The sequence below is a fragment of the Vespa crabro genome, chromosome 5 (genome assembly GCF_910589235.1).
Source record: "Vespa crabro chromosome 5, iyVesCrab1.2, whole genome shotgun sequence".
Taxonomy (NCBI): Eukaryota; Metazoa; Arthropoda; class Insecta; order Hymenoptera; family Vespidae; genus Vespa; species Vespa crabro.
The window spans coordinates 5,838,869-5,983,047 of record NC_060959.1 but is presented as its reverse complement, the minus strand read 5'-3'; the positions used below and the strand labels follow the sequence as shown (position 1 = coordinate 5,983,047).

Here is a 144,179-nt window from a genome sequence, read left to right as displayed (position 1 = left end):
GAGAGAGAGAAGGAAAGAGAGAAGAAAAAGAAAGAGAAAGAAAAGTAAAGATAGTACATCCCATCTGACGCCAGCGTCGCCACGGCGCCAGTACTTTCAACAACATTAACGCATGTCTCTTTTCGGATGACCTTTCATTATTTTTCGGCGCCACCCATCGTGTTTATGGAAACAGGAGTGCCATCCTTGATAACGTTGAAGGATTTTGGTCAACTGGAATATAGGTCAAATTTATAAAGTATTTTTGGTTCTCGCTGACAATTCATAGCACCTCTTAACGCGCTATGAACTCATAAATCAATAAATTTATTTGTGAAAAAATAAAGAGGAACTTTGTAGAAATATCGATACGTGTGAGTGCACACGTTTGTTTCATTTTGTACTTCCTCTTTTTTTTCTTTTCCTTCTTTTTTTTTGGGTTGGTTTTTTTCCATACGTTCAACGAGACAATATATAGCGAAAAAAATTTTTCACCGAAAAGAAGAATAAAGTTATAGAGCGAAATAACGATAAACGTTTATATCGGTGTAGAGATTAAAAATCACCAATAGAGTACGAAAGAGAGTGAGAGTAAGAGTGAGAGAGAAAGAGAGAGAGAGAGAGAGAGGAAGAAAGAGAGATAAAGAGGGGAAGAAGAGATGATATTTTATCCCCCTATATCGACTACGAAAAATTCAGCGTAACTTAACGACAAATAAAAAAAGCAAGAAAAAGATAGAGTAAAGAGACAGAGAGAGAAAGAGAGAGAGAGAGAGAGAGAAAGAGATAGAATCCAGATTTATCGCGCAAACTATTTCGTAACTAATAAATGAGCGAAAAAAAGATAGAGAGAAAAAGAGAGAAAGAGAATGAGAGAGAGAAAGAGAACTACCGACGATTTTACCCCTGTCGTCACGATAGAAAATTAATATCTACTCTCTCGGGTTCTTACTTTTTATTTTATACCACCATCCACCCATTATTCCCCTAAGGTAAAGAGAGGAAAAGATAGAAAATAAGAACGTAGATGAATTTTCGTCCAAGAAAAATTCCACTCCGTCGTCGAAACGAGTTGAGACGGTTTGCTTCCTCTAGTTGTTGTTTTGCTTATTTTCTCGCAATTTCCCGAAGCGAAGATGTCTGTATGGGGGTGGACGGGCCGGTGACGTAGGAAAGTCTCGAAAATGAAAATAAGCTTGCCGGCATTTCCATGGACGCTCGCTCGAAATCGCTCCGAGTCATGACTTTTAATTATACGCTCAGAATATTTCCGAGTGCTTTCGATTAAATGTCCTCGATAACGGAATATCTTTCTTCCCCTCCTCCTCCCCTCTCTCTATCTCTATCTATCTATATCTCTCATTTATGTTCACGTTGTAATAAAAAATGAGAAAGAGAAAATTGTGGATTATTATAATCCAAAGAGTCATTTGACTCAAATCACTTTATTTCGTTATATTACGAATTGGCCTTTTATTTAAATTCTATTTTTGCTTTTCGTTAACTTTTTTATAAATTCTTATTAAGTTTGCACGATATATAGTTACGTATATATGCGAGCGCATATCTGTATTTATATATATATCTACGCACATATATAATGTGGCTCTTAAAAAGCACGATCAAACGTGACGTTAGTTCTCGTTCAAACGGGAAAAGTCAAGAAAAATTGTCACACATACATACATACATACGTATGTATATATGTATATCCCTACTTACGATAAACTGCTTTCTCCATAAAGCAAGAAATTCTTCGGGGAAAAATTCCGAGCCCCTAGGACCGACAAGTATTCGGAAACTTCGAGTAAGAAACGTCTTTCATAAAAGTTCGAATGATTTTGCTTTCTCAAACTTTCATAAATGTAAAGCATTTCCACCATAATTTGATCTACGCTCTTAATTCCTATAAATTATAACCGAATTAAATCGAATTGAATTCGATAAATTATGTATATCACGTAAGATATACCATCATTATGGTGTACATATTTCGTAGCAAGTAATATAGTATGCAAGTAACATCACGAGAGTACCATAATACTTTGAAAGGTTTCATCGATTTATTATTCTAATAAAATAGAACAATCGATAAGAGGATTTCACGTGAGAGCTTCAACGAACTGATTAAACTAGTGGAGTTCGAAAGAATAAAAAATAAAATTGGCCTGCCTGACGCATAAAAATCCGTAATTCGACGAATTCGTGTGTAATGCCGTTGTCCTGATTGTTCTTCGTTTTAGAGAGAAAAAAAAAAGTAAAAATTGAATAAAATAAAAAAAAAAAAAAAGAAAAGATTTTCACGTTATCACGAGGAATTAACGGCGAAACATGAAATTTTTAATAATACATCGCTACGATGATTTTTCTCACATTCGCGAAACAATGAGACGTGTGTTCGATAAAAATTCATGCTTCATCATCTTTTTCTCCACAATTTTATGAGCGTCATTTGGTATTGAAAACATAAAAAGAAATATTTTTAAATTGCTACACCGACGTTCACACACATACGCATATGTGTGTGTATGTAAGTATATATATATACATAACTCTAAGTAATTAAAAAATATCTTATTGATGACTCAACGAACTAACCATATCGTTACTCAAGAACAGAAATAATAAAAGCTTTCATGAAAACGTTGCAAATACACGCGAACTCACACATACACACACACACACATATACACACTCACGATCGTCACGATCGTACTTTCCGTCTTAACAAATTCGTTCTTAGAGTTCCCACGATCTTAATTCGATTCAACAGCTCGCAAAATATATTTCACGATTTCCGAGCTACGTCGAGAAGCTTTCCCTTAGGATCTTTCGAACTCTTCGGCGAGTTACTGGCTAATATCTAAACTTCTTGTTCGATCGTGTCTGGAATACATCTATTCCGACGATTTTCAAATAATATATAAATATTAGTCATACATAATATTAATCATACGCATTAATGTAAAAATATCGAATAATAAGATAAAAAAACTATTGTATTATTTATCGTTAAAAACAAAAAGAAAAAAGAGATAAGAAAAAAAAAATATATATATATATATAAAAATAAATAAATAAATAAAATACGATTGTACAAATATCATAACGGATTTTGATTAATGAATAAAAACAAGATGTAATTATTGATGATATAAACATTAAAATGATTTCGATTTAATATGGAATTCTTAATTCATGTAATTAGTGAAACTCGATAAATTTTGACAAATGTGTCCATCATATCCCATTTATGGATCTTCGATTACATGGTCGACCGTTGTAGGGCTTCCACGTCGACATAGTAGATCTTTTATTTTGTCGGTTGACGTAAAGAGGATTTCCTCGAGGCCTTTAAGTGCGACCATTCCACGACTATGATCGATGTTAACCAAGTTCTATTCTCTCTTTCTCTCTCTCTCTCTCTCTCTCTTTCTCTCTCTCTTCGTTTGTCTATGTCTCTCTTTTTCTCTCTCTCTTTCTCTCATGGACACACATACACCTACATGTTTCTCTTTCCTTCTCTTTCTTCCTCTTTCTTCCTCTTTCTCTCGTGCAAACTTTAATTGAAGGAGTGATTCCACGCCATTAAGTCATTATCGCGTAACACGGTAGATCGGGACTGTTCCTTTCCAAACCATCATAAACTATCGTGAATGTATCCGAGTATCCTTCTATTTTTCTCTCTTATCCTTTACTCATGCGACGTTGTAATAACTAACTTATTCTCTCCTTCTTCGACTATTACTACAACGACGACGAATAGAAACAAAGGAGAAAGTAATTAACTATAATTTACGTAAAAACGATCAGCTGTATCGATAACTTGGAAAATGAACGATTAAAGAAATATACTATGTGTGTGTGTATGTGTGCGTATATATATATATATATATACATATATATATATATATATATATATATATATATATATATATGGGATTAAAAGTAACTATCCAGAAAATCTCTAAAATCCTCTACTGAAATTACTACTTCCGGTAAACGAAGCGTCCTACATACTTAAGTACATATATATATCTACATATACGTAGTTAAATAAGTATATGTATATATATATATATATATATATATATATATATATATATATATACATATATGTTTTGCTGTAGAATTTCAATCATAACTTTTCCCTATACGTACTCTCTACACCGAGAAATGGCGTACTTGGAGCTTAAAGTAGCAACACGAGTGGTTGGTTCAAACGAAACGAGCTTATCCGTGTCTCGCTTTTCCAACCAAATTCTCGATAAACTTTCTCTCTCTCTCTCTCTCTCTCTCTCTCTCTATCTGTCTATCTATCTATCTTACTTTTTCTTTTACTTGTACTACGAATAAATGGGAGTAATTTACGATTGTTTTTCAGACAAAAGACAGAAACTTGGTAGCCGGGAATCTTAAAAGTACGAATGTAAAGCCGTGTGTGAAAGAAAGAACGAAAGAAAGAACGAAAGAAAGAAAGAAAAGAAAAAAAGAGAAGAAAGAAAAGAAAGAAAGGAAAGAAAGAGAGAGAAAGAAAGAAATTAAAAAAGCGGATAGCGTATGGCCGTCGTGCAACGAGTTGAGAAGAGGATGCAAGCCACGTGAAATGCATTATGCATTCGGCCAGTTCCTTTTGCCTAGCTTAGCTTCGACGATGGTGAACGTTAGCCTGGAAAAGAGAGAGAGAGAGAGAGAGAGAGAGAGAGAGAGAGAGAGAGAGAAGGAGAAGGTGGAGGCTTTAATTAGAAGGCAGACGAGAGAGAAGCAATTAACTGCGCACGTTCCACGTCCGTGAAAGGAAAAATGGATAGGCTCGCGTCAACGCGCGAAGGACTCGATCGAACTCCTTTTTCATATTTCCTTTTTCCTTCACGAACAAACATTCCACAAGAGAATATACAAAAGAGTAAGAAACATTTTTAATCGTAAGAAAGTAAAAAGAAAAAACGAGAGAGAGAGAGAGAGAGTGAGGAAAAAAGAAGACGTCGTCATAATAAATATATAAACGCTAATCATTGAAACAATATCGTTTTTTATTACTCTCATAATATTGCTATACGGTCGGTAGTTCTGTAATAAGAAAGTAAATCGTCGAATAAAGCAACATTTTCGCACGGACGATTCGTCTTTATGATATTTAAAGGAGGACTAGACGGGAAGAGAAAGGGAGGGGAGAGGAAGAAGCGTCTATTTAATGGTTAATAAACGTCATGTACGTCTTACCTCGTAAGAAGAATTAGATATATGTATGGAGCCCATTGGAGAATAAACGTCGGCAATTACGTACTCTTCTCTAACAGGTCGCGAACTTCTTTCGTAAGGAGTTATTACGGACATTCGTTCAAGAGTTTAAACGTTTTCGAATAATATTTTCTTGTTTGATATCTTTTACCACCAATACAATTATCGGGAAATGGGAAGAGATATAAGAGAGCTAACAGTACCGATTGATTCTTCTTTTTTTTTTTTTTTTCTTTTCAATTTGAAAAAATAAACTTCCGTCGAGATAGTTATTTTTCGTTTATTTTACTTCTTTCACGATTCCTATGAAATATTTTTCTTTGGTTAAACGCAATCCTTTCCTCTCTCGCTCACTCATTCACTCCTTCTCCTATAATAAAACTCATTGATGTATTCGTTACACGAAACGGGGAGACCTATTAAGGACGAATGAGATCGACGAACTATTGTGTGCTCCATAGCTGCTCGTTAATTACGAACTCGGTCACGGGATTCTAGTGATCGTACCGAACGATCGCTACCGTTTGTAAATCATGCTCGTAGGAAGTGTCAAAGGTGTCGAGTCGAGGTACGATTGAACTAAATCGATAAACTACGACCCTAGCTGGTTTCAAACGATATCGATCGTATCTTTCTCACTCTCTCTCTCTCTCTCTCCCTCGCTCTATCACGTACGAGTTCTATGGGAAAAAGAGAGAGAGGAGGAATGAGAAAAAGAGAAGTTCTACCTTTTAAAGAAAAAGAATAAGAGGAAGAGAAGAAGAAAAAGAAGTACGAAGGAAATACTTTTAAAAAAATTGTCTCGCTAGGAGCAAGCGAATCGCGAGGGAACTGAATTTTTCAATAGGATAAAACACGAAATCGTTGTACCGTTAATTGACGAAGATAGTCTTTTCTAGTACGTCTTTATTCGATTATCGACAACGAGCACGTACGACACAAGAGAAGAATCTCTTTACTTTACACCATTTCGATGGCAACTACCTATCCTCGATTTTTCATACCGCGATTGAATATAATACCATCGATAGGACCGTCAACGCCCACTTCTGTTATCATCGATGAAATAACGACGCGACATTAGCCATATGTCAGGGCCTCCGATAGCTGTGAACATTGACGCTTCGGACATTAATGTCTTTTCCGAACGTTGATCACCGTAATTTCAATAATTACCATCGATTATCCTCGTTGATCATTAATTACACGCGAATGTCTATAATTTTCGTACATAGAAATTGGTTCACAGGTGTGAAATTCACTGCCAAAGAAAATAATATCGTACACTCGTATATTGGTATCGCTAAAAGAAAAAAAAAAAAGAAACAAACAAACAAACAAATGTATTTTTTTAATGAAACGTGAATGAATAAATAATATTAGAAGAAACGACAATTAATGATAGCAGGATAATCTACTAGGATCTTCTTTGTCTGATGATCGCATATAAGACAGAGTTACTGTTTTATTGTTCTCTTTTCCAAGAACTCTCCCGTTCCTTATATTCTTCGCCATTTCGCGCATGGCATAGAGAAACTAAGAACCGCCTTAACATTCTACTTATTTGGTCGAAACGCTGCACCACTGGCAGAGTTTATTGGCCGACTTGCACGAGCACCCGGGGAATTCGTATACATATGCGCCATAAACGACAGGAGAGCTACGACGGACAAACAATGGTGGACGCAAACCGTATTTCCACATATTTCGAGATATCGAAACTCTCTCTCTCTCTCTCTCTCTCCTCTCTCATTCTCTCTCTTCCTATACATCGAGGAATATTCCAGATTATCTAAGTATAACTCTCGAAACAATTCCAATTTTGATTGGTGGAATTGTTGAAGAAGAAGAAAAGAGAAAAAAAAGGAAAAGTAAAAAAAAAAAGAAAAAGAAAAAAGATAGCGTTCGGTTTATTTTTTCGACGGTTTACACGCGGCAAGAAAGAAGACAACGACGAAATAGAAGAGAGAAACCTATGAGGTAATTCGTTTAAAAATATATCTCCGTCGTCTTTGGCCAGCGACATCCGTCGGTCGATGCCGTACCACCACCGATCTTCTTACGTTAACTTCCTTCGAACTAATCGACGAAACACAACTGGGTAAATCCATCCTCCTATATCTTTCGATTCATAAAAATCCGATTGACCTTCGGAAGGTGCGCTTAGAGAGAGAGAGAGAGAGAGAGAGAGAGAGAGAGAGAGAGAGAGAGAGAGAGAAATTGTACGAACATAAAAATAACCTGGCTCGTCTCAAATTTCTTTTCGATATATCTAGAAAGAGATAAGGAATGTGTATTTTTAATTCTTTTTTCCCTCTTTGTTTTTCTTCTTTCACTTTTTTTAATTTTTCTTTTTCTCGTACGTTTGTTTTTAAAGTATTCATAATAAAGCACGAGAACGTTTCAACGATAATACCATGAAAAAAAAGTTACTTAATTAGTAGTCTAAATAGATAAAAATATTCCAACTTGTCCAATTGAGAATGTGAACAACGTATATAATAAACTACCCAGCCAAATTGGATGAAGCGCCCGGTACGTTGCACGTTCGTATCCAAACTCGGCCAAGGACGACAAACTATAACGCGCGCTACGAGTATTAGCAAAAATCTCTTCGCTAACAGGAAATTAAACACATCGACGACACATAAACATCGGCAACTATTTTCGTTAGCAACTATTAATAACATTCAATGTCTTTTATATGTCTACGATCGTACGTATATACATACGTATTCGTCAGTTTCTATAATTCGCTATTATAAACTCTTTACTCTCAAGAAAATAAGATAAAATGTTTTCTTCTAACATATGATTTAATTAATTTGTTATGATCTTCTTTATGACAATTCTGGCATCTCTCGAGTTCATCTCGAGAACACTTAAAATCTTAACGGTCAAAGGAAAAAAAAGGAGAGAAGAAAAAAAAATGAAAAAGGATATAAGAGATAACGGAGCAAACACCTACTACTGGAACACGTACACTAACGCTGACCCTTAACCACTTGAGTCCATTAGACCCACTTTATTCACGCCTGTTATCTGTCCACACTCGAAAGCGGCCACGCACGGATATCGTAAAATTAGATTTTTCGTTCATTGGTACTGATCATCGACAGGAATAATATAGTCGGTTTAACGTTTCAAAAATTATTCCATTTCTAACCGTTTACTAGAATTTTCGAAAATTTCGAAAAATAAAATAAAACATATGTCCAATAATCAAAATTCATATAATTAAAATTTTCAATTGATCTTTTACTCTTTTGTATTTTTTATAAAATTATAACGGGATATTATTAACTAGAGTAAATAACGATAAACAATTGAATTCACAATAGTAATGAATACCGAAAAAATTATAAAAGGATTAAACGCGCATTGAAGGACGTTATAGAAAAAGAAAAAAAAAAAGAAAAATGGTAGCGTGGGATATGCTAAAATATTCGAGATGAATCGTTAGAAAGTACCGCGAGAATCACTCGCGTCATTATTCATTGCTTGAAATCACTACGTATGCACTGTGAGCGTGCAGCTGAGCAGAGAAAGACTAACACAAAGTAAGATTATATATATATATATATATATATATATATATATATATATGTAGGTAGATAGATAGAAAGAGTAGTACAACGAGGGAGGGTGGGAGAGAGAGAAAGAGAGAAAGAATGAAAGAAAGAAAGAAAGAAAGAGTAGCAGTAGCAGTAGCAGCAGCAGCAGTAGCAGCAGCAGCAGCAGCAGAAACAGCAGCAGGAGCAGAACATCCGTTCTTATCTTCTCGAGATCGTTCGTTTTTCGCTTCGACGCTCCTTTCTGGAGGGATCTCTTCTCTGGAGGCTCGAAGGAAAATGCGACACTCACCCCAACTTTTTCGTGATTTCTCCGCTTTCACGCTCCGCTCATTCGCTCAACGACGATGACGACGACTACGACGACGGCGAACTTCCGTAAACGTTTGGCTCGAGCCAAGTCGAGTAACTTATTTACAGCCTGCTATCTCCGCGAATATACTTTCTACGTTCGACGTCACGACGTTCGTCGTGTCGACGTCGGGAGAGCTAGCTCGTCGTCTTCCGTTTCTCCTCCACCTCCTCAACCTCCTCCACCTTCGTCTCCTCTTCCTTCTTCTTCTTCTTCTTTACCTCCGGCTCCACCTCCTTCTTCTATCTCTTCCTCCTTCTTTTCGTCGTTGCACGTTTCTCCACGCTTCTCGGATGCTTCACCTCCGATGTTTCTCACGCTTCTCGCCTAAGCGAAGAATACTAATGCGAAAAGTTCCGACGAGTTGCAAGGGAAGCTGCGGAGGAATTTTCACGGCGTGTCGATACCACCGAAGCGGTTAGTTCACTGAGAGGCCGGCTTGTCGCGAGCCACCAACGACCAGTGGCCTAGGACAATATTAGAATCGCGATTTCTGTCTACGACTCTCTCTCTCTCTCTCTCTCTCTCTCTCTCTCTCTCTCTCTCTCTCTCTCTCTTTCTCTTTCTCTCTTTTTCTTTCTATACCCTGCGAGAAGAACGCAAGGCGCGCTGACGTGTGCACCCTTGACAGGAAGAATTTTGTCAAAAGTTTCGTCTTTGAAAGATATTATACGACATTAAAAAAAAAAAAAAGAAAGAAAAAAGATAGAAAAAATTATTCGAAAAATCACAAATAATTATTTACGAATTTGAAATAAATAAACAAAAATGTATCATGTCGTATTATATTATACCAATTTATTATGTAAGCATATCTACATATATATATATATATATATATATATATATATATATATATATACTAAAAATGTATTATACCAATTATTACATAAAACGTATAAATGGCTGTTATGTATAGTTAGACGTATTTTATTAGCGTGTGCCCATTTTTTCTAATCACGGTCAGTAAATAATAGGTCGCGAAACCGTTAGCGTAAAGCTCGTAACAAACGCGAATTCTTATTCGTATGACAAGCACGCGGCGATGTAACAGGTGTAAAGGAGTACGAATCGAATCTACGGCATATCCGGAGCGCCATATTTGTTCGACATGAATTACGCGATAGGAATAATTGCGATGTGTCCCAGAGATAACGGTATATTTTATTCGAGGCGCGACTACATTTCGTAAGGACGCTACGCGTCGTTCATACTCGACGACTATTTTACGATTACGTTTATACCGTATTATATTTCAATCAGCTGTATTTCTGTCTATATGTCTAAATATTTTTCCTTTAGACGTTTATTCATATCATAGTAACTAGCTACCATCGATTCGAATCTTTCGCTAAATATCCACGGTGATCTCTTACTATTGCGCTCGTTTGATATCACTTATGATCATATTATCGAGTAGATACACGAAGATTGGATTACGATTGCTAAGGTCAGTGCGATGATCCAAGAGGGTAATCGGATCGGCTTGAGAAGAAAGCCACGGAACCACGAGTACTATTTCCGTCTATTATCCATCAAAAGTTTCAAAAAAAGAAAAAAAAAATAAATAAATAAAACAACATTAAAAAATAAAAAAAATAAAAAAAGAACGTAAAGATAAAAAATTCCTTATTATATAATCAAGAAATATCCCTACATGATAGATAACTGTGAAAGAAAGAAGAGAAAATGAGTCGATGCTCTAAACAAAAAATTCGACAATTATACCGAACGTAGAAAAGTAAAAAGGATCGAAAAAACAAATAAGAAAGTCGGAGAATCCATGGAATATAAAAGGCATGCATCCGCCGGAAGTCTACATAACTATCGCAAGAGAAAAATGAAAAGGGAAAAGAAAAAAAGAAAAAAAAAAGGAAAAAAATTAGAAAAGAAAAAGATTTAATTTCACGTTTATAAGATAGAATCTAACGATCGGAAGTCAATCGGGAGAGAAAGGTAATTGCATCCTTCTTCTCGGTGAGTCGTCGTACGTGTCAACACTCACGCGAGCACATGGAAAACGTAAATGCAAAACGCGAACGTAAACGCGAACGTAAACGCGAACGTAAACGCGAATGCGAACGTAAATGCACTAGAACTACGTGAATTCCTAAAGGGAGTTTTCTTAGAAATAGACACGGGTGAGCTACGAAGGAATACGTAATTAGGGAATAGCAGTAAGTTTGCATGATATTCAACTGTGGGTGCGGCTCTAAGCCAAATGGGCGCGGTTGAAGCGAGTCAGACATTGACAGATACACACCGAGTCAACTTTTTAAGAGGCACCCGGTCACAAATGCACGTCTCGCGAGAGAAGTATCAAAAGTGCATCTGGGACATCGACTTATCTATGTATTTCCGCGAATCGAATTCGTGGGAACGTTTCGATACTCGAAGAAAAGTTTTACCATACGAGATCTGATACATCAAGCGTTCTTATCTACTTATGTATGTGTACGTATGCGTTTTGTATGTATGTGTATGTGTATATTAGAGAGTTACGAAGCTCGCTCGGCGAGTATAATCAAGAAAAGAATGTGCCTTTTTACGTGTCCCGAAGAGAAAGGAGATAAATAAGATAAAACGAAGAAAATACATCGGTGACATGTAATATCAAGGAGACAGACAATTTTCTTAACAAAATACGATGAGCTACGACGTTATCTTTTTAAATAGGAACAATGGAACAAGAAGGAACAATGAAAAAAAAAAGAAAAAGAAAAAAGAAAAAAAAAGGAAAAAATTTCAAGGTCGCAAGACGTACTTTTCATCTTTCACTTATCGACATCGTTATCTCAACGCTTATATCTATCCACCTATATTATTCTCTTCCCACCACCTTCCTCCTCCTTCCCCTCACTTTCTCTCAATAGATCGTCTACGATAGTAAGCGCGAGCACGTTTAATGATTCGACGCGTTTACCGCAATCACCCTGAAAATCGTGATCCTCGATACGTCTCTCTCTCTCTCTCTCTCCCCTCCCTCTCTTTCTCTCTCCCCCTTTTTCTCTCTTTCAAGTATACAACGTTAACACGAAAATACTATAACGTATTTCCTTCTCAAGCTACCATAGTACGTAGTTTATAGCTAGCTGCTTCATGATACCCTTCCGGCAATAAACGTGAGCGATCGTTTACGCGAGCGGATAACGGCTGTTGTCGGAAAATTACGAAGGGTAAAAATCGAAAATAGAAGCGCCTGTTCATTCTTATTACCTTTTCATTCTCGAAGCATGTTTACGTCGGATCTGATTCCTTTTGATGTTGAAACGATCGAAGGAACTTTACGTAAGATTAATTAAAATTTCTTAATCTCGAAAGGTCAATATCCAACTCGCAAGTCTCGAAATATATCTGTATATCTTCTTGATGTATTATTTATTTAACTAGGAAAATAAAAATATTATTTCTATCTATTTAATTTCTTTCATAAACTGTCCACTCTCGTCGAATTATTTCTGTTATATTTCATTACGAATTATTATTCATTTTATACTTTCCTTCGATAGCCATATATATATATATATCATTTTCTACGATACAAAAAATAGATACATATTCATAAAAAAAAAAAATTATACAAAATCTACGAGTATTTTTTCTCGCCATAAATCATTAAACATTTTTCACATTACAAACCTTATTTCTGTACGTGCTCGGCAGACAAGCCCAATGGGCATAACTCGTATGAACCATGATGATAGATCCTATCAAACAAACTTTTTTCTTCGTCTATCGTATTCCCAACACTTTTCTTTAATGACGTATTTCACAACTGCATGAAAATTAAAGAAAGAAACAAAAAGTATCACTACATTCGTAATTATCTTTCGAAAAAGTTTTCTCCGATTCTACACGGTTTTGTTTCCTGTTGGAAATGACGCGAGTAACCGAAGAACAAGAATAACAACAACAACAACAACAACAACAACATCGGTGTTGTCTTCTCTCTACTCGAACGAACGAACGGACGGACGGATGAGCGAACGAAGAAAACAAAGCACGCTTTTACGAACACGAACGTACGAGTTGTACGCTTCGAATCGATCCTATTCGAGAGTTCCTCAACGTAAATTGGATCTCCATCGATCCCTAGCACGCGTTTGAACGTTTCAATTGAAGAAACTTTAGGAAACACACGAGTCTACCTTTCTATTGATGTGTGTAATTGAACAAACTCTCGATCGTTATCAATCTTATCGTTCGATCGATAATTTCTCCGTTTTTTAAACACAACACTAAGTGATTTTTCAATGAAAATTTATCGCCAAATGATCGGCTATCACTTTGATCGTTCTTTCGTTTCTTTTAATTTATCAGAATGATAAAAGAAATTGTTTAATAAAAAAATAAACACTATCCGTTGAGTTTCATACTGAATCAAACTTGTTCAAGATGGGTCCGGAACGATCGTACTCGAGTAAGCTATCGCTACGACTGGCCCAAGGAACAGCAGCAACTGCTTGCTCTACACAGGGAAGGCATATGGGACCCTCAGTGCCGTACATATAATCTTCTCTCTTACGATATCATTTTCACACCTATTATTTATATATCTTTTCTCCTTTTTCTTAGATATTCTCTCTCGTCCGTTCTATTTTCCTATTAATACGTATAGATTTCAAACATTCCAATGTACATCAAGGAATAATTTACTTGCGATAACAATTATAAACTCATCGAATAAACTTTCGAAATAATCACGACTTTCTACCCGAGTTTCTCCGACTATTAAAAACAGCCAATGATTATTTCAACTTACTCTACGATTAATCCCGAGAAATCTATACATATTATAAAAATAATGGGCAAGGATTATTATAAAAATCGTATATAACGGAATGAGATTTCACTGTGATTTAACGCTTCAATAAAGACTTGAGGATGCATTAATAGAGAATTAATAGAAGATTGGATTGATCTATTCGCCATGAGTAAAGGGGCTCCTTAAAGAAAAGGATACGATCTTGAGGAATGGCTCGTTCTATGACGCTAACATAAGTACAGAGACAAGAAGATATGTATAGCTATGGGCTCTATGTTATGCGGGCGTAAGTGAGCGTGAGTTTGAAAGGGGCTAACTCAGTCGAGGGGAATGCGTAGGGTCGACTGTGAGTCACTGACTTATCGAATGACCAATGAACTAAAGAGTGCCTCTCCCTGAATACCCACAGAATGCAACTAACTGCCGTCGAGACATAATCGTCGCACGAGCGAATCATGATCAAAACGTTATTAAACGTCCTCTTGATCACTTCAATCAATTCGGTTTGATTAAATCTTATATCATAGAGTTGAGTGATGTAAGTAAATATTGAGTTGTACTACGGAAACTTTGGATTAAACTTACAAATATTTTTCATCTTCGACGAGACGAACAAAATTCAAAATGAATTATTAAACTAAAAAATAAAAAATAAATAAATAAATTTATAAAAAGACTTCTGCATAGACAAATCGTTTTAATATATGCATAAGGTTAATACATTTTTTAGTATTTTCGTATAAATTGAATACAAACTTTCTGTACAGCTTAATATTCACATATTATGTATGTATGTATGTATAAATATACATATGCAAATACATAAATATGTATGCATCTTAATGCGAGATTACAAAACAATGAACTAAAAGTTAAGTTCTATATAAATCATTCGATTAAACGATACACTTGGTGATTTCGTTCAAGTCAATTTCATAGATCGTGATTTTTAATCTCAATGATGCACGTTACGTCACGTTAACTCGTGCAATCGGTATAGCTTAATGGCTTTTAGCGATCAATTAAGGTTAATGCGAACACTATGCAAAGAAAGGCTAATGGAGCGAGCAAGTGAACGGATTTTCTAAATCTTTCCCCTCCTACTTCTCTTTTTCCTTTCTTCCTTTAAAAACAGCGAAGCTTTGATTCGACTTAATCGATCATGTGGTGGTTTTACGTTCGCTATACGATACTTCGTACGATAACTCTACACCTTGGCCTTGTTCGTTTTCTAAACGTTAAAAACAAAACGTCTTATCGGATACTTGAAACGATAACTCAAATATGTACGTGTCGCGTTGAGTCACTCGTAATTTATTGCTTAAAAAGATAAAAAAAGGGAGGGAGAGAGAGAGAGAGAGAGAGAGAGAGAGAGAGAGAGAGAAAGAGAGAGAAATAAAACACAAGGATCATTAAAGCGTTCAATGTTAAAAAAAACGGTCGAAAAAAAAACATTTGACCATTTTATTTATAGAAATGTAATATTATAACTTGTCTAATTTTCTTCTCTTCTTCGTAAACCCTATATAACCCAATTTTTTGTTATATCTACAAAAAGAAATATATATATATATATATATATATATACATCTGCATAATGTAAAAATTATAATATCACTTAGTACAGTATAATTATAGTTACAGTATAACAATGAAAAAAAAAAGAACATTACGTAAGACGCAACCTTTTGCAATCTAATTTTTCATCGTTTCTACAAAAGAAAAAAAAAATTATACAATATAAAAATCATAACATTACTTACGATTAGTATAATATAATATAATTAAACAAGAAAAAAGAAAATATGAAAAGCTTTAGATATGAACTAAGAATTAACTTTATATAGATGAAATAAAATAAAACTTGAACTATGTATGTAAGCTCAAAAAGTCATATGGGGTTACAGAAGATTAATGAGATCACAAAAATAGATATTATCGATTTCTCGTGTGGATACGAATCGAATAAAGAACGATGCACAGAATAAACTCTGACAAAAGGCGAATAGCTTTTCTTTCGGCTTTAATAGCCACAATTCGTACTCCGTTGGTGAATCGTAGATGCATTGACGGTTCGTAGTTGGAGCAATTCCAGAGCTTAAAGTCACGCCTACAGTTATGCAGACCGATATTCGACTCACAGCTATGTTGCGCGTGTCTTTCTGCTGCAGGCGCCGACGATCGATTTCTTTCACTTCTTAGAAAAAGAGAAAGAAATACAAGAGAAAGAGAAAAGAAAAGAAGAAAAAGAGAGAGAGAAAGAGAGAGAGAGAGAGACCATTCCTCCAACTCTACCTCCACCTCCATCACCACTTTCAGCTCCACCTCCTCCTCTTTCTCTTTCTCTTTTTTCCCAAGGTCTCGCAAAAGCGGATCCACGGAACACCCGCTTTTTTATCTTTCCCGCGATTTACGTTCGCGATATATCAAACTGTCGTGACCTGCATTAAACGTTCTTTACGTCGTCCAGCAAAACAGCTATCTTTTTCTTCTCAAACTCGCTCTCTTTTCATAAAACTTTATCACCGGTACTGTTGACTTTACAGTTACATTAAAAAAGAGTCATCGATAAAGAGGAATAAAAAAGAAAAAAAGTAGATATTAACGTGCACTTATTACATGTAGAACATAAATATACGAGGTTTTAAAATATTTAAAAAATATTACATTATTATATCTATATGTATACGGAAGTTAACGTAATATCGCGTATGTAATTATCGATGTTTCGATATCGATTCAAACGTTCATCCACGTAATACTATAGTAATATAAGCTAGTAGTCTAGCTATACGCATAGAGGATAATTAGAAATTACGATAAATGTTTATTACCAATACGAATTTACGAGAAACGATAGTTCAATGTACTTCGATATACCATACCATGAATAATAATTACTCTCATTACTACATCGTATATATCGTTCGAAATCGAATTCCGCTTTCGTCGAGTGCGATTAACTTACGTGCCGATTCGCACGTTAATTAACTGTATTCGATGAGATCATGAAGGTGGTATCCGGCGATATGCCAGATTCTTTAGACTGTTCAACGCGGAATCTCTTTAAAATTGTATTTAGAACGATACGGAATATTTTATGCCGCGTACTTCAAATTCTTTATACGACGTGTATGAACTCACTTTTTAAAAAACCAGTTAACTCGAATCCGTTAACTGACAACACAACAAGAGTTCTTACATTCTTCTTCTAAGAATTTATTTGTAAATCGCTAAATAAAGTTTTTCGTTCGTGCGTTTAACATTAAAAAAAGATATTATAAGTACGATACTTTTGTACTGTAAAGTCAAAGGTCACATTAATAATCGTCGAAGCGAATGTAAAGTCGATCGTTCGATTACGAATAGATATTTATATTTCTTCCTTTATCAATTGCCATAATCCGTTTCGTTGTTTAACGCTTGACACGAGCGCATTACGAGATGAGTTTCTAAAAAAAGAAGAAGAAGAAAAAAAAATAGAAAACAAAACTAAACAATAAAAAAAGAGGATCAACAAAATACGTAGATATACAATTCTTATGAATAATTCATTTTATCGATGACGATATTACAAAAGATAGTCGGTTTTGCGCACAATACGAAAATTATTCTCATTTGCAAGGGAGATCAGGATGACCACAATCACTAAAAGCACACGGATTATACTGATTTATAAATTTTCATCAAAAAATACGTATTACTGGTGTCACTGATTCCCATATGGTTTACCTTTTCTAGCTGTCACGTAACTGTGCACTAATTACGAAGGCACTAGAGACGGTCTTAGATTACAGGCTTGTACCGAGTTACGTCACGAGATGCGTATGCATGTTTCTCTGTTACGGCCTACGTGTGACCTTGAAACGTGATGTCAATGTCGAGGCGCCCCGACTTCCTCCGTGTGCAACGAGCCATTTCCCACTCCCAGCGGACTGCGAATTCTTTTACCTTTATATCGCAATGATAATTAAATGACTATACAACAATTATTTGAAATATTAAAAAAAAAAAGTTGCGTTAGTGTTAAAATAGTATATTTATACGTCGATTTAATGTACATATAATTTTTATTATTTATGCTAATGCACATGAAAAGATTCTACGAGGAAATACTTGACACAAATGAGCGAATTAATCTTCTTACGTAAAGTTATCCGGTGACGTGTATACGATACATGTGTAAGTGAATATGCGTGTCTAATATATGTATGTATATAACTATATATACACACATAGTATGAATCAATAGCCGCATATTAGTCCGAATTAACGAGCGTTTTCTGGGCCATTCGATACTTGGATACATCGCTTTCCCAATTATGCCAAGTTCATAGTTTACGACGAGATTAGTAATGAATAGCTTTCCCGACAATTATGAAAACGAAATGAAACAGTGCCAAACTAGTCAGCACACCTTTAATGTGCATACTGATATCGTCTATCCTAAAAAAAGACTTTACAAAAGCCGAGAAAAATACCTATGCGATCATCGCTATATAAATGATGACTGTCTCCAACGAGTCAACAAGTTAACGATAAAGTTATAAAAATCGACGGTGAGTCTCGTTCGTGAATGATGTGATTTTATTAATTTGAATTATAATACAATAAATAGCTAGTAAAAAAAAAAAAAAAGGAACGATATCGAGCCATCGTATACGTAGGCCGAAATTTCTCAAGAGAGAAAAAAAAAGAATTATAATCTTCTACAACGATAAAAAAAAAAGAATTTTCCGAAACGATTTAGCACGATCCTTCGCGAGTAAATAAAAGAAAACTCTCTCTTTCTATATATATATATATATATATATATATATATATATATATATATATATATTCACGTGGCGAATTTTGAACCCGAACGAATCACGGAGGAGAAATATCCGTTTATGTATACCGTCTGCGAAACTACATGCGGAACCGCAGAAACGCGTTCCAATTTCAACGGTCCATAGCGAACCGGCTGATATTGCACTACCGGGCAAGTGAGGAAGCAAGAGGGGAAAAGGAGGGTTGGTTTAGGTTTGCGTATTTGCTTTTCAAGCCCCACACTTGAACGATCTACCCTACCTTCGCGTTCTCTTGAACATAATCCCTCTTTAACGAAAGATACATTGACGCGACATATTTGTTTAGACGAACGCTCACCAATGCAACCGCAAATGAAATTGTGAAATTTCGAAAGCAACTCGGAAAAATAGACTTTTATATTTCACTTTCTATCATATTAAATCTATTTATAATATACTCCTTTTATTAATAAAACAAACGATACTCTTTAGTGCGATAACGCAAAAAACAATAATCGAGAACGAAGATTCTACGAATATAAAAAAGAAAAGTTCTAATCGCTCAGAAAAAAAGAGAGAAAGGGGGGAAGATAGAAAGAGCAAAGTTATTCCTCTCTCTCTCTCTCTCTCTCTCTCTCTCTCTCTCTCTCTTTCTCTCTCTATGCAGTCTACGAAAAGATACAAGGCCTGTATTCATTGTGATAAATCAAGTACGTGAAAGACCTTCATTGTGACAGTCTCCCTTCTCCTTGATCCACGAAGATTGACGAACCGAACATAGAATGAGATTTCAAGCGAGTAAAACGTACGAGATTTGGATCTTTTAATTCGAAAAAAAAAAAAAAAAAAAAAAAAAAAAAACACAAAGAGAGAGGAGAGAGGAAAAAAATAAAAAGTAACGCGCCTCGCGAAGATACAATAATAGTTGTGTCTCTCTCTCTCTCTCTCTCTCTGTTTATCTCTCTCTCTCTCTATCTCTCTCTCTCTCTCTCTCTCTCTCTCTTTCTTTCTTTCTCTCATTCTCTTATTACTGAAGTCTACTATCTGAACTTTATCCTAAAAGTACACCTTCCTCTTGTCATTTACCACGCTGTGACTTCCTTTCGAGGGCATGAATTTCCTTTGGAGTTATCCCGGAACACGTTTCACGCCACCATAACGCTTCCTTCTTCCTCCTATTTTTTTTTTCCCCTTCCTAGTTCTTATTTTCTTCTCATCTTTTCTTCTCTCTTCTCTCCCGTTTATTCGTCAGTTCACTTCTCTCGAGCAATCTTTTATCCTCACAAAGACGTTCCCGCCGGCGAGATTAAAAACTTTAATTCGGCGATGATCGTTCCTCTCTTTCTTCACTATTTATATTCCAAACCCGCTAGATTTCTACCAAGGCTACGTCCTTGATAAAAAAAAAAAAAAGAAAAGAAAAAAAAGAGAGAGAAGCAGGTGCCACACAGAACACGTGAAATTAAGATTAATTGGCCATGAGTCATCACTTAGGAAACTTTTTATTTATTTTTTTATTATTATCTCTTTTTCTTTTCTTTTTCAATCGACTTCCAAAATCTCTTTCTATTTTATTAACGAAATGAAATGATCATCGATCAGACGTGGATATGTTCGTACTTAAATACATACCTACGTACTGATGTTGAAATAATGTTTACCGATATTGAAATAAAAACGAATAAATCAAAGTATACGCGTAATACCTTCCTAAGTCCGCTTTGTTAAAGTCGATCGCAAGCTCAAGGATGAGAACCAGGTCTCTAAACCACGGTACACTATGCGGTTTAGTCGACGAGACAGGTGGATGCAATTAAACCGGATCGTCCGAGCTCTCTTGCAATTGCGTATTCACTCACGATAGTGAACTAGCCTTCTTGTTTAAAATGAAGAACGATCAACAAGAGATGAACGTGGTTCAATTAATAAACAGAACGACGAATGTTGCGGCCTTGATTATAAGATCGTATATAAGTATCTCGTGGAATGATCGAATGTAACGGAAATATTTCATAATATATAATATATGCGATTTCGACATTAAAAAAAAAAAAAAGAGAGAGAGAGAGAGAGAGAGAAAGTGAGATAATATAATTGGTTATTTTTTTTTTTCTAAAACATGAATATAAATAATACTCATTAAAATATTTAAATAAGGTCAGTGTTGTAATTCGTCGTAGCTACGTACGTATTAGTAATTTTATTACTATTATTTACGTATAAGTAAATCCTTTCGATTAAAATAATGATTCCAGTTGTCGCAAGTATCGTACTTATTACGTTACAATGTTTCGAATAAAAGAAAACGAAAAATGAAAGCCGATCTGCGATACGATATAATCTTGCGGTGTCGCGCCAGATTAAATCGTGTCTAAGTTATTTATGTCCCACTAAGAAATGATCCTATTTTAAACTAAGGTTCAATATATAAACGTATTTATTTACTCTATATTGTTATGGCACTGCTAATAAGTATTGATTAATCTTCGTTAAATACTATTAAATCAATTTCATATATTAATATCATATTTTTCAATAATTACGTTTTTGAATATATTGAAGAAATGAACACGGATAAAAACTTGTTCGATAGGTTTCTCTCTTTGGATATTACGATTGTTGTACACCGGTTATACAAAATAACAAGCCAAAGTCTATTTAGAGAGCTTGCATGCTGACCTAGCACTAAAACCACTCGATCTATATTCGCTTTCTACTGGATGAGAGCTCGTCCAACATAAACCTTTATCTTACCGATAGAACCAATTCGTCGATCCATTGAAATGCATTGAAATTCATTACGATCGTATATACAAATATCTTAAATATTTCAAATATCATGAAAAAAATCAAGAAGAAAAGAAAGTAATTAGAAATGTTCAAAAAAGAAAAAAAAAAGAAAAAAGAAGAAAAATAAAACAAAGATGAAAGTAAATTTATATTGTAATAAAATAAATAAATAAATATTATCATTAAAAATTGTACATTCATTTTATAATTACATATTATTGAAATGAACATCAATGTTAATACGATCAACGATGATTGCATTAATGATCAAAAAAATATATTCATAAATCGATATTCAATGAACGTAGATTATCGTATCTATGCGACCAAGCTCCTATCTATCAGATTTTATTAACCCGAACAAATCGGCTCGGTATCAACTTGTTCGAAGGTGGTCGTCAATGAACACGATAATCTCTACGTGCAGTTATATCTACAGGTATATATATATACATACATATAACCGATACAAGCAACTGGTCGGCTTTAATAGCTTTCTTAGGTAACACGTATTTTTGCATATCTTTTAACTTGAGCGGCGATGTACAAAGGTTAAATTAAAATGCGTTACGTTCGAGTTGTTACAAAAACTACCTTTCCTATAACAACTGAACTATATATCTATCAACTATTCGATAAAAGAAAATTTTTGTATCTGCATGGTCCAGTTCATATATATTAAAGGAAAGGAAAAGAAGAAAAAGAGAGAGAAATAGATAGATAGATAGATAGATAGATAGAGAGAGAGAGAGAGAGAGAGAGAGAGAGAGAGGGAGAGAGAGAAAAAGAAAAGAAAACCAATCTCTGATTTAACTGAAGATAACTCGTAAGATAAAGACGATTACGTAATCTTAAATAAATTGCCACTGGATATATCTTTTCAGGCGCAACTTTTCTGGAGTAACCTAAACACACGAAGTTCATAATGTAAATCCCAACGGAGCTGAATTTGTATGCTACCACCTATAATGCAATCTATGTTGTAGCGGCACGAAATATTTTCTACTCGAAAGATATTTTTTTCGACGATGGAAAAGAGCAACGACAAGAATCGCGATGAATAATTCAAATTCCCGTTGGGTGAAAATCGGGAAAAGGGGAAAGAGGGAGAGGGGGTTGGCGGATGCGATAACGGGGCGACGCCGAGCGATGATCGGCCGTACTAAAGTAAACACAATAGGATTACAAATGTGAAAGAATAAAGAAATAAAAAGGTTCGTTTGAAAATGTACGATCGAAAATCATATTGGGGGAATAAAAAGAATGTTCGGTTTGTACTTACTCTAGATATTCGTAAGGGTTGGTGCAGGTCACGTCCTCCGTGCATTCGGAAGCCCCAAGGGGAGCCGCCAAGAAGGGTGACTTCTCTGGCGCTCATCCTCCTCCTTCTCCTCCTCCTCCTTCTCCACCACCTCCTCCTCCCCTACCGCCACTTCCACCTCCTCCCCTCGTTTCTCTTCTTCTAGCGCCAGTACGACACGCGCTGCTTGCCCGCGGCGTACTTCGCGCCGTTAGACGCACCTCTCCTTTCACGTGTATCGCGACGATAACAGCGATGATGCCGATGATACGTCTATCGATGAGAACGGCAGTAACGTAGAGAAGAAAATATTCAGTATAGATGATTCTCGGTAACACCTCGTCGTCGTTCCAACTTGTACTCTTCTATCGTGACGCCTTCGCTCCTCCAAGAGTTCGTAGTTCATGATATTCGCCACGCAATTCGCTAGTATCGCCCTGGACAATTCTCTCTATCTCTCTCTCTCTCTCTCTCTCTCTCTCTCTCTCTCTCTCTCTCTCTATCACTCTTTCTCTCTCTTTCGCGGATATACCGAGCTCGTTAAGCTTTACGCGCTTTTTATGTCTCATATGTTACGAGTCATATTGATGCCTAACGAATACTCTTTTCACCGACCTTTCATAGATGATAACCCACAGACAACGGTTTAATCCTTAACAAATGCTCGAAAGGGAGAAAGAGAAATAGAGAAAGAGAGGGAGAAATTCAAAGATGTCAATAACGCGAACGAATGTTTATAGATGGGATGATTTTTCGTAACACCTTACACATATTCTTATCGTCCGAATCTCGGCGTGGCTCGCGCTAGACTGACGTCGAATTTCGTATGCCTCCCCCGCCAAACCTCCCAACCCCCTCTTCCCCACTACCTAACCCGGCTCGGTAAGTCTCGCCAGCCGTCAATCGCGAGCCGCGCTCGCGCCATCCGCCGGAGACGCGTGCCTCTCCTCCCCTCTCCTTCACTTTACCAACCACTCCATTGAGTTCGCTCGACCCTCGCAGAACTCAACGGAACTCGTTCATGCATCCCCCTTTTTCTTTTTCTTCTTCTTCTTCATTCCATTATAATGCCACGACCAAAGCTTTCCGACAATCTACCGCCTCCTCTTATCCAGATTTTGAGTAGTCCATCTTGTTAAGAGAATTGAAGAGAAGATTTCATTTCCTTAAGGCATTCAGATTTATTCGTTAAATTGTATGTTACATCGATAACAATTAATATTAGAAATAATAAGAGAAATCTTCTCAAAATGCCGTATTATAATATATATGTATTTTTATATAGAGAATGTGCAACATACAAAGAACATAGATTTACATTTATCCTTAATACGTTAAATAGAGTAATTGAACTAAAAAAATACCATGAGGTAAATCGAAACGATTGGATCTGTCTGATTATATTTACAAAATTTCGTTACTTTTTTTATCTTCCTTATCCTTTCTTATTTAGATTTAAATATTTTGTGTCTTCTTTACTCTTTCACATCAACGTATTAGTGAGATAATGTATTCTTCGTGGACAGAACACAGTATTACTGACATAACTCGACGCTGACGTATTAAGCGCTTACGATGCTCGACTGATTTTCTATAAGCTTTCGAAGTACTATAATTTTTAATATACATGCGTGATATTTTTAATTACATAATGGCATAATTATAAAAACATTTGATGATATTTAAATCGATAGGAAGGACGAAAACTCTTCACGAAAATCTAACTTCTTTCATGATATAATAATAAATAAATCGTTTGTTTTTTATTCCTATCTAAGAAATATATACTTCCCAATTCTTTCCTTTATTATTTAATTTTACAATTTAAATTTATCGGAAGTTTCCTACCTCCATTCATACTATTTTATAATCGAAATAAATTTCATATATCCACATTCATCGATCGATAATATCCTCGTTTAACTGATTAATATTAAAGTTTCATGTAATAAACTAACTGTAAAACATGATATAATTTAATAATAATCAATTTTCTGAAGTATTCTGTGTTGAATATGAAATAAATAGATGAGAGACAAAATGTAATATATTATATATATATATAATATATTATACCATGAATATATATATATATATATATATATATATATATATATACTTTCTTTATATCCAAGCGTCAATTTTTCAATAACGTATATATGCGCTCTTCGTAGCTGAGCGTGCATTCTTCGAGGGTATATATTAGGGTATATATCGTTTCTGCGCATATACCCTAATCGATATTTATTTGTTAAAAATTGTTAAAAATTTATTCGTTTGAATTTAATTTAAGAAAGCGACATTACTTTTCAGTCCACCTAATAAATACATTGTTTGAAGCGAAAACTTTAACATATTGTTTCTTTTTTTATCAATAGTTTACGTTAAATTAATAATTACTATAAATTACTTCAAGTTTCATCTTACATTTTGTTCCATTTTTTACATTATTGTATTTTAAAACTTAACAAGAAAACGTAACTAACTTTAGATTAAATTTTAAATATTAAGAAAAAATTTATTGATACATGTTTACATTATATTATATAAAAATAATTTAACATTGTTTTCATCCTCTCGTAATTCCTTTTTACAATAAAAATTTTTTGATTTTATGACTATACCGAAAATACTTGGCGCCTGAATAGAATGCAACCAATTTTGTCTTCCTAAATTACCGATCGATCATAAAAGCAACGAAATTACCGATCGAACATAAAAGCAATGGAATTACCGATCGAACATAGGAGCAACGAAAGTTTTCGAAGCGAACGAATTATCGTTTAAGTAACCACACACAAATTATCGACGGTGACAAATTTATATTAATTAAAACTGTTCATCTAATATTGCTTGAGATATGAAAATTGCTTATTTTTAGACATGATTTTTTAAAAGAAAATAATATTTTTCAAAAATCTGAAAAAGTATATATATATATATATGTTTCAATAAAAAATATTATATATATACATATATATAATATTTATAATTTCAACATGAGAGACAAAATGTAATATATTATATATATATAATATATTATACCATGAATATATATATATATATATATATATATATATATATATATAATTTCAAAACATATATCGAATAATGAATACATTAAATAATAAAATAATCTATTTATACTTATTGAGACATGAGAAATGAGCAATATGGATATATAGAAAAAATCATCATAAAATGTAGCAACTTTTGATTGAATTTAAATGCAGCCATTAGCTCGACAGTACTTACGTTATTTACATTTATCATACATCGAAAGTAATATCGATTTCCAGGTCTCACCACATGGAGGTTGCTGCATACAGAGACCCACGGGCTAAGACTCTAATATTAATATAAATTACTCTAGAACCAATTATATAGAATCATTATTATTACATATCCAATAAAAATTATTATAATTTAGAAAAGGATAACAAAATCAATCGCGAAACGAATCAAAATTTTTTTTCTAATCAATCGAGATTAGACGAAAATTTATGAATCCGTTTGATATCGACCTACCTACCCGAAAAAAATGACTTCAATCATTCTTTATGAAACTCTATTCCCAAACAGGACTAATGTGGATGCTGAAACAAAACTATTATGTTAAAATCAAAAGTGGAACATAATAATTAATATACACGTGATCTATAATATAAGTCATGTAAAGATTATATATATATATATATATATATATATATATATATATATATATATTATTAAATATTATTTTATAATAAAAATAAAGAATATTATAAAGATATCACTCAGTTATCGAAAATGCAATAAAAATAATTTAATTTTTTAGCTATTAAATTAAGTAACATTAAAGATTGACCATTTCGTCTTTTTTTTTGCATTACATATATTATCTTATTATCTAATACTTCATTATATATATATATATATATATACATATATGCATAATTTTTCCAGAAGTTATAAACGGCACATCTGTGTATATCTATGAACATAAAACATTTTAACCATTTTATATAATTAAACATGAAGCAGTCAAAATAACCCTCTATGGGCCCGTGTAACTTTCAGGTCACATTTTAATTTATCGAGATTTTACCAAATAATTATAGCTTTTTTCATGAGAAAAAAAAAATTCTGCCCATAGAAGGATAATATGCAAAATTCCGTGCAATAAATCGGCCATCACCTGTGAACATAGAACATCTAAACCATTTTATAATTAAACATGAAGCAGTCAAAATAATATACAAAAATTTTGTGTAATAAATCGCCAGTCACCTGTGAACATAAAACATTTAAACCATTTTATAATCAAACATAATATATAATATGTCAATTTCACATATAACAAAAATCAACCATCATCTGAAAAACATAAAACATCTGAAACACTTTTTAATTGAATGAAACAAAATTAAAATTAATATCAACATTTTATATAACAAATTCGTAACTCTGTGAACATAAGAAATTCATATCGTTATTATTTGCTGAAAATAAAATATATATATATATATAAAATAATAAATTTAACGTACACATTTAAACATACGAATACAAAGACAGCCAACGAAGAATGAAATCTAATCTTGCCATGTTAGATGATATTTTCTGAAACAAAAATCAATTCTTTATCGATTAATTACAAATTTCTTCTAAATATGAATACAAGAAACAATTACAAACAATTCATTCTGCATCGTTCTTCATTTTTTTATAATTTCAATTCTTCATTCAAGTCAACAATAATTAAATGTATTATTATTTTATCCGCATTATTATTTTGCTTTGACTTTTATTTGAGTAGAACGTCTGGAAAAGCTGAAACACAAATCAATTTTATATAATTCAGATTTATAATCTTTATTAATTTATTTTTATGCCATATATGATATTATTACAAACCTAGAAATATTTGTTTTTCTTTTTTTTTTTTTATACAGTTGCTAATACCCATCGATAAAAGGATATTATATTACATTTAGTAATACAAACAACATTCTCTGTAACAAAAACAAACTATACAAAAGGGCATGTGTGGAAAAATGAAATTGTATATACAATTAATGGCCAAATATGCTTTTTGAAAATTTAATAAATACGAAAATCAAACGTTAGAATGGCCCAAAGAAGAAAAAAATTAGTATTAAACATTTCGAATTCTCAATGCATTAGAAAACGTGTTTTATCTTTAAACGATATTACGAAATTATGCGTAACTTTTATGCACAAGTATATAAATTCAAAAAAGATTGCATATATAATTGGCAAGTATTTGATACACATATAAACATAAAAAAATTAATTTAGAATTTAATGTTTAGTTCAATAAACTTTGCAAATTATTCAAGACACGTTGTGTATGAAAAAGAAAGATTTGTGAGTATTTCACAATAATTGAGAATTAATTTCAGTCGCGTAAAAAAAAAAAAAAAAAGAAAAAAGAAAGGAAACAAAAAGAACAAAAAAAATATACTACCCCTTGTGTCATATTACAAAATGCATACACAATTTTGTATACCCCCATAATCATATCCATAACGAGATCAAATCTATATTTAATCAATAGATTACAAATACATCACACTATATTACGTTTATACTAACGCGAAGTATGCAGTTACATCAAGTGTCTAATATATATATTACATCGTTTATACATAAGACACTATTTTATCTATTAAATTAAAAAAAAAATATAGTAATACATTTTTACAATTTAAAAATTATATATTTAATATATGTATATGAAATAGTAATGCAATATTAAATCTTAAAGATAGCAATAAGATAAAATATATAAAAATATTATATATATATTAAAGATAAAATAGTTCAAATGTATTCTTTCATATTATTCTTACGAATTTAATTTATCGCTACTGCTTGCTTTAACAAAACCTAATTTCCTAAACTACATCAAGTCTTATAGATTTTTAATCAGAATAATTAGAATCTATATAAGACAATGATGATGATGATGATGATGATGATCACCACATATGAATTATTTTACAACTAATTATGGCATTATTTACAATACATATATATGTATATAATCGGGAAACTTTAATTCATATAAAAGAAGATAAAGAAAGAATTAATGATTTATCAATAATTATGTAAAAGAAAGTTTAAAATTATTCTGAAATAAAAATCTACATGCTTGAGTATCCAAGTGCATTCCTGAATGCAATCCTGTCCCTATTCTGAACTATTTTCATCCACACTCCTGAGTATGGGACAGCCTTTTCGTTCGTTTTATTTATATACCAAGACATGCATTTTTATTCCAAAAAAAAAATAGCAATTATATTTATTTATTTAATACATGCATAAACATTTCTTTAAAATTCATTGTTATATCATTTCACTATTGCTTCCTCGTATTTCTTATGAATTTTTTATATGTACGTATATATATATATATATACACACACACAATAAAAGAATATTTTTTTATATATATACAAATAATTATTTTTATATATCTACAAATATTGAAATAATTTAGAATAAAAATGTACACCCTTGACATATTTTATGCACTCCTGAGTGCAAGGCTGTTATTTTTATATCATATCGCTCGCTTAGCAAGATTTATACATTTCTAATTAGAACGATAGAAAATTTCTTTTTATTCATTTGCACACTATTTAAATATAAATAAATTATTATGTTAACAAAAGTATAAAATATTCTTGATTTATTATTAGATAATTTTTGTTTCTTTAAGTCAATATTATAAGATTGGAATATTTAAATATTTATTTATTATATACTTTCATATATCCATTTTCATTCATGTGTATTTTTGATCATTATGAATGAGAAATGTATATCCTTACTATATGTTCATCTGAATGCAGGTATGTACTTACTGTAAAACTATTATATGCACTCCTGAGTGCAGGCAAACCATTTCAATCGCTTCGTTTATATGCCAAGACTTATCCATTTTTATTTCAAAAGAATAATCATATTTCTCTCAAATACGTATAAACATTTGTTAATAAATTTCGTATCATCCATTATATCTTTTTAATATTTCTTATAAAACTTTCATATATTCATATATATAATAAAAATACTATCTCTCTCCCTCTCTCTCTCTCTCTCTCTCTCTCTCTCTCTCTCTCTCTCTCTCTCTTTTTCTCCTTCTCTTTCATGTATACTTACTTATTAATTCTTTTATTTCATATTCATTAATTGATATTTTTAATAAAAATGTATACCCTTGACATATTTTAATATGCACTCTTGAGTGCTGGCTGCCATTTATATCATTTCATTTCATTCATCTAGCAAAATTTATATATATCTTATCAGAATGATTCAAAAATTTTTTTCGTTCATTTGCACCATTTAAATATAAATTATTTATTATATATGGAATAAAAGAAAATATTCTTTATTTATTGTTAGAAAATTTTAATTTCTTGAGAAGAATATTCTGAGAGATTTAAATGTTGAGATATTGGTTCATTAAGTAATCTATATTAGTGCATTCATTTATTTATTTATTTATTTATTTTTGATCATTCTGAATGAGAAATATGATATAGTATATTCACCTTGATATAGTATATTCATCTGCATTCCTGAATGCAGGCATGTCCTTTCTCAATGTTTACATCAAGTCTTATAGATTTTTAATCTGAATAATCATAATAATCATAATAATAAGATTAATGAGAATTTTACCACAAAAAAGGAAAATGAGGATGAGGATGATGATGATGATAATGATAGTTACCACATATGAGTCATTTTATAACTCGTGGTAAAACAAGGAAATTATAAAAATGGTTTTACAATCCTGTGTTCATATTATTTACCGCATAAGGGCCTTTGAGCGACCCGCGGTAGTACTGTGTTGACATGTAGGTATGAAATATGTATATATCTCGTATATATACATACACATTATGCAGTTATGAAAATGATAGGGAAAAAATATATATATGATTATTCTGAATTAAAAATCAACATGCTTGGGTATCCAGGTGCACTCCTGAGTGTAATGTTGCAGCAGGCCACAGATATCCACACAATATTTAACGAACGTGATTCTATCTTTGTAACTAGAAATCTACTTCAAGAAAATACTTTACTTTAAAACATTTAAATGCAAGAACTTGATTTTAATTTAAAAAGAAAAATGCAATGACTCGACTTTAACTTAAAATGTAAAGAAAAGAATATTCGACTTTAATTTAAAATGTAAAGGGAGGGCTCGACTTTAAATAAAAGAAAAAAAAAATGCAAGGGTCTCAATTATAATTTAAAATGAAAAATTGACTCTACTTTTTAAAAAAACTCGATGACTCGACTTTAGTTTAAAGGAAAAAATTGCAAAGAATCTATCAATTAGTAATGACACTAAAAAAGTTTGACTCTAATCTCAAAAACCGTACGCGAGTGCGGAACGCCGTAGCAAGGAGATGGAATGGTCCATCATCTCCGTCCAGGAACAAACTACTACGAGCATAAGTGTCAACGTGGTAAAAGGGTAATTGAGATTTTGATAAGACCATAAGCCATTAACGAAGGGTTCGACATGCCGACTACCTTTGAAAAATGACTTCTGGTCGATAGTTGCCCACTTGAGCCACAGTTTGTGGGGGCCTCTTCGGCATATAGCCTCTTCTTACTTCATGCCCTAACCACTACATTGGAGCATTCCTTACGTGCGACGCAAGATAAGATTATGCATCAAAAAACGCCCTACACGTTTGAAACAACGCACCCACAAAAATTGACATGCCACAGTGGATTATACTATAAGAATGAAATCGTCCCTAATCTAAACCGACCTAATCCCGACCTGATCTCACTTTACGCAACAAGACTCAAACCACTCGTGTTAACGCGCGTAATTGAACGAGACGCAATAGTCGCAAGCTAAGGAGTTGGGAAGTAAAAAACACGTTTTCGCTGGGTTTTTTTTTTCTTTTTCTTTTTATTACTTAACCTAACGAGCGGTAAGTGCTTGCGACGTAAAGTATCGATTTCTTCTAAATAATAACCACTGAGGTATGACAAAATTCGCGAATGAATCACCCCAAACGGCACTGACGAATCCCAACACGTATTCTCAACTGCGTTTTCTATTCTACCTGGGTGCGTCTCGATTTTCTAATAATTTTTATTTATTTATTTATTTACTTATTTATTTATTAAAAAAAAAGAAAAAAGAAAAAAAAAAGAAAAAAAAAAGAAAAATGAAAGATTCATTAATATTTGACCTATACCGTTAAGCTATCCTAGCCTGTGGACAATCAATGGACTCAAAGAATCCACCAACCGTGCGCAATTACACAGACACATTTAATCGAATGCTCCAGCAGACATAATATTCATTCTAATCGATGAACCTATTACAAACTAAGATTAACTGCTTGCACTTAAAAGATGGAAAAAGTTTCGGTAAAAAGTCAAGATCCACGAGAATTGTAATATTTAGATTTTATGCACGCAAGTATATACTCTGAGCAAGGGCTCACACAAAAGAAGGAGGAAGAGAAGGAGGTTAATGATGATGATGAAGATTATAATAGTTACCACGTCGTGGTAAAAGTAGAGTTGCAAAAATATTTATACAACTCTAATACATTGTACACCGCATAAGGGCCTTTGAGCGACCCGCGGTAAAGCTGTGTTGACATGTAGGTATGAAATATGTATATATCTCGTATATATACATACAAATTATGCAGTTATGAAATTGGATTAGGAGAAAAAAAAAATATGTAGATTCGTAAATATTTCAAGAATCGCGAAGTGCAAGCGTTAATTTATAACTAAGTATCGAACGAGTTCAAAATCCTTTGCTAAGTTCAAAAGATATGGGATGCATCTAATATGTTCTCATTCGGTGCAAAGTTTTTCGAACTGTTTTGATACTGATACATCGCGCAATGCAAAGTGTCAGCAAAAAATGTCAAAAAAAAAGAAAAAAAAAAAAAAAGAATAAAAGATAATTCAAACATGTTGAATGATCGTAAAATTTGCTGTAACTTCACAAATCTCCGGAGACGGGACTTCTCACTCCTTAATGAGAATCGGATCCAGGGTCTTCCGGTCCCTACCTACTTACTTAAAATCAATTTAGACATTCACTCAGAAAAGGTATGCTACCTGCCTGCCTATTACCTATATTTAAAAAGTGCAAAGCATTCACACCAACACATACACTCCACGGTTCTCTCACATTCCACCAGGGTGCAAAAGCCTACACTAGAGAGCATGCCCCGGGGCACCTCCGACACCCCAGTTCAAACGCGTATTGTTCTAATGTATTAGGAGTACGTACCAATTGCTGTAATCGACTGCCACGGCTAATGATTATTGCATATATGACTAAAGCAAAAATACTAGTACATACTAGTATATACATGGATACTAGTAATAAATACGAGTATTTAAAATTTTCCACAGAAAAAAATGTGGTAACTATGTAAAACGATATTAATACAATAAGATATTTATTTATTATTAATTAAAAAGTTATCGCGAAACGATGTACAATGCACCACCTAAAACGCACATACAAGTGCAAGGTACATCGTGCAATCACCAGCACAATGACAGCCGCCAAAAGGAAAAAAATTAAAACTAAACCCACGCAGACTGTTTCTCACCCATACGAGTAACACCTGGGCAAACGCATAGATGAGAACGCAGAAAGCATGGGGGGGAGAAACGGGTATTAGTATAATTAGAGCTGAAAATCCTGAACTAAAAAATGATTAACTTATAAACTAGGCCTAAACGGGCTGTGACTCTACGAGTCTCATTGCTTACCTTATTAGCAAGGACTCAAACAAAAGGAGGAAGAGGGGGAGGGAATTGATGATGATAATAATTATAATAGTTACCACGTTGTGGTAAAATTAGAGTTGCAAAATATCTTATACAACTCTATCACATTGCACACCGCATAAGGGCCTTTGAGCGACCCGCGGTAAAGCTGTGTTGACATGTAGGTATGAAATATGCATATATCTCGTATATATACATACACATTATGCGGTTATGAAATTGGATAATGAGTGAATATTTATTGAAAAATTTAATTTATTGAAAAATTTAATTTATTGAAAAATATAATTTATTGAAAAATTTAATATATTGAAAAATTTAATTTATATAAAAAACAACCTCGGACGATTCCTTTCATTAAATGGCTGTTCTAATGAAAGAACAGGATTATGATCCACCACTTAATTGACAGAATCTATCCGTCGCGAAAGGGGTTTGTCTTCTTGCTCATTTGTTGATATATCGATATATCGAAATATCGAAGTAAATCACAATTAAATAGACTGAGTACGAAGCAATGCATGTAACGTAAACCACGTTATATGCTTTATTTGGACGAAATCGGGTAAGTGAATGCCCGATTTCATTACTAATATCGCGAACAAAAACGAAGAGAGAAAAAAGTGCTAATTAACAGCACTGTTAATTAAATGATTTTGAAACAAGAAGACCCTAGCCTGATATATATATATACACAATAATAATAATAATAATAATAATAAGAAAAAAACTAACTACACATGTGGGGAACCACTCGTGAATAAAATCAAAGATCTTAATCACGGTCACTTATGCTCGTTTTGGACAATGGGACATCAACGAATACAACCAGTAACCCGTGCCGATATGGACCTTTCATCCTCGGCATGATGGGCACTAGAGGAACTTTAAATTTTTCACTTACTATTTAAGAAGTTCTGCGATGGCTCCAAAACACTCGTCCCCCTCGACGTAGGTCGAATGATGTCGTGAAGTTGATTAAAATTATTGTTGAATCGTTGATTGATCTGTAATTAATAAGGCACAAAAAATAATTAATAATACGTTCCATGTCAAAAAGAAATATCTTCGATGAATCAAAAAAGATACAAAAAAAAAAATATATATATATATATATTTATGAAAGTGTGTTAATGATTCTAACAACACCGGCGAGCAAATATGCAGTTTTAACAAGATTATGACATTTAAACAATGAATGAGAAGTAATGATTAGAATAAAAATAGATACTAACGTGTAATTGTATCCAGACGAAGCATTACATTCGTCGATAAAGATGAAGAAGATGAATTTTTAAATTCACACTTTCGACCATAACAATATTTATCGCAAACGCAATCCTTTTCCACCGAACTGGCCGAAAGTGTGTTAATGATTCTAACAACACCGGCGAGCAAATATGCAGTTTTAACAAGATTATGACATAAATTCTTGTTTTCTGATTTACTAACGCGACCGAGAAATTCTAATCGGCGAACAACACTGACTCTAATACGCGATTTTATTTTATTTTATTTTATTTTATTTTTAAAGCAATCTATTCGATTGCAAAACAATCAAACTATTTCGCACAAACACTGACTCTATGATCGCATTGCGCGCGATCAACAACTGAAGACCTGTAGAAAAATTGTTAAAGCAAGCTGTGGTGTTTACTTTTACAATTTATAACATATTAAATATTATGTGTAAAATATTAAATATCATATATCATATTATTCAAATTACATAATTTTTAAATTATAAACTTATATTAAATTTTTCATATACTATAGTAATGAAAAGGGAAAAAGAAATAGCGTTAAAAAGATGTAATTGCAAAACGTGCAAGCTATGTTAAAATAAATGAATATGTAAAAAAAAAAAAGCAAACGATCAAAATCGCGTTGTATCTATCATTTAAAAATGGATATGATCGCGATAGGGATATGTTCACAAAAATATACAAATCGCGTGGATACCTATAAATCTGAATAGATATAGCATTAAAGTAAAACTAGACAAGTAACATTAAAATTATAATATTTATAATATTAATTAAACGATTAAACGTATCTTGAAATTTTATTTTAATTTAATTCAACTCTTATTATACTTTAATTAAAATTTTTATTATTCTCGGTGCTTCTTAATATTCTTTAAATTCAATGTTAATTCAATGTAAAATATGTTGAAAAAATTTTTAATGAATTAAAATTTTATCAAAAATATTTTCTAGTGCACCGAACGTCAGCCATTGGCCCGGTAGTACGTACGTTGTATAATGTAAAATACATAAACGTTCGTAATACCGATTTCCGGATCTCACCACATGGAGGTTGCTGCGTATAGAGATCCATTTATAAATTTTTTAAGAGAAATTGAAAATATTATATAATAAAAGTTTTGGATATAATCCAGTAAATAAACTTACAATAAGACTATAACAGAACGTATTGAATTGTACAACATATAAATAAAGTTTGTTAAAAATTAGATAAAGATTTTTAAAATTAATGTCTAACTTTTTAATTAAATTTAATAAAAATTTCTTGAAGATAAAGTTACTTGCATACACTATGTACAAGGAACAGTAAAAGTAAATGCATGACAGTTGAATATGTAAAAGTTGACAAATTAATTGAATACAACGAATAAGAAATAGACAAAATTCAAGTATTAATACAGAATGAAATTAAATATATTTAGGTATATAAATGTATTTGTATATATGATAAATGTATGTATACATATAATACATTAATGTATATGAACTGTGTACATGTACATATGTATATATGTATATGTATACACATATGTGTATATGATACATATGTATATATAATTTGTAAATTCAATATACAGTTTATTAGAATTAATACCCAAATTTTTATATATTATTTGAAATGTAGTTAAAATAACTTAAAGAGGAACTTACATACTTATATATATATGAAGACTAGCAGAAGTACATAATAGTTGATAGTTGATAGTTAATAGTTGATATTGATAGTTTGCAAATGTGTTGAAGTAGATAGATTAGTTGAATACAATAAATAAGAACAGGATAAAAATCTAAGAGTATTATTAATATAGAATAAAATTAACTAAATTTACGAACAAATATGTATATGTATATAACGTGTATATAACGTGTAAATATGATCTGCATACTCAATATATAAATACTACAAGTATTGAAGTCTAATATGATATAAAATAAGATTAATAATCCATAAATGATTAAATCATGTTTATGAAACATTCTATATAATATAAATGAGAAGCTAGACGGACTAGAATTAACGAAGTGAGAACAAGTCTGAACACGTCCGGAGAGCTGCTCGTGCGAATGAGAACTGAGTAGTAACACATTAGTAACGACGAAGAGCAAGGTCGTATCAAGAGACCCGATCGTCCTTTGATTGTTTACATCTGTTTTTGCCGGTAAGTAATTATTTCCTAAATTCTCGAAATGATATACATATATACTAACACATAAATATTGATTGGTATAAATATTTATACTTGCCAAGGACTGCAAATTCGTAGACATTATTATTTGGGGAATTTTCAAGCCATTATCTATATCTTAAAACTATTTTTATTTCTTTCTCTCTCTCTCTCTCTCTCTCTCTCTCTCTCTCTCTCTCTCTCTCTCTCTCTCTTTCTCTCTCTCTCCTCTCTCTCTTTCTCTCTCTCTCTCTCTCTCTCTCTCTCTCTCTCTCTCTTAATTAAGAACATTGCCTTATTTATTTAAAATTAAATTTAAATTTATTTAAAAATTTATTTAAAAACAGATATACTTACGTATGCGTGCAGGACACTTGCGTTTCAGATATTATTTCTAACGTACTATGTAGTTCTTTTTAGTTTGTATACTTTTTGATATTAGATCGATATTAGATCGACATTAATAGACGACGTCATAGCTCGAAAGAAGAAACCAAAACGTCGATTTTATTTTCACGGATATCTTTTAAACAAAACAATGCCACAACTTGCTAGCATACATACGTGGAAATCACATTTTAGGAGACCGATTGATATATAAAATAAAGATGTACGTTAAAAAAGAATATACTAATAACTTGTAATTAACGAGACGACGAAGATCTGCTGTAACTGACACGACGAAATAATTCCAAATGGCGGAATAACCAATAGTAAGAAGCATAGATGGAAACAGGCGCATGCGCTGTACACCACATGTGTAATGGCTTCCCTACAACTACATAGCATGTAATTTTTCGATCTATTATACGAAAATACGGAAAGATTAAAAATATAATATAGGAACTTCAAAACTATATAAACGAATATTATGTTAGTCCAAACTAATAAAATTAATCATTAAAATGGATAGCTATAGAAATATACTCAATTTCGATAGCTATACAAATGTATTCAAAAACACAAGAAAAAGTTTAAATAACTTATACTTTCGATAATTTTATAATTATTTAAACAATAGTAGATTCATTTAAACATTTTAAAGAAAGAAACGCGTGAGAAACTAAAAATAACTTAAAAAAAATTCTAATACTTAAAAATTTTAAACTCGCGGTTATTGGCCTTGTAAAATATAAACATAAGCGTACCTTCGATTAACTTTGACGATTCGCGAGTTAGTTCTCTTTTGCACTCCAACCAGTGCATATCGATACTCTCTGTTTCTAATCGCGTAAATTTATAAATTAATAATTACGATAATTTTTCGATTATTTAGACAATATTTAATGTACACGTAGTACAATAAACTAATATTTAAACAATAATAGAATCATTTAAACATTATAACGAAACAAACGCGTAAGAAATTAAAAATTTTATTGCACGCGGGATAGAATAGAGTAATATTTAAACAATAGTACATTTATTTAAACATTAAAATTTCTAAATCACGCGCGGGACTTAAACTAATTTTAATATAAACTTCTATTACTTTATAATTTTTATTTCGTAGTATTTGCCTCGTGTAATATAAACATAAACTCACTTTTGCACGACTTTGACAGTTCGCAAGTTAGTTTTCTCTTGCACTCCGACATGTGCACATCGCGATTCACTTTTCTAAACGCGAAAGCTTATAAATTAACATTATCGATAATATTATAATTCTTTAAACGGTTTTTATTGCATGCGGTATAGAATAGAGTAATATTTAAACAATAGTACATTTATTTAATCATTAAAAAGTCTGAAACGCGCGCGGGATTTAAAATAATTTTAATATAAACTTCTATTACTTTATAATTTTTATTTCGTAGTATTTGCCTCGTGTAATATAAACATAAACGCACTTTTGCACGACTTTGACAGTTCGCAAGTTAGTTTTCTCTTGCACTCCGACATGTACACATCGAGGTTCACTTTTCTAAACGCGAAAGCTTATAAATTAACATTGTCGATAATATTATAATTCTTTAAACGATTTTTATTGCATGCGGGATAGAACAGAGTAATTTTTAAACAATAATACATTTATTTAAACATTAAAAATTCTAAATTGCGTTTTCCAAATCATTTCTGCTTTGTCTTTTGACGAGTAAATATGTAAAGTGTCTCAGGATGTCTTCGCTGCAAGTATTAACCAATATTAAGGTAAATATATTTTTATATCTTACGTTTCTTCAATAATTTATACAGTTTCTTATTATAACGCTGATATTAATAATTTTGTTTTTATTTTTTTGTTTGCAATCGCTTATTTTATTTGTCATTGCAATCGCTCGGGAAACAATGATGTAATCGAATATTTGTATCGCTTAAATATGAATTTCGCGAAGTAGAAACAGTGTTGGTTCGTTCGCGTTTCGCGATTTAAAAAGCAAAAGTTTTTGCAACGTCTGCGTGCAATGCAGTCGTTAGAGTCAGTGTTTGTTCGCAAACTTTATTAATTTTTTAACAGTCGCATAGGCTGTATTTATAAAAGACAGTATAGTTTCGCGAAGTTAATTCAGTGACCGTTCGTTAAAAAATAACTATCGCAATATAGAGTCAGTGCATCATTGAAGAGTTTCTTGATCAAATTCGATGTCGACCTACGTAATTTTCAACCACATACGAATGGTCCACTATCAACTTCAATCTGAACGAGTGTTTTGGAGCCATCGCAGAACTTCTTAAGTAGTAAGTGAATTTTTAAGTCCCTCCAATCACTCAATCATGTCGAGGACGGAAGGTCCGAATCGGCACGGGTGATTGGTTGTAATTAATTACTAGAAGAGCATTGAGTGACCACAAGTAAATTTCTTCGGAGATTTACTCGTGAATGGTTTCTTATTTTTTCATTTATTTATTAGGTCAGGATAGGATCTTCTTGCTCAAACGCGTTTATAATTATTTGAGATTTTGAATATTTTAGTACATTTTTAAATTTTTTACTCGTGCGGAAATAAGTAAATAATCGATATTCATAAGTTCTAATAAAGAACGAGCAAGAAGACACTCGCGATGGATAGTCTCTGGATTACAAACGAAACTGTGGATGATTTTATTACAATAATTAAAATATTCGTTTGTAAAAATGAACGTTCAAGGGTTTACTTTATATTTTTAAATAATTATTAATTAAATATTTAATCAATTTAAATTGATACAAGAAAAGTCTCGATAGAGTTATTGGTTTTGAAAGAGAAAAATCGAGTAGAATAATTGCTAAAAAACAAAGAGACGTAGTCCGTAAGCCTAGATGATAAATTAATTAATTTTTAGCTCAGGATTTTCAGCAATTAATATACTATTATCTAATTTCTAATTTTTTTATAATTAATATCTAATTTCTCCCACGCTGCAAAAATGTATCTTTCGAAAGGATAATAAGTTTTCAGATGCGTTAGGGTTGTATTAGTGTTTTCTTTCATATCTTAGAATTTTGAATCAAATTTTGTCGTTACAGTTTTAGAATGATTAGGTCGAGGCACGAAGCAAAGAAGAGGCTATATGTCGAAGACAACATGTGGCTCAAGAGGACAACTATTAGGCTATTGAGTTATTTTCGAAGGTTCACTAGGAACTTTTTAGAATGGCTCTTAGTTTTACCATATTAGTATTTTAATTTTACCATATTGTCACTCAAAATGCTCTTATGGTGATGGGTGTAGGGGTGTAAATTTAAAAAACTGAGACGAAGTAACTTTCCGTAAATAATATTCCCACATTGCCACGCGTATGCGAATAGAATTATTTCATATTTTATGCCTTTTTAATAAACTTTTTTTTAAAACTTAATTGAATTTATGATTCTAGTTTAATAAAATCAAATTTTACATTAAAGTCGATTGATAAATTTTGCACATTTTTTTCTTTTCTAAAGTTCATTTCAATTCATAATTTTATTTTAATAAAATCGAGTTCTATATTAAAATCATATATCTATGAAATGTACAATACAATATTTCTTTCAGAAAATATTTCTTTAGATCAGTATTCAGCATATTTCATTTTTTTTGTTAATTAATCTTTTATTTTTATTAAGTTTAATTAAATTAAATCCAGAATTTTATCCTTCGTATAATTAATTTATATACATACATATTCTTTCCTTTTTCCTTATTTCTTTTCAGCTAATTCCAGGTCGTGGGATCGCGAACACGGGAAAGAATACTTAATAAAAAAGATTCTCTTAACATTTAAACAATATACAATACACGTAAATAATAATTAATTAATATTTAAACAATAGGATTTTCTTAGCAACGTTATAAATATCAGATACATGTATTATCATACATTATCGAGTAATAAATATAATAATATTTCTTTCAGAGAGAATAATATTTCTTTAGGTCAGTGTTCTGCATATTCTATTTTTTTTTGTTAATTAATCTTTTATTTTTATGTTTAATTAAATTAAATTCATAATTTTATCATTCCTATAATTAATATACATACGTACATATACTTTTTTCTTTCCTTATTTCTTTTCAGCTATTTCCAGGTTGTGGGATCGACAACACGGGAAGGAATAATTAATAAAGAAGATTATCTTAATATTTAAATAATGTACAATGTATGTAAATTATAATTAATTAATATTTAAACAACAGGATATTCTTAACAACGATATAAAGATCATATACATGTACTATTATATACTATTGATTAATAGATGTACTATCGATTTAAAATTGAAACGCAAAGAAAATTCTCTTCACTGTCATTACTGTTTATTCTAATTTACTCTCATTAATTATCCTTTATATATCTCGGGTGGGACCCATGGGATGGGCCATGGGGGTGTGCCTCTGTGCGGGTTGCTGTCTCAGCATCGTGTAGAACTGCATCTCTTTTTTTCTCTTTTCTATTTCATATTTTTCTTTTTTAATTATGTTTTCAGTTATGTTATTAATAAGTTATTTCTTATCAATTATGTTTTCTTAATATTTATTTATGTTGTTTCTTTTTAATTATGTTTTTAAGTATATGTTTAATTATGTATTTAATTATGTGTTTAATTATATGTTTAATTATGTGTTTATTTGTGTTTATTTGTGTTTATTTGTGTTTATTTATGTGTTTAATTATGTGTTTAATTATGTGTTTAATTATGTGTTTAATTATGTGTTTAATCATGTTTTTAATTATGTTATTAATATATTCTTATTAATTATGATTTATAAATTTTAGGTAGGACACATGAGAAGGTGCAGGCTGCTGTCTCAGCATCGTATAGAACTGCATCTCTTTTTTTCTCTTTTCTATCTCATATTTTTCTTTTTTAATTATGTTTTCAATTATGTTATTAATAAGTTATTTCTTTTCAGTTATGTTTTCTTAATATTTATTTAGGTTCTTTCTTGTCAATTATGTTTTCTTAATATTTATTTATGTTGTTTCATTTTAATTATGATTTTAATTATGTTTTCAGTTATGTTATTAATATATTCTTATTAATTATGATTTATAAATTTTAGGTAGGACATATGAGAAGGTGCGGACTGCTGTTTCAGCATTGTGCAGAGCTCTTTCATTCTCCAGCACTCTTATCTATTTATACATATTTATTTTCTATTTTATATATTTTTTCTCTTTCTGTTATTCATCTTCTTTTTTTCTTTTTCAGGGATGATCGAGTAATCATGCAGCAATATTCAATATGTCTTTTCTTTTCTTTTTCTTATTTTTTCCTTATCTTTTCCTTTTACAGTATAGATCATCGAGGGATAGGTTCATCTGCGGACGGATGCGTCGTCGCCTGGCTGGATTCATCATCGATTTTTATGCGCGGATACGGGAAGGATAGTAAGAACACTGGCGCGCGTGTCGGCGTGCACAGGCGTGGGTGTTCTCGGGCGCGATTAAACTTCGTTTGATTGTTCGTATCGAAAACGCGAATTTAGAGTAGAGTAACCATTTTATTAACACTTGCGTGGGTGTTCGGGCGCGATTAAAGGTCCTACCGTGGATTTCGTTTGATTTCTTCGAAATTTCGATGGGGGTACTTCGCGAATTTCGGCTTAACAGTAGAATCTACGTAATTATAACACACATGTGAGTGTCGCGACGCGATTAGTATTTCTAAGGAGTGCGCTTTGTTTGTTCGAAATTCGGAAAGCACGAATTCGAATGTGCTTAATAATCCGTTATGTCTGAAGCGGACGGTGCAAATGGTGGAGCTATCTGTAAGAGGTGTGTGTAGTTAAGCTACGCATACCCTCTTAGTTAAGAAGCCAATGCATTGAAGCGAAAAGGTATCGCGGATCGATATCGCGGTACGCGGATTTTAGAGTAGAGTCACCGTTAGCCCGTGAGTCTCCACATGCAGCAACTTCCACGTAGTGAGACCTGGGTCGATAATACTTGCAAAATTTAATTGTAAATCTTATAACACAAGTATTACCGAGCGAATGGCTGCATGTCTTTACGCATTTTCAAAATATTTTCTTTTCATATCTTACTAGACATTAAAGTACTCACTAAAGTAGTCTCATTTTGCTAATTATGCCAGAATAGATAAATATAAGATTAGACGTAAAATAGTTCAGAGTCTTACTATTAGTCGGTAGAATAGATTTCCTAGTTATCAATTGATGGTAAAATAAATCCCTATTTTATTATTGATTTTTACAGTACTCTCTTTACCAACAATCTATGAAAATCTGATTCTTTTTGTCGGCGATCGGTGAAATATGTGTCTCTTTTACCTTCGGCTGAGTGGTACCCTATATTATTGGTAATAGTAGATTCTCGTTTTACTAATGGTGAATGACCACGATTTTCGTATACCACCACCCATGGAATATTCCGCCCTCGACAATATTCTCTTGCCGCAGTAAAATATTTTGTGTATGACTTATAAGCAGTATAGAAGGATTTCGAAGCTTAGAAATTTCGGAACTTATTTTTAATCTAAATACAAATTTTAAAAACAATTTAATTTTGGATATTTTAGACTGCAAACAGAACGAATGTATTAGATCAGTCCAAAAGTTCGTGCGCATTAGTAGCATGTATGGGATTCGATAATGCTCACGAATTTTTGGACTGACCTGATAATATGATATTGATGAATAAATTATATTGTTGCTAAAGTTCAAAATAAAATGTTGTTATTTATTTTTGAACAAAATAGATTTATAATCAATTAATACAATATGTATCAAATTCTTCATGACTCCACAAAAATTCGAAATAAAAGCCAAGCACAAATTTTCATTAATTTAATTAATTTAGTTAATCTAAATAGAGTGAAGAATCAGTCAATACTGATAAGAAGTTATAAATTAAATAATCGAATATCTTCGAATTATTATTCTAATACAATAACAAATTACTATATTTAACGAACAATTCTAAATACGAATTGTAATTGTTAAAGAATATTATTCGAATATTCACATATGCAATTCTCACAAAACACCACCCTTTTTTTATAACTAATTATAACATTATCGAAGTAAAAAAAGAATAAAAAAATATCATCGTTATCAAAATTATACGATGATGTTAATAGAAATATTATTTTATTCGTTAATGCTATTAGAACCTTTCTTTAATCCCTATAAGTAGTTAGATCAGCTTAGCTAATCAAAAAACGTCGCATATATTTCGAAATATTTCAGTAATTGTTATATCTTTTAATAAGAGTACATCAATATACGTATATATATTTGTTCGACATTAGAATTTGGTAGTCATTGATAGAAAATATATTAAAATATATGATCCTGATATTGCACTAGATTTTAACCGAGAGCATCTCAACTGGTCAACGAAGAGAAACATAACAATTTAATTAATGGAATAAGAGAAAAGACAAGTTCGTTTCGATCGTCGACCAATGTGATGTGGCCTAAATAACGTTAGCTTTTATTTTGAGGATTATAAATAAAGGGACGGCATCACAGACATAACAAAAATGAAACGATCTTTTCGAGACGTTTCTCGCGACCTATACTTTTAAACCTTTATTGAACGAAGAAAGTAATGAACGCGTTGCGTGTTATCACATTTATAGCACACTTAACCGTTCGTTTTATTAGTTCCCCGACGAATCTTTACGAAACTTTGGTGTGACATATCGAACGTATGGTAGTTTCGTCTTATGGAATAATGTCTTAACATCTAATATTAATGTCATTGGTATTATTTATTATTTTCTTCTTTCATATCATTCCGTTTCATTCCTTATTGTTTCGTTTCGTTTCGTTCTTTATCTAAAAGTTTCGATCATACAACTACGTCAGTAGATATCTCTTCGATATCGTCACTTAATAAAACATAATTGGAGTCTTTATTAACGAGTAATCGATGCTGTTGATTTACTAAGAAGGACGATCCTCTTCTAATAGTCCTCTTTCCTAACTCTATTGCTTCGTGTGTAAACACCACGTTGTTGTAAGCCTTAACGAAGACCACGATTATAGTTATCAAACCGACTAGAATCAACCCGTAACTGACACATGGTACTGCAATGTCCGCAAATGTTGTAGCCAAATAAACCCATCTTCTGATCGATGGCGTCAATTCTTCGATACCTTCTTCGAGCCACATTATCGGAAACACTATATCAGGAAAATTCGCGACCACGCCGATATTCGGCTGTTGTTCTACCTTTAGATTTATCTGTACTCGAACTTTTCCTTCTATAGGTACACCGAGTTTCTGAAACGAAAATTTAACATAATAATAAGGATGTCACAAACGTCTTCTCAAATTTTCTTCATCGTATTCTCTTCCCGTAAAAATAAATCCTTAAGAAAAAGAAAACGTTCTTTTTTCTTTTTAGCATATATTTACCGGTTGTATTTTAAAATAAGTTTCGTGTAATTCTGGAACTGGTTTTAATCCTAGAACAGCGTCTAAAAGTTCCGTATCAGCTTGATAGAAATGTGGAAAAGATATATAGACTGGTGCAGCTGCAAAAAAAAACGACATTGTTAATCCATCCAATTAAAAAGAGGATAGCGCATAACAATCGATTGTTCCATGAAAATAAACTTACTGTATTGGCAAGGACTGATATTTTGTAATCCTTTTTTTGGACAAGTAGAAAGATCATCCGAGCAGAAGCATTTATTTTCTGGATTATTATCATCAGGCAGTCCGAAAACCATTTCCGGTGGCGTATATAAATCTGCTTTTATGGAACTATTTTTTACTGGTCCACGATATTGCAATGGTAAAATACGGCAGAGGTCTTTGTCCCAAATATGAACAATATCCGATCCGGTTTTATCTCGTGGAGGAAAGAATGAACCTTTTTTTTTCAAATGTAAAAATCCTTTCAGTAAGAAATTTGTTATTTTCTTATTTTCTTTTTTTTTTTTTTTTTTTTTTTGAACATGTCAGTTTAAAACTTGTTTCCGTATTTTTTGGCAAAAAATTAATGAACAGAAGAAAGAAATATATCTGTATTCTTCATAACTAATTTACCTTCGGAAGCTATGATAGAATTGCATGGTGCTTCTGGCCAGTAAGGTAGATGATCCAATCCATTTAATCGATTTATAAGACCAAATACTTTCATATCTGTGTGTCCGGTATATATTGTCGATACCTCAGTTAACGTACCGTTTCTCTGCAATAGAAATATTAATTTACAAAAAAGAAATATTAATTTAAAATAGTCTCATATACATATATATAAATATAACAATAAAAATAGTATAATAACTTACGCCATTTAGAATTCCCATTTTACTCATAGGACGCCGACTTATCGGAAAAAATCGATGCGCTATACTAACGAGTGGATCATCGTAACCAAATACAAGTTCTTGAACAGTAAGAGGAATAAATGGTTTCATTTGCATTCCACTTAGAAACATCGATAAACCGATCGTGATAAATCGAGGTAGACTCTTGCTTTGCGTCGAAAGTGTCTGAAATTTAACGTAACCTCACGTAAAAACGTTCTTAATGTTTCTGTTGAAATCGATTTTAGAGAAACCGCAAGTATAACCACAAATGATAATCTTTGTAAAAATGTACGAAATTCATAAATGATAAATGGATGAAAGAAAAACTTGTAAAAAAAAAAAAAGAAAAAAAAAGAAAAAGAATAAAAATCATATAATTCATTTCGATTAAATTTCGTAACGACCAAATTGTAATGATTTCTTGTGATGAAGTACCGCATTGTGATAATTGCTTTCCCGTAATATAATGACATGATCTACGATCATGAATCATGTTTTATAAGAAATTTATGAAAAATGATCAAATCTGATCATGCTTCTAACTTACAAGTAGTGGAATATTAGGAACCATTACTTTGAGCTTTCCATCTCTGGACATTTCAGGAACGAAATGTAGAATTTTCTTATGTTGATAAGTCACAGTACCGTTATTGTGAAAAACTATGTTGACTTTTTCCATATCTTCCCTGTAAATCATAAACGAATTTAAAATCGATTTTCTTCACTTTGTAGATATTTTTTCGGCTTTCAAATAATTACCTATAAACAAAAGGACCGATTTCTTGAAGTTTCGGCTTCTCATTGAATTGTAAAAAGCCTTCGGTATTGGTCATATTAAATATGTAGACTTTGGTCAATCGAACAACTCCAGGTTTCTGCCAATATTGAAAAGAGAGCGAGCCATTCCATAAACGTAATTGCTGAAAAGAAAAACTATATTAAAATGACAAGTCATATATCTCTATAATTAAGCGAGAAATTTCAAAACATTTATCGAAGTATAATAATATTTCACAGACGGCGATAGCAAAAATATTACTACAGTGAGGACAATTACACTCGCATGTACTTTTACGCTATATATTTGTTATATACGAGAACTGCTCGTTATGTATCCATTAATGAGCTATAGAAAGGTCGAACGGAACTAGATTATTATTGAAACATTGAAACAGCACTTGCATTCGTTTGTCGGTATTAACGAGTATATTTATAGAAAGAAAAAATAATAATCCGTTTAAAATAAAACTTCTATATCAAGGCTAATAAAATAATAATTACAAAACGCCTAATGATGGAAAATTATGTTATTTTGTTAAATTAATAAAAATGGCTGGTTATCATATTTTTAATAGGCAGCTACAATTGCGTAAAATAATAACATAAATAACTTGCCTTCAAAATAATGTAATCTACCCATGGTATACTGCTAAGAACGATGCCGATGATAAGAGCAAGAAGGCCAAAACAAATTGCTGCTATTCTACCTAAAAAGACAACAACAAAACAAAAATATAAAATAGTAGAAAAAAGTATTAAAATGCTAAAAAAGGCTTAAAATAGATGCGTTTATTATACTTTTATATGATATTTAAAAAAAATTTTATTCGATATTTAAAAGTCCTTTGATTAATATATTATATAAAAGAAAAAATTACGCAAAAAATTATTGAAGAAATAATTTATGTATACTACTCATATCATCCACTTTAATTTAATGTTTAAGAACATGATGTATCTTTTTGAAAGTAGCATAACATTTATTAACTAACTTTATATAATTTTACAATCATTTATACTAATGAAAGATAATTAATTCTTAGTAAAAATTTATATAATTTTGCAATATTTAATAATCCTTTTTAACACTTTTAATCACCATTTATCTATACTATATTCCTATATATATCAAAAGATATATTTCTGCAATCTTCTTATAGGTATTTAAGTTAAAGTTTTGTTTTTTTTTCAAATAACAATTCCCGTTTCCTTTCAGAAATAAGCCGAAAGAATAAAACATGTAGTCGCGAGCACGAAAGAAAGAAAATTTTATCGAACCGAAATTGCGCATACTGATTTAATTTCATTTTTAATATTGTAAATAATATGTTATGTTATAAATGCAAGAAGGAAATGATTTACGTACATCAATACAAGTAAAAATTAATCGTTTTGCTGCCATAAACATAAAAGAAAAAAATTAAATTATACGAAATAAAAATAATTCGTGAAAATATAGATGCATCATTTTAATTAACAGTGAAATCTGCCGCGTCTTTTAAAGGAATGAACAATTACCATGTAAGGTGCTAGTCGTATTCTGAAATTCCGCATTTCGTAATAGGCGATATTACCCGATAAGTCAATTAAACCTGCATTTCCTGAAAGCCATATGTGTAGATTTCTATAAATGAATATGTGACTTAACTAACATTAAAATATGTAAGAAAGTGCGTATCTTTCTCAGTGATCTATGATAACAATATGTGAACAAAATCAAACACAGACGCAGACACATAAACGACTATAGAATACGTCGACGATGAAAAGAAAGTTGAAAGACCTCGGACATCTGTCAACGAAGTAAAGAGCGACCCTGGCATTATGTCATCGTATAAGCCCTCTAATGTAATTTAGTATGAAACTTGCACAATCACGAAAACATCCATTAGCTGTATTTGATAACCAACCCTTGTTCATTGCATTTCAAACACGTAAGATCGAATAATTGATCTTGAGTCATGTTCAATGGTCAAATCATTTATCTAATACTTTTTCATTATTAAATTGGAATTGATTTGATTATTCGTAAATTTTATGACAAACTTGAAATGTTATTGAAGAATAAATTGTATCTTAAAAATATACATATTCGTGTACAAAAACGTACGAATTACTGTAGCATCTCTCACTTTAGCATCAATACAAAATGATCTTTATATTTTTCAATAAGATAAACAGATAGAATAATGAAATTTTTTACAAATATCACTATTAGCTGTATTTTCTTACAAATAAAATAAAATGAATTGATCTTTCAACAAAAAAACTACCTATCGTTCTTTTTTATAAATGAATTAAAAGTTTCGTTTCGAAATCAAGGATACAGCCTATAAGAAACGAATTCATTCAATGAACTTTACATATACTTTATATGTATCAATTTTTCGATATATATATATATATATACACACGCATACACATATACATCTATCTACAAATCTATCAATTAAAATTGAGTAACCAGTCTGAAATAGGTCATTAACAATCTTTACTGCTTTTCGATATTGATCTCATTTCTTAATTTATGATCAAAACGAACAAAAAAAGGAGAGTAAGAACGATAAGAATTTCGAAAAACTAGGTTGATTATTAAATAAGAAAATGTATGATACATTCATCATCGCAAATGTAATTTTTATATAACAGCATAAAACGAATTATGAACATCGCAGAGAAAGTTTTCCAATTTTTTACTCTAGTTGATTTGAATATTTGTTAATCATCAAATGGTATAAATTACATAATGAATACAATTATATAATGAAGCGATATTTTTTTCAAGAAATAGTAAACAACTATATTAAAGTTTGATTTCTAAATCATCTCCCCCCATTCCCAGAAGATAAACGAATTTCAATGATTTAAAAAATTTTTCTAACAATATTTAACATTTCGAGTTACATTCGCAATTATTTATTATTAGACAATTTATTTGATCTTTCGATGACATTGAATAGCAGAAACAAACGCGATTTGATAAAAACTCTTCTCTTTGTATCTTTATTCATTTATCGATATGAATTTTTTTCTAATTGTTTTCCTTGAGATAAAAAACTTATGCTAATGAAAAATACAAGATATCCTTGTATCTTCCTTTTAATCCTTTCTATATCTTTTTTATATAACTGTAGACAATTCCAATGAAAATTCTATTCTGCTTCATCTTTAATCGAAGCGAGAACGAGAATTTGAATTAAACTCGCCATTAGATAATGTGCTGTCAATATTATTGATAAAGGTTAAATATTATTATTATTATTACTCATGTCTTTATAGTGATCATAAAAATCGTGATGTCAGCTTAAAATATACAAAACTTGATTGATTTAGATTAAATAGTGCCGTAAGGTATTGTTAATTTTGTCTTTTACGACAGGATATAATCTATCATATTACTCATTTCATTATTAAGATCATTCATATTTTTTTTCGATTGAAATAACCAATTTTTTTTTTTTTTCTTTTTTATTAACGATGTTATTTATTTACGAAAGAAATCTACATAATAAAAACGAGTCATTGAAGAAATAAAAATAATTAAAAATTTCAATAATCGATTTAATCCGAATGGATCAACAATCGTTTATATTATAGTGTTTCTTCGACTTTCATTAAGTGCAAGGACAACATGAATACTTCTGGGAAAAAATATGAGAAAATAAGATAAACACAACAAAAAATAAAGACCCAATTTATTACAATTCGAAGAATATAAAACAGTATCTGGCCTTCGATCGTAACTCCATTATCTTGTTAAGAGCAATATCATCAAAAATCATCCCTGAAGCATTTATAAGTATTGAAAATAAAAAATAAATACCTATAACCAGTTTCTTTCGATTCTTTTCTTTCTTCAAAACCAGACACAAGGATAAGAAAGACGTCTTTATAACTTTTTTATTATCAGAAAAGATAAGCAAAAAATATTTAACTACCAGGGTCATTCAGTAAGATACAAGGTTGTCATTTGAATATCTGCATTATATCGTTACTGGTACGACATTAAATTGCAAGACAGAAAATGCTTGATGGAAAAGCCATGAATAGCTAATAAATGTAAATACTATAAAATATAAATTTTTTATCAAATATCAATTTATAGAAGGAATATTACTCTTTAAAATTTTTCTATCGAAGAAACTTTCATTTATTAATGAAGGTCGAGAGTAAATTGCCAAGATCCAGGGCGTCACCAGAACAATCGATTAAACGATACTTATAAAATATGTGAAAGTTTTACGACGCTTTAAGTTAATCGACGAAGCACACTTGGCCCTGTTCTTTTACTTTTGTCTTCTCTTTTTTTATTACAAGATCGAAAATGGATCACGATTTAATATCATCTGGAACAATATTGCACAATTTTCTTGCTAATAAATAATAATATTCTGTAGGTACGTTTTAAGGTCCATCGAACCATAATACGAAGTATTTACTCATGCATGAATTTACTTGAAAAAGCGAAAAGCTTATTTACATAACTGAAATTTAATCTAGTAAATGAAAACCAGTTTAACAAGACTAAAAGTTGAAAGTATCGAACTTTATAACTTATTTTTGAATTACATTAAATCTTGCGGTTTCTCAACAAGTTTCAATTCCTACTTAAGCTAGTTGTTACGACGTATCAACTATTTATTACATTAGATATATTTGAACTGTTTAAATTTTTTGGAATATTTAGATATTTTGAACAGTTTAATAAATATTTGGAAATATTTAAATATTTTGAACTGTCTAATAAATATTTTGAAATGTGTAATAAATTTGATCGAATAGATCAAAGCTCTATTTGAGTTATTAAATGATGCGATGATACATAAGAATAATTTTACCTTTATTATAATCGATATGTCACATTATAAGGATATATTACGACATATCGTATAATAACTTCTGTAATCTTCCATATATTCCTCCCAGATATAATTATTTAATTTTATTACTAGGCTAATCCACGATACATCTTTTTCATACCTTAGAAATCTAAAAGATAATGTGTTAATACGATAAAAAGAACCATGTTGTCACACTAACATTCATTTCCAAGAAGAAGTAAATATATAAATAAATACATACATATTTATAAAGGAAGAAGATATATTATTTTAAAATTTATAAAACAAAAAGATAAAAGAAAAACAACACCCTTGCATAGTATATCGATCATAATCACCGTGAGTTAACCGTTTACGAGATTTATAGTCGGTATTATGTTTATTTGTAATGACACGAACGATCGTAAAGTTGCGCATGATTGTAAACTTTCACTAAAACGATTTTAGAACTTAGCACGTTCCACACGAAAATATACGAAAAGTTGACAATTGTTTAAACTGACTTATCATTAACTCGGCTAAGCCTAATTTCGAAAATTGAGAGTAAAAAAGAATCAAACGAAATCTCTTATTATATCGAAATATCTTATTGAAATATAAACCTGAAATTGAAAGAAGATAAAAAGGAAAGAAACTGCATTACGAAATGCATTTTATATATATGTCCATATAAAACGCTCATATATGTACGTTCATACTTACATACATGTGTGAAAAATTACCACATAGGGCATAGGTACTATCCGTACTATTACCTACTATTCGCTTTACGAAATGCTAAAGTAAGACAATCTTTTTTTATTTGGCGAAATTAATCGACTTAATTCTTCATAAATTTTTTGTCAAAATTCGAACTCGAAGTCTTTTTTATTTCATCTAAGCTTCAAACATTTCGATTGGTTATTAACTCAGCAACGAAGATTACTTAACTAAGATTAACGACACATAACAAGAGACGAGGACGTTTCGGTTCGAGGCAGGGTCGAGTTCGTCAGAATATACGTTATATTCGCATGTAAATGTGTCTTACGGCTACTCTAAACGGATGTTGAAAATGCTGAGACAGTGAAAGTAATCTCAAAAAATGTCTGACGAATGACCAATCGGATTGCGTATATCTGACTAAAGAAAAGGAGGAGAAGTCTCTTCTATATTATTCATGGAAATATCTTGTAGGTTATATGTTTATGAATAATAATCATTTGTCAGAAAGTTTTGTAATTCTCGGGAAAAATCTTTTGAATGGTTTGAAAGAATTTTGTAACAGCAGAAATAAAAGAAAGAAAAAAAGAGAAAGAAATTGCTGCATTTCAACGAAAACTTTTGAAATTCTTTTTCGTTTTCATTTATCTTATACGTCTTTCAAATTTAATATTAAGTACAACATACAAAAAAATTAAGTACAATATACAAATTTAATATTAAGTATAATATATGAAATCGTTCAAGTGTCGAGAAACGTGACAAATATTTCTTCTAAAGAATCTTCTTCTACGTCCTCTTTTTTTTTGCTTCTACTACCGTCATTACGTACTCATTTGACATTCGACATCAAGAATAAAGAAAAAACGTAATTCTAAGAAATATTCTTTCGATCAGATATGTTACAAGAAAAGTAATAGTTTTTCTTCATACTGTTTTAATTAAAAAAGAAAAAAGAATCGATTTGAATCATTATCAAAAGGTTGATAAAAACTGTTAACATAGATCGATTGTATACAATTAAGATTCCAAAGTTAAATTACATAGTTATCATCAAGATCCTTCTAATCTATTTGTATACAAAATCTTGTATTTACAAAATTAATTGTTGAATAAAAAAGAAATAATTTATATTACAGAAATATCAAAATTGAATAAGAACGAAGTATTAAAAAGAACGTTTGATAAAAATTATAGAAAAAATAACTTTATTACTTAAAATTATTCAGTATTATTTACATAAAGAATAGAAATTATACTATAATAGAACTAGAATATTAAATAAAAAAACAACTTGGATGGTGAAGGCTGAATAGTAAAATACAAATAAGAAACAAAAACTGGGAAGTGTAAGATAAGAAAGTTCGACGAGAAGTGATTGTAGAAGAAAAAAGTTGTCAATAGAAAAATAATTCTTCATCGGTTTGTGTAAATGTATGATAATTATTAATTCATGTTTTCTTTTTCTTTTTCTTTTTCTTTTTCTTTTTCTTTTTCTTTTTCTTTTTCTTTTTAAAGATAATTTTACCTCACGCAGTGAAATTGGTAATATTTTTGCAGAAGAATTTAAATATTTAAATATTCAATCAAAAATAAGCGGAATTATGTGATAATTTAATAAATTTGAATAAATACATACAATACACGAATATCAGTTTCTTGTATAATCTATTAAAATAAAAAATAAAAAAAGGAGAAGCGAAAAGAAGAAATTGAAGAAAAAAGTTTTTACGGATATGAAATACGGAAGAATTTGCATTATTGATTTATAACGAGAGATATCAGAAAAAAAAGTAATTAAATGTTTTGTAAGTCATCGAAGAACAATACGTGCCTATTTCCGATTTCTCTGAACAATTGACGTCACAAAAATAAACAAGAAAGTTGAATGATAATGAGATAATTCATATCATACCATCTAATACTTTATAACACGAAAATTTTTAATAATTTGAGAATATACGTGAATCCTAATGATGTAAACTGTCCCATGGTAAAAATCGAGAATTCATTGTCGATAAAATTCTTAGAAATCAATGAACGATATCGAGATTATAATTTCTCTTTCTTTCTCTTAAGAAGTTCGTACAGGAATAATATTTCGAAACGAAGAAAGCGAACCGTATATTTCCACTTACAAACTATAAGTTCACGCCTACCCTGTAATTGAAATAGCTAACTGCTTCTCTCAAATGTATGACCTATATCTACAATACATGTGCTTCTTATAAGAATACATTCTAACGAAAGAAACGCATGTATGCTGCCGGTGCAAGTAACTATCATATTAGAAAGTCGACGATTGCGGCAAATCTGATACAACGGACCAACTTTGCCATCGTCAATATGTCTTTGAACGTGGAGTCATCGAATGGCGTAGTTACAACTTTTACAACATTTTCTTACGTTAAAGCTTCCCTAAAGCTTTCCCGGACTACCGGTATTGTGTCAACTATGAACATGCATTGGATGCTCGACGATCGTTACGCTTCGTTTAGACACGTCATAACGGTCCAACAATTGCTCGCGTTTATGATACACCACATATAGTTGATAGCTTAATGGATCAAAGGATAATATTACATTACATAAGCCCAATAAATGTTAGTTGATTTTATGAATGATAATAGTTATTGTTGATTTCAGTTAGTATATATTTGGTAAATGCATACTCTAACGAATGATAATTATCGGGAACTTTTTAATATTCTTTCGTGTCATCTTATATGTTAGCATGAACCATAAGTAGGACCGTATATATATACATGCACATGCATATATATAGCATTTTTCTTGAGATGCACGCAACGTTCAAATGCATGTCATATGCATAGATATTTTCTTTAGAAAAAATAAACTTTCAACGTAGAAACCGCGATCGTTCTATTCATTTTGAGGGAAGCGAAATTCTAACGAAACGATTATCCTTTTATTCACTCTCATCTTTCTGTTTAATAACATAAATGCAAACATGTGTTCGGCCTAGTTTCGAGATTCACCCTGTACTTGGATGATTAGAATCCGGTTCTTGATATCTCCTGAAAGAATTCTATATAATCGGGTCATGTTAGACGATATAAATGATACGGTATTAAGTGGAAATAACGATCCAAGAGAGAAAGAGAGAAAGAGGGAATAAGAGAAAGAAAGAGAGAATGAGAGAAAGAAAGAGAGAGAGAGGGAGAGAGTAGGCCGGGGTGCAGTAGGCCAGTGGAACAGGTGATAGAGGACAAGTTGCCCCACTGTGTTCTCTATAACGCAACTCTAGGATTACGCTTTGCTATCGACAACACACTTAACGGCTATCGTTTCGAACTCTCCCGTTAGGAGTAAAAGGAGTCTTGCCCTAGAGAATCTTACCATGACTCGTGATAGCTAGGAACCGTACATTTCGCGAAAACAATTAAGGAGAAAGAGAGAGAGAGAGAGAGAGAGAGAGAGAGAGAGAGAAATCGAAGAGTTATTCGTACGATAAAACAAGGTTCAATTTCTTAAAATTTTCTTATACAAATATGATAATTAATTGATACTTACGCATAAAAAAAGATTTAAAAAATTCTACAATCATTTCTATTAAACTTCTCTATTCTCATTAGAATTAATGAAAATTTTCTCTCGACCGGTTATAATAGTAGATTGGCAAATATAATTCGCAACGGTGATTACGACTAATTCTATTACTGAATAGAATTGGGTCGTTTAACACGCAGACTACCGTTAAAATGTATCTGCGTAAACTCGATCTTAATCTCCGATAATCCGGTATTTCGGAATAGTGTTTATATGTTGTACTATGACTAAAGATAATAATACAGTTTTTATTATTAAAAGCAACTCGACGAGGAATGTACAAACGAAAGAAAAAGTGAAGCTAATATTAATACTACTCACTGTGTTTTAACTTGCCCCCTCTTGAAATGAGCATAGACAATGGTGTTGGTACTTTTTCCGAACAAATACCATCCTTTTGATTCGGTTTTATACCCAGAAGTGCATTTCTTCCAACTTTCATATATTGCCTTCCCATAGTCTTGGGCGAACCATTTCCGAATAACGACGTTATAAATCTCATCCTTAATTCGAATCTTGCTTAACCGGTCCTTCCAGAAAAGAATAAATAAAAGAACTTGTCGAAGGATCGATGAATGAAGAAAAAAATAAGTCTTGGCAAACGTAATTCAAGACGATTTGTCGATATTTCACACGTAAATGCAAGTATTAGATGTACGATAGAATGCTTTGTGCTCTGTTTATTGGACAATACCTAGAAATCGCGTTACAGCTAATCCACGATGTGTTACGTTTAGAAAGCACGTCGTCATGTTACTTCTCCCAACATCGTGTCAGGGAATACTTCTGGATATTATTTGTCTGACAGATGTAAAAGCTCATAATATCACGTTATTTGGATAGATGATGAATCAAAAATTGTCTTAGAATTAGACTCCAGATACTACTCCTTTGTGTTTTCTTTCTTTCTGATTGACCGAAGTATGCAGTTCTAGTAACTTGGAATCTCGCAAATGATTAAAAAGAGACAACGATGACCTCTGCGCGCTTTCACGCGCTTCTTTGAGAAAAAAAAAGATAAATCTAAAGGACGTTTGCAGACGACATTAGGTCATGGATCTGACCGTGAATCGAAATTTTTAACGAGTAATAAAATAACTTTCACTCTCGGCCGTTTTTCTTTTCTTCTCCTCTTCCTCCTCCTTCTTCTTCTTCTTTTTCTTTTTCTTTTTCTTTTTCTTTTTCTTTTTCTTTTTCTTTTTCTTCTTCTTTTTCTTTTTCTTTTTCTTCTTCTTTTTCTTTTTCTTTTTCTTTTTCTTTTTCTTTTTCTTTTTCTTTTTCTTCTTGTACTTTTTATTTTTTTCTTGGTAAAACGACAGTTGCTTGTCCTTGACTCCCACAGAAATTTATCTGAAATACAAAAGATAAAGTTAAGAGAGAAAGAAGGAAGGAATAAAAAAAGAAGATCACACGCATATGGAGAAACTGGTTATTCAGAATAGGCTTATAGAGAAAGAGAGACCGCAATATGTACAATATGCAATGTAAACGTTCGCTACGGCGAAAGTTGGCATATCGCAACGGTTCTTTACGTATGGATTATTACATATCTAAGAGCGAGTCGAGCAAAGCGATGTGAAGCAATTGATAGAAAGAACAAAAAACTTGAACGATCATATGCCTACTACTATTTTCGATGCACCAATTTCGAGGAAAAATGAAGCCATACGGATTTACTTTATTTTCGATTACTCATCATTCTTCTATTCAAAACAATTTTTTGCAAATCTATCGCAGTTAAGAAATTAAAAAAAAGAAGTAATGAAATATCTAAATAATATATTAGCTTGTAAATTTAAATGTTTATGAGATAAAAAGTCATAAATTTGATGTATAAACATCTTTTATCTTAGATAATAAACATATTTCAAATGAATGGAAGAAACTGTCTTATGTATTTTTACCTATGTTGAGATAATTAAGTGTTTTTAAAGTCTTCCGTCATTCTACAGTCTACAAAGATCTATGAATATTCAAATCCTACTAGGGTCATCCTGTGATCTCTGTTTTATTTAAAAAAAATGTTATGTCTCTGATCATATGTAACATTGACTCACAAATGTAAGTTCATTGAAGAAGTGACAATATTCATCTTAAGTTTATCATGCAAAAACCGATAAGAAATAGATATTTACATAATCACCATATTCTTCTCATAAATCATAATGTGCGTTGAAATGAGAAATATTGTATTTTTTTACATTGCATTCTATTCTTCGACATCTAAATCATTTTACAAGAGAGATGAAATGAGAATGTAAAAAGGAATAGCTACTGAACTGATAGCATGATCTTGCGTTTATTTTACGGAACGCGTAATCGCTCGAGCATACTTACATACTACGAATAGTTTTTATTACGCTCTGGTTAATGGCAGGATATATTAATTGAAGGAACACCGCGAAAATCATCAGCATTTCGCCAATGCAACTCTCATTGCAAAGAGTCGCGCATTGGAAAAAAATATTTTACATGAGATTTCATACTACCATTTAGACCCTCGTAAAAACGAAGGTAAGAGTTTCAAATGAAACGAACGAAGAAACGTTAATGTTCTCTCGCTACGTCGAATTCATTTAAAAAATTCTACCAGGAATTATTGTGTAAAATTATTTAAACAATGTAAGTAAATTTTCTTAAATAATCGCTTTTTTGTTATTAAAATTTCAATATACTAAATTTAAGACAGTTTTATCATTTAGCAGAAGAAACATGATCTTAACATACAGAGATTGATATTCTAAATTTGCATGATGTCTTGTTAATTTTGGATGATTTATTATAAATTAATTAACTTTAAGTTCTATCAGTAAAAAGTTCTATGAATCTTATTAAAGAAAATCATTGAATAAAATCGATCTAACGCCAATGTCAATAATAAGTTTTTTTTTTATTCGATACTGATTGATTTAATATAAACAATAATTTACATATTCGATAATATAAAAAGTTAGACGGAAGATTATCGAGACCAATATGGAGGATTTTTCTCTGCATACTTTTTTATACATACTTATGCATTTTTATTATCTCGCATTAACGCGTTGCATAGATTGAATTATTCAAATTTCATTTCCCTTTCGTATGTCATATTTATTTATGTTAACAAAAACTGTTTCTTCTACCTCTTTCATGACATCTAACAATTAGCAGATATAAGCAATGATACAAACGTGTAGTTCACTGCATATATAATAACGCTATTAGATTAACAAGGACATAACCTTATCATCGGTAAAGAAGAAAAAAAGAAAAACAACTTGATATTTTCCGCTTCCTCCATCCATTTTTCGCAATCTCGAAGGTTTATAAGAGAAGATAATGCAAAGAAAAGTGAAAGGGGTCAGATAAGACGTCAATGTCATCGATCGAAGAATGTTCGATCTATCAATTCTTGGATGTTATTTTTCATCAAGGAAAGAACATATGAATGTTCGAAAAAAGATCTTTTACTTGGCAATATTTGACGTATCTATTATTTTATACAATGAACTGACTATTTAGATAAAATATATGTATTGTTATTTAAGTAAAATAACCAAGAAAATGAAATATAATAAGCACACGAAGATTTTTTTATCTTCAGGTTACCTGTCCTTACCACGAATCGCAATGTACAATTACCCTATCGTTGGAGACAAGAAATCATCTAGAGGACGGTCGCCGAATTGACGTACCACGACAACAAGTATTATTATCTAACATCCTATATCATTATAGTTCTATACGTTCTTGTATGATTGTTAAAGAATTATAAAAACTATCGATCCTGAATTCATTTTATAGGGATTGTGTTTTACCTACCAACGTCTATTAAAATTCATATATTCCAGCAAAAATCTTGATGTTGAAATTGCCCGTTGAATCATTTCTTCGGTCTGAATTCGATCTGGCCGATTTAGCAATGAGTATTAACATATTATTGACAAAAGAAAATTTATTATTTGCAAAATTATTTGTAATCATGACTATGAATTCGAGGTGACCATTTAATCTTCGATAATGATTGAAACATTATTGCACAATAAAAATATTATTTCCCAACGATGTTTATCATTGTAAATGATACATCGTTTGTAGTTCCCCTATTAACGAAATGCGTCTTTCGACAAATAACAATTATCGCATATCTTATCATTAAACGAACAATGACATGCATGCAATATGTAAACGATAATATCGTAATGATAATTTTATATATATATATATATATATTTATTAAAATAAATATATATATTTATTTGTTAAAATATATATATATATTTATTAAAATAAATATATATATTTATTTGTTAAAATATATATATATATTTATTAAAATAAATATGTGTATGTATATATATTTAAATTATAATAGAAAGTATAATAAAAAAAAAAAGGATGTAAAATCTCAAGTAACAATAAATATTAAAGAGATGATTTATTCAAACTCGTCAAAATTTTATACATGTTCCGACTTAAATACAAAGACAGAAAAAAGATTATTAAATATTGCTCAAGAGTGAATATTTTGAAATATTTCCTTACGACTGATAATGTTTACACTAAAGATTTCCAAACCATGATTTTTATAATATATTTAATTCCGGTTTCGAAATATAATGTGCTCTTTTTTGTACTCATCTGCAAAATATCCAGAAATCATATTTCCTGTTATTTTTTGATTAATTACTTTAAACTTACGTAATATTCAGATATTTATAATTATATATCATATAATTTATATGAAATGATGTTTCATGAATATAATACACATAACACTAAATTATAATCATTAATTTCAATCATAATTTTTCACTATTCGAGAATTATTTTGTGATCTTCAAAGATCTTTAAAGATCCGTTATGAGATATCCTAATTTAAAAATTCATTCTCTCAATCTTCTTTTATATATAAATTAAATTTAGTTATTCTTATGACTACGCATATGAATAATCATCATGAATTCGAAGAGTCTAAATTATTTTAACAGTATTCGCTTGTCAAATCTGTATTTTTATTTTAAAAATCCTCTATGTCAGACTCACTAATTATCGATAATAAAATATGTACATATTTTATTTGAAATAAAATATTGCACATTAAGGATACGTTTTTCTAATTATAAGATAAAAAAATGAAAGGAATTCTTTCTTTTTCCGTGATATAAATCTCTATAAAAATTTCAAATAAAGTAACGAACTTGAAAAATAATTAAATGTAAACAAGTTATACGCAGAATAGAAAAATAACGGAGAAGAATCAATAATCGTTGACTTTCCATTTAGGTATGGTAGTAGGAATAGAAACATGTATGAAATGTACATACTTCCGTCTGCTGTTACATTGAGTGCCTAAACTAGATCAAGCTTTCACGATCTTTCAACATTTCAAAAGGAAGTGAAATCAGTTAAAATAAGGAATATCATAAAGATATTCGTTACCTCTATTTATTTACTGTAGAAATCATTGTTTAGAAATAACATGTTATTTTTTCTTTTGAAATTAAATATTTATTTTTCTTTTTAAGAAGTCTTTTTTTTTTTTTTTTTTTTTTTTTTTTTTTTTTTTTTTTTTTTTTTTTTTTTTTTTTTGACGAGATACAGATCTATCTGCTTCTGTTCATTGATAATACGTTTAAAAAGTTACAAATGTGCGATTAATGTACAGTAGTGAACACTTACAATTAGATAATTGTAGGGTATAATCGGCCGCCAGAGATAATAATCACAATTATAAGATTAATAAACACCAAGGATAATAAACGCAATCTTCTTTTCGTAAAAAAGTAACAATCTTGAAATAAGTTATAACGATATTTTTTCATGATGTAACATATAAATAGCCGTATAATCGTAAAAAAAACTCTCTCGTTTAATGAAGCGATCGTAATCGTTATATTACGTTGTGTCAAAGAAAGTATGAATTCCGCACATTATGTAAATAAACAATTGAAAATGAAAACACAGAGCAATATAATAAATAAAATACATGAATTTCGTAATGTCAAACTTGAAATAAGTCGAATTCTTGTTATAATTATGGAATTTGAAAGAAAAACAAAGAAAAACAGAGTGAGACGAAAAGAGAGAGAGAAAGATCTTAACAAGATCTACGTTGATCGAGATCTTAGAAACGACTGACATTTCAACTGAACTACCACTTTACCGTGAAAATGCATTATATATAATATGAGAATGAAATACGTATACACGATTCATCATGTTCATTGAAGCTTATCCACGTGGCACTTCAGAACACCTTTTCATACTTCATCGTATTGCGAAAACGCTATTTTATATTGAATCTTTAACTATTGCTCTATTTGAAACTATTACTACGTATAATCGATAATATTCTAACGATATTTTATAAGTAAATATATCTAAGATCAGATATGTACAAGGTATAGCTCGAGATATTCTTTTTTTAGAAAGCAGATACGTTTCGTAAGTATTCTCGATCATGCTTACAAGGCTCGGTATTCTGTAATATTTTTATTCTTAATGGGAGAAAAGATTTCTTCTATTTGTTTCCCTTCTTACGTATACGAACCATTTCGTTAAATTATTTTTCTTTCTTTAATTCATCTCCGAAATAAAAGAAAATTAAGCACGTAAATCAACCTTGAAAATATAAACAAAATATCTATGAATGAAATTTCTAAGGTTTTCTATATATCTTGAAAAACATTGCCATGTAAGCACATCCGAGCTATGAGTAATTGACTCGTATCACTGGATGCGATCTTAACAATACCGATTGATGAAAAGAAATGGAATTAGAATGGCATCGATACTTGAACAGATTTTCAAAAGAAAAAAGAAATCAAAAAATAACATTTTCATATTGGATAATAATATCGACCAAGCGTTTCATATTTTTTTTTTAATTTTGAATCAGCAAAATATATTTACTTACGAAAGATTTCTTCGTTTTTTAGTAGTTCTTCTTTCTCGCTCTTTTGTCGTCTCCGAAAAGTGTGGATTTGAAAGCGCGAGTACTCGCGCGGACATATACACACGCACTTAAGTAAGCACTCGGTCGCGGGTTTGTTAACTGGCCAATAAAATGTGCCTCTTTATGTAATACACAAGAAGCCGGAGTGAAAATAGGGTGGGTCGTGGTTGTAGAGCGAGAGAGTAAGAGATAAATAGAAAAAGAAGAAGAAAGCGAGAGAACGAAGTTTCTCTCCTGGATCACCGATGACCAAACGGTTCGTCGCGTTCCTTTCGACAACTTTTCCGCGATCCTCTCCAAGATTTTCCTTCGATGTGAATTTCCGGCGAGACAGACGACGTGTAATTCCTTTCTCCCTAGATATCACCGTTACATACACCGTTCGAATTCTTTTATCTTTATCGGCTCGAACACTATGAAAAGGAAACGTGAGCTTACTAGGAAGCTTTCGTTCCAAGCGTTAAAGTCACCGCAGCGATCGATCTCTAAACGAATACTGACGACAATTGTGAATGAAACGCTCTGATAAACTGGAAGAAAGAAGAACAAAAGAAAAACAAAAGAAAAGGGAGAACAAAAGTTAAAAAAAGAAAAAGAAATAAAAGAAAGAAAAAAAGAAACAGAACCGGCTCTCGAGATTCGTCGGTATGGTGAAAGAAATTGAACGTTCTATTGCGTGTTCGACCGTTATATATAAATGTAATTTCTTTCTCTTCTTCCCTTCTTTTTTCTTATCTAATACCTCTACTCTCTTTTTCTTCTAAACGAACGCGACGTGCACGATCTAAAATTCACGCGCGACTATTGATGATCTACGATTTACACGACGAAGTGATTAAATGAAACTGTCTGGACCATTAGTAAAACGTTACTTCGTACCCACCTCGTATCCAAAGGAGAACTCAACGGTAGCGGTAACGATACCAATGGTGGTGGGTTTAGTGCTCCCGCTACAAATACTTGTGTTGGTGGTAGTGGTGGTGGTGATGAAGATAGTGGTGGCGAAGACGATGGTGGTGGTGGTAATGACGACAACGATTTTGTTGATGAGCTGGGCGTCCAGGTAAATGTACATCCCGAAGGTTATTTCAGTTTAACAATGCACATGTTTATACTGAGTATAGTACGATTCTATTTCGTAAAATGAATAACTCTTTTCGTTCGAGAGTCTACTGACCGCGAAGCGCCACGAACGGCAATATCGTACGATCGAGTGGAAAAACTTAAAATGCAGCATTATAATAAAAGAGAAAGAAATAAAGAGAAAGAGAGAGGAAAGAGAGAGAGCGCGAGAAAGAAAGAGAGAGGAGGAAGAAAGAGGGGGGAGAAAAAAGAGAGGAAAACGTTTTCTTAAGATACTGAAAACAGCCTCATGACACCATCTTTGGTCTTTTATATGTCAAGGATGATGCAGGTGTGCTATTTTTACGAACTTCTTTTTTTACATATTATGACCGAGATAAAAAATTGTTAAAATCTACTTCGAATTTCGATTTTTATATCTTATCTTTTTCCTCTCTATATTTTCTTTGTATTTAATCTTGCATAAATGATTAAATGATACAAATAAGATCAGGATAAATTCCTGAATATGTAAATATATGCACTATCAAATTTATGTAAATTTGAAAAGTTTAACAAGGATATTCAAACACTGATTAATTGTTTAGGACTGATTAATTTCTCTTTTTTGAATGTTCTTTAAACAATCGTTATTCTTTATACATGTGATCGAAACCTTCCATAAAGTCACCTGTTATAAAAAAGTATCAACGTTCGAATGAGTCGCATAAACAAGTAAGAAGAAAACGTATAATATATTTTATATAAAAATCAACAATTAATAGCGATCTACGTCATAAAAGACGTATGAATTATTTTCTCTTAGTTGTGTTCTCTTTCTCATTGAATTGACAAATGATAAACGAGTTTTTCTTATCGTTACACATTTGCAAGAATGAGATATGTTGTCCATATTTAATTGCATCAAAGTGTATCTTAAAGTAATAGTACGATCCAAAGGTTAATCTTTGATTATGCTATACAAGTCGTTGCTTCATAATAGCATGTTAGCGTTTCTATCGAATGCATTTAACTTAGCCTTACTCTTTACTCCAAGAAGTTCATTAATCCTTCCGCTTGTAAAATCCACTTTTGATAATATTTCAGTTTATATTTGTCAAATCTACAATTCGTCATTCGACATAGTCAAATTTTTTCTTCACGTGAATCGTCTTTTCTTGAAAAATCTTTTAAAATTTGTTACATCAAAAATAAAGGTCAAACTTAGCGACGATATTTCTCTATGCCTCATTCGTGAAATATTCACGACGTGAGTCACGAATAAGTAAATATGAATCAAAATTATATATAATACAATACTATATAAATAATAATACACGATTTTTCTCTTCCCTATTTTCTTTTATACGGGTAATTCTTACCTAACAGATACTTAAAAATGTGTGGAAAAAGAAACTGATATTGTTGCTACAGTTTTTTACTATAGCAATTTATGTACGTATTTAAATGTGTAGAACTTTCAATTTATCAAAGATTGTTTTTTTATACAAAATTATCTTAAAGTAAAAGTAACGTAACGTCATTAATAATAATTATACTACTGTCTTTCATACCATTGTAAAGTTTTTTATACATTGACGTAAATATTGTACATATTTATTGACTGGATCTCTCGTATATAACGAGTACAAGGTCTCCTTACTTTTTTGGGGTAAATGGGCATGCCAGATAAAAAAAAAAAACAAAGAAAGAAACATACGAGAAAAAAGAAAAAATCGTAAAATTCTTTTAAGATCAATAAAGATTAAATTGTATGTAACTAGAAAAAAAAAAAATTTGTTGAATGTCAATTCGATAATGCTAAAACTTATTGTGGAAAAAAAAACAAATACACTATACTAACTTTCATTTGTTTTTCGCTTAATTTTGATATCAGATCGATCCTATTACAAAGAGAGAGAGAGAGAGAGAGAGAGAGAAAGAGAGAGCATTTAACATTGAAGTTACATACATGTGACTTTGAACGACGTAAATAAGGTTATTCACCAAAGAATAAAAAAAAACGTAATGACGAAGTCGCAGTATTTTATTATGATTTTTTTAATAACAATATAAACAAAAAGCTAAGACGTTTCTGGACAGATAGGATAATAAATTTCAATATTGTTAACATTTTTTCTGACTATTCGACAATGGTCTTAAGTCTTTTATGAAAAAAATTACGCCCACACACGTCTAGTCGTGTATATTAAACGGTGTGTTCTTTGTTCGTGAGTGTCATTAGCGATATTGTTTTGATAAAGTAACTATAGAATTGAAAAATTTCTCAAAAGATTCATTGAAGGTATTTATTTTAAGATAACTGTTGAAAAAAAATATTATTTTGTAAATAATATGTATGTACGTGACGATAAACAAATTTGGTGCAAGAAACAACATGCTGAGTAGTAAAACATGAAATGTCGATAAGCAAGGAAAAATTAAATCTTCTAATATTTGTTGTGCGCTTTTTGTCATAATTAAACAACTCATTTAAGAACCTCGAATCGTTGTGACATTGCGAAAATGGTATTTTACAAAAAAAGATTAGAGAAATGAAGAAATGAAGAAAAAGAGAGAGAGAGAGAGAGCGAGAGAGAGAGAGAAAGAGAGAGAGAGAGAGAGAGAGAGAGAGAGAAAGAGAAAAAGAGAGAGAGAAAGAGAAAACGAGAGAGGGGGAGAAAGAAAAGGAGGAAGATGCGAAAGAAAGTTTGTCATATCGAGGCCATTGTTACTGAAGCGCTTAATGATCGAACATCAATTATCATATCAATGCAAGAAATAAGAATTTACATATATAAGTATTTATTAATATATATCTATATATATATATATATAATTGCATTAAATTATGTAGAATTTAACATTGACAAAAAACTATCGACGTATTATTAATTAATAGAATGATAAAGACTTTCATTCCAACTTGCAATGTGCATATGTTCGATTAAAAGCTCGATTAATCTTCTGAATAGCTCGCAAAAACAAAGAGATGTCTTGTGATTTAATAAATTTAAAATATCATATTAGTGTACATATATTAAGTAGAATTTTAATCAGTTAGAACCATTTTAAAATGGTAAAAATGAAAAGAAAGACAAATTACCCTTTGAAATCAAGTTCAAAACAAATATGTACTCCAGCTAATATTTTACAAGGCTAATGGATTCTGTTTCTAAAGAATTCATTTTTAAAATAACAACGATCCTATCGTCTCTCGATAAAAATTAAAAAGAATTTAAGTCAATGATAACAATGACGATAATGATAATAAACTTTTCCATGCTTATTGTACGATGCTAATAATCAATCAAATTAAAATTTTTCGATTTTGATTGACTTTGAATCTTTTGTTTTTGTAGAAAAAAAATCAAACCTTGACATAGCATTCTCATGTTTATCTCTTATACGAGCGTACAAATAAAAAATAAAAGCAAAAGTAAAAGAGATTTTTCAATAAAAATAAATAACATATACTTTCTCATCCTCAATTGAATTGCAGTTCGTTCGAAGAACTTCCTTTGAAATAAACGACATACAAAGAAGCATAAGCATATCTTGTGCATATCTTTGTATATACATATATAAGTATGTATAATGTACTTACATACTCATAAAGACCATAATCGTAGATCGTGGATCGTAAATCGTTGGTCGGACCGATGGAAGACGATGCAAAATGTACTTTTTCACTGCTGGTATCAAATCGGCGATGTAATTTAAGTTTCTTGTTTCTCGTTGCAATCACACAGACCTTCCGGTCGCAAACCAACTTGAGATAGATAGAGCCGTTACCATCAAGTTCAATTGATTTTTACAAGAATTTGATTTATTTCTTTTCTGGTAATCAACCAAACTTTTGATCAAAATAAAAAAAGAATATATTATTTTCAACATTCGAAAGTTGAAAAAAAAAGATGTAGAAATATATTTAAATGAGAAGAGTGGAGCCTAATTCAAAAATGAACATTTAGTTTCATCATAAGCAATAGCTCAATGTCACGATCACGTCAACTTATTTATATAACAATCTTATTCTAAATATGGTACAAAATTGAACCATCAATCTCTTATCCGATAAAAAATGTTAAAGCTAACGGTATTTATCCTCGATTAAAGTTACATCAAAGGATAATAAATAGATATATTATTAAAATATTATCACATAAATAATATGAAATTAAAAAATTAATGTTTTTGAAAATTAATATTTTTGAAAATGAAGTTGATTTCTTTCTGATTTCTTGCGAATCATCATCAACGTTTGCAACTTTTATTAATTTTTCTTTTTATATAATTATAACTTCCACTTTTTAATGTCTTATAATTCAGGATAGTGAAATTTAGAAAGAATTTGTTGCCACGATCGAAGCTATCATTTTGATGGTCATTTTGATTTAACATTTACCTCTATAAAAAAAGTTAATATCCTGTAGAAAAATAACCAGATGAGCTAGTTCATTCGCTTTGAATTATTCAATAAAAAATATTATCTCTTAAATAAAATACTATATATTTGATGTGTTTTTGTTTGTTATAAAAAAAAGATGTTTTTAGTGCGCTTCATATAAAAATATGGTAAAAACAATCGATCGGACATTATCATTATGAATCACGTCAGTTTTAACTGGTAATAGTATAACGATGAAGCAATTATATTTTTAATAAGACGTAGATATTCATAAAAAAAAAAGATTTTTCTTGATAAGTTCGGAGTTGGATAACAAAAAAAAAAAGAAACTAATTCTGTTGATTGAACTTTAAAGTTGCAGAAACAATTAGATCAATTCTTTCGTAAGAAACTATTTGGCATATCATCTAAACAGGAATACTTACCTAAACCATTTATGTTTGTTATAGCAAATACAATTAAAAATTGGACTAATAATGAGTTACTTAATGATACATAATTCGTCTAAATATTTTGTAATTATATATTTTATGATTAAATGAACTCATAAATTGGAAATAAAATACATAAAAATTAACAGAAAAAAAAAAATTAAATCGATAGATCTGATATATATTTTTAATAAATTTCAAATAAAATTTGCAAATTATTATAATCTATTAAATCTAATTCACAAGATCTATTAAGTCTAATTCATAAGATTATTAATCATTCATGTAATAATTAAAATATAACTTCTACTTTTATTTCTCAAAATTATTGCATTTAGTATTTTTAAGCATATGTTATTTAATAACTATTTATTTTTGCGTTATAAATATTTCAACGTAGTATTTTTATCGTTTAATATATTCATGACAACAAGAACTCCAAAATATATGTTAATTTATGTATATAATTCTGTTCTCCCTGAATTATTAAAATAATTATGGAACTAGAATGACTTCTCCGATGTTACAAATTTTTGCATAATTCCTTATTATTTTCGCGATAATGTTATGATGAATTATTACGACGTTACGTAAATCATACATCATCCTAATCCAAACGAAAGTTAAAAATTGACTATTTAATTAACACAATATATTATAACATTTATTTGTAATTTAGTAAGTATATATATATATATATATATATATATATATATATATATATTACTTATTATATATATATAGATATATGATATAACGCTTGTTACAAAGACAACATATAATTATTGATATAAACAATAACAAATTGAAAATCTTAAATTAAAATACTGAATAATGAAATTTCATCTTCTCACAAAAACTCGTAATAAGTTGCATCAATAAACTTGATTTACCGAATTTATCCTTTATTCCTTCTTGTTCATGTATTCAATTATTTAATTATCAAGGAACTTCTTTATCAAGACGATGCAGTGATTTTTTTTAAATAATTCATTCTATAAAAAATAATATTAACAATGCTGCTGTTTAAAATGCATTAATTTGTGTTAAGATATACGTACATATATATCTTTTAAAATATAATCGCAGCATTAAGAGTTTAATGACGCATCATTCTATATACGAATTTTATAGAAAATTCAAATAATCTTTCATCTATGTTTACGTATTTCATGATACATTGTGGAGAAACTTAAATTTTACTGTGCGTCACAAACTTTAGAAATAGTATACTATAAGGAAGTAGTAATGTACATACCTCCCACATATGGTTTACTTTGTTTTTGTTCTCAAAATGTTATGAAACCGTATAACATTTATATGTAAAAAAAAGAAATCACGAAAATGATCAAAATAAATGCGAAATATAATAATAAAAAATATGATGTACAATGTTCCTGCACTTCGTATTATTCATATAGCATAAAATGCTGGCTCGGATATATAACGATTCTAATTTTCAGTTATTTCAGGATAAATTTATGTCAGGATAATTTGTACAAACGAATAATTCTCAATTTAAATACATCGAGCGGGCGTTATAGCATTGTCAGGTATAATAAATTGTAGTATTTCTTGTACGTCCTCCTGGAGATAAATTTCAGAAAGAAATCTAGATGGAGTGTAATGTACATTTATTACTAATTATAATGACATGGTTTGTATATAGCTATCAATATTGTTTCAATATGTAGCACAATACAAAACAGTACATTGTTTAACCATAATCAATACACATAGCCCGAATCATTGAAACAGATCTATTAACTTATATTCTATACACCTTGCAGGAGAACTTCACACGTCTACTAAACAATCAAAATTCACAGGAAAATAATACTTTGCAATTCTTAAATAAATAATTTTGAAAAATACGAAGGTATAATTTCAAAATACTCATGCCGAACATAATGTTAATATTACATCACTTAATAATCAAGATAATCATTTTGAATATATAACAAACATGTTTCGACAAGGAAATCAATATTTTCGGTTGTTCCCTTTTGTGGCTGCTTATTGAAATAGAACATTAAAGAGTGTTCGCATTTTATATTACTTAAAAAGAAAATATAGATCTTATGCTTAAGTCTAAGGAAATTTTGTACAACACAATGAAGCGATTCGATTATGAATATCTATCACCAGCATTAACAAAATCAATTGATTTACATAAATGAATTATTAACCACTTTTTATGTAATAAATCATAGATTAGATAGCAATTGTCTCTAAACACTGAGATCTTCACAGACGCATACGTCTTAAGTATTGCATCAAATGCAAGGTAACTACATTATATTTAAGTAGAATACAATAATTATTTAGTTATCGATACTATCTTAACAGACATTTTTATACCTTTACATTTTTTTAATAGACATTTCAGTAATATTTACTACAATCTGTCGAGTTCTTTTAATCTGAACTGTTATTAATGAAATAATTTATTATTTATGATTCTGAGAGTAAGAAAGAGAGCATGGCAATACATTTACGTTTATAATTTTCTGTAATTCTCTGTAACATGTTTTCAACTTGATATAGAATTTCTACTCACATTTATATAAGTAAACATTCCTACAAAAAAGTAATAAGAATTTAACTTTCATATGTGTGAATACTTTTGAATATTTTATTATTTATCATTTGTAAAATGAAAATATTTTAGATAAGATTGCACTGTTCAAAGGAAGAAGTTTGGTGATCTTAGACGAACTCTTAAAACGTATTTAAAAAATAAATTTTTAGTTTTGTAGATGAAATATTTTTTTTTATAAAAAATAGCTTAAACAATAATAACAATTGCCATTTTCCATCAAATCAACGAAATAATTAATTTTAATAGAAAATATATAGGAAAACTTTGAAAAATTACATTTAGTATATAATATAATTAGTCATAATCAAATATTTAAAGCAAAATTAGAATAATTATATCTTAAATATATACTACTTATTAAAGCTGTTGCAAATAACTAAGATATAATAAAAAAGAAGTCATATCAAATATGAATCTTAAAATTTATATAAGAAAAAACTTTTGTTTTCAAACTTGCAACCCAGAACACCAGTTGTTAAGCTATCATATATTTAGTACCATCATATTTGTAAACTGGTGACAAAGAGCAATCGTTTGTAAATCATATGACAAATACTGCATAAATATTATAAAATAATAATACTAAATGTAACGACTAGTAAATTATAAATATATAGACAGAACAATAAATTACTGTACAGTATATATTCTTTTTTCTCTATGATTTCAATAAACCATGAGCTTTCTTTCCAACGTCAGATCATACCTACACATTATTAATGTCTCACAATGCACATCATTAATATCCGCGTTTGCTATGAACACGTCACAATGTTAAAATATACATAACCTGTGCATGTGCTACTTCTTAAACATTATGGAATTACTATATTTATTCATTACAAGATTTAATATTTAATTCTGTAGTTGATGAATGGTCATCATAATTCGTGCCTAGAAACTTGAATGGCATATTTTGAATGTACCTAATGTTTCTTTGTGTCATTGGGCGCATGAATAAGTATAACTTACAAGTGGTCAACAATAAGAAGCACAGTTTAACAAATAACGCTTCCTCTACATCTGCCATGAAAACTTACTCTACTATTAATGCTGCCCAGCGATCTATCAGCAAATAAAGTTTTTCTCTTTTCTGTAAGAAATAAACAATAGAAGAATTACAGAGTTGTACGATTTTCAATTTATTAAAGAAAAACAGGCAAAATTACCTCAGAGAAAAACAAACTAGAGAGAGCAGTGTTTTCAGGATGGATTAACCTAATCCATTTTTCTTCGTTGGTAGTTCGCTGTGCATCTTGTGAAAATATATTTCGGTAATGACTATGGATGACATTTAGTAAGCAGGGGCTTGAAAATCCCCCATTCCCCGCTGCTGTTGACCAAATGGTGGTTCTTGATAAGCAGCATCTGTAGCGTCAGGATAACTTGTATATCCTGTTCCACCCACAGGGTCTGCTTCGTAACTTGGAGCAAAGGCTGTATCTTGTATACCTTGTCTGAATCTTTGAAATGCAAACCAAGCACAGCCAGCCTATATAAAAATATTGTTACAAATTTTCCAGAAGGTAATAAAAAGCTTGACGCCATTAAGTCACTCCCACTTCATGGTGAATAAGAAATCATTAATTATTCACTTACCCAAGTAAAAATTGAAAAAAATGAAAATGCAATAGCTCCTTGTACATTATTAACACCATACCCGTCTAATGGCGGTGTAGATCTATTCCATGCATTTGTTAAGTAACAGAAGGCGACAAAATATAAAAATGCCCATAAACCCGAAAAACTGCAAGCAATAGAGTACGAACATGGGAAACTAATGATTATAAATCAATTAAGGATTTTATTTCAAACTTCATCATTTTATAAATTTTTTGTTTTATCAACAAATTTAATAATTCTACTAATTAATTGATTAAGCTTACCCAAGATCTAAGAGAACAAAGTGTTTTCGAGTTTTTACAGAGGACATTTGTTCGAACAAGTATTCGCCAACAAGAAAGCCAATACTGGCTAAAAATGCTAAAACACCTATTCCAATGCCATAATTACAGGCATTATTGTCACCACTATAAAGGCAAACCTCTTTGTCTTGTTGTGTAATATAGCCCTTGCTGCTTATACATCCAAATACTATTATTGCAAAGAGCTGAAATTTATTAAACTTTTTTCATTAAACTTATCTTTTTCTTAACTTTCTTTTTTATTGAAATATTTGAAAAATATTAATGATCTTCAAATATTTGCTTGTAATATAAGTCCAAAGTAGTTCAGGATGTAAGATGACATGACTATTATATTACATATATTCTTTTCATATATGATACTAATGAAACACAAAATGGGATAAAATCGATAAAAAGACTTATCCTATATAGACATGATGTTATTACAAGATAAAATCGATGTAACGAGCATTAAGCAGTCAAGAATTTCGATTTAGTCGATAATATACATGAGCGCACTTGGCACAAAAATCTGCGTACTAAAAGAGACGTTTAAAAATATGATCTCATCAAAGATGATTATAATCGATATTTGAAAAGCATTAAATCAATAGAAATTATAACGGATTTGGATTCCAAATCCCATAAAATTCCATATTATGGGGCGTACCGCTTGAATTCGCGAAAAATCAATAGAACCCCATCACAGGTAGGGGTGGGGGCTCAAGTTCTTTTAAAATCAATGTATTTACCATCTCAAATTTAGTTCGACGTATCAAGATATAGGATAGGAAACATTCAGGAAAATTAAAGTTTGTTATAATGCGTGAACTTACCAAGCATAGTGCCCTTAAAATAACTAGAGGCCTTTGAACGAATGCGATCGGATCAAAAGGCGCTCCTGCCTTTCCTCCACCGTACGCTCCACCGCCGTCCATCTTAATGCAACTGAGGTGAAATTTCAAAGCTTTCGAAGAAAAGCATCACGCACGCGCCACACAACACTCATCTTCTTGCGCAGCATTTTATTAAACCACAATTGTAAACTCTCCAAGCCATATATATCTAGCTAAATAATCAAACGTATATACTTGACGCGAGAAAGAGAAGTGACGGAAATAAAAAAATAATGTTTACAATCTACATTATACAATTAACCTCATAAGAAAATAATTACAACCAAAATTTTAATAAAAATAAAACTTTTGCCTTTACATCACAGTATGTTAAATTTATATATAATTCTTTCAAGAATTACACATCTATATACTTCAAACATAATTTTCTATTTAAATAGCGAATGGTTAATATTTTCCTTTAAAGCTCACCAATCATTATACGATATTAATTTGAACTTGCATCTGATTGGTAGTGACAGCAATGGCATCTGCTCAATCATTTATGTCAAACTGACGAATTCTCGTAAACATTTTCGTATGACTATCGATTTCATAATGATTAAAACATTTTATATTATACGATTTAATTGATAGAAATTTTACTTTACATAGGGTATATTGCTTTAAACAATAAATATAAAAGAACTTACAAAAACGTGCTCGAATAAAATGAATTTTTCGATGATGGCGCCACAAGAAATTTAAATAACTTGTATTATTGAACACTTAATTGTTTCTGTTATACGTTTATGTTATAAACTATATTTTTATTTATTATATTAAAAAAATATATATATATTTCTATATAAATGTGATGTAATTAATGACGTAATATAATAGAAACGTATTAGTTGAAGTAAAACGTTTGCCACGTGTCAAATTGCGACTATATTATCGGCCGATAAAGTATCGTTGATCGTTATATGTCGATAAATTAATAATAATTTAAATATAATTAAATTTTTTTAAATATATATATTTTATTTGTTATATTAATAAATAAATTCTTTAAATTGAACAAATTAAGCTTTTTATCAAACGTGATTTGCAGTTGTGTCGACCACTACGGTCACATTAAGGTGGAATGGGAGACGTTGAGAAAGTATAAAAGAGCACGGAGCGATGCAACAGTCCGGCTTCTGAGGGCACTATCAAATTGGGATTATTGGTATTGTTTTTCGCCTGATTGACAATACGAATTATCCTGCAATGGCCCTCAGTCAAACCAGCGTGGTGAGTAAAGGAGAAAACTATGGCAACTCCACAGAAATATGACTATGATAATAAAACGTGTACGTGTTAGTTCTAAAAAATAATTTGACACGGTTATGCGAAGCCACGTTGTAAAAGAATAAATCATTCACGTTGTTAATGTACTTGTCATCTAATTTGAGAGATCCTTTCTTACTTAATATTTTATTAAATGTTTTTATCATTTTATTGTAATGTTTACGTTAATCATACTTTTTACGTTTTATGAACATACAAAACATTAGACGTGTAAATTATTTTATTCCTGTAATGACTTTGAAATATATTTAACCTTTATCTTCATAATATAGAATTGTTAATCTTTGTTATATAAAAGAATATAACGTTTAATATATAAATTATCAAATATTTAATAGGTCAAGGTGTTGGTTGTAAATTTGTATGTAAATTCCAAATTAATAATGTTTACATTATATAATTTTGATTAAAAAGCACATGATTTGCACATTTTTCTAATATAAATGATCACCACTAGATACAATAAAAATACATACTTATTTTATATTTGTTGTGTTTCTATAAAAGAAAAAAAAAAAAAAGAAGAAAAAAAAACAAAGTACAGAATATACAATTCAGTGTCTTTATTAATCTATTGTTAAAAATTTTATTTATTGAAATTGATACATTTAATCAAAACTTATATTATGATTTTTAATGCTATAATAACAAAATATTTTATCAATAATTATTGTATTTTATTATTTTAAAATATTATTTACAGCTAAAACTATACAACACTGTGATAGAAGATGTAATAGCAGGAGTACGTGAATCGTTTATAGATGAAGGTGTAGATGAACAAGTACTATTAGAACTTAAACAAATATGGGAAACGAAATTAATGTCAAGTAAAGCAGTGGAACTAAATCCAGAACCACCAGAACCTCAAGTTCCTCAGCTAAACACACATAAATCTGTGCCTGGCAACAAAGGTATGTATGTAATAAGTCAAAAATATAAAGTTTTTTTTTATGATAGTCTGTTTTCGAAAAAACGACTTTTAAAATCTATTCGATACATTTGTACTCACTATAAATTTCAATTTGACAGATCTGCTTTTTATATTTATGTTTATAAACATGTGAAATGTTATTATTAGCTTCTTCTTGTTGCTGCTATTGTGCTGTTGTGTTAATTTGCTTTATTTGATCCGAAAGATGTTATAAATAATTATGAGACTATGTATTAATTTTTTTTAAATTAATTTTATTAGTATAGAAACTGTTCAAAATTTCGACCATGATATTGTATATATAGTTGTGCTCTTTCAACTAAATTATTATGTACTTCTTATAATGTACTGTGATTATTTTGTACTTCTTCAAATGACAAAACGATATTTTAAAAATTGTCTTTCTCGAAAATTGAGCCTCATATATCAAAACTGTACTATACATTTTCAACATATTTTTTTATAAGAAATTATTTTCTGCTTATTTGTAACACTGTTGCCAGAACATCCTATATAGAATAAAATTATGTCATACAATATGTGCCTTCGGTATTTTTTATGTGTATATAATGATTTTCTTATAACTGTTAATATAGGAAATCATTTCGTACAACAAACATCTGTCACTAATCCAGTGCCACAACAAGCGCAGCAACAACAGCAACAACAACCAACATCGCAACAGTCACAATCACAACAACAGCAACAACATCAGCAGCCACAACAATCACAACAACAACAACAGCAAACATCAAGTACAACCTTACAACATCCAAATGCACCAGTACAACAAGTGGTGACTACTCCACCTGCAGTACTTGACAGACAAGTGCCAATACAAATTACTTTACCTCCACAACCTGGTGCACGTGATTCTCAACAACGTGTATTAACTATACAAGTTCCTGCATCTGCGATTCAAAGTATATAAATTTCAGAAATTATTATATTTTTATATTTTTCTGTAATTTAAAGTAAATTATTATGTTGAAGGTAATCAACTTCATACTATCTTAACGGGTCCTGTAATTAGTGCTGCAATGGGCTTGCCAGCAGATGTAGCTGGAACGTTATTACAACAGCATGTAAATTCTACTCTTCAGGGTCATCCTACATTATCATCGATTCAAGTTAATCAACCCTTACAGGTTGTAACACAAAATACAAATAACGTTGTTACACAACGTTCTGTTCAAGGCCAAGTAAGTACAATTTCCAAATTACATATATTTAAAAAATATTGTAAATATTATTATAATGCATAATATTTTTCTTATTTTAGCAAAATAACATAGCTCAATTAGATGGAGCTTTAGGAGCATTAGGTGATTCATCTGATGAAGATGAAGAAGAGGAAGAAGAGGATAATGACGACGATGACGAAGATCTTGATGATAAGGAAGAAGAAGAAAATGATGAGGCGACTGCACGAGAGGAGGTTTGTAGAAAAATTATTATAAAATTGGAAGTAGCTGAAAACATACTAATTATATAATACTAATATTAGTATTTCTTCACATGTAGGAACCATTAAATTCTGAAGATGATGTTACAGATGATGATCCAGCTGATTTATTTGATACAGATAATGTAGTTGTTTGTCAGTATGATAAAGTAAGATTTTAAATTTTATTGAAAAAAAAATAAAGATAACTTGTTTAAACATTCTAACATAAAACATTATGTTAGGAATATTTATGCATAATATATACAAATATTTTACTTTTCAGATCACAAGGAGTAGAAATAAATGGAAATTCTATCTTAAGGATGGCATAATGAACTTAAGTGGAAAAGATTATGTGTTTCAAAAAGCAAACGGAGATGCTGAATGGTAGATTTGAAAATAATGTGAATATTGTGTTGTCTGATTTTATTTTTAACAAACTGTATACAAGGGCAGCTCGATAATGTGTATGCGTGATGTTGCGTTTGATGGACAACATTAAGCTGTAGCAGTTTCTATAATGAGGCAGTAAACCACGTAATAATACTACTATACAGAAAAGTAAAGTGAGAAATTCTTTGGGAAAACATCGGAAAATATATATAATATCTTCTGTATTTTAGTATCCCATTAATTGACAAAGTTTATATAATGTGATTTTTTTTTTTTATTTTGTTCATTTAAGAAAGCATAATTAATTTTAACAATGTCTTCTATTGCTGATTATAAATCCATCAAAATAATATATTAATTTACTAATGGTAATATTCCTCATAAAGAAAGTTACAACAGCTGTTCTTATATCGTTTTACTACACAAACATTATTGGTAAAACAGTAATGTATTTAGTGAAATAATTTAGTTTATATTATTAGTTGTGTCAATGATCATTGCATCGAGAATTTTAGTTATAAATATTCTTGCTGCTTTATGTCTTCAGGATCTATTATTATCAACTTTTACATACATACAATAATAATTGTAAATAAAGTAAAGGGATGCTACTTATAAAACATATGTGATGCTTTTGAAAATAAATGTGTCTTATAATGTTATTACAGTTAACAGAACCGTTATCATTATGAAATTATCATCAATATGAAATTATTAAATTATACCTGATTGATCATCGATTAAATATGTCGGTAACGATATACAATGATAATCGATCGATCGAATATGTCGGTAATGACGCGCGCGCGGTAGTGCATTTCGAATGGAAGCGAATGACATGCACCCTCGAGTATATACTGAATTACGACCTCGGAACGAAACGCATCCTGTCACAACGAAATAACGGCGAATGCCAAGAACCAACAAGAAAATCATAATAATCATCTGAGACATTTAATGCCCGTATTAAGTCGTTTTCGAGCGCGTAACGATCACGGTTAACCTCACTTTTCGAGTTATATCTTTGACAGTAATGAAAGGGGGCTGACAAAGAAGAACATAGAAAGAAAGAGAGAGAGAGAGAGACACCGGAGAAAAAGATGTTATCAACGTATATTACAAGGAAAATGAAAAATAATGAGAACACGAAAAGAAAAAGAAAGTTGAGTTAATACGTCTAGTCGAAAAAAAAATTATAACGTTTTTTCTTTTTTCTCTTTTTTTTTTTTTTTTTAACAAGAGTATCGTTAGGATGTAATAGACGCGTAATCGTGATGCCACGAATAAGAAATTAAAGCGCGCACGAGATATTTCTCGGGGATGTTAAATGGTATCCCTACGCCGTGATTTCTACGCGGGATGAAAAAGATGTGTCTGTATAAAGCCTAACGTCCTCTTTACGGATAGTAGTTTGCCTCCGAAATGTGTGGGAGTAAGAGTAGTACAGAGAAACAGTAAGGGAATGAAAGAGAGAGAGTGAGAGAGAGAAAGAAAAGGAACCCGGTCTTTCAGTCCTTCAAAGCATTTAACGCGATTCTCTCAGTCGAAGACAGCAATCGAAAGTGTGAGCTCGAGTTATGTATCGTTGATTTCGTTATCGCAATCTAAACGTCGCGTGACGATTATTTAAAAGGGTCAAACAAGTAGAGTCGACGATTTTCTTCGTGATTACATTGATCTGCCATTTCGAAAATGCAGATCAAAAGAATCGGATGGTGCCTGATCTGGAGCATTTTTTTGACCTACCACGTGGTCAGTGAGAACACAGACTCGTCGGAATCAAATGGTAAACTCATCTTTGTTTACATTATCGAAATCGTTTCCTTCTTCTCATTCAAAATCTCACCTTTAAAGCATTACCGTTTATTTTCTCCTTTCCTTTTGTGATTCTTATTTGAATTTTCTTATCAATTTTCATTTCTTTCTATATTTATTCATTTTATATATATATATATTTTTTTATATTTCTATTTTATATATATATGTTCATTTTATATTTTATATACATATATATATATATATATATATATATATATTTTATTTTCCCTTTTTTGTGATTAATTGTTTATTAAAACATAAGTACCTAGAAATTATTTATTATTAAAATTTTTTAATTTTATTCTACGTTAGATTGTCTATATAAAAATTATATTAAAATTTTATTTACTTTTCCTCTAAAGGAAAAGAATTTTATGATACTTATGTATGTATCTTAAATTTGCATAATTATATTTATTATTCGATCAACGATCAAAAGTTATAATCGAGAGTTTCTCTCTCGATTGAAATAATGTTACGGTTCATTTAATAAGGAAAATTTAGCGAAAGTGACAAGAAGAAATAAGGAACAAAGTACCGTTTACTTTTTCTACTTCTCGAAGACAACGCAATAATTTCTGTAACCGCAAACAACTTTGGAAAGAGACGAAAGTTCTCTCAATTATGTAATGTCTCGATTGGTCATAAATTACTTGTAAAAAGCAACGAGTGTTGTAGGAAATAGGTAAAATCTCTTGTCAATTGTTCTTTTTTTCCTATTGATCTATTGTTACGCTTTCAAAAGATTATCGCGCGATCGGAACCAATTGTTGTTTTTCTTTTTACAGTTACATTTCAATATAAAACCAACATATTTCAATATATAAAAGGTTCTCTTTTTCTCTTTTTAATTTTTTTCAATCGTCAAATATCATTTTATGTTTCTGATAGAAATATAATAAAATAAAACATCAAATTTTAACATATCAACGAACAATATAGTTTCATCATAGTTTGCATCGTTAATTGGCTCAACGAGATCAACCTATTTTTCTTTAACTTAGTTGTCCAAACGTTTCCATTCATAAATGATTTCGGTTTAAACGTATTTTATTATATATATTTGATAACATTCTTTTCTATAATCGACTCGTATTTTTATCGTTTTATAACCGGAAACGACACCGCTCGTTTCGAAAGAATATACGTGACTTTGGAAACGTAAGATTATAAGAGGCCACCGTAAAATAGATATACTTTGCTTTTTTCGTATTATTATTTTATATTAATAAAAAAAAAAAGTAATAATAATAATAACAATAATAATGAAAAAAATAAGTTCATCAACGGAAAAAGAATTTCATTGTCGGCAAGTTTATCTTTTCGTTTGCGATGACTGGTTCAAACGCGTGGGCTAGTTACGATCATAATGAACGCATACTACTAAAATACACACTATGCCGTGATACATGCATAGTAAAAAGTAGCGCTGTTATATGTCATCGATACGAATGTATTCTTCCGCGGTATAATTGCCATTGAAAAGAAGGAAATGTTTTACCATGTTTGCTCTGTAATGCCGTCCGTTCTATAGTTAACAATTTAATCGAATGCATTAAAAAAACATATATATATATATATATATAAAAAAGAAAAAAAAAAGAGAAAATAACAGACGATCGATTACGTATTAAAGAAGCATATGTGATGCATAAATATTGTAGATTTTTCGAAACCATAAGCAGAGAATACGTTTATTACTATGCATTCGCTGAACGTACTGCGGTTTTTCATAATAGAGACTGCTTTTCGATCGGTAACTGAGATCATCGTTCAAACAGTGCATTAATCGTGTTGATTTTGTAAATCGACAACTTTCATAAATGTTATATATATATATGTATGTGTATGTATGTGTATATGTATATATATATATATATATATATATATATATATATATATATATATATATATTTAATTTTTATCATTCCAGATATTCTACTTTTCACTGTTGCCTCAAATGAAACCGATGGTTTCAAAAGATATATTCGGTCTACGGAGGTCTACGGATTTCGTGACCGCGTGCGGGTTCTTGGTTTAGGAAAGGAATGGAGAGGGGGTAATGTCAAAACCAGTCGAGGTGGTGGATATAAGATAAATCTCTTCAAAGATGCATTAAAGAAATATCAAGATGATAAGGAGAGAATCGTTATCTTTACAGACAGGTAGAATAATTATATGAACGAAGAATTATATTATGACGGATGATATAAATTATATCAATATGTATGTGTCCCCTCAGTTATGACGTTATATTCCTAACTCCGCTTTCCGAAATCATCGAGAAATTTAAGGAAACCGAAGCACGAGTACTTTTCTCAGCGGAGGGTTCCTGTTGGCCAGATCGGAATTTAGCTTCAAAATATCCACACATAACAGGAGGAAAGCGTTATTTAAACTCCGGTGGTTTTATGGGTTACGCCTCCGACATTTTTGCCATTTTAAATACTGCCACACTCGAAGACCACGAAGACGATCAATTATTTTATACGAACGTTTATCTTGATGAAGATTTGAGAGAAAAGCACAAGATTAAACTCGATCATAAATCCGAAATATTCCAAAATCTTTATGGTGCAGTAGGTATGCAAATTTCGAATGAATATTTATTTTAAATGGTTTTAAACGATGGCTAGTTTGTATTTATATATTTTCACTCTCATATTTTTAGCTGACGTCGAATTGATATTCAAAGGACAAGAAGCTTATCTTCAAAACACGGTTTATAATACGATACCTTTGATAGTACACGGTAATGGTTACAGTAAGCTAGCCTTAAACTCTTTAGGAAATTATTTGGCACGCGCCTGGAGTCCTGAGGAAGGATGTTTGAATTGTTGGGACGATGTGATCGAATTGGATGTTAAAAAACCTGATACATTTCCGATTATTTTGGTCGCATTGTTCGTAGATATACCAGTACCATTTTTAGAAGAATTTTTATTATCCATTTATCGACAAACCTATCCAAAATCTAAATTGCATCTTTTCATTCACAACAATGTTCCATATCACGAGCAGACAATACAAGAGTTCATCGATACTATTGGAGAAGAATATTTGAGCGTCAAACAAATTTTTCCGAGCGATGATATAGATGAAGTCCATGCGAGAAATTTAGCAATGTATGAATCATGTAATCAACTTAATATGTGTATATATGTATACATAGATTCATCTTTTTAAGATTAACATAATATTCAAGAAATTCTTACACAGGGATTACTGCTTGTTGAAAGATTGTACTGGATACTTTTCGGTCGATGCTATTGCCCATCTTGACAATGAACATGCCTTGAAATTGTTGGTTGAACAACAAAGAAATATCGTCGCTCCTTTGCTTGTTAGACCATACAAAGCATGGAGTAATTTTTGGGGTGCCATTACGGACGATGGATTCTATGCTCGCAGCTTCGATTACATGGAAATTGTCAAGAATGAACGCAGGTGAGTAACATCTTACTATGAATTAAAATGATATTCCCATCGAGTTATGTGACTGTTCAATTTTTATAGATTAAATTCTTATTTATTTCCTTTTTTTTTTCTTTTATTACGTCTTCATATATAACACGCTAGATTTATTTGTTGCGTCTCGCGTTAATCACTTTGGCATGTTTTTCATCTAATAAAAAGTCAACCTATGGTTACCTCTTTAGAGCATTACGTTCAATTTTAATCGAAAGCGATGGAGAAATCAGTCTTGAATGATCTCCGATCAATGCTGTACATATTATCGGCGGTACATTCATAGACACCTGCATCCATCTGAGTAGCAGGATCGATCTCGAGTTTAGATTTGACCTTATCGGAACCCACTTGCCATTCGTGTACCTATTGTTAAAAGAAAGTTGGATCAATAATAAGGATAAAGATCATTATTAATTTGAAATGAAATGATCCATTGGATTTTACTGACGTGCAGATAAAGGTGACTGTAAATCTCGGTTCCATCTTTGAACCATGTAATATGCGGTCTCGGTTTACCACGTGCAACGCACAAGAAAGCTATTTTGTGTCCCAATACGTACTCTAAATCAAAATGAGAGGCTAGTAATATCTTGGCTCCCTGAAAATAAGAATTAATAGTTTATAAGAAATATATAGTAAACGATTATAAAAAGTACTTCATTTTATAAAATTTTTTTATATTTACATTATCGTTATTGTAATACTGATCACTCTCTGTATCACGATACTTTCCAGTGATAGGTAGACCTATCTGTACGCGAGATTTACTTCTAGGTCTGGCTCGACCTCTTCTACCAAAACTCTCGCGTGAATTTAACAATAACATGGTCAACAAAATAATCAAAAATGTAGCGTATCGCATCGTGCTCTGTAAAAATGTAGTTTTTTTTTGTTATTATCACAATGATCTCTAAGCCATTAAATGCCAAAAAAGCCGATAAGCCAAAAAAGAAAAAAAGTTATTAATTAATATTTAAACGTACATCTTTAATAATTACGAACTGAGTTAAGTTGACCGAATCATGCGAGTAAATGAAACTTTTTGAAAATTGTGTAACTTTCGCACGGATTTGTCAAACTTACTCACCGTATGCAAACAACGTTCGACGATCACACGGAACTCCGATGTAACTGACAGCCACCTACTCATTACTCCCCTAGTGTCCTCTCCTATCTATTATGGAACTTGCAGCAGATACTGTTAACTCATATGTGTTTCATGCGCACATATTCAATGTTTTTCTTCTTCATTTTATTCTCAACGTTTAATGCGTCCAAAAATTTTCATAAGCGAGAATATACCGTTCTTAACGATTTGGATTGATTTAAGAAAAATATCGATAAAAAAATATTAAAATTAACTATTGTATTTTAATAATTGTACACTTTCGTAGAAAATTCAATTTTCATCAAAAACATCTTTAATCCTTGTTTATTGTTCTTTTTTTGAAATTTCAATAGCTTGATCTACTTTATTTCATTTTTTATTATAATGCGCAATCGGTACTATACCTATCAATCCATTCCTCGATATACTTCATACCTCACTTTACAAATTTATAACCCTTGTGGTGGAAGCCAATCATGTCCTAATGAAAAAGAGCTAGGGGACATCTGCATTTGCATTTATATCGTTATATGGTGAAAAATGTTAACGATAAGAGTACTTGAACTCTATCATCTAATAAACTTTGACATTGTATTTTTAAAATGATATACTCTTGATTATCAAGATAAATAAGATCAACTTATCATATTATCCAATACTAAAATGCATTATAATAAGATAGTAGAATCCATTTTCTTTTTTTTTTATTTATTTATTAAGGAAAAAAGAAAACAAATTGAAAAGGGATTGTCAGTGACATCTTTCCATATGTGTCAGTCTTACATTTCATGTTACAATAACATTATTATATGTGCATGTTAAGTTTCTATCAAATTCGAACAATGTTCTTCGATTATAACAAAAGTGAATAGAAAGTTTAAATTAATTAATATGATATCATAACGTAGTCTGTTCTAAAACTGCGACGATCAACGGCATATTGATTGTCGGCTTGACATTCGTAATAGCCAGCATCTTTTTGTGTAGCAGGATCAATTTCCATCTTTGATTTTATTGTATCGTTCCCAACCGGCCATTCGTGTACCTACAAATTATTAGAATAATTTCTATTTGAATGAAAAAGAAAATAAAATTCCTACTCACTTGGAAAAACTTATGATGGTAAAGTTCTATACCATCTTTGAGCCAGGTAATCTCAGGCCTTGGATATCCCGTGGCCATGCAGAAGAAAGTGATCTTTCTTCCTAACATATAATCCAATTCGAAATGAGAAGCCTTGACAATTTTTGCACCCTACACAATAGAATCGTCCGTCAGAAATATTCTCTCTCTCTCTCTTTCTCTTTCTCTCTCTTTCTCTCTCTCTTTCTCTCCCCCCTCTCTTCTCTCATATGTGCCAATATCGAACTCACATCTTTGTTCTCGTAATAGCGAGCACTTGCAGAATTTCGATGTGGCATAGGTATAGTCAAAGATCCGTACATTCTTCTTCCGCCACGATTTCTACCAGCCGCGCGAGAGCCTCCACCCTTTGCTGCATTCGCACTCACCACCAAAGCTGCTAACAGCAACAACGAGAAAAATCTGCATCTGGTCATTTGATCTAAAATCGAAATGATCTTTCGTACATCTTCTTTATCAACTTGCTGAAGTTTAACGATCAATTGCAAATGATCTTTTATTGATTGATATTTTTCTTTTCGCGTTTATTCCTTCTTTTTTTCTTCTCGAGACACACAACTTTTCGAGCTTTTATTTTTACCGTTGAACATGTACGATGAGCTTTTCGATCTACTATCGATTATATCAGAAATATCATTATGCGGACTCCTCTTACCGAGCATTCAAAGAACAACTTCTGCTCACTATTGGAAAAGTAAAGCTCAGGGATCAGATCCGCCTGACCCTACAGCCTAAAATACAAATGGTCCACGTACGATGGGCACGCAGCTACCAGTGACAGAGTTATGAATCTCAATTGGATAATTATGCATAACGCATTGTCAGTATGCTCATCAAGCAATCACAGTAGCAGAGTGACTACGGTACAAAACATTTAAACGATGACCTCTGAAAAACAACACGATGATCTATATCGCTCGAGTAACAAACAACCCTGCAGGATACTTAACGTATGATGTAAAGCTTTCTTAGAGATGACAGAGCATTTTCAAACCATTCTTTCATATGTTTTCTTCTTTTTTCTTCTTCTGAAGAAAATCATCTTATAGATATCAAAGAAACATTTAATGATCTATAATGTAATGATTTTAATTTATATTTTCCAGGGGTTTGTGGAATGTACCATTCATTAGTAATTGTTATTTGATCAATGCCACACTCATAAAGAACAAGGCAACACGTCCCTCCTATTCGGTCGACAATTTGGATCCAGACATGGCTTTTGCATATATCAACAGAGAACGTTATATTCACATGTATGTTAGTAATAGATTAGATTTTGGACATCTGGTTGATCCGGATACCTACAATATCAAATTAACGCATCCAGATTTCTATCAAATATTGGATAATAAGTTCGATTGGGAGAAAAGATACATACATGAAAATTATAGTCTGAACTTCGATCCGAACCATAAACCTCAACAGGCATGTATAATAGATGTTATTTTCACTCATTCATTATATAAATTGACCATCAATATTTTTAACATCCATATTATCTCTTTCTTTTTCTTTGTATTTTAGCCGTGTCCAGATGTTTATTGGTTCCCTATTGCCAATCGACGATTTACTAAAGAGTTGATCAATGTCGTAGAAACGTATGGTCATTGGTCCGATGGTACTAATCATGTGAGTTTTCCTGTGATCGAATAAATTATTAAAAAATAAACAAACAACGAATAAAAAGAGAAATTATAAATAATAAACTTTTTCATAGGATCCAAGATTATCAGGTGGTTATGAGAATGTACCAACTCGCGATATTCACATGAATCAAATTAATTTTGAACCACAATGGTTGTACTTTTTGAAGGAGTATGTTAGACCTCTACAGGAATTAGTATTTACGGGATATTATCATGATGTAAGATTACATGTCATTTTATTAGTTGTAGATAAACTATAGCGTGAAATGTTTTAAATGTTTTGTTTTTTAACAGCCACCACGCGCCATAATGAATTTCGTAGTTCGATATCGACCAGATGAACAACCATCGTTAAGGCCGCATCATGATAGTTCGACGTACACAATTAATATCGCTCTTAACGAAGTTGGAGTCGACTATGAAGGCGGTGGATGTAGATTTATCCGATATAACTGTTCGGTTACCGATACGAAACCTGGATGGATGTTGATGCATCCTGGAAGACTGACACATTATCATGAAGGATTGAAAGTAACCAAGGGTACTCGTTATATAATGATTTCTTTTGTTGATCCATGATAAGTTTAAAAGAAGAAAACTAAGTTCCGTTTAGGTTCGTGTAAGTATATCAATTAAACGTGTTCTTTTAATGTTGAATGGACGATATAAAATGATATAAGATCGTTCATGTATTATTTTTATAATGTGTTGTAACATAATTGTAAATGCACATACTTCATTCATGATAATAATGTTGACTGAATGTTTATACAGATTAATGCAAATCGTAAATACAACATTGTAATATATAATACTAAATTGTTTATTTTTATTTATAATAATATACCTTCCATTATATTTTAATCACTAACAAAAATCAGAAGAACCAATAGCTATAAAAATTCATTCCGAAAACGTATTGTCTATTTCTCATAATATAAATATTTAGAATGCTCTATATCATAACATTATGTAGCCATAAAATCTATAGTTAATGGATAGCAAAGCATGTATGAAAACATGAGATTTTATTAGGAACATTCATAGGAAAAATAAGTTTATTAATATCATTGAATAGCAAATTGTTAAAAATCGATTTAATTATATTTCTGCACATTTATTTACATAATAAAAAAAGTGCTTCTTTGAAAATATAAACGAAACATATATAATGAAATGACCCATTAAATTCATCTCTTTTTATCAAAGTAAGTACATTTTGAAGTAACTGGATTATATCGAATAATGTTATAGTGCAGATACTGAAGAATTTTGTTTAAATTTATAATACTTTCATAATGTACATTGCAGCATGGTATCTGTCAAATTTACATTCAGTAAACTTCTGTATTTATTAGCTTTTTATACCTTTTATGGAATGCTACCAGTTTGAATGAATTCAAAAAATTGTGTGTAACAGGCAGTAATACAACATAATCATGTTATAAAAATCGTATTTCTCTCTCTGCCAGCGAGTGCTCTAATAATATAGATATTTGATAAATATAAGAATGCTATTCAAGTTCAAATTATTATTTAATTTATCTAGAGATTATTTACAATTTGTTCGTTTCATAGAAAAAATGATTATATATTAATTTAATAACCAGCTCGTTTCAATTCATTCAATTGATGGGCCAATTTTTCTTCTTTAGTTCTTCTTGCTTGTCCTAGTTTCCGACATTCGATATACGTGCTAAGAAATCGCTCTACGTCAACTTTTCCATTTAGAAAATCTTCTGCAATTTTTTCACTTTCTTCGTGACTTTCATCCGCTGCTTGCCTTAGGCATTCTTTTATCTGATCTGGTGTGAAAATTTCTGACAATTTATTGTATCGTTGTATTAGTTGATCGTATCTAGCTTTTAATACAGCTACGGTTCGTATTTTTTCTGCAACATTAGCTTGTAATTGTTTTAATTCAGGTTCCTTTGCTACATTGGCTTCTAGGATAGAAAAAAAGATCATGAAAAAATATATTATTGTTATTTTATTACTAATATACTATTAATTTCTTTTTCTTCATACATACACCCACATATAAGTATTATAGTTTAATCACTATATTTTATTACATACCTGCTGTCTTTTCTACCCAATCAATAGTATCTTCTATAGCCATGTTAACATCCTTTAATTGGGAATGTTTTTCAAGAAATTCATCTTGCCTATCTTCATCTTCATTAAGTTTTTTCAATTCCTCATTGGACAAATTATTTAGTTCAGGGAATACGAAACTTTGCACAGTTTTCGCTTGTGTACAGCTTGGTAACGTTGCATGATAGTTAGTATTTGCATAATGTAAGTTAAGATATGTTGTTCTGTGTTGATTTGTTGTGTATCGAGAAGGGCTAGCATTATGAAGTGTATTACTTATTGAGGATGAAATAAATGTCGAATGCTGTGATGTAGAGTCAAATGTTTTTGACTGGTTGTCTGTGACATATGTATTGCCAGAATTTGTATTATTATAATTATAAATGCAAGGATTTGTACCGGAGGTTGAATACTGTGGAAACTGTGTATTATAATATGAATTATAAGAAGTAGGTGGAATATCTGCATATTGTTGAAGCGAGTAGGATGGTGAATTTCTTCCTTGTAAGTCTGTAATGGGATTAATTATTCGTTCATACATTAAAAATTAATTTGATAAAAATTATTCATTGAAAAGTATGAAATAAAACAGTAAAAAAACTTTTGATAGATATATACATACCTCTATGTGGTTTGGCAGATCCAGGCGAAACATATTCTATTACCTGAGGCGGATTTTTACTGAATTCTCTAATGATAGCTTGAACAACACGACCAAGATCACTATGCACTGTAAACTAGAACATTTATGATGATAATTACATAATAATATTTATCTCTCTATGGAAATATATATAAAAATAGAATTTAATATAAAATTTGCTTATAACTTAATGTAATTTACATTAAGTAATCCTGGTGCACTAATGATTTCACTGTGTTCATTACACCAAGGATGATTTATCGGCGGGGAAACTCTAAGAACTGGCTTTTCAAGCGGAAATTCTGGTGACAAAGAAACCATGATAGCCATACGCCTTTCTCCAGCATTAAATTGTACTTGATATTCCACATCTTCTCGCAATTCTGCTACACTATAAGATATAAAAAATAATAATAAATTAAAATAAACATTTGATTATTCATTTGACCTTGAAAACATTTCTTTACTATATTAAACCACGATGCAACATTAAAGAATGCAAACATAGAGAATTATTATATTTTATTATTTTAATTTTAGCAAGATAAAATTAATTAAAAAATTAATAAATATATATAAGTGCGTCTGTTTTTCGTAAAATATGCAATAATGTCTTTTCACACCATAATGTCGTAATACTTTCAAATAATTTGAATAATTTAATTATTTTATTAATAATTAGATAATAATATTAAAAATGTTCAACCTACAAGTAAAGTTAATAAGAGGTTACGATAAAGGCATACTATCTTACTTGTCGTTAAAAATTTTCAAGGTGTCGATTTGACGTTTTCTCTTGACAGCGACATTTTCATTTTCTCCACGGAATATTCGCGATATCATTTAAGAGAACTAATTTTGGATAAATCATTCGCTTAACTGTCGATCTCCCTGTCAATGCAACCATCCAGTAGAAACAGCTGTTTTAACCTCGCTAAGCTTGTGTAGGAACTAAGAAATATTCTCTGGAACATATATACGTATATGCTCATATACGAATATATATTCTACAATGTAGTGACGCGATACATATTTATATCAAATAAATCATTGAATGCATTTGTGAAAGATCACGAAAAGACTACAATTTTCTACAATTGTGACATCTGTTGATAAGCCACAAAACTTTTCGCTTCTTAAACATTTGTTCAAGACTGTTCATCATCTTTCGAGCGTAACGTATGTTATTCCGGCGATATGTATGGACAAGATATGAACTACAAGTGCAATAGGGAAATACTATTACCATTCTGTATCTATTGAATAGGTTATAAGCTTGTTAGATTATATCCTTCTTACGCGTAAACAATAACAACCGAGTTATTGTGTGATAGAAATTTTTTTATGTAGTAAAAATAGTAATACATCTGACAAAAGCAAGGAAAAAACCAGCTTAATTCCATTTATTACGAAGAGAATTTTTTAATATTAATAATTTTGACACTTTTTATCGGAAAGAGAACAGTATCTATCTCTTTCTGTCTTTCGCTGGAAAAAATATATATATTATATACACACAGGATGGAGCAATAACTTTCATCGAAATTTACTATAAAAAAAAAAATATTAATTCATATATTGTCAAAAAATTATTAGTTTTTAATTTAAATATTGCTAAGAAATCATGTAGAAATGTAACTTAAATATACGTAAGAATAATAGTAGTAAGAAAAGCTTTATTTTTTATTTAAAAAAAAAAAAAAAACAACTTTCAAAAATTCAAAAAAACCGTGTCCTCGTTTAAACCTTTATCTTTAAAATGAAATTTTGTTCATCAAAATCGACCAAGAATTGCCTATATTCATTGTTAGCATAAATCATTATATAACCAAAAGTGATGAACAGTCTTAAAGATACGTAATAATAATTTAATTTCACCATGATTTATTGAAATATATATAAAGTTAAAATAATGAAAAACAGGATATAGTTTCTTATATTTATTTTTTATTTTCGTTTAATTCATGTATTATTGGTTCTATATGTTTTATAAGTTCTTCGAAGCTAATTTTAAAATCTTTATCAAACCATATTTCTTTTAAATTATATAGAACTGGTCCTACCATTCTTGGATGCGGTACATATGATTTTATCATATGACCGTTTATTGGAAACTTTGGAACTATCCACTTATTAATTTCATTACAGAATTCTATCATTCCTCTATATTTTAACACTTCACAAACGAATTCTTTTGTATCTGATATTTTAAGTTTTGAATTTATTATTAGAAGCTGATATGGCCTTAATGGTTTTTCACAAGGTTTTGCTTCTCTATGTTGAATCAAGAATAATGCTAAGTTTCTTTCATAAACAGACAACTTTAATCTTTTGTGCAAAATCATTACTTCTTCTTCATCTTTCAACAATGAAGTAATTAAAGTTATGGCATGTAGTTTAACTGAATTATTCAATGCACGATAGTAAACATTTTTAAAGTTTTCTACATCTGGTTCTTTTGGAAGTCCTATATATGATGCAGCACCACATTCTATCATTTTTAACATTAATTCTCCACCATATCTACCATCCAAAATTTTTTTCCATTCAGACCATATTCGTTCACCAGAAATAAATTGTAATCCTGAAATATTTTCTTTTATTGCCTTTATAGTATTTTCATCAAACTCTACAGGGTTGTTTGTAATCCTACCATAGAATCGAAAATATCTATAAATTGTAATAAATGTTAAATTTAATGTACAATATTACAAATTTAATATTAAAAAAAACTATTTCATACCTTAAAATTCTGAGGTAATCTTCTCGTATACGATTTGTAGGATCGCCCACAAACACGATTCTTCTTTTCTTTAGATCATCGTATCCATAAAAATAATCATACACGTTACCCTCAAGGTCAAGAAACATTGAATTAATAGTAAGATCTCGTCTATTAGCATCTAATTTCCAATCAGTGATAAATTGGACTTCAGCACGTCGCCCATCAGTCACAAGATCAATTCTCAAAGTAGTAATTTCAAAGTTTTCTTTATCATTAATCCTTGCAGTAATAGTACCATGTTTTTCACCTTTTGTATTTATCATTCTTATTTGTTCCTTTGTAAATAAATCTTTCATTTGTTCTGGGGTTGCAGTAGTAGCAAAATCAAGATCTATTGGTTTCACATCCATAAGAATATCACGTATAGCACCTCCTGTGATTCTTAATGTATAATTGTATTTTTTAAATAAGTCTGACAAAATATTTAATTCTGGTGTGAAAATAGAATGAAATATAGGACCATCCAGTTTCGTGATGATAGGATTATCTCGTGATGGTGGTAGTGCTTCATTTTCCATTCTAATCCTTATTCTTTTGCTCTTATTTGTACATAAATATTTGAATTTGCTATCTTGCTGCAAACAGATATAATCAACAATTATTTCAAACTTAATGAAATGATAATTTGTTCATTACAATTTCAATAAATATTTTTTTATTTTACATTCTATATATTTAATAATAATAAATTTTCTAATAACATTAAAAATGTTCTTTTCAGTTTCAGCGGAGATTTTAACCAAACAGCAATGAAACCATATACTCACGTATGTTGGTTTCTGGCGAAAACCATGTTTTATACATTGTAGAAAGTAAAGCAAAAATGTCATAATACATGAAATATTAGGTTATTTATTCTAAGATTACGATTTTATTAAACATTATAATTTAAAGCAATATAAATAGTATCTATGAAACGTTGCATTTGAAATATGCATATAAGTTAATTACTTAATATTATTCTTTGTTTTTAAAATTGTATATGCAATAATGAAAAAAACATTATATGATTACAATTTTGTTTAATCTTTATAAAATTGTGTTTATCTTTGCAGTTGTAATATTTTGTTTTATTTATTTTATTTACATATTTAATATCACCACATATTACCAAATTGTACACTCAGAAAATATATTATCGATATTTCTATTGTAGCGACCATAAGTAGCAAACTTCATTTAGGCGCGAAAATAAATTCAAGGTTCTTTTTTATTATATTAAAAAATTGACCATAATCCTTCAGTTTTATATTTATATCAAAATTTTCATGATTAACTAATTAATTAATAAATAATAAATAAAATTAAGTAAATTATCACTTAATAAATAAATAGCGATAAATAAAAGAAGAGAATCACGTTTCAATTAAAAATTAAAGAAACGTGGGTTTTACAGCAATCAGAAATGGATTAACCTTACACTGGCAAATTGCAATTCATTTTATTACATACTCGTAATCTATACAAATTAGATAATTATTTATATGAATGACAAATTTAAACTGACTTTTTACAAGGTATAATTTATATATATATATATATATATATATATATATATATATATATATATATATATATTATTCCTTATTTATAGAAATAAGAATATCTGATTTTCATTCATTGAAAATTTTTTTTTATTATTGACACGAGATTTTAAAATACGAAGAAATTCAAAAAGGAGAAAAAATAAAAAACATAGTGGGATATTTAATCTATTATAGTTCCATAATTAAGTTTTTTGATTATTGCTAGAACAATTAAGTATTTAAATATTTACTTGTAAGAATTTTCGAACATATACATATTTGCAAAAATATAATGCTTTTCTAATATTTATGTATCGGATCTCTGTAAGAATTTGCATGGTTTAATACGTGATCTTCGTTCAAATATTTCATCATTCATTCAAATATTTATATAAACCTATGCATTATAATCTAAAAGTAATGCACTTATCGGCACATACGAAAAAAAAAACCATTCAAGATTTATTAATTTTTTAAATCCAATTCCGAAAATAGGTTTTAGGAACGTACACAATGTTTTAAAAAGTGTCTTATTAATTCAGTTAAGTTAAGAAATCAATTTACTTACGGACGAAGCGTAATCTTTACATAAACAATATTGGTACTTTGGTAACAGAAGATTCTAAAATTTAATGGTACTGTACAGAAAGGAATGAATTATCTGCAATCTTCAGTGGCTAAAAAATATATATTATAAGTTTATATTTTAAATCCCTGAAGATATAAGAAATGTCAGATAAAATTATCAGATTAAATAATACGTGCATCCAAAGTTCGTTAAACTTATATTTCTTGTAAATTCCATAACTTTAACATATATTTTTTTTTTTTTTTGATACTTTATACAGTGGTAATATGGATCTTATTAACTTTCAGTATGAACATTTTAATGATTAACGACTTACAATAATGGCGTTAATAAAATGGAAATGCCGTTTTTATAAAATTATTCATTTCACATATCCTTGACTATTCTTTGTTTTAAGTTTCTCTCTATTTTTTTCTGTCAACCGATTTTCTTACTGGCGAACCAAAAGCGATAGAACGAAAATAATAATTTCTTTCAAGCTTGAACACAAGTCCGTGTAATTATCGCACAATAAAAAATTCGTGTTAACAGTTACAGTTCATTTCCTCATCTCATTGTATAGATTCTTAAGAGATCTATATATCATACTTCAATTAAGTATGACTACATCAATTATAACTCATTGGTATAGAGTTATAGAGCAATCATAGTATATTTTTACTTTCATTTCATGTAAGAATGCATCGAAAAATCTTCTGATCCGGAATGAACAGATCGTTGATAATAATGTTCATGAAAATAAAATTTCAAAATCATCCATGTCTGATAATGAAATATCATCTGAGAGATCATTGATATCAAGACTGAGCTCATAATCTGGACTATCATCTGCCGAGTCATCACCATTTGCACCATCTTCATCCTCATCCTCATCATCTTCATTATCTTCTCTATCATTCTGTTCATTATCTTCTCCATTTTCTTCAGCTGCTGCATCAGCATTATCACCATCTATTTTAACAAAATAATATTTTTCCTTTTAAAATAGTTATGAAGTTATATACTACCTATTCTAATAAAGACTATAACACCATAATTCATAAAAGTATATGTGAACATTTTTTTTTTAATAAAATATAATAATGGTTAAGCAAAAATTTACCATCTGCATTGTTATCATCAGATGCAGAATTTGATCCATCATCATCACTAGCATCAAGATCATCATCATCATCATCTTCTTCAGCCTCATCTTCATCGTCCCTTCGCCTTCCAACATCATATAATCTGACACAGGATTCTTGTATACTATCAAATTCTCCCAAATTTTCAACTATAGCAATTTGTGTATCGAACTTATTGCATGCTAAATCATAAACTCCTCTTTTTACATCACACGTTGCTACAAGTTTATAAAATCAATATTTTATTATATTTAAAGAAATTTCTAATACTTTTTCTTTAATAAAAATTACATACCAATGTTGCTATAATCTAATGCATCTAATGTTTTGAATGATGTTACATAATGTGATTCATCTTCACTTTCTTGATCTAATGATACTGCATATATAATATTATTAACAGGTGAAAAGATAACTTCCATTTGATCAAGTGTAGGGACAGTTTTAAGAAGATGAAATGTACGTAAATCCCATACTTCTGTATTTGATACTACTTCTGTACCATTGGGGTGAAATACTCCATTTAAGGTTTGATTAAGTTTATCAAATTTATGTATTTCTTTACCAGAATTGACATCCCATAATATTCCATCGCTTAAGACCAATTCATCGTTCATACTAAATGTTGCCCGATTTTTTGTATATTGATTGGAAATAGAAGGTGTTAATGTCATTAGAAGTTTACCAGTTGCTATATCGTATATCTGCAATAAAAAGTAATATAAGTATATTCAATAATTTATAATAAAAAATATATTAATTAATGATATAATCTGTTATTAAAGAGATTACTCACAGTAGCACTTTCTCCTTGTGTACCAATTATTCTATCTTGCATCTTTCCAAATTCTACATAATCTTCATTTTCTAAAGACAATTTCATGTCAAAGAATGCTCCAATACTCCAAAGAGCTGACATAGGACTTCTCCAAGCAGTTGATGTTAATAATAGATTACCTCGTTGATTGCATTCCATATGATATACATACGATTCATAGCACTGATATGTCGCTTCCTCTACTCCTGTATGAGCATTGAACATTTTCACATCTCCATTATATGTGCCTAACATGAGATATTGTTGACAAGGCTGTAATACAAAATAAAAATTATTTATCTATATAAATCTATAAACACAATATAAGTTTCTTACTTACCGTAAAAATACAACAAGTAAACGTCCCATCAATATCAGTTGGACGAAAGGTTTTCACAGGACAGAAACGACTATATATATACCTTCTATCTAATCGTCTACCATCCATTCCTAATGCTCTTCTTGTTAGTCTTACAGTTACATTTGTAGGTGTGGAATTCTTTGTACATGGATCTGGGCACTTATGAGGCCTAAAATATATAATTATTTACGAAAAAATATCTTTTTTAATAAATTTGGTTGCTTCTATAATCTTGCAAACTTACTCAAAAAGATTAAATTGAGGACACGTAACCATAGGATTTTTACAGAGAGCATGTTGATTAGTTAAGTATTCTGTTATAATTGAATCAAGAGTAATAGTAGATAAATTGGAAGTAGCAACTCCAGTAATTCCTCCACCCCCAGGATCTCTAGAAATTTGTTTTTGTAATGACCTACAACTACTTGATTGCAATTGTAATGAGGATTGACTGTTTACTGGTAGAAATGGTGGTCTGTCGTTTTGTACTGATTTCCTATGAAATTATAATCATTATTTTACACATTACATCATTTAAATTTCAACATTTTTAAAATAAGAAGTATATTAACTCTTACTTCTGATTAATTTGTAACTTAATTGGTTGATTCAAATTATTAGTGGTATTTTGATTAAGAGTATCAGCTAATTTTACTCGAATTCCACTATTACTAGATGATGAACTGGTACAGGAAGCAGAATGAGAAATAAAACGAGTAGAAGATGAGGGAGTAGTATTTCTACAGTTAATTTCTCTTTGATTACATCTGCTTGTATTATATAAATTAACAGGAGCACCAGGAGAAAATCCATTTCTCATCTATAAATATAATAAATGATTATAAAATAAATATCACTAAAAAATCAGCTAATCAAAAAAAGACTTTCGTATATTATTCTATACTATAAATATCATTATATTATAAAGAATTATAAAGAATAACTAATCTTTTCAAAATTTTTACTTACCCCTACATTTGCAGGACTTCTATAAGTAAATGGTTGATAATTTGTTAATGGTTTCATAACAGCTGGTGAATCTAGATTAGCTTCTCTGTATAATGTTGAAGCAGTATCACTTAAACCTTTTGATACAAGATGTTGATATATTAATTGATTGAGTTGTTGTTCATTGTATTGAATTCTTGTTTGAGCAACAACATTTGCCTATAATATAAACAAAATCAGAAAGTAATTTTATTTCTTATATAAAATGATTTTTTTTATATTTAGTACACTTTTATATAAAAATTTTACTTACTCTATGTAAGCTGACTAAAGAGATTTCATATTCAGCACCTGTTGGCTTTGCTTTGCCTGATACTCTTTCCATCAATTCAAGTGCATATTTTTGAAACATGACATGTTCTTGCCTCTTTTCTTGTAAGATAGGATCTTTCATAAGTGCTTGTATTTGACCGTCTGTAAACATTGGTAATTTACTAATAATTTGTCTAACTTTTTCACTTCTTGCTAGACCAGCAAGTGCTCGACAAGCCAGTGCTCGTATACTATCAGCATCTGTGATTGGTGTTTTCACCATCATTAATTGAAGTAAAACCTAATTTAAAAAATATATAAGATTAATATATTTACATGATATACGCAATAATATACGAAACGTAAAAATTATTTATATTTGAAAATAAATTTGTTGATTATGAACTTACCATTATACCATTATTTGATCTTACACTTTCCCAAATTTTTTGTATAAGTTCTTCACTATTATGAATGTTAGTCTTTTTTTTGGCCGAACCAGTCACAGAATACCTGGCTACATTTCCACCCACCTTAAAACGATACATATAATATATTAAAAATTAAAAATATACCACTAGCATAAATCAAATGTGTAAACTTTTTCACGAATATTGTCAATTTATTTAGATATTTATACCCTATTTATAGGTGCACAGACACAATTAACAACAGCTCTAAGTGCTGCTCTTTGTACATCTGCATCTGCAATTATCTCACATTCTGCAGCAGCTAGAAGAAGATTAATTGCCATAGTCATTGACATATCTGGCATATCAACTCTTTCACAAAGTAATAGCATTACTTTAGGAACTACTGAACAAATTGCAATAACATCCAAACAAGACCGAACTGTTTCTGCACTTGATGTTGAATGAACTCTAAAGAAAAAATAATTCATTAATTATTAGAAAATATTTTAATTATAGAAATATCAACACTTACCGTCCACTGTAGTTCCATTCTCGAGCAAATGCAATGATCTGTAATAAAAGTGTAATGCCTCCTAAACGATGGAGTTCTTCTACTGGTGGCCACACAGCTCTTATTGACATTAATTCCTGCAAGATTTCCACTTTTGCTTGCACTTCTTCACTAGTCAGTTTACAAGCCTGAAATAATTAATCTTTGAAGAAATAGTTCCATAACAATATTAATATTTGTAAACTTTATATATAATATTCGTAAACTTTTATATATAAAGTTGAGTATACATACACATACACACATTCAATTTTTTATTATAACATTAGTAATTTAATAAATATATAACCTTATAGGGAGGTAAAGATGGCTGCCAAGTATCTCGTTCTGCTCTTACATTTTCCACTCTTTGCAATTGTTCAGCTTTTAAATGTAAATGTGCTTCCATATATCGCTTTAATGCAACAGCTACATGCCTTACAATTTGACGTGATGCACATTCTTCATCATCATTTAAAGCTGGTTCTTCTTCAATATTCAAAATAGGTAAAGTTGATATCTATATTACAAATTTCGTTTTAGTGTAGAAATCATTTATACTATGATTATAGAATACAATGATGTAATAAATACTTACCACATTAAATAATTTTCTCAGACCATCTTGTGCATCAAATTCTTCTAGAATAACTTTGAATGGAAAAGAAAAACCAAAGAACATTGTTGCATGACAGCGTCCTGAATCATGACTTCTTTCTAACAGCCAAAGAGCATATGTGACCAGGTCAGAAATTATGTGTTTTGGTAGTAAACAGACTCTTTCCATTGCATCTTCACAGTATGCTAAATAATAAAGACATATTGATACGCCTGTTGCAGCAACACTTGGTCTTGGAACATCTAATAATTTTTGCAATCCTCCAACATTTAAAAATTCAATTGAAAATTTTTTATGACATAATAATGATGCCAAATATTTCAATGCTTCGAAAGCAAGTCGGCTATCTTTTGTTTCACGGACATTTATATATTTCAATATTAAATCAAGTGCATTCTGTTCAAAAACATGACCTAAAAATTCCTGATATTCTCCCATTGGTGTAAGATATCTTAAAATAAGCATTTGACGTGTAGCTAAAGTTGGTGGATGCATTTGAATATTACCAATAACATAAGATTCCATTTCTGCCCAAGATGAATTAGAATTACCTTCTAATAACATAGAAGGTGTATTATTTGTCTGAGATAGATTTGGAGACTTTTGTGAAGCAGGTTTAGCTGATTTTATATTTGTTGAACGTGTACTTTGTTGACCACTTTGTTTGTTTGTTGGTGTAATTTGTAAATTAACAGAATTATTAGTAATTTTAGGAATAGTTTGTGGGGGAGACATAATTTCTGGATACGAATTATCATTATTTTTTGTAGGTGAAATTGTTTCACAATCAGAATCATTTTTCAATTTTTTAACAGGTGGCATTTCATTTGACTGTTGATCACCAACTTCTTCATCAGAAAAGTGTATGTCTTGTGATGAATTTTTTAGAATTCCATTTTCTTTTTTTTCACGAACTTTTCGTTTTCCAGGAACCCCTTTATTCTCAGAATCACATGTATCACTTGCATCTTGGGCAAAATGTGCAAATGGACGTGCATTAGATGCTAGTTGTCTATCTTTTTGTGCTTTTTCTTGCAACTTATGTAGTCGTTGTAACATTAATGGAACCATTTTACCATTTTGTTCTCTAAATCCAGTAGCAATATCTTGTACCTCCATTGCAGCAGCTAGAAGACCAGTTGCATAACTTTGCAAAGGTTCTATACTTTTTTCTGCCCAAGAAAATAATCTATGTATAAGACCTTCCATATCTGGTTGAAATACTGCTGAAGTTTCTAACCCTGGGAGTATATCTAACATTAAACGACAAGCAGCAATATTTAGTTTTCTAACATCTCTGCCTGTGATGCCAGCCCGTGACCAATATGTGTCTCTTAGATAATCATTTATCAACTATATTAGAAACAAAACATAATTCATTAATATTGTATTGAAAAAGTTATTAAAGAATAATTTTTAAAAATGTTTGATTAATAACTAGATAATATTTTTCAAATTAGATCACTCATATTTATATATATTGCAAATTTCTTTTTATATTTACCTTTGTCATAAAATTGTCTTTTCTAAAAAGAACTTTAAGAATATGTCCGAAATTACATTCTGGATCAGTACGTGATGGATGTCTTTCATCGAAAGGATCTGGATCCATTTTTAGGTAATTTTCTGTTTCAAGCTCTATGATCTCAGCTAACCTTTGAAGCGTTGGAATTGGATCATATGTAGGTGATGTATGTTCTTCTTCCCATTGTCGTAAAATTTGTACAACATCCGTTACTTCTGCGAAAGATTCTGCATTTGCCATTTTTTAAATCTACATAAAAAAAATAATGTTTGATATAGTAAAAAATTTCCACAAACTAGATATCTATTAACAACGTTCATTTTGGAATATAATTTTTATTTTGTGATTATCACATCCTAGTTGAGATACTTCTAAATATGATATTTGAATCTGATTCTAAATATGATATTTTCAATTATAATTTGCAAAAAATACTAATTTCATAATAAAAAAGAATTTTAATATTAATAGTTAAAATTAAACATATATATAATATATTTGGTAGAGATATATAAAATATAATATAAATTTCGAATTAAAATAAAAATATCGAATAACTATTATAAATAAACAAAATTGTAATGTCTTTAATTATCAATTATGACACTTAGATCATTGTTGCAATTAACAATAAGTTATTACCGCAGATCAAAATAACCTGATGAAAAACTTAGTACACGTTAGAAACTCGTAATTAATATAGTATATAAAAAAGACGTTACTATAAAAAATAAATTAATTGACATATAAAAATGAAATACCGATTCACAAATAAGAAGTTTAAGCAGTTAACAACAGAAAGAAGCCGTATGTACAAATATATAACGCATGCCTTTTATAGGTTATGACCCATGTACCAAGTGTCTTCCATTCGACTTTAATGTGTCGACACTCCGCGGCGAACATTAGAACTAGCGTCTTTTAGTTTAGTGTGATGTTTAATGTTACAATGGAACTTTGCGATTCTAACATTTTAATTGTATCAATGCATGTCTGGAATTTTTCAATATAATTTAAATTGTTTCAATTTATCCAAGCTTTTTGAAAATGGATGTTTATAATTTATTATAGTTTCATTTTACATTCACAAAATTTCTGTCGTATTCATTATAATAATTAAATAACAAATTTCATTGGTTAAATATTATACGATAAATTAAAAGAACATAAATGAATTTGCTAAAATATCAAAGAACAAAACAATTCAGTTCCAAACAATTTATAATGACCACAGAAGTATTTTTACTTAACTCAACTAATTGATGTATATTACTATTCTACATATTCAAAATTTCCCGCTTTCTGTATTAAATATAACCAATATTGCCAATGGCTGGTTATTTTCTATAAAAGCGGGATTTTTCGAATTGACTCCAGCCAAAAATTTTATATTAAGAAATATTAATGTGTGTATATAATGTATATAAGATGTATATATTTGTATATATAGATCATGATAGTTTTTAAGTAATATTACGGTTATTAATAAGAAAATCATTTTATATACAGTCAGACATAAAAAAATTCGAATACTTTTTGATATTGAATAACACTTGAATTTCTATTCAGTCCTAGAACGAGTTTATTTATTTAATAATCCATAGTCGTTATTATATCGTAAAACTCATAATTGTATTGCGATTTGAAGATGTTTCAATAAACGTTACTGTTGTTGCGTATGTATGTTCTATACAAATGTATTTATTTTTGTAACCAAATGATATAGAAAGTCGTTTAACTTAGGAATTTATAACGATGAATCATAATAGTTTGGATGTAACTATTAGCATTAGTCTTTTTTGATCGTATATCAATGATAATTTAATATTATGATCTAATTACGAGTAAATCTTGTATTTAAATTGAATCAAGTTGTTTAACAAAGAGACTTTCTTATCGTGTATTTACGACTATAAGGTCATATATATTGTGTTATTGTGTCAACAAAAAATAACTGAAGAATAACTAATATCATTAAGAACACTTTTTATAGATTAATATACTATTTATCTTATGTAACTTATATTAAATTTATTATATTGGAAGGAATCGCAAAGAGACATTAATATCAATCTCAAAATAATATTTATTTGATCATTAGGAATAATATATTTATCATAGAATAACAAACACTGTAAACGTTATTTTAAGAATTTCTAAGTATTGAAGGCCATATTTAGAAATATATTTTATATGAAAAAGCTTACTGAGATATAATGATAGTAACAAAATTATAAATCTAGTATAAACATGTTGAATGACATCATATTATTCTAAATATGGCCACATTTATTATATTTATTGTATATGTGCATTACATTAAAATTATATCATATATAGAATGAAAATTAAACTTCACCATTCAAGAGTTTTTTATCAAATAAGAACTCTCCCAAATAATTCTCTTCTTTAATCATTTTACCTAATGTGGAGATTTTTCCAGCAAGATCACGTTCTCCTTTGTATTGTTCTTCCAAGAATTCTCCAGAGAGATAGTCAACCAACTATAATAATACAATAATTAAGTAGTATAATCAATATAATTGACAGTGATTCTACTTATATATATGACTTTTTTATATATTCAAATACTTATTAGAAATTATACTTACATGATAATCCTGACTATTAGTCTCACAACTTTTAATGATGGCTTTAATCTTTTCAGTAACACTAGATTCTAATTTAAGAGCATATTTAAGTGAATTAATTCCAGTATTCCATTCTTGTCGTGTTTGATTCTAAAAATAAATATTCATTACTATACAAGTTATGAAATTACAAACTATTCAATTTAACTATTTTAATAAATTTATATAACATACTTTTGTTAGCAATGGGAATTGTAAAATTTTATTAATATTAGTTACAAGTTGACCACGCATCAACAAATATTCTATAAGTTTTATTGCATGTTCTCTTTCTTCATTTGCACTTTCAAAGAAAAATTTACTAAATCCAGGACGATTTATAATATCACGTGCAAAATGTGCACCCTGAAAATTATCCACAATTTTGTTATATCTATTAGCTTAACAGTAATAAAAAAATATATTTTATGATCTCCATTTAGAAAAAATCAGATACCATTCCAAGATACATTAAAGAAGCTTGAACCTCTACTTTGATTTGGGATGCCAATTTTTCTTTACATGAATCCTCCATATTTTTGAATAGTACTTTATTTTCAGGTTCTATTGTACCTGAAATGAAATATTTATAAAAATTTATATTGCTTTGAATGTTTCAAAAAATTCAAAAACTTAACAAATAAATTTTGATAATATAAAAAAATTAAAAATATATTAAAGTTAATTTCCTGCAGATAAGATTATATATGTGCATATCTCATGTCAGTAAAAAGAAAACCTATATTTATGATAACCAGTCTCCAACTCTGATAAAATCAGCTTTCCATTGCACAGTTTAAATGACATGTTTTATTTCTTTTATCTTTCAAATATAATATGAAATATATTATAATAAATAATAATTAATAAAATAAATAAAATTTATTAAAGCAAGCTTATTTTTATTTTTATTGTATTTATTATTTTTAAAGTTGCATAAATGGAGAAAAGTTATAAAATAAAAAAAATGATAATAGTACATATATTTAATAATACAATCATAATATGAAAACAATGTAAAGTAAATTCAGCAATATTAATAATATTTTATTAGTTTTTATAAGTTAGTATTTATCATATTGGTATCACTTGTTTTAATTTATGCAAATTAAATTTTATATTGTCATAATACTATACAAAATTGAGAATAAATCAAAAGCCTAATAATAAGAATTTAAATAGTATGTGCATGTCAGTAATTATGCAATAGTTTTGTATTTCCAAATGTATAAAGTTGCACTAGAGGACAATGAAGATAATTACAAACAGAAATGGACTTTGAAACATAGATTAATCAACGCATGTTCATCATCACGCACTTCTTATCATACTGGAGTGCTGGCATTGTGCAAACAAGATGATCTATCATATTGGTAGTTTAAAAATATTACGAGTATAGATATTGTCATTATTAATTAATCTTTAATTAATCATAAATAATTGCTTACATATATATAGTTATTTAATTTAATCATATAATTTAAAAAATATGTATTTATTGTATTTTATTATATTGTAAATGTTATTACATTTATTAACAAATAATTAGAAGAAAAAGAAATTAATAAAAAATTAAAACATATATATATAAAATACATAGAATTAAAAGTAAAATGAAAATTCAATATACTGACAACATTAATTGAATAGATGAAATTATATTTAAATTTATTATTATTCATGTGTGCATATTCTATATAATATTATTTCTATGTTGTGTTACAATAAGTCAAAGTCACGTTTTATAGATAAATGATAAAATTGAGTGTTTCTTTTATCTCTTAAAGAAAGATTATGAGATAGAAATAATACAAATAATAAAACTTGATACAATTTTCTAAATTATATGAAAATATTATTATGATTTTAATAAGAGTAGCATTGAATATAGTATACAAATATGACTAATATTCTTCATACTAAGTTATAATGTATAAATATGTTTTAATTAAATCTCATTAAAGTCACGTTCAATTGGATAAAAATGTTTCTGATAACAATTTTATTTAATATAAAAATGATAGTTCAAAGAACATCTTGAGGTCCAGATTATCATGATTGTATTTTTTAAATTGTCTTTCAAGGAAAATAGTTCATTAGATCTTAGCATTAGGTTATTTCATAACAATCTTGTTAGAAATTGATGAAATCTATATTCTTAATAAATATACAAATATATTAAAAGTTATGTTACTATTATATTATCATTACATTTTATTTTCTTGAATATAAAACACATTATAATTATATTTGTTTATATGCAATGTGTAAATTGAAAAATAGAACGTAAAGCAGTGTTAAATTAATGCGTATAACCTAAAAATAACCAACCAATACAATAACTGTCTGCGTTAAGTAAACTACGTCAAACAATTTATTTTCTCTTGTTTATTAGGAAGTAAATAATATCATTCTTTTCTTAATTTAGGTTCATATGATTTATTGTCAAACATTATTGTAAGCATCGTCAGTCATCAAAATAAAGGATATTTTCCAAACGCACAATGAAAAGAAAAAATATTTATGTTAAAAATATTTACATTAAAGATAATGTGAAAAAAGCTATATATTGATAAAAAGGTAACTTGAAATAGATAAGTCGATAAGAGAAATTAAGAGAAAGAGAAAGAAAGAAAAATAAAAAGAGAGAAAGAGAGAGAGAGAAAAAAGAGAGAGAGAGAGAGAGAGAGAAAGAAAGAGAGAGAGAGAGAAAGAAAGAGAGAGAGAGAGAGAGTAAAAAAGAAAAAGAGAGAAAGAGAATCAGTAAATTTTGTAAATAAAAAATTAACTTACATTGATATTTACTAGACTTTTCTACACCAAGGCAGGTTGATGCAAAAAGAAGAACACAAAGGAGCTTCATCATCGATTACTTCTTATTGTAAGGTTATAATGCGTAAATTGAAAGGAAAACTGTTGACGATCTCTTTCGAATACAACCTTTATACGTACTAGTATAGAAGGCTGTATTCAACCAATTTAAGATAAAAGTTCACGAACTAAACTCGACGAGCAACCATCGATCATCTAATAATCTACACGTAAATGCGTAACATTCACAGCTCTCAATTAATACAAAGCATACCAGAATTATTGGAATTTTCACTTTTCCCTCAAACGTTGTGCTACTGCGCATGCGCGAATGCGTATCAGGTGACTATGACTGGTAGATAAATTCCCCTCACCTCGTTCTATATCAAAATCCTACTACTCAAAGAGTCCAATGTTCGCATCAGTTAATTAGTAATTCATTGTTGAGAGAACATCGAAGCGAGAGTATTCACGTTCTATCCAACAGTGCAAGAGCATCATTTAAAGAGGTACGTGATGAAGTACCATAGATTTTCTGCAATACAGTATAGAAAGATAAGCATTTTCTCGATGTTTCGTTTTTGCCTAATCTGACTTTTATAATAATGGCGGGTAAAACTAATTCGTCACTGATCCAAGTTACTGTATAAATAACGTTTCTTCTACTACGCAATTTGTATGTGATAACGCAATAACTAAATATATGATCGATTGATAAAAATAACAAAAACAAATTTATAGCCTATATTATTCCGATTTATTAGTTTGTTTTCATTCAGTTTACTTTTGTGAGAATTCTACCATACATTCCAATCAACATAATAATTTTCCTTTATTTGTGGGAGTAAGTTCATTGTCGATGATCTTTGTGGTTTTTAAAATGTTACTACTTTGATAAAAATTTAACTAATTATAATATATATTCTTGTTTACGCTCGTTGGTTTAGTCTCAATTTATATATATGTATGTATAAAACATATATATATGTATATATAAAATCTATAATTTAACTAATCTTTTGTATTTATTTTAAAAATAGTTGTTATTATATTAAGTTATAAATAGTATGATATTAAAATTGTGTATTCACTACTACGATGTAGTTATATGTAATATTAATTATGAACTTTTATATTTTTTTCTTTAGGAAACATGTTTCTACTAGGAGTATTGTGTGCCCTTTTTGTCACGATCTCTGCTTCAACAGATTCTTGTTATAGGCATGTCGAAGAAGCTTGTGATCTTAAAATTTCTAATTCTCGTAAGTTATATTCTGTCAAGATAAAAACAAAACTGAAATATTTTAATAAAATATTGCATTATCATATAGTGTCTTTAATTGTTAATATTATTGATTATCGTAGTTCTAGGTACTTCATTTAACTGTACTGCCACATTTGGGAATATCGAGAAGTTAAAGAGTGAACTTCAAGGATATGCAAATGCTCATATTGAATATAGCTATGAATTTTTATTAATGTCAACTCATTTTGGAAATTATGAATCAAATCGAGAAGGCTTTAAGGCATTATATCGTAAACTGTCAGACAAAGCATGGGAAAATGCTATTAATATAGTAAAATTCCTTACCAAACGAGGTAGTACATTGAATTTCGTTCGTGAAGAACAAACTAACAGTGTAAGTACACAAGTATCGATATCATATATATTTACTTTATATATAAATATATTTTTCGTATTTGTTTTACCATATAATTTTGGATAAGTATATGATTATTTTTTTTGCAGCACAATAAAATTGTGTCGGAGAGCGAAACTAGAGAAATACAGTTTAATGAAATTCAAAGTTTGGCTAAAGCACTTCAAATTGAGGAAAACCTTACAAAAGAAGCTATAAAAATTCATTCAGACGCCCGTCAAAAATTTCATGATCCATCTGTATCTCATTTTATAGAAGAAAAATTTATGGAACAACAGGCTGATTATATGCGTTTATTAGCTGGACATATAAATGATTTGCAGAAACTGTTATTGTTAAATGACCCTTCTGTTGCTTTATTTATATTTGATGAATATCTTAAGAAAACTGTGTAAATCTTCATAAATTAACAAATTTTATAAATCATTATAAATAATGCACTTATCAATACTTGTACCTCTCCTATTCAATTTTGATTTCTTTTAACGTTTGTAATATATAAAATTATGAATAATAAATATCCAAAAATGCCTTTTTCTTTTGTGGAATAACACATACATATACACACAAATATTTCTTAAGCTTTGTCCATCTTATTTATATAAATATAACTATACTTTTAACATATTTAACAGAAATTGTTTCCTTATGAAAAATGAATAATCTATATTTACTGGAAATTTCTTTTTATTTCACAATTCAACATATGTACTACACAAAAATACTTGTTACCATCCATCTTTTTTATATTTCTTTGTTTGATATGTTCAAAACTCATGTAGTTGTTTCTATCTGACCATACTTAAACAAACATTTTTCTTTATATAATATAATAGTTTTGATACATGAATGTAAGGCCATGTAATGTAGATTATTAGTTACAAATTATGCACATTGGAAGTATTACAGAAATACTATTTAACACTTTGCCGGCCGCGCATTTATCGAAGCGACGTTACGCTGCCGCCGGCGAGATCATCGTTGGCGAAAATAAGTCACGCTTACGTGACAGCGGCCGATAACCGTTAGCGAGCAAAAGTCACGCCAGCGTGACAGCGGCCGGCAAAGTGTTAAGAGTACACTTTTTTATAATTCTATACATATGGGAACATATAATCAAAATAAATGCAATGATATATGCAATAAGAGAAAAATTAATAAAATTTATGATAGTAACAAGATACTAAAGATTATTAGATTGTGTAAAGATATGTATCATTTCTTTCATTGAAGTTAACTTTATAACTAGTAAATGCTACTTCAAAGAATTATATTTGTCCACTGATTATAAAATTAAGTAATCAATAACATAAAATATTATTTTTGATTAATCAATAGAAAATCAAGTTCACAATGATATTTTATAGTTATTAAAAAATAGATTTTACTTGAATTTCATTCAAATTAAATCAGTAAAAAATAATATTTATTTTTATCATTTTCATTTTTTTAAAAGATATTCGTGGTTCTATTTCACCACAATGTACACACAGAAACACTCATCAAATATATGTACATGTGAAGCACTATACCAAACATTGTAGACAGTATATCAGATCTACTCATTTAATAATTTTTTCCATTAGTTCACGATGTTGCCTAAAAAATAAATAATACAATTAAATTAAATATTTATAAAATTATCTAAAAAAGAAATATAGAGAAAGATCACTATTTACATTTACAGAAAAATTTATAATTCGAATGTGTACTAAAAGTGCAGCCAATTCTAGATCTTCGCTATAATTGTTTTTTAAAGTAACACTTCTATATCCTGTTCTTAAACAGCGGACCTAAAAATAATTAATAAAATAAATGAATTTTAAAAAGAATAAGGATAAATGTTAATATAAAAAAATAAGTATGTATAATAACGAATATCATAAATACATACAGGATAAGTAGCTTGCCCTATAAAATTACTATCACCAAACATATCTTCATCTTGTACTACAAATCTTATGTGAGCAAAGTACGGATTGAATATTTCGAATTCACAAGATTCATTCCACATAGGATTAAAACCATTGTCATCTGAACAAATTAAATACTCAAATATAAAAAAAGAATATATGAATATAATTAAAATATAATGTATTTTTTTTTTTTTTTTTTACAAAAATACATACGTATCGTTTTTGTTGTTATTTTTGTCCCATTATCAAAATCTGCACCAATTACTTCTATTTCAACAAATGGACTAGCTGTTCCTCTTCCAGACCTAATCAAATGTCTTGCACCTATAATTTTTAAGCTAATTTTAAGTGCATCTATTCCGTACAAGCAATTTTTGTCATAAGGATTAAAATCATCTCTGAACATAAAATCTGGTTTCAGTACATAACCACAGCTACCATTCTCTTTAAATTTAGCTTGATTTAATTGCATAGATTTATCTCCAGTTTGATAATTTAAAGCTACCATTTGACAACCAGAATTCCACATTGGCACAGGATTATAATTAGATGAATCAATACGTTGACCTTTAGGATATACTCTACTGAATTGCATCTATAATTTAAATCGATAATATTTGAGAACACAGAATTCATTTTGTAATAAGAAAAAGTTTATACTTTGTTAAATAGTTATTACCTGATGATATTTTAAAAAAAACTTGTTTTCTTGCTGGCACATAAGTTTTTCTGCTTTAGTTTCAGGGAAACTACTCATTTCATGGAATATAAATCCCTTTGCTCTAATTCGTTCAACATTAAAAGCAACTGATCTACAATATACTATAAGATTAGACATTTCTTTTGCTATCCTCCATGCTCGCTCCATCTCTTTGTGTTGATTTTCCTATAAATGGAAAACAATATAGAAAAAATTTAAAAACTTGGAGAGATTAATCATAATTAAATTTGAATAAATATAAATGGTTTTATTACTCTAACACTGGCATTCTGTGCTGTTTCTTTGATACTTGACATCCATTCTAATGCACTATCTTTTGATGGTGTTGCCACTTCAAATACGGAACACATACTAGGATTTTGTATTCGTAAAATCCATTCTAATCCAGGCCTTTCACCTAATGTTAATTCGACAACTGCACCCATAATGTCTAATGAACCCTTTTGAAGACTACCAAGCATCATAGAATCTGTAGACTAAAATTGATATGATAAAATTGTATTGTACATTAAATAATTATATTACTTACATCTCCTGGACTATCTTGATAATCTATTTCTTCAACATAATTTGCTGGAAACCAATGTTGCTTTTTACCACCGTAATCGCCTCTCCACCAACCGCCACTTTGACGCGTCACGTTAGTAATTATAGCATGTTTTACCAATGTCAATTCATCTTCTCTTCTTGCTTTGTAATCATAAAGAGCTTTTACCGTTACCTATTTATGACATATATCATTTGTAGCATTGGTTATTATAGAAATATGTATAACATTTAGTAATAATTGACTTTATTGTAAAATATAACTTACTTTAGATCCAAAACTTGTTGGATCCATGTATCCAGGTATACCATAAACAGATCCGTCATCTGCATCCTTTAAAAAGATTGTAATTGTAATTTTTAATAACATTAACATAAATTTGATTTTTTTAAATATCATGTTTAATAAAAAAATGACCTCTTCCAGATTTTTGTTTATAGATAAACTTTTAATTTTTTGTAATTATACATACTAGCAAAAGCTTTTAGTCTGTCACATACCAAACCCACTCTTCTGATGATATCTTGATTGACAGGATGACTTAGCTTTATTCTCTTATAGAGTGGATTCCTTTCATAGTAATTTACTAATTCAACTAAACTTTCAAATTGCACTGTTCCTATTGTATACAAACGTCCTTCAAATTTTATTCTACAATGTTTAATTTTCTTTTCAGCCCTATTAAATAAAATATAACAAATTTTTAATTATTTTTTTTTTTACTTCATATATATATATATAATTAAATTATTGTATTTACATACCTGAAGGATATAGCATAAGAATTACTTTCTTTTTCACTAGGTCTCACTAAAAAGGCACCATCAGTGGGAATGCATTTTAACATTTCTTCTGCTAAAGTACGAGTACATTCTGCATGCCACCATTCTTTTTCCTCATGCTTATTTGGTTGAGGTACGGGTTCTTGTAGTGTAATTAAGAACTCCTATATATTAAATAAATATATATTATTACTTATTTCTTAAAGAAAATATAAATAATGTGCGATACTTCATTTTTAGTGCAATTACCTGACTTCTAAGGGGGTTATTGCGATAATGTGTTATTAGACTATATAAACTATCAAAGCAATTTGTATCAATTAGATAATATTGTGTTTGACCCATTTCTTGTTTTAATTTTATACGACAATGGTTTACTTTGCCCTTACGCCAAAAGGAAAGACTATAGTCACCAACGAACGTAACGCATTGTCGAACTAGAAAGGTACCATCGCCAAGATGAGAGTATCGTTGTAATAATTCTTCAGCTTCTTCCCTACCTTTTGCTAACTTTCCATGAAACCACTTCTCACCAAAATGTAGTTCATCATTTGGTACTCCCTTTAAAACAAATATATCATATATTTGATATTTGATATATGTAATAGATATTGTAAATAACGCATTTATAAATGTATTACTATTCAAAATATACGTACATCTGTTGGTCTTCGGATACATCCTTCATCATCATCATCATGCTCTGTCTCTTGAGCTCGTGAGAATGTATCTGTATAAAATAGCTTTTGCTGTGTTAATACGAAAAAATGTGGATTCCATTCTCTATCAACAGGATCCTCTAAGTATAATATCCCATTTTTTACAGTATTTCTAAGATCCATTTCTTGTCTACTTTCATCACTACGAATAAGAAATGATGTCTCATCAGCTCCATCAGGAAGTTTTTTATGTTTTAATAATATTTTCTTTCTTAATGCATATGGAGATGGCAAACAAGTTTCATTTTTATCTACTGATTGAACTAATAGCATATTTCCAAACAATTCTTGCATTGTAATAGCCATTTTTCTTTGTTGTGGCAATGTGCAATTATCTTCTATGGATAAAATAACAGGATATCTACAAAAAGATTTATATATATATATATATCATAAATAAATAAATAAGTAGATCAATTTATACACGAATGTAAACATGCAAACGGTCTATGTATATCATAGTTATATAATTTTTTTTTAAATAATACATACTCAGATGTAGCAAAAGCATGTTCTTTGATAGTTTTAATAACATCTAGAAATTTTATTTTTGTTGTTAATGTATGCCCATGGAATATAAAAGGCATTCCATCAGGACCATCCCAACAATCAAGTTCTATACATCTGCAACCAGATCTTAATGCACGTACATAAGCTTGGCAACTACTTTCACTGCTTATTTGATCACCCATCAAATATCTGAAAGTATTTATTTTATATATTACAATATTTAATAACAAAATTCTTAAATATAATATTTGACAAAGCATGTATTATTTCCATCATTTATAACTTCTTACGTGTTATGTGATGATGCAATCCAATAATGAGCTAAAGGCTTAGTCATATCTTGAGTCACTTGATTATATCGTTGATCCGAAATATCATTTTGTTTGGAAAAAAGGAAATCTATAAATTCAGAAAATGTGAAATATGGTTCTTGTATATCTCTTTGTGGATCTTGAAGATAGTCTCTAATAAAACGTGAAGCTTCTATATCATTATTTCCTAAAACATCTTGTTGCTCAGTGATTAAAAAGTTTTGAAATTCCTGAAGAGTAACAGTTTGTCCTGACTTAGAATAATTCAATAGCTTATTCCAATCTGTAAGATTCTATAAAAAGATATAATTACATATTAATCTATATAATTAAGTTAAATATAATATTTATAAAATAAATATTGAAATTTAAATAACTTACATTCTGATCAAACATGAGTTTATGATATAAAATAACGAAATCATCAAACCCAAGTTCATTTCTGCTTCTTGTATCTACTTCTTGGAATAATTCTCTTAAACGGTTAGTTGCAATTTTGCAATTAACTCTAGGTAAAAATGCTTTAACATCTTTTAATGTAACTCTGTTAAATCAGTTTTACCATTAGTTTTTATAGTCAAAGTTAAACATTAGTTTAACTTATAGATAAGAATGACAACATAGATATCAATTTCCTTACGTTTCTCTTGAATTCTCCATTGCATAAAATTCTTTCCTAAGCCATCTTTCAACTTGTAAAGGATATGGAGCATTAATAGTATCTTGAACTAAATGACGTAAACCTTTAACCCATAACTCACATTCTTTTTCACTTAGAGCTAAAATACGTATTAATCAAGAATGAATAAATTACAGAAAAATCAACAAAATTCTAATGACTTATAATTAGAACTATTTTATATTTACCTGATATTGAAAGAGTTTTTAACCTGAATTCAGAACCATAGAATACAACAAAACATCTTAAGCTTTCTATCCTCTTTGCATCTTCTGGCCATTTTTCAAAATCTTTGGAATGCTTGCCTACCCTAACTTCTTTGACTTCCCTTATTTCAACTGAAAAAAGTTGATATACATATATTTGTATATTTTTTTATTTACATATTACAACTTCAATATATTGTTTGAATATACTATCTAAATATTTATGCAGTATCATGACATATAATATTGTGATTTTTATTATGCTATAATACCTTTAGTAATCAATATTCTATCCTATATATCAACAGTAGTAATGGGCACAATTGTTGATAGACCAAAACTGAAGGAGAAGTTGCAATAATGGCAAGATAAAATAAGAATGCGATAACTATTTATTTTTAAATCATCTAAGATCAGAACATTGTGAACATTTAAATATTTTATACCTACCACCTACACGAATGAAATAAAAACTCTATTTTTGTATAATTAATTATACATCAATAAAAATTTGAAATAATTTCAAATAGAATAAACATTAACATAAATGACAAATGTAAATATGTACACACATCTACAAAGTTCATTGTATCTTTCTGGATGAGATCCAACAACTGATATGGATTTTATCTTTATCATAAACTCACCCATATACAAAATGGACACTGATTTTTCCTTCTGGTTTTTGGCCTATAACTAGTATCTTCAGATAATATTCTGCCCATTTTTGCTGTAGATATATAACTGCATAACCATGTATAAAGTGTGCCTAAAATATTAGGTGGAAAATTTATTTTTTGTGTGCTTGTGAATGTGAATCTATAAAGAACAGTTTAATGTAAAACAACCCTTTATAGAAAAAATATTTTATCTTTTCTATGATCAGATATAAACATGTCATATTAACTTTAAACGTTAACTAAAAACTCAAAACTTCTTACCAGAACCATCGAAAGGTCTAAAGGTAGAACTCCTTGACCAAACAATTTGTCTAGTTTCCCTTCGTATCATTAAGGTTTTTTTCTCTGGTCGTTTCCTTGAGAAAAATTTTGTTACCACAGTCCCGCGTTCAAGCTGACTAATTATTTGTTCCATTTCAGGAATAATCCCATTCATTTTTAATGTTATACACTGCTGCTGTAATTATTGTTTTATATCCTTGTATATTATTTGTATTTGTTATAATCTAAAATTTCTTATTGGAATTCATTCAAGAATTAACTGGCAAAAATTTTTTTACTATTCAATAAATATACTTTAACTTGTAAATATATATAAACATATAATTAATAGTAATATTTTATAGATAGTGAAGAACAAATTCTGTATTGTATTTTAGACTATACAGAACAAAAACATATGTCATATCTATATTGAATTATTTTCAAAAAAGACTTTATTAAAGACTATATAGTAATTAGATATTTATTCATAATAATATTTATGATATTTATAATCTATAAAAACCACTATTTTTACGATCAAATCTAAAACTAATTTAGAAAACGTGTACTCATTGCTTGTTTAAACTATTCCATTCATAAAATATATTCAGTGATATATGCAAATATAATTGTGCAGATATGTTTTGAAGTTTAGAAATAAATTGTTTTCTTTGTTAATCAATTTTTTTACTTGCAATTTATTTAAATTTCGCATGAATAAATTCTAATGTAAAAAAAAAATTGAAATATTTATAAGAATTCCTTTGTCTATTATTGAGGAATGTATATAGGTTTAACTTACGCTATTGGCATCGTATTTTAATTTCTGGTTTAATTCCTATATAAGAACTTATCACTTAATATATATTTTATTTAGAAATAAAAAAAATTAAATCTGAATAAAATCTTAAAATATTAAGATATTACTGATCCTGACTGTTTTATAATTGGATTTACTTTAGCAATAATAAAAGTATATGATGTAAACATAACCTTAATAAAAGATGAAAGCTTTTACGTTTATATGATAAAATATTTGACAAAAGTTCATGATTAATTTTCTATTACGAAATCTACACAAAAAAGCAATATATATGCATATATATTTTTATATATATATATATACATATATATATATATATGTATATATATGTATATATAAAATACACCAAGTCCTTTGCGGTACATAATTTGCCATTCAAGTTTACATTATTTGAGTACGCTTTATTGTTTTCTTATTTTAATTTATTTAGTATGATCCTGTATTGTATCGTATATATTTAAAATCAGTCATACCTGTTCTTAAAAATGAAACGCCGCTGTTAATAAGTTAAAACGATTCCATTCGCATGTGTAAGCATGGATCACTATATACATTTATATAAATTTGTAAACTTTCATTGCAATATACATTACTGTATTAATATAACGAATAAAGTGAAAACGCTCGGAGTTCGTATATTTTAATAGTATAAAACAATATTTTTTGAGAAAGAACAAATATTTCTTTCTTCATAATTTGATTTTATAAATTTACTTTTCCAATGGTGTTCAAACTTTTCAGTCAACCTCCCTAGAATAAACCAATGTGCATTCTATATAATATCAAAGTGTGAAGCTTTCTAGGAGTATTCACCATGTTATTTTATGTTACAATTTCGATACGAGCATTATATTTTGATTTATAATATTTCAAAATTTTATCTATTGAAATCGTTTATCGATGATTAAATAATGATATTGCTAGATTAATCATAAAAGTGTAGTTGCTATTGGTGTATTATATTATGGGAATATTGGAAATATAAAATTATAATCACAGATTGAATTATTTGTAATCATAAGTTTTAATGACTTGATATATGATCAAAATTGTTCTGATATTTGTTCTGATATCTGATAAAATTGTTCTAATATTTCAGTTGAATTACGTATAGTTTGAGATACAAGATTGATAAATCACGTGATATGAATTGGCGGTTTAATATTCGATCTACCAATAAAATGCGTAATGACCTGTAAGAATAAGAAAGAAAAATTAAAGAAAAAAATTAAAAATATATATTAATGATTTTCAAATATCTAGCTGATTACACTTAAACGATTTTCAAAAATATCAAGAAAAAAAAATTCGAATAATTATTAATGTTATAGTAGATTTAAAAATACCGCTTTCCGCCATGTTTGAAATGTTGCTTCTAGGCAAGTTGAGTACAATTTATTAATAAGAATAAAAAATATCTTGTCTTATTTCGGTCAAACACTGATCGTTCATATTTTTTATGTTGGCGTATTTAATACTGTGTTGGTTGTTGAAAGTAAAATTGAATTTACCGAAGAATTAAAATACAGAAATGATAAATCTGTGGTATTATTGTTTGCATTTGAAGTTAGATCGGTATATAATGGCATGAACGTATTTTGTTTTTATGAAAAAGAAATGTACTGGTCCTTTTTATGGTATATTGTCAATACGAGAATACAATTTTTTTTCTTGAAGTTAATTTATCTTAAATATTTATTATTTGAAGAAATTATGAAATAAAGAATCAAAAATATATGATGATTCATTTTATATAAAGGAAAATGAAATTTGTGGTTTTGTAAAAACATGGAATATAAATATACTTTGGAAGATAGCTTCTGTAACATATGAGTATAATTGGAAAAACTTTGTAAGTAAATTATTCTTCGTATAACTATATTACCTTAATCTATTTAATATATACATGGCGAATATTTATACATAAAAATCCATTTTTTCAGAAGAAATAATGTCTGCAGAAAACCATAATTTAAAAGTTTGTTGTTTCTGTGGTCTTACAGAAGACAATGAGTTAGAGTTTGGTAAATTTCATGAATATCATGGTATTGTTACACATTATTACTGTTTGGTAAATGCTTAAATACAAATGAATTTTATTTTTAACTATACTCTATTTGTGTTAACATTGATAGAAACTATATAAATATTTGTTATCTTCTAGTTATTATCTTCTAATATGGAACAGAAAGGTAATGATAACGAAGGTATTTTAGGATTTTTAGTAGAAGATATACAAAAGGAATTGCGCAGAGGAAAAAGATTGGTAAGACAACAATTAAGATATCTAGTTCATTGTAATCTGTGTTATTTTATATTATTCTCTTTTTCATAACGATTATAAATTTATATTTACATTTTGGATTTATATTTTAAGATATGCTCTTATTGTAAGAAAAATGGTGCTACGTTAGGATGTTGCAATACAAGGTGTAAACGCATATTTCATTTTCCTTGTGGCTTAAGAGCTGGAACTCTTCATCAATTTTTTGGTGAATTTAGGTAATTATCAATAGTTAAGGGTGTTTAAAAAAGTTTTAATCTTTTGTCTTAGTTTAATAAATTCATATATTTTTAGATTAGTAATTAGGATATTCATTGTATTTGTTATTGATTATTTGATAATGATTGTATTATTATAAAATAGAAATAAAATCATATCAAAATTTTAGATCATATTGTATAAACCATAGACCAAAACAAAAAATTGATGAAAAAAAAAGAAAAGTAATTAAAGAAAATACTGATATATTGTGTTGTATTTGTTATGATAATGTTAATCCTAAGAATTTTATTGGGACATTATGGGCACCTTGTTGTAAAAAGGATGCTTGGTTTCATAGAAAATGTGTTCAGGTAAATTAATTATTTATTAACTCGTACTTATTTAATATACAACAATAATTAATATTTAATTATTAAAAATATCAATAAATAAATATATTTTGTATTAATAACTTGTTTCTTTTATAGCAATTAGCAATGAATGCTGGTTATTTCTTTAAATGTCCACTATGTAATAATAAAAAAGAATTTCAAAAAGCAATGCTAGAATATGGTATTTTTATTCCAAGTCAGTAAGTAAAATTATGAATGAAGTAATATATCTATAAGCATATATAGGAAGATTACTATTCCTATGTAATATTTAATTTATAGCAAATATTTATTTATCCAAAATTTATATAATATAATATAATATTTTATTATGTTTTCCTACTAAACACACAGCAATATTATATGCTCCTTTATTTTATAGGGATGCATCTTGGGAACTTGAACCAAATGCATTTCAAGAACTTTTATATAGACATGACCGCTGTGATGCTGTGACATGTTTATGTCCAAAAGGCAGAAACTATACAAGCATGAATGCGTGAGTAGTAAATTTAGCTTAGTAATAGAATTATATTTCAGTAAGACAACAATATTATTGCTTGTACTTTGTATATAATATTATATACTAGAATAATATATGTTATTTTACTAGAAAATGGGAATTAGCTTTATGTAGAACATGTGGTTCCCAAGGAATTCATATGGCATGTGGCCAATTAAAATGGGCCAATCCTGTTTGGAGCTGTGATGAATGTATATCCATATTAGGTGGTATAATTATTTTTATTATTGATTTCATTTTTTACAAATTCTTATGAAAAATTCATTAGAACATATTAATTTATTCCTACTTTACTTTACAGATAAAGTAAAGCAGTCAACGAAGAATGTAACAGAAACAATAAAGTATGTATGTTTTTTATAGTCATTATCAGATTTAAAGGATTTATGATAATGTTATCTGCTTTGTCTTTTAACGTAATTTATGATTTTTATAACATATTTTTTTCAGTATTACCTATCGTAACATAGACACAGATACCAGTGATTCAGAAATTTCTGTGGGTGGTACACAAGATAAAGATGACCTTCCTATGTTGCCATACTCACATGCATGTCCTGCACCTCGATCTTTTAAACTAACATCAAATGAAATTTCAACAAAGTATGTGTGTGCGTATAACCTTACAGATTTCTAATGATAACACACTTTTTCTTTATGTATTGCAGTACTACATGTGAAAATAACTGTAGCAGTTCTAGTCAAAACGTGTCTGCAACATCATCAGTCAATTTTAAAATAATTAAATCTAAAGATAAAAATATGTCACAAACAGATCAAGAAAACAGTGTATTACAAAAAGATCAAGAAAAAAGTATGGTAAAAACTGACGAAAAAAAAAGTGTATTAGAAATAGATCAAGAAAAAAGTATATTAGAAACAGTTCAAGAAAAAAATGTGTTACAAACAAAACAAAACAAAAACTTGCAAAGTATGCAACCATCGATTTCGAATAGAAAGGTTGATGTGATCTTGATCGATAGCGATGAAGATGACATTGAAGTGAGTAATTTAATCAATTAATTTACTAGTATTATTAAATTATAGGAGATTAATGAACAATGTATTCATATTGTATAGGTCATTAATACTTCAAAAAGGTCAAACATTGGAGATCAAACTTTGAAGAAGATGGCCCTTACTACCTGTGATACAAGAACTAAAATAAACAATTTGGATCAATCTATAGATATTTCATGTATTTCATCAGAGATGGCTGGAAAGATAAATAATAAAATTGAAGAGGAAAAAAAAATTTCAGATAATTTAAAAACAATAGAAAAATATGAAATTATAGATAATATAAAAAATAATACATTTTCAGAAAATGAAAATCGTAAGAACTCTAATAATTCATCTATTATGAACATTAAAATTACTAATGTAACATCTTTATCACCCGAAGTTTTTGCAAATGTACCTGATATGAAAAGTTCAGGTAATCATAAATCATTAGAATTATATACTAGTCCTTCAATGAACTTCAGTAATTCCGAAGATATTCAAACTAAAAATACAAGATTATCATCTTCGGAATGTCAATGCAATGATACAGGAATAACCTCAAAGAGAAAGCATGAAACAAATATATGTGTAATTGGAACTCACACAAATGGAATAAAGACTGTGGTGATAGATAAATCTAAAAAAGTAAAAGTAAATGATTTAGAAGAAAATATGAAAGCTTCATCTAGTGCTATTTCCTATAATGGAGCTAAACTGCAAAATGATAATCCAATTAATGTAGCATCATCGGAAAAAAGTGTGAAAAATAGAAGTATCTATATAAATCAACAAATTTTTACATCAAATAATTATAGAAAGAATAAAATTTTTCACACAAGCAGTAATAAAAATATATTTCCTTCAATGCTGCAATTAACAAATCATAATACAGCAGAAAGCCAAATTAACAATACTTCATCATTGATTTCTGATCAATCTACTAGTGAAGATGTAATTGTTACTCATGTTCGGAATAGTAATACATACCAATCATTGAACACAGAAAAAAATTTTACTAACAGAAAAATGATGCCATCTCAAAATTCTGATAGTTTAGGAATTAAAAATGGAATACAATCCATTTTCAGACAGGTGAGTATTTAATGTAATACATTTTTATTATATCATTTTATAACAATCATATAATCATAAAAAGTTGAAAATAATAAGTAAAATTATAAATAATATTTATAAATATTATTTATACTGTTTTATATTCATATGTTTACCCGCACTAAATAAATTATTGCTGTCTTAGCTGCAATTTTGTGCTTTATAAATTTGTAATTAAATTGTAAATGTAAATATTATATTTTATTTATGTAATATAATTATATTTGATAAATGTTAACGATTGATTAACATAATGAAAAATATAATAAGAAATACTATGGTGCGGGGAGTAAATTTTGTCAAATTGATTTCCCCGTACCTCCTCTCCAGTGTATGTCTTGGGATTCTAACAGTGCGACGGGAATGCAGGGACCAGTTTTGCTAGTGAATCAACAGACAACCATGCCGGAACAAAAAATGATCGAGTTAATCCAAAAGGAGCATCAGTTAAAAGAAAATGGACAAACCTACTACAGTGTACCGATTCAAGAGGAAATGTCTCTGATGAACAGTGAGTTATAAAATGCATCATTCATAAATACGGAATTTATTATTAAAGTGACAATTATTGTTTTTATAGTTTCCAATCCAATGGATGCAGTGTGTTCTCCGAAATTGCAAGTAACCCTAACGCCTGTGATAGACCTAGACTGATACCAGAATCAGTACAATTACAAGATCTTAAATTTAAAGTTCGTGATTCTAATAATGTACAGGTATGTAATAACTACTAAAATGTAAGATATATTTCTATAAAAATTCTTGCAATAACTATTTATTTTTTATTTGCATTAGATGATCTTATATGATACGTTTTCTGTAAACATTAAAATGAACACTGCCACAAAAAATCATGTAAAAGATTCTTCCACGTCGGTAGGAGTATCAAACATGGAAAATTCATTATTGAAATTGGATGACGAATCAACAGATGCTACTTGCAGCCGCACTTCAAATCTTCATTTAATTAGCGATAAAGATAAGCGTACTTCCGATACAATTGTAAGTAAAAACGTTATTAAGCAACGTGATAATGTGAAAGAAAATTTTAATCCTATTACACAAACATTTTTTGCCAATATCAAATAATTTCAGTATAGTAAACGTATTCGACGATAAATGTCAATCGATGACAAGATAAAATCGCATGGAAAATGATATTTTGGTATTTAATTTTTCCTCTACGCGAAATTGACATATACAGCGTATTTTGCGATATACATAAAAATGCAACGAGATGATGACTCCAAAGGTGAAACTTACTTCCCTTTGGAATATTACTATCAATGGTGATTTGAGAGGATGTGTTTATAATAAGTGGTATAATTAAAAAGGGAATGATTTAATTTCTGATATTGACTTCAAATTGAATATTATACATGCGAATATTCATATACATCCATACACCAAGATATTGATAGTAATTTAATTGTAATAACAATATACGTTATGTATTTACGAAGTTCTCTAATAGCGATCATATTGTTGTTTATTGTGGACATTCCAATTATTACAATATTATAAAACTAGGCATTAGACCTGCCCAATACTAATGACTTATTTAGTATATTTAAGGAATATCCTAAAAGACGTATTGATAAAAATATACGCAATATGATAAATCTCGTGTTTGGCCTAGTATTCTTCATATAAAACTATAAGGAAGATTATGAATAAAGGTATGTATAAAAATAAAGAAGAATGCTGAGTCTGAGTTAATATTATATTTAATTAAGATGCAAAATCTTAAAAAAGAATTAGAACAAATTTATTTTCTAAGTATATATTGTAGTAGCTTTTGTCGTAAATAAAAGATAAAAACGTCATAATACAAAAGAGAAAAAGAATTATATCATTATCGAACTTTTGATGCATTATAAAAGAATAAATAGAATATATATTTAAATAAAAAGTACAAATTTTTTGCTAAGTTGATTTTACATCATTGTTAAAATATATATATATAAACCTAGATATTTATAAATTAAAAATTTTCAAATATGCTAACCATCAGGAGTTAAGTGAAATTATATTTTGCTTATTGATATTTTATATATATATATATATATATATATATATATATATATATATATATAAATATATATATAAAATATCTAACTTTTTCTATTTTGTAATTTTACGAAATTTATCTTCTCTACGAATTCGTATTTGTTCTCAGACACAACGTTTCTTCCGAACTCGTAGGTGTTGATAAAATCAATGGTAATCCCTCGTGAAGAGTCTGGATTTAAAGTGAAAGATTTCTCGAATAAGACACGTCGGGTTCATGAAGAAAAAGGTGTAATCGTTAGTATTGCTGCGGCTGCGTCTCGAGGATGAACTTACTTGCGATAAATAACGTTAAGTTTAGGCTGTATGTACATTGACGACAAACGTTGGGGAGACTATAAGGCCAGAATTGCGAATGATCCTCTTCTCAGTCGTGGATGTTCCCCGATGGAGTGGAGTGTTCAAAGAATTAAGTGCTTTCTATTGATCTTCGCTATCCTGGGATACTTCATAGTCAGAGCCAAAGGAGACCTTGACTATACCGATTTTGGTATTGTTACAACTCATTAAATTAATTGATACTACAGTTAAACAAAATTATATGATATCGCAAAAAATAATAGTAAAACAAAAGTAGAAATTGTTTCTTTCATTTTATGTAAAATTATAATTTTAGTTTCATTGTAAGATATGCCCACTATGTTACGCGTATATACATACATATATATTTGATAAAATGATATAGTAACTAAATTATGATCATTTTAATTATTATTGAAATATTGAAAAATATCCTGTCTTCCTCTCGATAAATTTATATATAATTATGTTTATTGCAGAAGATAGTATTGATATTTAGTTAATTATACAAATTAATAATCGGCAAGTCATATTTTAAAAAATATAAAATTTTATATTTTATTTATGTATTTATGAAATACACGAATAAACTGTACAATTATGGGCATATATTAATGTTGTCATATTATTGATCTGTTATTATATTGCTTATAAATGGACAATTTCTTTCAGATATCAAATTGAATGCTCTTTTTAAAGTTATCAAATACATACATAAACGACCGCAACAGATGACGATTGGTACTATTTATGCGATTACTTTAACAGAAGGTGAGAGTATTACAATATATGTATACAAAAAAGCAACTTATATCAATTGCCAATAATATGTTGTAAATAATATATAATTTATATCAATAATGTATGTAAAAATATTTCACATACAAAAAAATATATATGTATATATATTCTTCGGAACAGTCTTTCTACTAAAAACACTTTTGCATGAAAATACTTGTTATCTTGACAAAACGTATCTCTATGATCTGAGAAAATTATTGGAATTTTCTTATTCAACGCAAAAACTTTTAACAAATGCAATTATTCCGATAAATGAAGAAATGAAAATGTGTAAGTATTCAACTACTTTATGTTTATTTTGTAATTTATATATAAATATATATTGCATGTTAATTTATATAATATATAAATTATTATATAATATTAATTTATATAATATTAAGTTATATAATATATAATATATAACAATATTATGAAAATATTGATTATTAGTAAAGAAAGTATTGAACGATCCAAAATTTTGGATACGAGAAATATCTTGGAAAAATCAAACTTTGGGTGCGGCGCTACCTCATCCATCTCAAGGATTATCGTATGCGAATGGAGAAGATTTAATAATGAAAGGAAGACCTAAAGAATTCGAAAGTGATTATTGTCTTGTCGGAATTGTTAAACAAAAATTTTATAACGAATGTTCAATACCTTACAAATGCATACAAATAATAATGAATAAAGATAATCCAAAAGGATATCCTCTTACGCATAGATTACTTATTATACAAACTTTAAGAGCAGTAAGTTTACAAGTAAACAGTTGTTTAAATATTTCATTGAAGAAAAATATATGGTAACGTTATATAAATGTAAATGAATATTGTAGATGGGATGTAAGGAAAATCGAATGGTACCATTTTTAAAATTGTTACCTATTTATTGTTCTCGTATTCTTCAAGATATGATTGACATTGAAGCGATTGGATTTCCTTATAATACGCGAGATCTGTTAATGGAACAAGGTAAAGAATTATGATGTTTATTTATAACTGAGTCATTTCTAAAATTGATCCTTGTATGTCATTTGAATTATAGTTGTTTTATGTGGATCAGAAGGATATTTGGAATTCATGGATAAACATTATGAGAATTTAATTTTAAGCTGGTCTCATCCTAGTGGTTGTTACAGCGCATTTGGGTATGCGAGTATATATGTGTATCTCTTGGTTTTTTATTTATTTGTTAACATACAATAAATATTTTTGAATTTTTTAAATTCTTTAACAGTTATGGAGAATTTATACCGAAAAGTAATATGAATACCGATTTTGGATGTGATAGCCATGCTACAGGTCTTGCAGCTGCAAGTTTAGCATTATTTATTCGCAAAGATGTAGAAACTGCGTTTCAACGAATATAGATTAAATTTTTATTTTTATGCACGCATATACATAAATACATACATATATGGTTAATTAAAAACAACGAATGATTCAATAAAAATATTATGAAAATAAATTATTATTTTTACGTGTCCATTGTACTGATTTATTGTTTTTATTATAAGATAATTTGAAATATTCCCTTTCGCATACACTTTAAAAATTTAAATTATTTGCGATTATTTTTAGCTCGTGGGTAAGGAACGTCGAACCAATCACGTGCTTCATACTAATAATCGATTCATCGACTGATTAGTTATTGGCTATGAATCGATATAATCAAGTCACATGACTTGCAACCAATAAGCATGATCTAATATCAAGCTTCTCTTTTGCCGCTATTACCTTTGGAGAAGGTTATTGTTTTTACAATACTCCCACGCTTTTATCCCTACCATGAACTGAACGTGGTAGTTGTCGATCGTTGCCTATTGTTGCTCGTTACAGTTGCGGTGAAAAAAATGTCTTATGCATACGGCTTATTTCATTTTATAATTTAAAATATGGACAGTGAACGGATAAGGAAGCTCTCGGAAAAAACAAATGAAAATATAGAAGATAGAAAATATAAGACAGATCTTGGATTGTCTACAACTGCGGCATTGAGTATTTTACAGAGTGATATTAAATGCGTTTTACAAGATTACGAAGATGAATGCAGAAGAAACAAGTAATCGAATATTAAACGTTACTCTTTTACTGATTAATAATGTTCGATTGCATGTTATTTACTTAGGGCTAACTACAGTCCAGTTTGGTCAAGTGTCACTATTAAAACCTCAAACTAATCAAAGATAGAAAAGGCTGACACAATGCTGATCAAAAGGATTTGTTAAGATTTTAAAATATCGGCAATTTTTCTTTGAAAGTTCTATTTTGACTGCTTGTTTATGTTATGATTATATGTTATATAATTTGACATATAACATATGTATGTTTAGAAGATACAAAGCTTGGCTGAAGGATGCATTACATCATCGTAGTCAATATACAACCCTTTGTTGGACATCAGCAATTGCATTGTTAATCAATGGGCTCACACTTATTATTATATATCTGTCTACAGGTGAAACATGGTACGAGATATAAAATATAGAATACGTTTTATATTATAGATTATCTATTATAAATGTTGAAATATACAAATGTTCTATTATAGGTATTCAACACTGCCATACGAAGGATTAATCATTTGCTGCTTAACAATTTTAAATTTTATTCTAGTTGTATCAGATAACAAACTACGTCATAATGAGATTCCTAGTAGAATTTACGTTCTTTTAAAACAACTTGAGAGTATGTCAATTTTAGAACAATTAATTATTATATATTTTATATATGTTAGTAAAATTAGAGAATTAATTTTATATTGTTATATTTTAGATGCACAAGCTAGATGTAAATGGAATATTGAAAATTATCCACATTTATGTACACCTTTATCACCATGTTTAACTTTACAATGGACATATCGCGATGGCCAAATAGTTAATTTACCTTGGGCATTATTAGTTGTTGGAGATATAATTGTGATGAAACCTGGTCAACAGTCCCCTGGCTATTGTATTCCATATAATGTGAGTTTTTCATGACAACCTTTTTTCCTAAAATTAATAATTTATGTACAATACTTCTTATTTCTAGGATCCTGATGCATCAGCTTTGCATACACAAGAAGTTTATAGTCCACCAGTCCATAGTGTAAATGAAATATTTTCTACACCGCAAGCAAGGCTACCTTTGAAAAATAAGTTATACAAATTACAAGAAACTCCATATTTGACAAATCTTAGAATGGCTTTAGATCAGGCTCTTGATAGGCCTGTTACGTATCATAATCGCAAACGTTTCCTTGTGATGGTCTGTTATATAGAACAATTGGCCTATCCACTTATTTTAACTGTCATTGTGGCCATTAATTTGTTTCGTTACTTATATCTGTCAGAACTCTTTGGTATAGGAAGCTGGATTGAAATGTTTCTACTACAACCAGTAGCAGTGACTCTTCCATTATTACCAATAATTTTTCCCACTTGCTGGGTTTTTCTAAACTGTTTAGGAATGGCACGTTTCAAAGCACTATGCAAGCTTTATCAGTCTTCAAAAAAACTTCAGGTTAGAATTTTGTTATTATAATATATACTGTAATTATATAGTATATAAAGTATATAACGATCTTACGATTTGTTCATATTATTAAAAGATTATTATAATCATGCAGATAATACATGTAGTTTGTAGATCCTTTTGAAGATGCAGATATTTCAACTCCAAGTCATCCTGAAATAATTTATAATTGGTTTGAATTGAAGGAACACTTTTTAAATATTCTTTGTGGGAAAGAGCATATGATGTCAAGATCTGCAAACATTCTTCATGTTTTGGGTTCTGTCACAGTATGTGGAATTATATATGTTAGATGTTAACACATCCATGGACACAACGTGAATAGATATTTTATGCACAGAAAAAATCATAATATTTTGTAAAATATGAAATATACAGGTCAGTTGTATACTCACAGTATATTTATATAATATATTATTCAATAAGCACAAGTATTTTGAATATCCACGAATGTGTTAACATCATAATATATGAAGATACCAAAAAGTCTGATACAAGCTATGTATTTTAGGCATTATGTTGTGTAGATAAGAAAGGCATTCTTTCTTGGCCTAATCCAACTGCAGAAAAGGTTTTCTTCCTACATAATTCTAATACTTTATCAGCAGCTTCAAGGTTAATAATAAATACATCTGAATAATATATACAAATAACATAAAAAAAGCATGGGATTTATTATATAATTATCTTCCATTAGCACTGGCAGTTTAGGGAAAACAACAGAATCTATGCCCAATGAGGAGAATACAAAAGAAATTTCCAATAGAACGTGTTATGTACAACATGGTAATATTTTTGAATAATAAAAAAGTAAAAATCGATTATAATAAATTTTTTTTTTCCTTTTTTTGTAGAGATATCTCATTCCACAGCAGAAGTATTGGATCTTACACATGACCATGCCCTACCATTTCGTTTGCAATTTGACGATCATTCTTGGAGACAACATTTAAATTCACTGAAACCTCTAGGCTTAGCAATTCTTTTGAACACATGTAATATGGAAACTCAAGAGCATTATACTCAATTTTGTTGTCATGTTACTTGTGAAGCTGTCTATAACGAAAATCTTGTGCCGGTTACAAATAGACGGTATATTTTATAGTTATATTAGTTGTAGTATATAATGTATAATATATTTTATAATTATATTTATAGTAATGATATATATATTTATAGTTATATTATAATTTGCTAACTCAAGAAGAATTGCATTAGAATCTTTTTTCTTGTATTATTAGATGTCTATGCGAATTGGCAAAGCAAATTGGTTTTCGAGATCAAGCACAAAAAATATTTCAATTAGAAAGGCAATTATCTACATTCAGACATGTGGTATGTATATACATTACAAAACAGCACATTGTATATGTTTTATTCTTGAACTTTTAATAAATATGATTGACTGATCTCAATTTATAGCAAGCAGACAAAGTTAAAAGAGATATTAAATTTGCACGTTCTCTGAGTATTGCAACAAAGTTGAAATTTCCATTTCCACATATGGTTGCTGTGGTAGTAAAAGAACGTAGTGGCGGTAGTCTACAATTGTTAACACAAGGTACTGCAGATATAATTCTAGATTCGTGCATTGAATTTTGGGATGGTCACGATCTTTGTCCTCTTTCTGCGTCTGATAGGTATATTTCTCATGATTAATCTTAATACAATAAGTTTATAATACAGTTACAACAATTTTATCTATATAAATATATTAATTATATATTTTTAGGAAAAAAGTACAAGATTTTTATCAAAGAACAAGTTTAACATCATACTGTACTGCATTTGCTTATAGACCATTAACTAAAGGTGTTAATAAGAGAATGTCAGAAATATATATAGAACTTCCTGCAGACAGTAAACATTTATATACTCCACATAGAAGTCCAACTCCTTTACCATGGGATTTTAGAAATGTTCTTGACCCTAAAATAAAGGGAATGCTTGGACAATTTCATTCTACAGGTAAAATTTGCATTTAATCTATTTTATATAATTTATTATGTTTAAATGTATATTTATATATATTTTTATTACAGATTCCTTATTATGTAATGAAAATAATGATGATGATGTAAATGATGTTGAAAGTTGTTTTGAACTTCAATGTAATCAAGTATTTATAGGAATGGTAACTATGCAGTATCAAGCTCAGACTGACATGGTAAAATATTGTTTTTTTAACGAAATTATATCCATAAATTTATTTATGTTTATCTATCATGTACTTACCAGGTTCAGTTGATTGAACAGTTAGAAAGAGCCTGCATAAGATTCGTTCATTTCAGTAAAGAAAATGAATTACGTTCTCGTGTATTCTCGGAAAAAATGGGACTTGAGAGTGGATGGAATTGTCACATATCATTGCTCACAGAGAGGACTAGGTAAACAATCATAACCTTATATATTTATTATTTGCAAATTTTTGGCTTCTTTTTTTTTTTTTAAATGGGAAAAAGATCTAGTAAACAATTTACAAAAGAAGTTTGAGGCATGTTCTTGTTTCGTGTATCTTATAAATACACACACATATATATATATACATACATATATATATATATATATATATATATACATATAAACACTTATTTTTTATGTTTTTATTATTAACATTATTCGTTAATTTTTTTTTGTGAAATTTAACAATGATTGGTTACAGTTGAATGTCATCTCTCTCAAGTGGTTTTTTATTAAAAAAAAAATTATTTAATTTATAAATTATGGGCTTCTTTCATATAATCAAAGTGCAATAACATTCAGGTATTTTCATAAAATTGACGATTCTGTACCTCGAAATATATCTAATAAATAAATTCATAATCATGCACATATCCCATAATAGCAATAACTACATGTTTTTTGTTATTTTATTATTTGACATTTATTAAATGCATAACTAAGCAAACGTAACTAACACATCGATACCAGGTCAGAGAGTCCAGTGGGTTGTTGGGTGAGCCAGGCAGCAGCCATGTCCTCACCCACTCCCTCAACGCAATCCCATCAGCATAAATACTCTTGCATGGATGAGGCCAGCCACTTGCTTAATCGTATATCTCCTCGGTATGTTACACGTTATTTTTTTTATCATAAATACACTATCAATCATAAAGACTTTTTAAGATTTAATCTTATCATTTTTTTCTGACTCATGGTAAGCTTAGAAAATGTCATTTCATCGTTTCATCATTATTAGTATACTTAATAAATAATATTAGAATAATGAAAATATTTATTTATTATATTAATACAGTATTTCGTTCTTATTCGGTTTAGAATTAAATTTAAAATTTTCTTTTTTTTTATTTTTTATTTTAAACACAAACAAATAAAACTGTTATAATATATTGTATGAAATAGATTATGTTCTATAATTCTGCAATGTAGCTGCTTTAGTGTGCTTGCAATATGAAATTATTTATCAGCATAAAAAATATAAAACAACATAATTGAATTATAATAATAACAAATTAATCGAATCTATATTTTGTTATAGTAGTAACTTGGACAGCAGTCGAGCGATGAGTATGTCTGCACCAAGTGCTATAAATACCGATATGTCTACCGTGAGGTTTGAAGACGAACCCGCTGAATGGAACTATACCGGACCAATTCAAGCCAAAAGCACCATGAGCCATAGGTTTACATTAGTTTAAAATTCTAATTTAAAATTTGCCATTCTTTCTTTTTATGAATTATCGTAATTCGAATATCATAATCTTTATGATTTACTTTGTTTTAAGATTTTAATTAACATTTGATCGAGAAACAGAAATATTTTTTTCCCCCAATTTTGTTTCATCTTTATAAAACAGTTTTACTTAGGTTCATTCACAACTCTTGCACTTATAACAAGTTATGTGCATGATTTATGAGTATGTTCTTTATTGCCATTTATAAATATTTTGCAGATTAATTATCAAGTTCATTTCTAAATGACGAAGTAATTTTTCAATAATCATGATACAGGGAACATGACACTGTAAGAAGCGAAAACAGTGTGCTCATGCACAGTGTTGATTTAGGATCTGGTCAGGAGGCTTGGCGATCTTTAAGTTGCCTTACTGATAGCACAGAGCAAAGTGCGCCCGTTCATTTTGATTTATCTAATCGAGTAAGTTAAAATTTATAATTAAAATGTAAATTTTATCAATGATGAATCATATATTTTTCCGTAGGCTAAATTACCGCGAGGTATCGATAAAATACGACCTCATATAGAATTAATAGATAATGTACCTTTGTTAGTATCTTTATTTACCGATTGCAATACTACTGTAACGCGAGAAATGTTGCATATTATGCAAGATTATGGCGAAGTCGTATGCGTTCTTGGATCATCTGCTAATGCTGAAAATATGTCTATTTTTATGCAAGCCGATGCTGCGTAAGTCATATTTTCAAGCGATAATGCATTTGAAATTTTAATTTGTAATTGTAGATTAAAAACTTTATCTTCATTATACTAGAGTTGCAGTAGAACCGTTATACCCACAAGTGTGTCAAAAAATACCAGTATTGGCACAAACTAGGCCTGATCAAGGGCCATCTCCTGTTGATTTAAGCAGAGCTTTAAATTCTATCGCTTGTTCATTGAGCGTAAAGCGCGAAGATCCAATTACTATTTTTCATCTTATCATGGAGGTGATTAGAACCTTTTCATTGTATTTTTATTTGTATTTCTAATAATAATAATAATAATAATAATAATAATAATAATAATAATAATAATAATAATAATCATAATAATAATAATAATAATAATAATAATCATAATAATAATAATAATAATCATAATGATAATAATAATAATAATAATAATAATAATAATAATAATAATAATAATAATAATCATAATAATAATAATAATATTAATAATAATCATAATAATAATAATAATATTAATAATAATAATAATAATTAATAATTGCATTTTCTCTCCTTAGGCACGTCATTATATGAAATGTTTATGGAATTGTGTACAATTTTGGTTGTGCTGTACAGTTACTCTTTCATTTGCGCAAGCAATATCTGCTATTTTGTTATTACCGCCTTTATTGTCTGTATATCAAATTGTATGGTTGAGCTGTTTGATTATACCCGTTTTATCAATATCCATGATAGCTACTCCTATGGATTCTACTATAATGCAAAGAGCAACAGGAAAGAATCAATGCATAATAAACGGACAGGTAATATGTTCGTATTTTAATTTCATTTCATTTTACGTTTTTCTTAATAAAATGAATTTTCTTTATTCACAGGTTGCAATTTTTGTATTGTGGTGTTATGGTAGTAAATTCTTGCCTACTATTGTAACGGTAGTTTTATCACAGTATATTTCTTTTTTGGTTTTATGTCCGATGTATGTTACAACCGACTCTAAGTGTGTTTATATATATCCTGATTTACACGGGAAAGATATTTGGGGTGGTTGGGGTTCTAAGCCAAATGTTATGTTGGCGATACAGCATTTTGCTTTAGCAATATTAGTTTTACATTATGGTATATATCACAATATATATATATATATTTTTTATGTATTCAATATGGTGGTAGTATATTAAACTATATTTTAATTATTTCTCTTTTTTTTTAGTAACAATATCAATAGGATTTGTACATAGAGAATATTCCATTTGGAAAAAAAGATCTACGAATAATTATTTGTGGTTTTTTAGCGCATTTATAATGTAAGTATTACTATATTTCTTTTTTTTTTTTGCGAAATTTTGAAGAACTACGATTATGACAAAGATTTGTGATATATTTAGAATCTGTGCACAAGCAGCATTCTCAGGGCATGTGTTCTGCCAATTTATAAGAGAGGAGGGACCACAAATAGAAAATTTTTCTCTACATCTACCATTGTCGTACTTAATTTCTTTACCATTGGTTTTTGCAATTAATGAACTTGTTAAATGGCAAGAAATAAAGTGAGTAAATAACATCTATTTATTTCAAATTACACATTACTGTAATTACAATTATATTTAATATTGTGTCCTCAGACTAAATGTTAGATATCAAAAGAGGGCCCGTTTGGAATTTGGTACAAAACTTGGAATGAATTCACCGTTTTAAAGACTAATATTTTTCTAGATAGCAATATGGGTACAAATATATAGTTTAATATAAAATAATTGCGTGCGATAGAATTTGATTGTACATACGCATAATTTTGAAAGCTATAAATTACGTATTCGTCATATCGGATAGATAATTTGTTTTTTGTAAGTGTGAAAAGTTTTTTGTAATAAAGTTCTAAATTGCTTACTTAGAATTACAAATTTTTTCGCGCGTAATCAAATTGGAGAAACTAACAATATCGTATGTTTATGTGGGGTGCTTATTTAGTTATAAGACACATCTTTTCATAAAATATAAGTGCAACTTACATACTTTCTTCAGTATTGCGACTATTTTGCTGCACAATGACGCTGAGATTACACAATATAAAAATATTGGACAGTATGTATCTCCCATTGCAACTTTTTATTCTCCGACATAGAGATTTTTATTTTTTTCTTTTATTATTTTTCTTTTTTTTTAAATTTTCATGTTACGATTTTTTTGAATGTATTTACAAAAGTCCTTCAAGAAAATTTTTGGTTAATTCGATATGATTTATCAATCTATATTTCATGAGAAATGAAATCTAAAACAATCTATTTAAACATCCTCACGGTAATGTCATTACGAGTTTTCAATATTAATATACATGCTGTTATGATAAAAATTGTTTCGAAATAAAACGTGTGATAAGAGTGGAGCAAACGAAGAAAATATTAATACGTTTTGAGAAGCGATAGTGCAAATCATGCCCAGGAGAAATTATTATATGTTGCGATCTCACGTTTTGCCAACTATCAAATATCTACAATGATATTTAACATGTTAACGAGTAATCTTATTTGAAATCTATAAATATGACTGACTGTAAGTTATATTCAAATTGAATACAGATCTTTTGTAAATAAATATTCATTTTTCGAAAAGACGATTGTCGTTCTTGTTGAAAAGACGACGGTAATTGTTGATAAATCCATATTTCTAATCAATTTCCTCCATTTCTATATCTCCAATTTTTATTTCTATTTCTATTAAATCTCTCTCTCTCTCTCTCTCTTTCTCTCTCTTTCTCTCTCTTTCTCTCTCTTTCTCTTTCATCCGGTGATTTCAAAGAATATTTCACTTTGTCTTATAAACTATTATCCCATATTGTTATCGATTTAAAAGTATATACGTAAAGTCACGCGAGAATTCGAACAGCCGCAAGCGGTAAAAACGTACACGTTTTTAAAATAATAGTATGAATAGAATAAAGAGTGATTTGCTCGGAAATTCATGTTCGAACATTCGACCAGCGGAGATTCGAAGTCGGTATTATACATACATATATACATACATACATACATACATATATGATTAAACGAGTGTGTCAAGTTGCAAAGGAATAAAGCCGTGCGTGCATCTCCGTCACCTTGCATTCGGTACGGCCGAAGTATGTGCAGGCTGTGCTGACTGCACGAATTGCACGAGTTGCACGCGATGTGCTCGCGATTAAGGTGTGTCCATGCGTGTTCACCTAACGTACATGTATCTAAGTACCAAAATATCCATAACTTTTATGACGTCTAAATAATTCCTAAAACGATTCTTTTCTGTTCGAATTAATTTCTTTTTTTCTTTTCCTCTTTTTCTTCTTCTTTCGTTTCTTTTCTTTTTTTTTGTATAACAATGATAACAGATATCGTTGCGTCATTTAAAAATTATTGAAACTGATTATAAAAATGTGCTTTTTCATTTTGTCGATTCGTAACTCTTTCGACTACAAGTTTTGCGATTAGAGCTTGAGGTTGCGACAGAAATCACAGGGTGGCTGATAACGGAGTTCAAAAAACTATGCATCAGACAAGTCTCACGAAGCGATAAGGGCCGGTACATGTTGACTTAGGAGTCTACGCTCTGTCGGCGTGGACTTTGCGTTCGGAGCTGACAATGAGTCAAGTTGAGTCAGGTATCGCGCTGTTGTTTCGCCTTGTCGGGCGACTGGGTAAGAGTAACAAGGAAACAACCTGTTGCACGATAACTCGTGTTTTGCTTTGCCTTCAATGGAATTTTGAGGAACGGCCCTTGCACGAACGAATCATTTACTGTATCATTGTATCTATATACTATAGTTTATTTTTTTCATTGTTATTTTTTTATTGTTAATTTTAAAAGAAAGAATTAAGTACTGTATTTATTTTTTTAATTACTGTATCCATTTACTTTTTTATTTTTTCTGTTTTTTTTCTTTTTTTTTTTTAGAGCGGAGAGCAAGACACGTGTCGCCTGAAATCAAATCGATCGAGAAAATGTCTTTCTTTTCTTTTTTTTTTCGCTCTTTTTAATATTCTACGACCCGGATTGTACATAATGTAAAATCGCATAAACGTCCGATCGCAAAGTCAACATTTGTTCGACATACTCGAAGTATTTCGAAATGTATATATGCACGCGGGCTTGGTTTAGCTGATGCAACTGCGTGTTCTAAATTATACCGAGAAAATAGTGTGAACAAGAAGAGATTCAACCTTACCTTTCCGAATCTTGGCACGAATCGACAAATTTTTTTTTTAGGGTTTCGAGCGAGCTCGAAAGTAGGAATGATAACGTTAAATAAATAACTAAATTACCTATTGACCGTACTCGCGATGCTCGGAAAGATGAAATAATCCGTTAAAATCGTATGAAAGAAATATCCTCGTCCTCGTTTCAGGCACAATTCTTGTGCGAACTATTTTCAAACGATACCTTCCCCTCGACTCTTCACGAATTCGTATGGAGAAGGACGTTCTATTTAGAAAGATACACTTTCTTGATCGTTTGAAAAACATTATTCTAACCGAATATACGTGCATGTTTTATTCACACTTTTGCAATAAACGCGTCGTACGCACTTATTCATTTGCAACACGTTAATATATTTATACACTTATACGTATCACACGTTTTTATCGATTTCTAAGATCGCGTTCGCGAAAATTAAAAAAGAAATTATATAAGCAAATAATTTTCGACGATTGATATCAAGTACATTAATATTAAGAAAATATAATAAAATTGAAGAGAATGCTCTCTATTAGATCGGAAGCTATATAATTTTTATTATATGTTATAAGATATCGCAAAATAGAATTTTCCGCGAAAGATCGTCGTATTTGACCATTTTAATGATCCTAATGATTAAAAAGGGCATATTATATTATATATATATACATATATATATATATATAGCAATAAAAAAAAAAAAAAATAGAAGAAAGATCCTATTAAAATTTAAATATAAGAAAATATTTCTATGATTAAAAACACGATACTTGGTGTAAAGTTCGGCACGACTATCGGAAAACTATCATCACCGTACGCGAAACTATTTGTAAGGGTAATAGGAAAACGCGGCGCTTGTCTATGTCGGGCGCTAGTTGCCTGCGTAGTACTCGGTGGTGGGGAGCATGGCGTGCCTTCTTAAAGCTTCGCGGTTTTTTCAAAAGCAGCCTGCGACCCCCACCCTGTGCTGCGCTTTTCGTCTTCTCCAATCCCGCTCGACGCGTCCTGCACTTCCCCCACGCTTCTACCGCGCTCTTTTTCTCTCTCTCTCTCTCTCTCTCTCTCTCTCTTTCTCTCCCTCTTTCTCTCTATCTATCTTTCCGTCTGCTTTTACCACGACTGCATTCCCCTCTCGTTGCACCGTCGAAGAAGGAAGAGCGCGTGCAACGGTACTCGCTTGTTCGCGAAAGAACATCGGATATATTCTTGCTCGCGTGAATTGCACATATGTACAACATATATACATACATACATACATACATATATATATATATATATACATGTATATATATATATATGTATATACTTTTCTATTTCCATCCTTTATCTTTTTTACTAAAGGAAGAGTTAATATCTCTCTAAACTCTTTCGTGCTTTCGATTCTCGACCTCGATTCTAACTAATCTCGTCGAAATCTTTGCATCGATTTAAATACTATTTAAATATGATATTTCATATTATATGTAGAATGAAATACATCGTTTATTTTTTCTCCATCTCCTCCTTCTCCTCCTCCTCCTCCTCTTCCTCATCATCTTTCTTCTTCTTCTTTTTTTCTCTCTTTTTTATTTTTATTTTGACTGATCGAAGGTAGATCGTTGACCCGATCGACTTGGGAATTAACATATGTCGTTCAATTGCAGTCTCATAAATTGCAGTTTACGTATCGTAAGGCGTTTCTCGGAACACGGACGCGATGTCCGTTTCTTTCTTCACCCAATATATATATATATATATATATATATATATATATATATATATACATATATATATATGTATATATATGTATATCACATACATACATACATACATATATACATAGATTGTTACGATAAAAAAAATAATGATCGGTGAAAGAGTATCGGGGAAAATAGAAAACGTAATATGGAAATGCTATGTGGTGGGGAATCGACCGAAGAAAAGAGGATTACTACTTCGAAGATGAGAAAATAGAATTGCTACTTCGAAGATGAGGAAAGAGAATTGTTACTTCAAAGATTAGGATAGTTGAGTCTAAAACAAGGATATAAAAGTATAGCAAATTGAATTTTCATCGATGCGAAAGAAAAAGAAAAAGAAAAAGAAAAAGAAAAAAAACAGAAGAAGAAAGAAGAAGATAATGATGATGATGATGATGATGATGATGACGAATGGCGATAAAGATGAAGAAGAAGAAAAAGATGATGATGATGATGATGATGATGATGATGATGATGATGATGAAGATAATGATGAAGATGAAGAGAGATGAAAAAGAAAGGTGGGAGAAGGGAAAGCGCGGTGGTATCGAAGCGAGCAGAAATATTCCGGAGATACGCCCTTTTGCAAAGGAGAGGACTATCTGGCCGGCGCAACTGCATCGGCTAACCTCACTTTCGCGTTGCTAGACTCAATTCATGCCAAGGCTGACCGGGTGCGTTGCCCTCTATTGCCCCTATGCTGCCGTCACTGCGCTGCGCTGCGCTCCAGCCCCCGCCGCCACCCCGCCCTCTTCCCCTCGCTTACCCCCTTCTCAACACCGCACGCTGCACGCAGCCACGAGGCAAACTGCAATTGCGTTAGACCTTAACCGTCTGCACGAACCGCGTGTGCCCGATTCCACTTTGCTTTTTTGCTCCTACCCTCCCTTCCTCTCTACTCCTCTCCACTCCTCTCCACTCCACTCCTTTCCTTTCCTTTCCTTTCCTTTCCTTTCCTCCTCCTCTTCCACCTCTTCTTCTTCTTCTTCTTCTTCCTCCTCCTCCTCCTCCTCCTCCTCCTCCTCCTCCTCTTCCTCTTCTCCTCCTTCGACCTCGTGCGGCCGTATGCGCGGGCTCTACGTTCTCTCCACGATTTTCGACGGTTTAGATTTCGTCGTTTGCCACGTCGACATTTTTCTTTGCATTCTTTTACAATATATCGGTTTTCTATATGCGATTTGATTCGCAATGACCTATCGCGTTACGACCCAATCGGAGAATTTCGCAATGGTCTCGGCTCATACTACACACACACACACACATAGACATATATATATATATATATATATATATATATATATATATATATATATATAAGATATTACATACATTCGATTGACATTTTTAAATTCGTACAATTCGCGAAAAAAAGAAGTAAACTACTACTACCACTACTACGAGCGATTGAAATAACTCTGGAAAGTGGTACAACCAGCACCATCGTTATTTTTAACTTCGTTTCACTGTTGCACGAAAGAGCTCATCCGTTCCAGAGACGAATCTGCCTTTTTGCGCATTATTAGTTTGACGAAAGGAACGATTGGTGGAGACAGACAGACAGATAGACAGATAGATAGATAAATAAATGGATAGATAGATAGATAGGTAAGTAGATTGATAGATTGTTATTATTCACGAAGTTTTGTTTCCTCTTTTCTAATCTCGATAGAAAATCGAATAGATGAAAAAATGGAAAAATTTCAAAACGAAAAGATTAGTTCCGTACGGCCTAAACACGGGCACGTTGTTTGCCCGAAAGTTCCCAAGAGTAATGAGAGCTTTTATCGTACAAATGCTTTAATAAAATGACAACATGAGTAATGACGTTTCTAGCAATCAACCGTCTTATATACGTCTTCTTCTTTTTCTTCTTTTGCCTCTTTATTTCTTTCTTCCTTTTTTCTTTCTTTCTTTTTTTCTTTCTTTCTTTCTTCTCTCTGGTGGCCTACTTTTCGATCGATAGTTATGGCAGATCAAGAGGGGAAGAAGGGCGTCTAGAAAGTGAATAATTAGATGGAGCTCGTCGATCCGATCGTAGTTCTTTCATTTGCATAGGCGACGGGATGGATGCCGTCGTCGAAACGGTTTATTTATAACCTTCATCCGGTATCTGACGCTTCGCGATTACTGCTCTGCTGTTTCTCCTTTACCCTTCCCCCGCGCCTCCCTATTCTCTTCTCGTCGATAGGATCGACGTAACACTCGTGGCAACGATAAAAACGAGAGTATCGGACTCTCCCGTCCTAATTTCTAATTTACGCTTCAAATTATATATGCATGTATGCATACAATATTATCTTTATGTATGCACTACCAGATTATCTTCTTGTCAGAAGTCATAGTGACTTTCGAAAATTTCGTTGCAAAGCATCGTTGCCCGCTGGCAACATTGGACGCGCTGTACCAATGCAATAAAGTCGAACTGGCGGGCATGCGATATTAGAAAGTTCGGGGCAGTAACCTCGATCTTTTGCCGGTTTCTTCGTCGATTTTCGTCGATGCATGGAAGACCGTAGTGCTGCGGGCTACTGCGCGAACTCACTTGTTCGCTACAGTCGTGAAAGGCAAATTAGCCGTTTTGCATCGAGAATTCTCGTTCCTCTTAATTTGAATTTGAAGGCCACAACGCCAGAGAGCGAGAGATAAATAACGTTATCACGATTGTTTCTCTTGAGCGATTCATACTCGACCCGAGAAAGTACTACGTATACGATTGTATGCATTTTGTATTCTCGCATGTGGGTACCTGTTGCTGCATCTCTCCGAATCGTCCCAATCAACGTTCTCTTGTTACGTTACTACCGTTACGACTGGTGATTGCCTTTACTCGTATATTTCGAGCGTACTTTCTTTTGGAGGTGAAATTAAAGAACGACGCGATATACCACGAAACTTTAATCGGAATTTGTGCCATCAATGGAATTCGTAGAGCTCGATTTGATTCTATGGATTATGTGGAAGATCGCCGAAGAGTATTTTTCAAAGCGAGATGTAAACTCGTATCATGTATAATTCAATAAGTTGAAAAGAGAGAGAGAGAGGGAGAGAGAGAGAGAGAGAGAGAAAGAGAGAGAGAGAACGGTGATATATGTATAACAATTTTCGTAAGAGATACAAATATTTAAATACAAGCGTATCCTTGAAAGTTGATGCTCGTGTTAATAAGTAAGATTATTTTCTTCGAAATCTTTGAACCGTGCCTTTTGTCAAAGGAATTCGAAGGAAATATTTTTTTATCCTTTCGTCATCACCAAAAAGTAAAACTCCCTCTCTCTCTCTCTCTCTCTCTCTCTCTTTCATCGTTCGCGAGATCGATTGATTTGGAATGGATCGACTAATATGCATTATCTCTTATTGAAAACTTATTGCAACGGCAAGATAGCGCGAGTCGTTGCGTGGCATTTGATTTATGATCGAAAGATCTCCTTCGTAATTCCTATAAGGCCTGTTCTCTCTTTCTCTTTCTCTCTCCTTTCTCCCTCCCTCTCTCTTTTCTTACATCAGCTCGCATTGCATTTGCGATCGCACCAACCCCCTCGGCACCTTTCGCGAGATGCCTTCCCTTCGAAGACGGTAGATTTTTCTTAGTATCGCGCCGGAGCAACGGTATTCGCATTCGGGTATCACGCGTTTCTTCTCTCTTGTAGATATACATATATACCTTACTCCGATGCACGTTACACGTCTCTCCTTCGAGTTTCTCGATTCGTCTGTCCATTCTACGAGTTCGTACATACGTCTGCACCTCTGCCATTCGCGTGTTCGTTGTCCGTGCATGCGCGCGCGCGAGAGCTCACTCGTTCGTTCGCGGTTTCGTTCGTCCGTTCGTGGGGTAGTTGACCTAAGAGTAAGGGTCGATGCACTCAGTTGGGCCCGCTTTCATCCCCTCCACTTTCTACTTCATCTGGTCAGCCCCGCGGACCTAACCTCACTTCTTCTTCTTCTTCTTCG

General features: G+C 29.9%; 15 protein-coding genes and 1 long non-coding RNA gene across 47 annotated transcripts in view; 6 read left to right on the top strand and 10 right to left on the bottom strand.

Moving 5' to 3' along the window:
* Positions 1-23,615, bottom strand: part of LOC124424442 — a 76,728-nt gene extending 53,113 nt beyond the window's left edge. Inside the window, exon 1 of the mRNA XM_046963498.1 lies at positions 22,775-23,615. Coding sequence (XP_046819454.1) covers positions 22,775-22,870 — 96 coding nt within the window. The 5' untranslated portion in view covers positions 22,871-23,615. The remainder of the gene's footprint in view (positions 1-22,774) is intronic.
* LOC124424445 lies at positions 17,447-20,629 on the bottom strand. Its single transcript, XR_006942317.1, has 3 exons — positions 20,409-20,629; positions 17,642-17,860; positions 17,447-17,557 (listed from the first exon to the last, which is right to left on the bottom strand). It is a non-coding gene; the product is annotated as an uncharacterized LOC124424445 (long non-coding RNA).
* Positions 23,616-44,127: 20,512 nt separating the features above from the next.
* LOC124424301 (scavenger receptor class B member 1) lies at positions 44,128-64,624 on the bottom strand. 4 transcript variants are annotated; one of them, XM_046963146.1, is made up of 11 exons: positions 63,527-64,624; positions 57,320-57,975; positions 56,947-57,155; positions 48,128-48,219; positions 47,492-47,652; positions 47,280-47,418; positions 46,712-46,915; positions 46,467-46,611; positions 46,036-46,290; positions 45,831-45,949; positions 44,128-45,695 (listed from the first exon to the last, which is right to left on the bottom strand). In XM_046963146.1, exons 3-11 carry the CDS (start codon positions 57,125-57,127, stop codon positions 45,261-45,263), a joined length of 1,731 nt encoding a protein of 576 aa, XP_046819102.1. In that variant the 5' UTR covers positions 57,128-57,155; positions 57,320-57,975; positions 63,527-64,624; the 3' UTR covers positions 44,128-45,260. The 4 variants fall into 4 exon arrangements, with proteins under 4 accessions (XP_046819102.1, XP_046819099.1, XP_046819100.1 ...); XM_046963143.1 differs by having other exon boundaries at positions 56,947-57,975; positions 63,527-64,623; XM_046963144.1 differs by having other exon boundaries at positions 56,947-57,975; positions 64,449-64,623.
* Positions 64,625-71,086: 6,462 nt separating this feature from the next.
* On the bottom strand, positions 71,087-75,015 carry LOC124424506 (synaptogyrin). Its single transcript, XM_046963659.1, has 5 exons — positions 74,815-75,015; positions 73,958-74,181; positions 73,671-73,818; positions 73,241-73,563; positions 71,087-73,164 (listed from the first exon to the last, which is right to left on the bottom strand). Exons 1-4 carry the CDS (start codon positions 74,914-74,916, stop codon positions 73,366-73,368), a joined length of 672 nt encoding a protein of 223 aa, XP_046819615.1. The 5' UTR covers positions 74,917-75,015; the 3' UTR covers positions 71,087-73,164; positions 73,241-73,365.
* Positions 75,016-75,640: 625 nt separating this feature from the next.
* On the top strand, positions 75,641-79,613 carry LOC124424505 (transcription initiation factor IIA subunit 1). Of its 2 annotated transcripts, XM_046963657.1 has the most exons (8): positions 75,641-75,783; positions 75,929-76,110; positions 76,871-77,081; positions 77,698-78,024; positions 78,095-78,303; positions 78,384-78,539; positions 78,626-78,715; positions 78,832-79,613. In XM_046963657.1, exons 2-8 carry the CDS (start codon positions 76,087-76,089, stop codon positions 78,937-78,939), a joined length of 1,125 nt encoding a protein of 374 aa, XP_046819613.1. In that variant the 5' UTR covers positions 75,641-75,783; positions 75,929-76,086; the 3' UTR covers positions 78,940-79,613. The 2 variants fall into 2 exon arrangements, with proteins under 2 accessions (XP_046819613.1, XP_046819614.1); XM_046963658.1 differs by having other exon boundaries at positions 75,749-76,169.
* Positions 79,614-79,747: 134 nt separating this feature from the next.
* On the top strand, positions 79,748-88,949 carry LOC124424501 (procollagen-lysine,2-oxoglutarate 5-dioxygenase). Of its 3 annotated transcripts, none has more exons than XM_046963651.1 (9): positions 79,748-80,727; positions 82,693-82,924; positions 83,002-83,342; positions 83,431-83,884; positions 83,979-84,206; positions 87,588-87,909; positions 88,009-88,113; positions 88,202-88,348; positions 88,425-88,949. In XM_046963651.1, the coding sequence occupies exons 1-9, from the start codon at positions 80,634-80,636 to the stop codon at positions 88,707-88,709; spliced, it is 2,208 nt and encodes a 735-aa protein (XP_046819607.1). In that variant the 5' UTR covers positions 79,748-80,633; the 3' UTR covers positions 88,710-88,949. The 3 variants fall into 3 exon arrangements, with proteins under 3 accessions (XP_046819607.1, XP_046819608.1, XP_046819606.1); XM_046963650.1 differs by lacking the exon at positions 79,748-80,727 and adding an exon at positions 81,451-82,515; XM_046963652.1 differs by lacking the exon at positions 79,748-80,727 and adding an exon at positions 81,089-81,444 and having other exon boundaries at positions 82,693-83,342.
* LOC124424507 (immunoglobulin domain-containing protein oig-4-like) lies at positions 84,267-87,158 on the bottom strand. 3 transcript variants are annotated; one of them, XM_046963663.1, is made up of 6 exons: positions 87,062-87,158; positions 86,712-86,902; positions 86,443-86,592; positions 84,916-85,098; positions 84,679-84,828; positions 84,267-84,593 (listed from the first exon to the last, which is right to left on the bottom strand). In XM_046963663.1, the coding sequence occupies exons 1-6, from the start codon at positions 87,141-87,143 to the stop codon at positions 84,435-84,437; spliced, it is 915 nt and encodes a 304-aa protein (XP_046819619.1). In that variant the 5' UTR covers positions 87,144-87,158; the 3' UTR covers positions 84,267-84,434. The 3 variants fall into 3 exon arrangements, with proteins under 3 accessions (XP_046819619.1, XP_046819617.1, XP_046819618.1); XM_046963661.1 differs by lacking the exons at positions 86,443-86,592; positions 86,712-86,902; positions 87,062-87,158 and adding an exon at positions 85,318-85,741; XM_046963662.1 differs by lacking the exons at positions 86,443-86,592; positions 86,712-86,902; positions 87,062-87,158 and adding an exon at positions 85,214-85,355.
* Positions 88,950-89,647: 698 nt separating the features above from the next.
* Positions 89,648-91,917, bottom strand: LOC124424503 (vacuolar protein sorting-associated protein 37A). Its single transcript, XM_046963656.1, has 5 exons — positions 91,625-91,917; positions 91,072-91,261; positions 90,850-90,964; positions 90,210-90,737; positions 89,648-90,076 (listed from the first exon to the last, which is right to left on the bottom strand). Exons 1-5 carry the CDS (start codon positions 91,711-91,713, stop codon positions 89,730-89,732), a joined length of 1,269 nt encoding a protein of 422 aa, XP_046819612.1. The 5' UTR covers positions 91,714-91,917; the 3' UTR covers positions 89,648-89,729.
* An 880-nt stretch (positions 91,918-92,797) lies between these two features.
* LOC124424502 (CCA tRNA nucleotidyltransferase 1, mitochondrial) lies at positions 92,798-94,812 on the bottom strand. 3 transcript variants are annotated; one of them, XM_046963654.1, is made up of 3 exons: positions 94,670-94,812; positions 93,614-94,230; positions 92,798-93,540 (listed from the first exon to the last, which is right to left on the bottom strand). In XM_046963654.1, exons 2-3 carry the CDS (start codon positions 94,171-94,173, stop codon positions 92,811-92,813), a joined length of 1,290 nt encoding a protein of 429 aa, XP_046819610.1. In that variant the 5' UTR covers positions 94,174-94,230; positions 94,670-94,812; the 3' UTR covers positions 92,798-92,810. The 3 variants fall into 3 exon arrangements, with proteins under 3 accessions (XP_046819610.1, XP_046819611.1, XP_046819609.1); XM_046963655.1 differs by having other exon boundaries at positions 94,743-94,794; XM_046963653.1 differs by lacking the exon at positions 94,670-94,812 and adding an exon at positions 94,423-94,662.
* A 1,135-nt stretch (positions 94,813-95,947) lies between these two features.
* LOC124424036 (protein mahjong) lies at positions 95,948-103,353 on the bottom strand. 3 transcript variants are annotated; one of them, XM_046962504.1, is made up of 16 exons: positions 103,272-103,353; positions 102,419-102,688; positions 100,894-102,267; positions 100,606-100,815; positions 100,278-100,444; positions 99,973-100,213; positions 99,743-99,865; positions 99,334-99,633; positions 99,042-99,239; positions 98,651-98,892; positions 98,317-98,568; positions 98,052-98,241; positions 97,691-97,984; positions 97,190-97,598; positions 96,873-97,112; positions 95,948-96,721 (listed from the first exon to the last, which is right to left on the bottom strand). In XM_046962504.1, exons 2-16 carry the CDS (start codon positions 102,677-102,679, stop codon positions 96,501-96,503), a joined length of 4,722 nt encoding a protein of 1,573 aa, XP_046818460.1. In that variant the 5' UTR covers positions 102,680-102,688; positions 103,272-103,353; the 3' UTR covers positions 95,948-96,500. The 3 variants fall into 3 exon arrangements, with proteins under 3 accessions (XP_046818460.1, XP_046818458.1, XP_046818459.1); XM_046962502.1 differs by having other exon boundaries at positions 103,201-103,338; XM_046962503.1 differs by lacking the exon at positions 103,272-103,353 and adding an exon at positions 103,082-103,265.
* A 1,154-nt stretch (positions 103,354-104,507) lies between these two features.
* Positions 104,508-108,146, bottom strand: LOC124424039 (ferritin subunit). The gene is made up of 5 exons (XM_046962514.1): positions 107,863-108,146; positions 105,527-105,642; positions 105,265-105,435; positions 105,052-105,180; positions 104,508-104,943 (listed from the first exon to the last, which is right to left on the bottom strand). Exons 1-5 carry the CDS (start codon positions 107,933-107,935, stop codon positions 104,788-104,790), a joined length of 645 nt encoding a protein of 214 aa, XP_046818470.1. The 5' UTR covers positions 107,936-108,146; the 3' UTR covers positions 104,508-104,787.
* A 95-nt stretch (positions 108,147-108,241) lies between these two features.
* On the top strand, positions 108,242-110,073 carry LOC124424038. Of its 2 annotated transcripts, none has more exons than XM_046962512.1 (4): positions 108,242-108,389; positions 109,029-109,142; positions 109,246-109,520; positions 109,631-110,073. In XM_046962512.1, the coding sequence occupies exons 2-4, from the start codon at positions 109,034-109,036 to the stop codon at positions 109,934-109,936; spliced, it is 690 nt and encodes a 229-aa protein (XP_046818468.1). In that variant the 5' UTR covers positions 108,242-108,389; positions 109,029-109,033; the 3' UTR covers positions 109,937-110,073. The 2 variants fall into 2 exon arrangements, with proteins under 2 accessions (XP_046818468.1, XP_046818469.1); XM_046962513.1 differs by lacking the exon at positions 108,242-108,389 and adding an exon at positions 108,568-108,724.
* Positions 110,074-110,210: 137 nt separating this feature from the next.
* LOC124424037 (1-phosphatidylinositol 4,5-bisphosphate phosphodiesterase gamma-1) lies at positions 110,211-118,446 on the bottom strand. Of its 6 annotated transcripts, none has more exons than XM_046962505.1 (20): positions 118,044-118,079; positions 117,679-117,714; positions 116,874-117,069; positions 115,915-116,064; positions 115,688-115,826; positions 115,429-115,591; positions 115,027-115,340; positions 114,719-114,925; positions 114,167-114,587; positions 113,757-114,068; positions 113,490-113,671; positions 113,226-113,403; positions 112,993-113,058; positions 112,708-112,899; positions 112,433-112,654; positions 112,137-112,343; positions 111,671-112,052; positions 111,436-111,575; positions 111,221-111,334; positions 110,211-111,140 (listed from the first exon to the last, which is right to left on the bottom strand). In XM_046962505.1, exons 1-20 carry the CDS (start codon positions 118,062-118,064, stop codon positions 111,129-111,131), a joined length of 3,654 nt encoding a protein of 1,217 aa, XP_046818461.1. In that variant the 5' UTR covers positions 118,065-118,079; the 3' UTR covers positions 110,211-111,128. The 6 variants fall into 6 exon arrangements, with proteins under 6 accessions (XP_046818461.1, XP_046818463.1, XP_046818465.1 ...); XM_046962507.1 differs by having other exon boundaries at positions 116,874-117,066; XM_046962509.1 differs by lacking the exons at positions 117,679-117,714; positions 118,044-118,079 and adding an exon at positions 118,173-118,446 and having other exon boundaries at positions 116,874-117,066.
* A 603-nt stretch (positions 118,447-119,049) lies between these two features.
* On the top strand, positions 119,050-126,646 carry LOC124424100 (myb-like protein I). 9 transcript variants are annotated; one of them, XM_046962658.1, is made up of 17 exons: positions 119,051-119,551; positions 119,643-119,770; positions 119,864-119,965; positions 120,077-120,201; positions 120,372-120,555; positions 120,673-120,776; positions 120,959-121,075; positions 121,190-121,305; positions 121,401-121,443; positions 121,550-121,702; positions 121,768-122,101; positions 122,180-123,196; positions 123,571-123,728; positions 123,798-123,933; positions 124,013-124,219; positions 126,260-126,358; positions 126,509-126,646. In XM_046962658.1, the coding sequence occupies exons 2-16, from the start codon at positions 119,651-119,653 to the stop codon at positions 126,269-126,271; spliced, it is 2,928 nt and encodes a 975-aa protein (XP_046818614.1). In that variant the 5' UTR covers positions 119,051-119,551; positions 119,643-119,650; the 3' UTR covers positions 126,272-126,358; positions 126,509-126,646. The 9 variants fall into 9 exon arrangements, with proteins under 9 accessions (XP_046818616.1, XP_046818614.1, XP_046818609.1 ...); XM_046962653.1 differs by lacking the exon at positions 126,509-126,646 and adding an exon at positions 125,397-125,777 and having other exon boundaries at positions 124,013-124,896; XM_046962654.1 differs by lacking the exons at positions 126,260-126,358; positions 126,509-126,646 and adding an exon at positions 125,397-126,202 and having other exon boundaries at positions 119,051-119,318; positions 119,408-119,551; positions 124,013-124,896.
* LOC124424339 (UPF0764 protein C16orf89 homolog) lies at positions 126,319-127,742 on the top strand. The gene is made up of 5 exons (XM_046963248.1): positions 126,319-126,358; positions 126,821-127,122; positions 127,209-127,344; positions 127,418-127,520; positions 127,610-127,742. Exons 1-5 carry the CDS (start codon positions 126,319-126,321, stop codon positions 127,740-127,742), a joined length of 714 nt encoding a protein of 237 aa, XP_046819204.1.
* A 227-nt stretch (positions 127,743-127,969) lies between these two features.
* LOC124424098 (transmembrane protein 94) lies at positions 127,970-136,938 on the top strand. 6 transcript variants are annotated; one of them, XM_046962648.1, is made up of 24 exons: positions 127,970-128,434; positions 128,706-128,840; positions 128,924-129,060; positions 129,148-129,341; positions 129,409-129,879; positions 129,999-130,160; positions 130,403-130,506; positions 130,589-130,677; positions 130,746-130,983; positions 131,133-131,226; positions 131,314-131,531; positions 131,624-131,859; positions 131,934-132,058; positions 132,130-132,278; positions 132,823-132,957; positions 133,391-133,534; positions 133,864-134,008; positions 134,073-134,281; positions 134,364-134,538; positions 134,841-135,086; positions 135,282-135,399; positions 135,494-135,587; positions 135,669-135,830; positions 135,906-136,938. In XM_046962648.1, the coding sequence occupies exons 1-24, from the start codon at positions 128,268-128,270 to the stop codon at positions 135,976-135,978; spliced, it is 4,020 nt and encodes a 1,339-aa protein (XP_046818604.1). In that variant the 5' UTR covers positions 127,970-128,267; the 3' UTR covers positions 135,979-136,938. The 6 variants fall into 6 exon arrangements, with proteins under 6 accessions (XP_046818604.1, XP_046818603.1, XP_046818602.1 ...); XM_046962647.1 differs by having other exon boundaries at positions 127,971-128,434; positions 131,934-132,025; positions 135,159-135,399; XM_046962646.1 differs by having other exon boundaries at positions 127,971-128,434; positions 133,394-133,534; positions 135,159-135,399.
* Positions 136,939-144,179: the final 7,241 nt, after the last annotated feature.

Bases quoted from the DNA above. Each gene is read 5' to 3' on its own strand.
- LOC124424301 (XM_046963146.1), bottom strand. From the start codon at position 57,127: ATGAGATTTATAACGTCGTTATTCGGAAATGGTTCGCCCAAGACTATG. The intron at 47,419-47,491 runs GTAATTATTTGA...TATGATTTACAG, and splicing joins ATCGGTCCTTTTGTTTATAG to GGAAGATATGGAAAAAGTCA. The intron at 46,916-47,279 runs GTAAGTTAGAAG...GTTAAATTTCAG, and splicing joins TTCCTAATATTCCACTACTT to ACACTTTCGACGCAAAGCAA.
- LOC124424506 (XM_046963659.1), bottom strand. From the start codon at position 74,916: ATGGACGGCGGTGGAGCGTACGGTGGAGGAAAGGCAGGAGCGCCTTTT. The intron at 74,182-74,814 runs GTAAGTTCACGC...AATAAATTTCAG, and splicing joins TTTTAAGGGCACTATGCTTG to CTCTTTGCAATAATAGTATT. The intron at 73,819-73,957 runs GTAAGCTTAATC...TATTGCTTGCAG, and splicing joins TTTGTTCTCTTAGATCTTGG to TTTTTCGGGTTTATGGGCAT.
- LOC124424037 (XM_046962505.1), bottom strand. From the start codon at position 118,064: ATGTACCGCAAAGGACTTGGT. The intron at 112,655-112,707 runs GTAAGTAATATA...TATCAATTTTAG, and splicing joins ATCAAGATAGTCCAGGAGAT to TCTACAGATTCTATGATGCT. The intron at 112,344-112,432 runs GTAATAAAACCA...TTCCATTTATAG, and splicing joins CACAGAATGCCAGTGTTAGA to GAAAATCAACACAAAGAGAT.
- LOC124424038 (XM_046962512.1), top strand. From the start codon at position 109,034: ATGTTTCTACTAGGAGTATTGTGTGCCCTTTTTGTCACGATCTCTGCT. The intron at 109,143-109,245 runs GTAAGTTATATT...TGATTATCGTAG, and splicing joins TCTTAAAATTTCTAATTCTC to TTCTAGGTACTTCATTTAAC. The intron at 109,521-109,630 runs GTAAGTACACAA...TTTTTTTTGCAG, and splicing joins GTGAAGAACAAACTAACAGT to CACAATAAAATTGTGTCGGA.
- LOC124424502 (XM_046963653.1), bottom strand. From the start codon at position 94,485: ATGACATTTTTGCTTTACTTTCTACAATGTATAAAACATGGTTTTCGC. The intron at 94,231-94,422 runs GTGAGTATATGG...ATCTGTTTGCAG, and splicing joins TTCGCCAGAAACCAACATAC to CAAGATAGCAAATTCAAATA. The intron at 93,541-93,613 runs GTATGAAATAGT...TACAATTTATAG, and splicing joins GATTACCTCAGAATTTTAAG to ATATTTTCGATTCTATGGTA.
- LOC124424098 (XM_046962645.1), top strand. From the start codon at position 128,268: ATGGACAGTGAACGGATAAGGAAGCTCTCGGAAAAAACAAATGAAAAT. The intron at 134,282-134,363 runs GTAAGTCATATT...TCATTATACTAG, and splicing joins TTTATGCAAGCCGATGCTGC to AGTTGCAGTAGAACCGTTAT. The intron at 135,831-135,905 runs GTGAGTAAATAA...TTGTGTCCTCAG, and splicing joins GTTAAATGGCAAGAAATAAA to ACTAAATGTTAGATATCAAA.
- LOC124424505 (XM_046963657.1), top strand. From the start codon at position 76,087: ATGGCCCTCAGTCAAACCAGCGTG. The intron at 77,082-77,697 runs GTATGTATGTAA...CTGTTAATATAG, and splicing joins ATCTGTGCCTGGCAACAAAG to GAAATCATTTCGTACAACAA. The intron at 78,025-78,094 runs GTATATAAATTT...ATTATGTTGAAG, and splicing joins TCCTGCATCTGCGATTCAAA to GTAATCAACTTCATACTATC.
- LOC124424039 (XM_046962514.1), bottom strand. From the start codon at position 107,935: ATGATGAAGCTCCTTTGTGTTCTTCTTTTTGCATCAACCTGCCTTGGT. The intron at 105,643-107,862 runs GTAAGTTAATTT...ATTTCATTTCAG, and splicing joins AAAGTCTAGTAAATATCAAT to GTACAATAGAACCTGAAAAT. The intron at 105,436-105,526 runs GTATCTGATTTT...GATAATTTTCAG, and splicing joins CTTTAATGTATCTTGGAATG to GGTGCACATTTTGCACGTGA.
- LOC124424036 (XM_046962504.1), bottom strand. From the start codon at position 102,679: ATGGCAAATGCAGAATCTTTCGCAGAAGTAACGGATGTTGTACAAATT. The intron at 100,816-100,893 runs GTAAGTATTTAT...TTTGTAATATAG, and splicing joins TGAGAAAATTATTTAATGTG to ATATCAACTTTACCTATTTT. The intron at 97,599-97,690 runs GTGAGTAATCTC...TTTTTATTGCAG, and splicing joins CACAAGGAGAAAGTGCTACT to ATATACGATATAGCAACTGG.
- LOC124424501 (XM_046963650.1), top strand. From the start codon at position 82,407: ATGCATAAATATTGTAGATTTTTCGAAACCATAAGCAGAGAATACGTT. The intron at 82,516-82,692 runs GTAACTGAGATC...TTATCATTCCAG, and splicing joins TAGAGACTGCTTTTCGATCG to ATATTCTACTTTTCACTGTT. The intron at 88,349-88,424 runs GTAAGATTACAT...GTTTTTTAACAG, and splicing joins TTACGGGATATTATCATGAT to CCACCACGCGCCATAATGAA.
- LOC124424339 (XM_046963248.1), top strand. From the start codon at position 126,319: ATGACGATTGGTACTATTTATGCGATTACTTTAACAGAAG. The intron at 127,123-127,208 runs GTAAGTTTACAA...TGAATATTGTAG, and splicing joins TTATACAAACTTTAAGAGCA to ATGGGATGTAAGGAAAATCG. The intron at 127,345-127,417 runs GTAAAGAATTAT...TTTGAATTATAG, and splicing joins AGATCTGTTAATGGAACAAG to TTGTTTTATGTGGATCAGAA.
- LOC124424100 (XM_046962653.1), top strand. From the start codon at position 119,651: ATGTCTGCAGAAAACCATAATTTAAAAGTTTGTTGTTTCTGTGGTCTT. The intron at 122,102-122,179 runs GTGAGTAATTTA...CATATTGTATAG, and splicing joins GCGATGAAGATGACATTGAA to GTCATTAATACTTCAAAAAG. The intron at 123,197-123,570 runs GTGAGTATTTAA...GGATTCTAACAG, and splicing joins TACAATCCATTTTCAGACAG to TGCGACGGGAATGCAGGGAC.
- LOC124424503 (XM_046963656.1), bottom strand. From the start codon at position 91,713: ATGATATCGCGAATATTCCGTGGAGAAAATGAAAATGTCGCTGTCAAG. The intron at 91,262-91,624 runs GTAAGATAGTAT...TATATCTTATAG, and splicing joins TTGAAAATTTTTAACGACAA to TGTAGCAGAATTGCGAGAAG. The intron at 90,965-91,071 runs GTAAATTACATT...TAAATGTTCTAG, and splicing joins GTGCACCAGGATTACTTAAT to TTTACAGTGCATAGTGATCT.
- LOC124424507 (XM_046963663.1), bottom strand. From the start codon at position 87,143: ATGCTCGGTAAGAGGAGTCCGCATAATGATATTTCTGATATAATCGAT. The intron at 86,593-86,711 runs GTGAGTTCGATA...TCTATTGTGTAG, and splicing joins GCTATTACGAGAACAAAGAT to GGTGCAAAAATTGTCAAGGC. The intron at 84,594-84,678 runs GTCAGTAAAATC...TTTTAACAATAG, and splicing joins ACAGTCACCTTTATCTGCAC to GTACACGAATGGCAAGTGGG.